This window comes from Manis pentadactyla, chromosome 3 (assembly GCF_030020395.1).
Source record: "Manis pentadactyla isolate mManPen7 chromosome 3, mManPen7.hap1, whole genome shotgun sequence".
Lineage (NCBI taxonomy): Eukaryota > Metazoa > Chordata > Mammalia > Pholidota > Manidae > Manis > Manis pentadactyla.
Window position 1 is genome coordinate 57,384,299 of NC_080021.1, and position 121,896 is coordinate 57,506,194.

Genomic DNA, 121,896 nt, shown 5'->3' on the forward strand with positions numbered 1-121,896 from the left:
TGTTCTCTATATCACATGTTACCAGAACCTTAAAAAAGTGCTCTTTTAAAAATATTTTTACTCTCTTTTCAGACATTTGCAAAGTGTACAGTGTAGGAGAAGGGGGTATGGGAGGAGGAGATGGAACTGATCCTAAGCAAATGTCCACATATGATCTGGTGGCACAGCCTAACAGACCAGGTGTCATAAGACTTATTTTCCAATTGCTGTGGGACCAGTGATGTGTCATCCCACCCTGCCTTTCACAGTATTTCAAAACATGTGTCACTGCACTTGAAGCCAATTCGTCAGCTTCATCAGTTCTTCCTACTAACCAACATCACACGTGACCTGCCAAACAGCAGTGAATTCTAAGGGGGCAAAAATAAAAAGGAGACCCATGAGTACATAAAACCCACAGAAAAGCTATAATTATTCCCATAAACTTATAAGTGAATTTAAAATACAACAGAAATTAATAATCTTTAATTAATAAGCAGCACAAATTAAGCAATAGCCTAAGATGAGCTGGCAGCATTAAAATCTGGATACTAAAAAGATGGTTGTCAACCTTTTATGGTCATAGCATAATTCCGAATACCAGAATTGTGAGAAAAAAGTTGAAGAGATTAAGACTCAAGAAATCACTGAATAAGTTAACAATAAATGCAATATAATTATACTAACATGTAACAAAGCCTTATATTGCCTACAAAGATTTCACAGGCATGATTCACTGAACCATTCATTCTTAAGCACTCAGATTCTGTTTGAAGAGATAGTTACCCTCACAGATCTCAAGGACATAACCCAAAAATTAAGTAATCTCTTGTCTGTACATTTTTCTTTGTAGAGGGTTTGATTTATGTAAACCATCTTACTTATAGTAAATTGTACCTAATCTGTGCTCTGTTCCTCAAATAACTCCAGTCAAGTGCTGTTTGACAGGCATGGCCTGCTGGCAGTACTCAGCTGTAGTAAAATAAATTTTATAAGTTCATCCAAATTGGGCAGCCTTTTTCTTGGTAGAGCAGAGTGTCATGATATGCTGAATTCCTTACTTCCTGTTTCAAACATTCATATACTAGTCATGAAACACTTCACTTCTAGGGTAAGTAAAAGCCCCCATTAAAATTGAGTGATGCATGTAAAGGTAAGAAATATGGTTAAAAAATTAATTGAAGGAAAGTCATAAAGGGTCTTAATATTCAAATGTGTTAAATGGACACAAAGAAGCCATAATTTATTAATGAATTTAATCATTCAGCAAATATTTATTGAATATCTTCTGTGTTCCTAGTTGCTACCTAATTGAGTGCTAGAGAGTCGGTACTGTAAAAATAAATTCCCTTCTTTATGGAGCTTATTTTCCAGTGGGAGACAGGTAATAACAAAAAAATTATTTTTAAGTAAATACATAGGCAGCATTGGTGATAAAAGCAAGGTCAGAATAGGGAAATAGAAAGTATGAGGGAGGAGTGGTAGCTATTACACATAGTGTGGTCTGGGGATGACTCACTGCTGGGTGACATTTGAGAAGATACCTGAAGGAAGTGGGAAAGCTGAGAAAGCCTGGGATGCAGATTTAGAGGAAAAGATTGTTACAGGCAGAGGCAACAACAGGTGCAAAGGTCCTGAGGCAAGAGCACACTTGGGTGGCCAATGGCTGAAGGAAATGTTTGAGATCAGAGTAGTAAAAGAAATCAGCAGGGGATGTTGGAAAGTTGGGCAAGATCAGATAGGATTTCTGTAAAGACCTTGGCTCCTACTCTGAGCGAAGTGAGAAGTCAGTGATCAGTGAAAGGTGAGTACGTATTGTAACCTATTTTTTTAAATGGTACATTCAGGAGAATATTATATTTTCATATAATATAAAGGAGAGCAGAAGATGATGGTGGTATTTGAAACAGGGTGGTATCTGTGGAAGAGGTGAAAAGTAATTGAGTTCTAAATATATTCTGAAGGTAAAGCTGCATTAATGTGCCAGTGGATTAGATATGGCATGAGGAAGATAGGAATTAAAGATGTCCTCAAGGCTTTAACCTGGAAATTGGAAAAATGGCATTCCCATGGACTGAGATGGAAAATACTACAAGAATGGGTCAAAAATATATTCAGTTTTTGAAAACTTGAGGTTAGCATCCTGTGCTGTTCAAATCAGCAGTCATAACCATATGTGGGTATTTCAATTTACATTTAAATTAAATTAAAATGTTAATTCCTCAGTTGCACTTACCACACTTCCAGCACTCAATATCCAACTGTATGTGACTAATGGCCATTGTATTGGATGTTACGGTTAGACTGATGCATATCATGAGCATTTTGTGGTCATGATCTTAGCTTGGTAACAATCCTACAGTTCTTGTCATGATCTAGCACAATGAAATGCTCTCTCAACCAAAATGTCAGCAGTTTCCTTATGTAAGAAACATGGCCTGACTGTCCCTCAAACACTACTCCACAGTCCATAAATTGAAGCAGTATAGGCATTAGAACGTGGGGGCTGGTAGCACAGGTTTTAGTCAGATGAACTCATGCTCCAACTGTTCTCTATTTCGCACGTGCTCCATGGCTTGGGACCATTACCAAGACTCTGAGCCTTAGTTTCCTCATCTAAATAATAATAGTTAATACACATTATCTAGGGTAGTTGTGAGAATTACACCTCAAATTACTTGACTCAGTGTTTGGCTCAGGGAGTCATATAAGCATACACTGTCATCAGAAGTGAAAAAGGAGGATAAAAGAGGAAATCTAGCATGGAGATTAAAATCAGCAAGATGGAAATGCAAATAGAAAAGGAAGTCTACAGGAGCACTGTGCAATAAAAATATGGACACAAAAATGCAAGCACATGAAACTTTAAAATTTTCCTAGCCAAGTTAAAATAGGTAAGAAACAGGTAAAATTAATTTCATTAATATATACTGTTTAGGTAACAAATTATTATTTCAACATGTAATCAATATTAAAAAAGAGGCATTTTATTTTTTTCTAATCCTTGAAATCCGATGTATATTTTACTTACAGCACTAGCCACATTCCAAGTATTCAACAACTACATGTGGTTCGTGGCTACATATTGGACTGCTCAGGGCTAGAACACTATTGAGTAGAACTCTCCCACTGGCTGCTAGCTTTTGGTAATTCTTGATTACTGACTAACATTTTAGTGCTTGGAAGTTGGTTTCACAAATGCAGGGACTTTAGACAGGATTTTTATACAAGGTGAGAAGAGAGTGTTGTAGAACACTGAGATATGGGTTCCCAATTCAGCTCTACTACTTCCATTGTCCTTCAACAGGTTAGCTAGTCAAAAACCTTTCTTATTTGCTGAACAGAGATAATGGTACTACATCGTTTAAGTACTGCTCTGAGGATCATGATTACAAAGCTTTAGCCCAGTGCCTACAAGCTATTTCTCCAAATGGTAATTGCGGATATTTGTATTTGGGCTCAAGAAATATAACAGGGGTTCACTACAACTTATTCTTTATAAATACACACAAGAAGTATTTTAGAGCTGTATTACTTTTATGGCTTTTGTTAATGAGCACACTGTGTTCTTCCAAAGCTGGGAGTGTTTCTCCTCACAGTGAGGGCAATGATTTGTCCTTATGTCCATCCTTTAGAACACTGCCTGGAACATGACAGGTCCTCAGAAAGTTTATTAAATGAATTTTTGATTGTAGGATTCCTAAGTAATAGTGATAAGCACTCCATTAAAAGTATGATTATTAGTCAATTATGGTAATTTAAAGTTTATTCAGAAATTTAAATTACAAAGCTTATGTAGCTCTCTTTTAATGAGAAGAGTTTCTGCCAGCAATTTAAGATTCTTCAATCGATAAAAAATTCAAATAGTGTACAGCAAGCTTAAATGAGTAGTAGTGTTATTTGTCACAGAAGTAGCTCTACATATAAAATACTAAAATATAATCTCAATAAAGTACTCACAAGACTATCCCAGAATTTATTCAATTCATAATTATTAAAACTCATCAATATTTTCCTTAGAATTGAGAAGCATACAATGCTGGTATAGCATAAACACATTTATTTACTAACAAAAGGGATGATCTTAAGTAAACCAACACTTTGAAATAGTTGTAAAATGTTTGTGATAAAGATAATTGAACACAATAAGGAAAAAAAGCAGTATGAAGATTTGCTCATTGAACTGAGCTTGTTCATCCTTGCAGCTAATTCCTGTCCAAAAAAATAATCATGGAATTTTTACTCTACTTTTTCATAGACCCGAGTACAGGTGATATTGTTCATGATGCATTCCTAGGAGAAAGAATATTAGAATTAGGTCAGTCTTGCATCCCAGAGCAATGGTGGTAGTTAAATGCAAGCATTAGAACCCTACAAAACCATTGTGCAGTAGATTACTTAGAGATATTACTTAGACTGCAGAGAAAATATATTTTAGGATTCCTGGATTTGAAAAGGTAGAACTTGTTATTTTGCTTATGATGTGCATATGCTTTACTGAAAACTAAAGTACTGATTTGCAGTATCTAAATTATTCATTTGGTCTTGACAAATATTATTTCTCATTTTAAAGAAATGGCAAACCATTTGCCCAGGAGCGCAGTTTGGTGGCTTGCCCAAAATTATACTGTAATGCAGCAGCCAGACATGGACTAAATCCAGCTAACATCCTCTGCTATATCATCTCACTTCTCTCTCTCCACAAAGGGCTTTCTTCGTTATTAGTGTTCTAGTATTTACTGTTTTTCACTTTCTTCTTTGCAAATCTTGTTCTCCTGTTCATGATCAGTGATGTAAGAACAGTTCTGTTAACTATGAATGCAGGCAAGAACCCCAGTAAGACACAAGAAGTTTGGCACTTACCACCACTAATTTCCCATCTTGCAGTTTTCTTGTTATTATGCTTTCCTTTCCATCCCATTCCTGATGTTGAACCAATGCACCATTTGCAAAGTTGCAGACAGTCTGCAAAAATATACTTTTAATCTTCTGAAGTATGTCACGAGAGTTTCCATGAATCATAACCTTCTTAGAACATTTTTTCATCTTTTCCTTTCTAGGTCTATTTCATTAACCCATACCCATTTTATTCATAGGATAGTTTATGCTTTTCAATCTAGACCCACATAATATATGCTCAGTCTCTCTCATGGTCCTTAAACTACTTTACCAAAGTTATGAAGCTGGTCCTTTCATTAGTTTGTCAAAATTTAACTCATAAAATGACTTTAGAATTTTTCATTAAGTTGTATCTATAAACAGTAAGAGTGTTAGTAATATAATCTATCATTCTAGAAGCTTCTGTGGTTTTATAATATAAGTTATGACTGACCTGAGTTTTTCTGCCATCAGCTGTAGTTTCTTCAAACTTCTCTCCCAGGTTACAAGAAAACTGTGATGTTTTCAAAGTGCTCTCAGTTTTTATGGTGAGGTTTTTGCCATCAGAAGTGATGATACAATCTGGTTTGGCCATTGCACCTACTTTTCGCAGAGCCATTCCCACTCCTGTAGAATGTTACATCATGTTGAATAACAGAAAGACCGAAGTTGAAGTTTACATAATAAAAGTAGTAATTCTATCATAATTACTATTGTGTGCATATTTGCACTTATCAATAACAATTGCAAACACATAGCCAGTGCTCACCATGTGCCAGCACTTGACATATGTGAATTCATGGAAGTCTTGCAACAACCCACTGATTAAACGGCACTGTTCGCATTTTACAGATCAGAAAGTGAGGCCCTGAAATAACTTACACAAGTTCATTCACCTAGCAAATGATGAAGCTAGGCACGAATAGTGTGGGCAGTCTGGCTCCAAATCTCAGTGCTTGGCTATGTTGCTATGCTGACCTTCAGAAAGTTAGGGAGAAATCTGGATTTGTAAAATTGATTTATTCAATTCAGCCAAACATTGCATTATATGACTGTAGCACACAGTCTGACACATAAAAGGCTCTTGATAAATATTTGATAAATAGACTACATAAAACCAAAATCAATCCTGAGATATTCAGATAGCACAATGTTAATTGCACAGTCTTGACGCTAATAAATGGGAAAAACTTACCCTCAAGTAAACATTTCAGAACTGTGTAACTCAATTACTGCATTGGTCTGATAATTTAATTTATTATCTGTGTAATTCCCCTTAATGTTAACATTTAGAAGGAAACTTAGATCTAGGCCAAATCCCGGTTTCACAGATGAGGAGGCTACATACTAAGCAGAGTAACTAACTTGATAACAAACAGTCGGCCAGGCTTGAAGTCCCCTTGGAGCCTTTTCTTTTGCCAGCTCAGGGGTGGTGCCATGTGTTGTTGGTTGAGTCATTATTGCTCCTCACTTTGGACAAATAAGAAGTTCTGCTCTTCCCATACTTTGATTGCTCTCTAATGAATTGAGCCTTGACAACCTCATGACTCCCAAGCCCTGGAAACCAGCCGTCTGATAACACATTCACTTTCAATGGGCAGAGAAACAGCATTCTTTATTTGGTCCTCACACAAGTAAGCATACACAAACACTGCGTTTCTTGGATATGAGTGCAGTCGACAGCTTTTCCAGAGTCATCTTGATCTAGGTGTACAGTGAACAAAAACAAAATACTGCCTTCTAGTTTTACTTAAGAGTATCAGAAATACACTCAAGATTCACTCAGAACTGGCCTTAACCTGGCATTGTCTTGGATGAAGGCTAGTGAAGGCGTGTGTCTACAGTACAGCGGGAACTAGGTTTCAACATAGGGTCTTTGTAGTGGCAGCACGGAGCAGTCATGTTCATATCTGTCGTATTGTGGCTTCTTAAGGAAGCCCACTCTCAGGCTGGAAGACCCTATGCTAATTAGCTATGCTAATCTATGCTAATCCATCCCGCTGTTAGTGCCCCAAGAAGACAAAGGTCCTTTCTATAATTAGTGGCTCAACCAGTTCACAGTCCTTGGAAAGGAAAAGAATGGAAAAATCATGCATTATTCTGAGCGCGAGAGAGAACCTGAATCTTCCTACAGACTGATTCTCAGAAGACTATAAGTAGCGCCTTTTGTAGGACCACGCCCACCTTACTTGAAGTCGGAAAGCAGCAGCAGGAGGGCCCTGGGGTTCCTGACTGGTTTGCCAACAAAGCCCCCTCATTGCCTCTTTGCCCCTCACCCTGAAGATGCTGAGGCCAGGAACGCAGCGCGCGGCCACCCCCGGCACAGTCGTCCTCCCACAGGCCACGCGCCCACTGCGGCGCCCAGGCGGGACAGGGCACGCGGAAGGTCAGCTTTGCCGGCGCCACGCCTAGGGGCTGCTCTGGCGCCTGGAGGCGAGGATGCCCTGCCGCCCCACGGGGAGCTGCTCCAACCCGAAAGGCCCGGCTCGCCGGGTGAGGGCGCACACAGGACCTGGGGGTGGCAGAGACGCGGCCGGGAGCGGAAGGAAAAGTGAAGCTGGAGCCCGCCTCAGCCCCGAGGGGTTGTGCTGGGAGCCGCGCACGAGAGAGGTACCCGCACGCCCAGGAACCAAAGATGCAGCAGTGAGCGCCCAGGGTGGGCAAGGAGTGGGTGCAGCAGGGATGGGGAGAGCGGGAGAGACAGGAGGGTGGGAGGAGGAGCGAGGACGAGCGGTAGGAAAAGAAAAATAGGGAAAGTTAAGGGGGCTGCCCGGAGGAGGCCGAAGGACCTGAAGCGTGCGGTCGGAAGCGGCAGAGCGCGCTGAAGGGCAGAAGGCAGCGCGGGTGGCTGCCGCATGGGCAAGGGGAAAGCAGCAGGGGCTGGCTGCACGCGGCGAGCTCGGGCATCCCGGAGCGGGAGCGCGGGAGGCGCGCGAGCCCTGCTCTCCCCGCCGCTCGCCCGCGTCGCTGGGGAGGAGGTCGGGGGAAGGGGCTGGCGGCGGAGCACGTCCCGCCCGAGCCCTCCACGCTGAAGGGACCACGCTGAAGGGACGGAGGACAGGCACCGGGGGCGCCACGTTTCAGGCGCCGCGTGCCCGGGAGCCTCACCTACTTCCTTCATGTATTCGTCGAAGCCTTTGCTCTCCACTAAGCGCCATCTTCCTACGAACTCCTGAATGGTGGCCATGGTGGGCGCACGAGCGGCGAGCGAGCAGAGGAAAGCCGCGCCGAGAGCTTGACTTGTGGCCGCCGAGCTACCGCGGCTGTTTTATAAAGCGGCGCGCGCAGGGCGGCGCAGGGCAGCCAATGACAGGCGCGCGTCGCCCCGCCCCCCCCCCGCCCGCACCCGGCGCCCCCGGGCCTCGTTCCGTAAGTCTAGGTGCGAACCTGCTCCACCTGCCCTGGGACCCGAGGGCTCCTCGGGCGCTTCTTGCAAGCGGGGACCTGCCCGGCGCGCCCCACGCCGCCGCGGACGCCAGGCGCTGCACGTTCCCGCGCCTCCGCACTCCCAGGAAGCCGGAGGGCCCCCGGGAGGCCCGGCCCCGCCTCTCCTGGGCCCCTCCATTTTACTGTTGAGCCACTGATCTTTCTCGGTTCCAAATACCCCCAACGAGTCGATTAGCTCTCGCTGGGTTCGGGCGGCAAGAACTGATTCATTAGTGGTTTGGTTGACTGAATGATTGATAAATTTCTTTGTCTCCCTGATCTCTCCTCGTAGTAAGCGGTCAAACGCACATCCCACACCCTCCTGAGAGAATCTTTTCTCCCCACTCGCAGGCCAAACTCCACACACCCAAAATTCGTCTTCACCTGAGTTGAAGTTTAATCAGAAGATGTGGGGTGGGTGGAGGTGTCCCAAGAAGTTCGTTTTCCACACTGAAACCCTGCAGAAAGTTTCAGCTAAAGTGGCTGTCATCGCTATTAAATGTTCCTATTCAAGACTTTTATTCACATTCCCAGCGAAGTGAGCCCTTCAGTTTCTTCTCAACTCCCAAGTCTTTAGACTCCTGCACATTATCTCTTCGACTTTAATCATAGTAATACCCTATATCTGTGTGTGTAGAACGTTACACTTTTCAAATTACACTTGTCCCAGTATCTTACTTTGTGATTCCAGGTCTCTGCGGGAATGAGTAGGGATGAGGTGAGGAGGCTGCCACACAAGGAGACCATCTGCCTTGATGGAGGTAAGGTCTGTTTAGTGAATGCCTACTTGTGCTAGATGCTGTGCTTTCTGGGCACTTTATATCCACTGATTCTAATCTCCAGTAAATTTTTGCTAAGAGTGTTAGACACGTTTTTTGAAAGAAAAAATATGGCGGGGAAAGTTCAGAGTGGCAGAACCAGAATGCTCATCCAGGTCCTTCTCATTCAGGACCTTTGAAATAGGACTATATCAGGCTGCCTCTACTTCATTGTACTTTTAGGGAGCTGAGAGTACAGGCTGCAGTCCCCTGCCGTACCAAGACGTAACTATTAGTTCTCGTACCATCCTTAACAAATTGAAATTAGAAGTTGATTTGTCATCTTCCAGCGTTCCTCAGGTCATTTACTCTCCTGCATTAATTTTACGGTCACCCGTTTTCCTTGTAGTATCATTTTATTATTGAGTGACTCCGTTCATATAGTTGTGCCACTAAGGGCCTGCATGTCCCACACCTGAAGCGCTGCTGCTCAGAAAACGTGCATGTTCTGCGGGCAGTTGAGCATGTCATTTGCACAGTAATGGAAATGTTGACTTCCAGACACTTAGTGCAGCCCTCTGCCCCGGCCAACTAGACAGGCAGCCTTGTGTGTTTGGACTTGCATTCTTAATGTGCTGATTCAACATGTTTGTATTCATTTCTGAAGAGAATGTGGTAATAATCCAGGACTCAGCACTGGAATACTAAATTTTAGATTACCATAATCAACCATGTTACAGAAATACCAAAAGGAAAATAACACTACAGTACTAAATATTTAGATACTTAAGAAATAGTTTTCAAACCAGAGGTGTTTAACACATTCTTTGATGTGATGAGTAGAAATAACCCTTTTGTTGTTGAAACATACCAACACACACAAAAGAAAGATATAGGCCAAAATACCTGTTAGTGTTTCCCATGGAACAAAGAAGGAGGGCCTGGCAACTGCTCTGCTACTCTGGGTAACTCAATCCCTTGCTCTTTGATGCCTCTCATCTGTAATATAGATATATATAGAGAGAGAAATTAGAGTAGATTATCCTAATAATTCCTAATTCCTAATTACTCCTAGTGTCCCTCAAGCCCTAAATTTAGATTCCCTTCCTTTATTATGAAAAATGGCAATGGATTTCAAACTCTGAAAAACATGTAGTACTTCCTTAACTAACCTGTTAACTGAAGGCCTATAGTAGGTTGCTTAACTTGAACATGGTATGAGGTGTAAAAACTAAAACTGAAACAAAATGTAAAGTCTTGTATGTCTTTATGGGATGGTTGAGTATCTCTTTATTGGAAAAAGGGGGGAGAATTATCACTTTATTGAGATTAACCACATTACAATACAAGGAACCAGGAATAATAGTTTTGTCCTAGCCTGTCCTTACAAACATAAATAACTGTGCTGGTCATTAGTTTTAATGTCAGGATAGAGTTGATAAAGGCATCACATCACATTTTCCTTCATGATGGAGAATAGTAACATATTATTATTCTTACCAATGAAAATGGTTGAAGAATCAACTGCTAGCATTTCTTCCTGAGTAGCTCTAGAAGACAAGCATTTGTAAGACAAATGCAGTTTTACTTAATATCTCTAAACCTCAATTTTCTCATCTGTGAAATTAAGAAAGTAAGAATTAGACAAAATGATTTCTTAGAGCCCTTTCAGCTTATGCAGTACTCCTCCAGTAGTAATTACCCTGAATAATATACTCAAAATTGCTCTAGTTCCCCCTAGTGGTAAACCAGAATATTTCTCTTGGGTTTTCTTTGATAAATGTTACTATCTTGTCAGTTTCTCTTTCCAGAGTCGCACACATAGCTTTGTGTATATCATATAATTTTTTTTAAAGACAACTTCCCAGTTACAGCTGGTGTGGATAATGTGCCTTCCGCAAAGTTGACTTTTTTCTGATTTTTTTAAAGACAACTTCCCAATTACAGGCAGTGTGGATAAATGTGCCTTTTGCAAAGTTGATTAATAGTCTGCAATCATTTCCTAAGGGCAGCATGTGTTGGTGGCCTAGAAGCATGCATCTTATAGAGAAAGAGAGAACATTACATTAAATAAAAGATTGAAGTGAATACACAAAGCAATTCATGTTCAAACAATTGAGTCTTCTCTAAGTATGTGCCCAGGTCAATCAAAAAAGGAAGATAAGAAAAAGCAAAGTGATCACTAGAAAGCAAGGGGTACTTCTCAAATTTCAGTGTGCAAACACATCACCTGGGGACCTTGTCAAAAATCAGTCTGACTCAATAGTTCCTGAGTAGGGCACACAGTCGTGCATTTCTAACAAATTCCCCGGTGATGCCAGTGTTACTGGTCTGGGGACACGCTTTGAATAGCAAAGTTGTAAAGTATGCAAAAATATGCATATAACTTTGTCACATGGGGGTGACATTCACTTCAGTGCATAAATATTTTCTGATTATATCCCCCAAAATATATAGCAAAGACAGGAAATGGGATAAGCACACTCCAAAAGTACCTTATTCAACATTTGGTGGTGGGAAGAGCTACTCAGTCATCCCTCAGAGGTATGCATAGTGCTGCAAAAACACCGAGTTGATTCTGTGCATTCCTCCAAAGGAGCCAAGAGGTAGGAAGGATACCTTTTGTTCATCCACCCTTAGATACTATAGGACATTTTTTTTTCACCTGCTCACTTTTGCATTGACCAAACTTAAAGATATAAATTCAATAGCATGTAGTAAAAGGTTTGTTTTACTCTCCATGCATTCCCCCATGCTGTCTTATTTTATATTCCTGAATTCCTCTTTTTACAGCAATAGTTTCTCAAGTGACTCATCATGAATAATGAGACACCAATGTAGGTTTCCAGTGAATGAACCACATTCTTTTGCTAAGGTGGCTAAACACTGTGAGTTCTTATAGGAACTGGGAGGTTGACTGGGTATTACCATTGAAGGCAACCATGATCTTGGTTAGGGTCTATTTTAGAAGATGAAGTAAAGATTTGTGCCACAAACCTCAAATCTTGTCACCTATCTTGCAGCCTCAAAATAAGTAGGTAATCCTCAGGACAAAGCTAGGGTTCCTAGGAGCCTTCCTGCTCTGGGATATTGGCAGAACCAAGCAAACTGTTTTTGCATAGTGCAAGACATGGGTGATCATGAGTCCAGTTTGCCTTGCATAGGTCTGAATCATACTCAGTGTCCTGGTGTAGTTGTGAACAGCTCTCTCTGTCTCTCCAAGAATCTCAAATTGAACAATGTTGAATACAGAATTGTGAAATTTAATTCTCATCTATCAGGCAGTTCCAAATTCTAAATTCCAACTATGACATTATCTATAGTATCTACTAATATTATCAACTACTATCATCTAATGTGAAACCTGAGTGTGGCCTTACAGGAAAGAAGAAATGCTGTGGGGCCTTATTCAGTCTTTCCTTAATCACAGGGCATTGTGCAACTGTGTCATGTGTGGACTGCTCTGCTTACCCACAAATTAAGCCCCAGCAGAGCTGTCCACCCACAACTTCCTTTGACTTAAGGAAGCCTACATTTCTAGACCACCTAATGAATATGAGGAATAGAATCTAGCCCTTGTATTCCAGAAATGTGTTACATGAGCTTATACCAACTGAAGAACTGCATTTCTCCTTTTTAATTTTTTCATTTAGCCTATATTTATAAATATTTTTTTTCAGTTTAGTTCAGCATATTCTAAAAATTCCCAAATATTAAATATCTTTGAAAATATGAGATAAATTCATTTTATCTTTATAATAACAAGTGAATTTTCCAAGAAGATACCACAGAGTCTTTGCAGGGAAGGGGGTGCAGTTCATAGTCCTTTTGCTTTCAATATGTCTAGAAACTCTAGATTTTTATTTGTTTGTTTTTTTGTTTGAGCAGATCATTCTTTGTCAGGAACTAGGTGGGTGTACTAAGTGGATACATCCTGCTTAAAACTCTTGTGCCAAATGACAAGAACAGATCCATAGACCAATGGAACAGACTAGAGAGCCCATATATAAACCCAAATATATATGGTCAATTAATATATGATAAAGGAGCCATGGATATACAATGGGAAAATGACAGCCTCTTCAACAACTGGTGTTTGCAAAACTGGACAGCTACATGCAAGAGAATGAAACTGAATCACTGTCTAACCCCATACACAAAAGTAAACTCAAAATGGATCAAAGACCTGAATGTACGTCATGAAACCATAAAACTCTTAGAAGAAAACATAGGCAAAAATCTCTTGAATATAACCATGAGCAACTTTTTCCTGAACACATCTCCTCGGGCAAGGGAAACAAAAGCAAAAATGAACAAATGGGACTACATCATGCTAAAAAGCTTCTGTACATCAATAGAACAAAAAGGCATCCTACAGTATGGGAGGATATATTTGTAAACGACATATCTGACAAGGGGTTAACATTCTAAATATATGAAGACCTCACACGCCTCAACACCCAAAGAGCAAATAACCCGATTAAAAAATGGGCAGAGGATACGAACAGACAATTCTCCAAAGAAGAAATTCAGATGGCCAACAGGACATGAAAAGATGCTCCACATCGCTAATTATCAGGGAAATGCAAATTAAAACCACAATGAGATATCACCTCACACCAGTTAGGGTGGCCAACATTGAAAAGACTAGGAACAACAAATGATGGTGAGGTTGTGGAGTAAGAGGAACCCTCCTACACTCCTAGTGGGAATGTAAGCTAGTTCAAGAATTGTGGAAAGCAATATGGAGGTTCCTCAAAAAACTAAAAATAGAAATACCATTTGACCTGGGAATCCCACTCCTTGGAATTTACCCAAAGAATACAACTTCTCAGATTCAAAAAGACATATGCACCCCCTATGTTTATTGCAGCACTATTTACAATAGCCAAGACATGGAAGCAACCTAAGTGTCCATCAGTAGATGAATGGATAAAGAAGACATGGTACATATACACAATGGAATACTATTCAGCCATAAGAAAGAAACAAATCCTACCATTTGCAACAACATGGATGGAGCTAGAGGGTCTTACGCTCAGTGAAATAAATCAGGCAGAGGAAGACAAATACCAAATGATTTCCCTCATTTTGGGAGTATAACAATAAAGCAAAACTGAAGGAATAAAACAACAGCAGACTCACAAGGAACAGGATGGTTATTAGTAAGTAGCAATATGATAAAACAGTGCATCTTTTTAAAGGACATTATGATTAGCACACATAATGTAGGGGACTCACGGGGAAGACAGTGTAGCACAGAGAAGACAAATAGTGACTGTGGCATCTTATTACACTGATGGACAGTGACTACAATGGGGCATGGGGGGGTCTATGGGTGAATGTAGGAACCACAATGTTTTTCATGTGAAACCTTCATAAGAATGTATATCAATAATACCTTAATTAAAAAAACAAAGAAAGAAAGAAAAAAACTCTCGTGCCAAATTCTGCAATGCAACCTGAAATAAACCTTCCTCAGGTTAGAAATATCTTGTCTGAGAAACACTGTGTTAAAAATCATGAAGTAATTGATATCACAATCCAACTCTCCCTGTGTTTTCAAGTTAGTTCATTGCCATGATACTTGGGAATAAACTGACACTTGGCTATCCCTAAAGTCATGGTGTATGCTGAAATACCCAAGCTGCAAAATAAAATCTGCCAGTGTTCAAGTCAAAACAGATTCTCCACCACCCCAGCCAGCTTGGTAAGGACCAGACAACCCTGCTGTGTTCCCTTTCTCATGTCGTTGACATCTTCTTTTAGAAAATACACTCAGAAGCAAAGCTTAGTGGTTTCCAGCACACATACTGTAATGCCTTCATCTTTTAGAAACTGTGGTTTCTTTGGGAAGAATATGGCTCTGTGTTATTGAATTTTGTTGTATGGTGTACAATATCACTTCTGTAGCTATATTATCAGTACATTATACAAAGTAATACAAACCCTTGACAGTCACTAAGGACAGATAGAGGTGTCATAATGAATTCTCTGAGAAGCTGCAGATTCAAACCAGTCTTGCAAGAAACCCCTTAAATTGAAATATATCTTGGAACTCTCTTCTGCTATTCTAGAACAGGACTAGCTTCATTCACCAGTGTCCCTTTTATTGTTACTATATGAAAGTTACTTTTCATGGCACTTCATATGTGAAAAAAAGATGTGATATATTTCTCCATCTTAGTTGACAATGATTTCTGAGATATAAAAGTTTGGCTCCTCTATGCAACAGAAAATTTTAACTGCCTAATATCTCATATGAAAAAAGAGGGGATATAAATCATAATTGGAAACAGAATAAAAATCACTTTGGAATTCAGCAAACCCTTAATGACTTTCCAAAAAACCTGAGTGGTGACACTAACTCCTGTGCAAAGTGTAACAGGTTCTCTTTCACTTTGGGCTTTACTGTGTTAGTTGCAGCAGCCTCTCATTCTGTAGGACAGCCCTCTGGTTCTTTCACACTGATCCTTCTCAACCCAAAGCCTCAGGCCTTAGTGCTCTGAGGGAACCTACCTCATTCAAGTTACTAATGCATATTCAGAGGTAAAACTTGATCACTAGTGTCCACACCCAGGAAATATAATTTTTAGTTGCATATATTGGCAGTAATTCCTGATTGGACTTGATCTCAGCCCAATAAACTGTCACTTATGCAGACATACATGTTATTAGTTAAACCTTTAAAGGCTACATAGTTTCCTATTGGAATATCAATTTGTGACTTGGATTCAGAATTAAAGAGGAATCTTAAAATCCTAGAGTTTACGGGAATTTTAAATTGCTACTTCACTTAAAGCCCATTAAGATAGTCTCAATACAAATAAATCCAGTCTCTAATAAGTCCTTCTGGTGATAGAAGCCTCACTTCCTCACCAAGAAGCTCCATGTTTTGATAGCGCCAATTGTGAGAAATCCATTATCTTTACTGTGCTGAAATCTGCTCTCAGTAATTTCTAGCTACTGGTTTTAGTTTGACTCTCTAGAACAACATAGAATGCCTGCTGACTTATTCTCCCATGGTGGGCCTATAAGACCTATAAATAGTTGATGATGGAGGCATTTCACCCATATAAAAATTGCTTAATGACCCAAATACATTATATATAAAACACTTGAGAGAAATAGAACTATAAATGAAATTCTTTAAAATACATTATGTATATATGTGTGTGTAAATGTACACATACATATGTGTGTGTTTATCTACACAAAGTGGTATCAATTATAGAAAAATAATATTAAAAAAGAACAATAACCCAATTACATTTTCAATTTAGAAAAAGCTAGAGGCTAGGAAGGACCAAATAATAAATGACTTTAACTTGTTTAGCAGGATCATTACAAAACATTCTGCAGAAGAATCATTGCCATTCTAGTCAGCATAGTTAGAATGCTTGCAAAATCCAACTTCAGTTGTTGCCCGAATGAAGTTTTTCCAGAGTAAGCAATGACATAATACTAAATTATAGGTTTATTAAGAATAGCAAATATATTCAGTCATTATTTTAGAAATACTTTATAAGAAAAAGTATCAAAATGAAAAATAAGGGGATTCACTTAAAATTAAATTATTTCTATTAATTCATATTTGGTCTATGAAAATAATAATTGATGATTATAACAATACCAGTGTATAGATTTTAAGTAGCTAAGGGAAATTTTACATTACAACTAATTATGCAATTGTTTGGCCTCTACCCTTGCTCCTCAGGAAAACCGTGTATCATAATAACAGTGTATGTGCCATATGACTACACACACACACACACACACACAATTTGCTCACTATTTAAACTGCAACATGGCCTTTTCTGTTCCTTAAATAAATTTATTTTAAAAAATGCTATAATCTTTGGAGCTTCAATTCCCCTTTGTCTTCACTTGAATTTAAAAAGATTATCTTTAAAATCTTTAAAAGATTATATAAGAATCAAATTAGAGCAGCTGTTGTCTCTATGATAACTGTCAGCTTCCATATTTTGAGATAGGCCAGGCAAAGAAATGCCAGCATTACTCATAAAACAGTAATTTTATTAAGTATCCACCATAAAGGCACAATGGTTTAGTTAAAAAATAGTGACCCAGGATGTGGGAGTCCATAGTTCTAGACTTTAATCTGCTACAGAATGTACAAACCTAGATTTTTGTTTTCTCACCTGTGAAATGAGAACAGAGTAAATCAAAATTCCAAGGACATATGTATTAATTTCACAGTGTATTTCTTTAACAACTCAAAAAGAAAGCTGCATTGACAAAAACAATAAAAAAAAAACCCTAATTGTGTCCTTTAATCATTTGTCATCTAATTTTAAGGGTGAAATACAGTGGTTGAAAATTAAAATATATGCATTGACTGTTTTCAGACTCTTGGGCAAATTTCATAATTTAACCCTTATTGTTGCCCAGCCTCCTTCTGTCCAGCAAGATCTTATGGGGTCGGGGGACAGTGGACAAGGGTGTTGTAAGCAGAGCAGTGGAAGAGTTTCCTGAGCTGAGGAAACTGCAAATGAGAAATTCTCAGTGATTGGGGTGGTATGGTTTACTGAGACAGGAGGTCCACGGTAACATCTCATGAAAAAAAATAGCTTTAAATATGCAAGAAGCACAAAATAAATTTCTTGTATTTAAATTTATTATTCAGATATAAACCATTCCAGCCAAATAAGACTTTTCTAGCTTTTCTTTTTCCTCTCTTCCCTAGCACAAGAGCAGCCTGGGGGAGGCCAGGAGATTGTTAAGTCTCCACCTTGCCCAGATTGAGGTTTTTCAATCTGTGCAGAAGCTGAGGAAACTGCCTTCTGCTTTTGCAATGAAGGCTCTCTCTGTTACCTACCTGCTAACTTATTTGTGAAAATGTGCAAGAGGCATTTATTTCCATTCTCTCACACCTCCTTCTCCTCCCATAACCCCTCTCTCATTTTTCTTCTTTTTTCCTACCTACTTGGGATTTCTACTATTTCTGAAAAAAAACTTGCCAGAGTCTGAACTAAATACATTATATAAATCTGTTAAGTCGACTGATACTACTAAAAGCAAATGACAAGCATTGATACATTTGAATGTGAAAACCTCACTGTTAGATCACTGTTTTTTTAAAGAAACTATCACTAGACACTTGTGGATGACAGCACTGTTCTGCACATGACTCCAAGAGCTGAAGAAAAGGTAATTTGGAATATTGATGCTCTATGAGAAATTAGTGACCATTCATGTAATTTTAAAAAAGAGAGGCAACCAAGAGCTTCAGAATAGATTTTGTGGTCAAAGAAACTTTGAGTCCTGGAAATACTATGGATATCAAGCCTGTACTAATCTTCTATTTGTTATTCAGAGATTACGTCACCTTTTCTTCTTCACCTGCCTACAGTACCTGAGGCAAGGAAGGGAGGTTCCCTTTGAAGCCTACATGTTTAACTGGCTTGTTCAGTTTCTCCCTAACATCAGCAAGAAGAAAAATTATACATACAAATGTATTAATTTACAAATAAATTCAAGAATGTCATTTTCCTTTCTTTTCCACACCATTTCCACACTCTCACTGAACTTTTCAAGGACAAGTTACAGTAATAGATCAATTTCATTCGGCAAACTTATTTCTGGAATTGTCACTGGCACCCAGGATTATCTAAGGCAAATGATCATTTCTCACTGCTTTTCTCTTAACTAAGTAAAAAATAGGTATAGCTTTCAAGAATTTCTGAAATATGACTATTAGGATTTATAAGGAAATTTTATAAAAGATGTTGGCCTACCTAAATTGATCAGGAGTTTTAGGCACCTATTGTTAGTTCAATTCACACTACCTTCTAGGGTGGTGCATTGCAAAAGTTCTGGTATCTTCGGAACTTCCATCCAAACATTATGATAAGTAAGGTTCATTAGGGAGACCTCTGTTCTTTTTGCTGTGACCACAGCACAGTGTTCAGGCTTGCTGTGCCTCTACCTTCTGAGCGGCTTACTTTGACATTGTTCTTTTCAGACCAATGAATCAACAATAATTTTCTAGGATGATTTTTTAAATGGTTACGCATGAGATCATCACACTGGTGTCCTGCCATATGTTATTAAATTCTCTCAGTTCACAGCATACTCCCAAAATACTTCCAGGTAGAGTGTTATCACTCACAGCTAGGGAGTTGGTCAAAATGACAAGAGTCCAAGAAGACAGCTAAGTCATCCTGGGTGGAATATATAAAATCCCTATCCTGGACTAGGATAAAGGTGATGTTTCCTTTGAGCTCCCAACCTTATTAATGAACATCAAAAATTAGGACTAAAACATAGTGTAGGAACCCTCATTCACAGCTGGTAAGATGTAAATTAGGACAAGCAGTTTGGAAATCTGCTTGGAATTATCTACTAAAGTTAGATATCTATACCAAGAGACATGTAGAAAAATGTTCATGGCATTTTTTTTTAATAGCTTCTCAAAGGAAACAAAGTGTTTGGCACTCGTAGAATGGACTTCAGTGTGGTACATTCATACAGTGGAATAGCATTCAGCAATGAAAATGATAGAACTACAGCTGATTGGACCACTTGGATGAGATTTCCTAACCATAATCTTGAGTGAAAATACACACACACACAGACTAAACCCTGAATATTCTACTTATGAAAAGTCAAAAATAGGTAAAACTTATCTATGGTGTTAGAAGCCAAGACAATGGTTTCTTTTGGAAGGTCATCTGGGGGCTTCAGAGTCCTGGCAAATTTTCTACCTGGAAGATGATTACAAGAGTGGGTTCATGTTGTGAGAACTTACCAGGATGTACACACAGGATTTGTGAGTGCTTCTCTATCTACTGTTAGGCTTAATAAAGAATGTTTATTTTTTTAAATATATATAGGCATTGGTGAAGGAACTATGAAAATATCTAAGAGTCTCAGGAAAAAAAAGAGTAAATGGTTCAAAAAAATTCTATATGTATTATTAATCCTAGCTTGTAAAGAGGTCTTTTTACATCATCTCAGTTAGTTAGGGAATATCTAACTTAGAAGTTATATCAATTTTGTCAGTTTTAACCTGTCAACTGAGTGTAGCTAGGGTAGGTTGAGTCCAGCAATTAAGGAAGTATGTTTCGAGAGGGTCACACAATAACTTTCGATCTTCCACTTCACGAGATTCACTAACAACCGTGAGGGTGCTATGTGACTAAGAAATACATGAAGGTTCCTTTTGGAGACTGCATGGTGGGGTAGAGAAAATGTGGAATTTGGAGCCAGATGGACCTGAGGTTGATTTTTAGCTCTGCTACATACTAGCTACATGATCTTGAGCAAGTCACTTACTTTCTCTATTGCTTCATCTTTAAAGGAGAATCATAATATCCATTTAAATAGGGACTCTGTTACATATGTATGTATGTATATTACAAATGAAACATTCAGTGAATGGAAACTGTTATGATGAATAGAATTATCTAACATATTTGCTAACAAAGTAAATGAACTGAACCAATATAATATGTAAGTTTTATTTTGTCCTCAACATTAACTACATGTTAAAATGTTCCAAAAGCATGGTCTTAGGCCTCAGCAAACAACTGGTCTTTCTCAGAATGTCAGAAGCTGGTATTCTCTGTGGTCCCAGATACCTCCTTGAAAATCTAAGGTAACCAATATGCACCTAAGACTTACTTGGTACTACAGTATAACTAGTGTCCCTCAGATGAGGACTTCAGGCCCCTTCAATGACTTTCATTTGAACTTTTGTCATGGAATGCCTCTAGGGAAAGGGTAGAGTGGAGAAGCTGACAGGACATGAGCCTCACTTAAAAGGGCAAAAAGAGCATTACTGTGAACATAAGCAGGGACACAGGAAGAAAATACATAATTCCTGCATATTCATATAGACCACTGAAAGAAACACGTAGCAGAGGAATTCAGTATGTGGTCCTTTACAGGTAAGTGTGGGCATCAGCTGTACAATCAGCAGAATACAGCCTAAGCATTAGTATCTTAAAACTCTAGGTTCTTATCTATATAGTGGATCTAATTGAAGATTTTACATTTATTTTTGAAAAAATAAATGATTTGATCCTTTAATTCTTAAAAATGATTTTTATTAGTCTCTGTTTTTTGTTTTTTACATCTTCAAAAAATACATCAGTCTGAAACTACTTATGGGGTGGAGAGTTGTGGAATTAATACAGACCACTTCCCCTCCTCTGAGCCCAAAGTACATTCAAAATGACATCATTTGTTTTAGGGGCTTTAAATTCCTTCCCTAGTACAACCACAGATCTTACAGGTAACGGAGAATTCAAGGACTTATTCTGGCCCAGTAGTCAGAAAGGCAGAGATTTACTGTCCCCATCTTAGCTGTCTGTGAAACTTTCTGCAAGAAAATTTTTGACCTGAAAGCATTGGTACTGACATAATTTAATTAGGCATGTGTGAAACTTTAGTGTTCCGGAATCCAAAATTGATATAATTAAAGTGAAATGCAATGTACCTCTGATACCATTTTTTAATGTCACACTCCATCACTTCTGTTTAGTATCAAATCACAAGAGATATATTTCATCTGTTAACTGCATTTTACATGCCCTTCATTATTGGTCTTGAAGCAATTAAATTTGGGAAAGAATTACTGAAGCATGGAGTGAGATCCAAAATAATCAAGTTCACTAACGTTGCTTTCACTCAATGTGATGTCTCTAGCAGATAAATCAGCAGTCATAGTTTCATTCTACTATAGCTATTTCACCCTCGAAAATAATTAGATGAAAAACTGAGAGATAGAGATTTTTATTTTCAGAATTTTTGTGAAAATCTAGCAAAAAGAAAGCTGCTTCTATCTAATGCTGTATTATAGAAATTATTATTCTCTACATAGATCATGTGTTTTTAGCAAACACTAAAAATGAAATTAAATTTTCAATATTTTTTGTCCATGTGTCTCATGAACCACCAAGTGTTCTTGGAGATTTCAGCCATCAGACATATTCTCTAAGAGATACAATTGATAGTTGATACAAAGGACCTGAGAATCTAACTTTCACTCAGTAAGAAACCTATCCCATGATATTTTTTATATGAAATTGCCATATTTATAGGTTAAGAATGGTCAGATCCAGCACTTTCATATAATACAAACAAATGTTTGACGGGTTTTGAATAAGGCATCTTGGTGTACCTAGAAACTTGGGGTTCTTTTTTCAGTAAGTTGACATGAATATATATTTTGGAACTATTATCTGATCAAAGGTTCTTCTGTTTACTGTTCTCTATCTTTTTCCTATCAATTTACTCCTTTCAACTTGCATCGACTGCTTCTGTTCTATCAACCTAACAGACGCTCCTCTTCCCGAAAATCACAGATGATCTTTCAGGAAATTGTCAAATCCAAAAACCATTTCCTGTTGCTTCACCTTCTCTGCAGCCTTGGGCTATCCGATTAGTCTCTCTTGTAAAACTGTTCCTTCTTTCCTGTCAGTGTCACTTCATTACTTATTTCTTGACTCACTTGTTTAAATTTTTGTCTTTTCCACTCACTGCCCAAGTGAAGGTATTCTGTTAGTCTCCACTTTATATCTTTTTTTTTTCTCTATAGATTTATACTTTTGCTAATCTCCTTCACCCTGAGCAAATGAGCTCCCCTTCTGCCTTCAGGCCACGGGAGCACACAACTGCCCTTACTGTTACTACAGCCACTGTCTCTCCTTTCCTTTTACTCAGTAACAAGGCACTCCACCTCCTCTACTATTAATCTCTCCTTGTACTATCACCTGCCTTCCAAGTACCCCAGGGGCATTGCTCCCTTATCATTTGTCCTAGATCCTCAGCCCCTTTCTAAAGGCTCTTCTCCCTCAGATATTATCTTGCTTGATTTTCTCTTATGATGTAAAGAAAAAAAGTCTCTTGACCCTATGCTACCTTCCAGTTATCAGCTATCTCCCTTTTTTCATTCTTAATGAAACTTAAACATTCTAATTTGTTTTCATCTTCATATTTTATAACTTTTATTACCTAATGTCTTAGGTAGGGTACCTCCAGAAGGCAATGCATAAGAATTTGTAGCTTATTTGGGAGACAACCCCAGCTAGTGGTTGGGTAAGTGAGTCAGGGCAGGGAAAGAGCCAGCACAGGGTGTATCAATGCGTAGGGAACTACTGTGGGAAGCTATTTCATGTCACTGGGACATCTGAGAAGCCATGTACAACATGCCTGAGAGTTTCCCCTCCTCTGGAATGAGAATGATGGGGTATTCACCTATCAACTCTCATCCTGATCACTGAGGGTTGCTCCTGGAGGTGTTCACTCTCCAGCACTCTGGCCAGCTCTAAGGCAAAGCTGGGCTCCTGCTGGCTTACAAAGGTAGGAAGTGGCAGGTACTTGCAGTGGGGGTGCGCGGGAAGCAACTAGCAGATATGGGAATAGTGAGTGCCAAAGGGATATGGGAGGAGCACCAACTGTGTCTGCTACACCCACTGTAATTAACCTGCTTTTACCATTTCACTTTCATGGTGAGGAGCCAATGATCTCATAATTGCCAAACCTAGTGAAATCGCTCCTGCCCTCATCCCCCTTGACCTTAATTTTCTGTAGCTTTTAGGTCTCCAGTCCTTATCCTCTTGCATACTGTTCTTTCCTTGGTTTCTAAGAAACCAGTCTTTCTTGCTGCTTCTGCCTCTATACCAATTTTTGTCTCCTTTTCAGCTGTCTTCTCCAAGTGTTGATGTTTCACAGGACTCTGCTTTGGATTTCTCATTTTATTTGCTATTCCTGAGACATGCCTTATAATTTTTTGACTCCCACAACCACCTACATGATGCTGACTTGAGTCTGTATGCCCAGAACTCTTCTCCTGAGGTCACAGCTGCATATCAGGTGCATTCCACTTTCTGGAGTACCTGATCATCTTAGTCTGAATGTCAGATATTCAATCCTAGCATTCACACAATGAAGTATTATCTTTCTTTCAAGACACACATACTTCTTCCTCTATTCCCTCTTAGCTAACCAGTAATACAAATGGAAAACCTGGGGGTCATTCGTGTCTTTCTCTTTCTCCTTACTCTTCACATCCAATTAGTGAGCAAGCCTGTCAATTTTATCTTCTTCATGCTTTCCAGTTCATTCATTCCTGCTTTTTCTCTTCATGCCATATCAGTTCCCTCTCCTTACTCCTGTTTTGTTTCTAACCTCACCTCATCACTATGGAAACTTTAGCCTGCTGCTAGATGGTGCATCTGATCAATTGCTTATTGAAAAATCCAAATCCCTTACTGTGATATGAAGAGTCTCCACGAACTGACCCCTGCCAACCTCTCCAGCCTCATGACTCACCATTTCCTCTCCCTGCCCACTCTATACTCTAACCATTAAAATTTTCAAATGGTTCCATAGAGTTCCAAATCTCCATGTATTCATTTACTAACACTTCTATTTAGCACATACCATGCTATGTAATCTAGTAATTCTGCAAGTATTAAAATTATTTAATCTTTATAACAATCCTATAACATATATACTATTATTATCTTCATTTTATAGATGAGGTAATTGAGGCCCAGAGATGTTAAGTAATTTGGCCAATGTCACACAAGTAGTATGTGGCAGGGCCAGGATTCCAATTAAGACAGTCTAGCTCCAGAGTCATTGCTCTTGACTTCCCTCCCACAGTGAGCTGGATTTGCTATTCACGTCTCTGTCTGGAACATCCTCTCCTCACTCCACTCCCAGTGGGTCCTTCTCTAGCGAATCTTTCTTAATCCTTCGTGACTTTGGCAGACTTGACCTCTCTTATTTCAGTAGGTGTCTCCCTTAGTATAAACTCCTTGACAGCCTCTCCTTTACTAATTCCTGTAGTTTTCTCTGATTATTGAATGTTCCAAGGTTAAAACCTTTAAGCTCTTTTTCTTTTTATCTACTCCCATTCTCTTGGTGATTTCATCTGCTTCAGGCTGCAAACACCCTCTGTACAGGACAACTCCCACATTTAAACCTCCTGCTTAGAATTATGTCCTGAACTCCAGACTCACCTATAAAGCCTCCACCTGTGTGACCTCACTTGGTTGTCTAATGGGCATCTCACAGTTTACATGTCCAAACAAAACTCCCAATCCTTGCTTCCTCCCATTGGCCTGCATCTCAGTCATCTCCTTCCCAACTAGTGATAACACTATGCTTCCAACTGCTCAGTGAGGACTTCCCTGATCACCCTACTTAAGACTGAAGGCCCCTAGTTGGAACATTCTCTATCTTGCTTTCTAGCTGCACTTTTCTCCATATCACCATCTAACAGTATGCATTTTACTTACTAATTTTATTCTCTCTCTCTCCCCACTAGGATCTAAATTTCCCCTAAATTTAGAGCTTGCTAATTTTGTAATTAATGTGCAAGACCTTATCATCCCTTTGTCACCAGTCATTTTTGTATCCACTGATTTAATATCCCAGTATCCAAAATACTATCAAACTTGAGAGTCTACCTATAGAATATTTATTTCGTATGTCTTTTTCTTTCATTCCCACTGATAACGCCCTCATCAGACCTTGACTGTCTCTCTATTCTGTCCTTTTAGTCAGCCATTCAGTTGTCCATTCAATTTCTTCATATATCAGCAAATATTTTTTAGTCCCTACTATACTAAGTACTTGGCCTGTATTGTACAGAATGTGCCATAAAATGGTTTCTTTTGTCAGGAAAAATATCACTTGGTAGGACAGACTGACACAGTAACTTTTGTTTCGATCCTTTATCTATATTATTAATATTAGTTTGAATGACTGTAAGTCCAGGGAGAGGAAATGCTGGGGTAAAATACCTCTAAAACTGAAATCAGTCAAAGGGAGAAATAAAGTGTAAAACCCATTTATTGCTTACAAACTGCAGTCTGGGCCCATCTCTCTATCCTGCTTTGGCAGAAGCAAAACCAGCCCTTCCCCTCACCTCTCAGGTTCAGATAAGCCCTCTGTTGCCCAGGTAATTACCCATTGATATATGGAGATGAACCTCTCTGCACCCACCCCTGAGGAATGCCTATTGATATGCATAAGAACTAAAGCCATACCTTTCTCCACCCCTGAGGAATGTCTGTTGATATGCAGATGAACTAAAGATGGGCAAGATATTCTGGAAATATTATAATTTTACCCACAATGATTAAATAAGCGAATCCAAAGTCTGAATCCATGCCAGTCGAAATCCATTTAAACTTCCCAGTGCTAAAAGGCAAGGGTCTAATATTGTCCAACTGCCATCCGCATGCGTTTCCTCACCCCTGGGAATATATTCCATCGCATTTTGTAAATGTTGTTTCTCTTGCTAATAAACTGGACAATTCCAGTTAACAATCTGTACTTCCTCTAGTGCTACTGGAAGGGACATCATTCACCTCAGGGATACATGGCTGGGTTCCTCCCATGACCACTCACGTCATGTACTCAAAAGGCCACTTTTAGGAAATGCATCAAAGCAGCTATGTGTTGCTTTTGGTTTCTGTCTGATCTTGGTAAGGGATTGTATTCTGTATAATTAGATTTATTTATATGCTTCTGTTAACACCCCCTGCCCCAGAAACTTAAGTTTAAAGAGAACAGAATATGTGTTCTAGCAATTTCTTGTACCTTCAACATTGTTGGACTATATTAGGGGATCTGTGAACGTAATTGAATAGAATCTGAAGTAACTGAATAGAATTACTTATAGATTACACTTATTTAGAACATATCATACAACGACTTTGGCATTGCAGCTGTAGGTGACATGGACAGTTACATGGAACTATACATCAAAACAATAACATTTTATTCAAGGATGAATCAAGAGGCTATTCTTTCTTTGATTCAAACAATAAGGAGGAAAAATTCCCCTGATCTAATTTGAGGTTTAGAATTATAGCACCAGCTCCCTCTGTTGGTCATTTTAGAAATGACATGGAATTTGAAGCTATCTTGAGCAGCTACAAAAATAGAAGACACCCCTACAAAAGTGAAATAGTAATTAAAACAGAATAAACCAATGAAGACACATTTGAAATTTCATTCTGAAAATATAAGGAAGAAATAAATAATATGGCATTAAGTGGCAACTTCATGCAGTATCCCCTTCCCTGTTGATTAGCATCATCAACAAACATACAGTGTTTAGGACACTCACTGATAATGGAGTCTAACAGAAACATAATTCCAGGCTCTTTGAAGAGGTGGTTATCAAGTTTTAGTTTGTATAAGGCTAATCTGGACAAGTGGTTCTCAAGCTTTGGCATGCACCAGACATCAGCGGGAGAGTTTGAAAAACATGTGGATTTCTGGGTCCCACGTGCAGTGTTTTTGATCCTATGGGTCTGTGTTGGACCAGAGAATGTGTAGTTACTGTATTCTGAGAACCACTCCTCTAGACCATTTTACTAAGTATAATCCACGAGATGGGAGATGGAAGACACAGAATCTCAGGCCTCCTCCAGACCTACTGAATCAGAATTTTCTTTCTCAAATGATTCCTCAGTGATCTGTATGTATGCACATCAAAGTTTAAGAGGCATTAGCTTAGAGCATGGGTGGCAAATCTTTTTGGGAAAAGATGAGAGAGTAAACATTTTAAGCTTTACAGGCCATAGAGTTTCTGCCACATCTCTGCCATCTTTGCACAAAAGCATCTGTAGACTGATGGTGGCTGTGTGCCAATGAAACTTGACTTACAAAAATAGGCAGTGGGCTGGATTTGGTTCAGAACATGTGTGTTTATGTGTGTTGTTGTTAACGTAATTTCACCCCTCATGGTTCCTGTTTCAGTTGTCCTAGGGTTGGACTGATGATATTTTGATTCTGGTGGTGAGCAAACCACTCTTTGAGAAACATTTCCAGCCATTATTTTCTCTTGCAATATTGAGTTATTTTATTATCTATTTCTGGTTTTCTTTTAAGTAGCTCATAGAAAGAAAAATAAAAATCCTGACCCAGGACTCTTTTCAACAACACCTTCCATGTTCTTCCCAGTGTTTACCTCACTAGGGTTGGGCTGGTACTGATTGCATGCATTTTTCCCAGCAGAGCCAACCAAGCACTATAAGGAAATTTGGCTCCTGAAAGAGTTGCTGCTGCACATATTTTTCCCATCAGGAAAGAGGACAAACTGCATGCACATTTAAGCAGGAAACTCATTACAGAAGAAAATTAGAAGCAGAGAGAAGTACAGATCCTTCTCTTTTATTACTTCTCTAATTTTTTTAAACCTAAACTCAGCTGTTTTAGCTAAACTCTTCAGGGAATAGTTTTATGATTAAAGAAAAAAAAAAAAGTATTGTGCATTTACTTTTTCTCAATTCTACATCAAGCAGAGAAAAGGAGGGAAAACAAAGACGGCTGTGACATGGATTTTGTTCTCAGTTTTTAAACAGTTAGTTTTTCTTTTATAAAAGTATATTTGGATTTACCTATTTGTCCCAATGTTCTCATCCCTTCTTACCAACTCTTTCTTGCCCCAAAGGCACTAGCTTTAAAATAAGTATGACCTTTTCTGTGCCCTTCTTCTTATTTCAGTTAAAAAATCTGGAAATAATACATGAAACAAGATTTAATTGCTAGTGAACAGAAGTGAAAATTATAAACATTATGTTTTAATATATTTTTTAGAAGATGTATTTTTCTCCAAGTGTGGAAAGAGATGGCTAGATTTTTTTAAATCATTTTTTCCAGCTGCCTTAAAGTGTAGTTTTAAATTGGGAGGTTCTTGGGAGTTAATCGTTTTACAATTCTTACCTACTAAAACAACACTGTTTATTATTTAAATTTCTTAAATGCAGGTAAGTGACAAAAGAAATCATGCTTAATGCCACTACTCAAAGGTAGTGTCTACTAACTTTTAAAAAAATAATTTGAGGTGAATTCACATAACATAAAATTAACCATTTTAAAGTTAACAACTAAGTGGCATTTAGAATATTCACAATATTCACAATGCTGTGCAATAAATACCACCCCTATGCAGGTCCAAACATTTCTATCACTCCAAAGTAAAACCTCTTACCATTAAGGAGTTTCTTCCCTTTCCTTCACCTCAACTCCTGACAACGAGCATTCTGTGATCTATCTCTATGGGTTTACCTAGTCATTTAAATGGAATCACACATATGAGACTCTGTGTGTCTGGCTTCTTTCACTTTAGCATGTTTTTAAGACTCATGGACATCACAGCATGTATCACTACTAAATTCCTTTTTATGACGGAACAATATTCCATTGACCAATATTATCACATTTGTTTATCCATTCATCCACTGATTGGATGCTTCCATGTTTTGGCTATGCTGCTGAATTCATCTTTGTGAATAATGCTGCAATGAACATGGTGTACATAGACTTGTTTGAATACCTGTTTCAGTTATTTTGGGTAGATACCTAGCAGTGTAATTACTGGATCTTATGGTAATTCTATGTTTAACTTTTTGAGGAACCACCAAACAGTTTTCCATGGTAGCTAAACAATTTTGCATTTCTAACAATGTAAAATTTACATTTCTAGCATTTCACAAGGGTTCCAATTTTTTCACATCCTTGCAACACCTATTTTTTTTTAATTTTTTAATTTTGATATCATTAATGTACAATTACTTGAACAACATTATGGTTACTAGACTACTCCCATTATCAAGTCCCCCCCACATACCCCCATTACAGTCATTGTCCATCAGCATAGTAAGATGCTATAGAATCATTACTTGTCTTCTCTGTATATACTGCCTTTCCCGTGCCCCCCCTATATTATGTGTGCTAATCATAATCCCCATTTTCTCCCTTATCCCTCCCTTCCCATCCACCCTCCCCAGTCCCTTTCCCCTTGGTAACTGTTAGTCCATTCTTGGGTTCTGTGAGTCTGGTACTGTTTTGTTCCTTCAGTTTTTGCTTTGTTCTTAGACTCCACAGATGAGTGAAATCTTTGGATACTTGTCTTTCTCTGCCTGGCTTATTTCACTGAGCATAATACCCTCTAGCTCCATCCATGTTGTTGCAAATGGTAGGATTTGTTTTCTTCTTACAGCTGAATAATATTCCATTGTGTATATGAACCACGTCTTCTTTATCCATTCATCTACTGATGGACACTTAGGTTGCTTCCATTTCTTGGCTATTGTAAATAGTGCTGCAATAAACATAGGGGTGCATGTGTCTTTTTCAAACTGGGCCTTGCGACACCTATTTTTTAGCATTTTTGAAGTGTATAGCCACCTTTGTGGGTGTAAAGGCGCATTTGTGATTTTGATTTGTATTTCCTTAGTGACTAATGATGCTGAGCGTCTCTCCATGTGTTTATTAGCCATTTGTGTATCTTCTCTGAAGAAATGTTTACTTATATCCTCGGCTTATTTTTTATGGGATTGTCTTTTTGTTGTTCAGTTGTAGATTTCTTTATTTACTCTGGATGTTAGACCCTTATTAAATACATGATTTGCAAATATTTTCTCACATTCTGTAGATTGTCTTTTCACTTTATTGCTTGATAATATCAGTCAACATTTATTTATTGATAATGTCCTTGATGCACAAAAGTTTTTAATATTGATGAAGTCCAATGTATATATTTTTTTCTTTTGGTACTCCTGCTTTGGGCTCATATATAAGAATCCATTGCCCAATCCAATTCATGAAAATTTACCTTTTTTGCCCTACAAAATTTATGGTTTTAGTTTATATTATGTGGTTGAAACATTTTGAGTTGATTTTTTTATATAGTGTGAGGTGGGGTCCAAATTCATTCATTTGCATGTAGATATCCAGTTATCCCTGCACCTTTTATGGAAGAGACTATTCTTTCCCTATTGAATGGTCTTGGCACCCTGTTGAAATGAAATTGACCATAGGTGTATGAGTTTTTTCTGGACTTTTAATTCCATTGCACTGGTATATATGTCTGTCCTCAAGCTAGTGCCACACTGTTTTGATTATTAATGCTTTATAGTAAGTTTTGAATCTGGGAAGTCTGAGTCCTATAACTTTGTCCTTTTAAAAGATTATTTGAGGACTATTGCAAGTCCGTATGAATTTAAGGATCTGCTTTTCCTGCTATACTATTTCTGCAAAAAATAGTATTGATAAGTATTGCACTGAATCTATAGATTTTTGGGTGATAGTATGGATATCTTAAGAATATTAAATCTTCCAATCCATAAACACAGGCTGTCTCTCCATTTATTTAGGTCTTTTTAAAAAATGTTACCAATGTTTGGTACTTTTCAATATGATAATCTGTTTGGGATAAATCTCCAGATAAAATATATAGGGCTAAAGAGTATACAAAATTCCAAATATATCACAAATTTTCCTTTAGAAAGGTTTGCCAAATTACACTTTTATTCAATGTTTATCAGTTTGAGGGGTAGAAGATCATCTTGTTTTGCTTTAATTTTCACTTCTTTGATTCTCAGTGATATTAATACCTTTTCATGAGTCATTTATAATTCTTAGTTAGAAACATTTGTTTGTAAACATGCCTCAATAATGTCTGACTTTCTAAATTGGATTTATAGAACTATGTCTGGTTGCCGCAAACAATGTGAATGCAAGTGAGAACATTATTATTATTGTTGTTGTCTCAGTTGTATTATTTTCCATAATATCCTTAATTATGTACAATAAAGCATATTAATCTCAAAGCCCTTCCATTTTAATTTTGTGGATAATTAATAAATCAGAATATTTGAGAAGAAGGAATAGCTTGATTTGTCTTTTACTGTATATTCCACCTGGACCCTGACTCCATATCTAAACATTATGTCTTTAGCAACTAAAGATGAGCAAATAAACATCTCTGGTACTAGAGTACCCATGTTCCTACTAAAACTGGCACTACAATTGCTGTTCACAGAATCTTAGAGCTGGAAAGGGCCTCAGAGACCATTTAACATAACTCTGTAATTTTATAGATGACAAACCTGTGGCCCAGTCTGGTGATACAGTTTCACAGAGGTCAAAGTCAGGGGCAGGATCCAAAATGCCACAGTCCTTCCAGGAGGCTAAAGTTGTCTCTTATACAGCCAGAAAACAGTGTTAGCACTTAAAGCCTATGTGCTCCCTGCAGGTCCAATCAATCCTTAGAACAAGTAGTGGGAAAAAATGTGAGCCCTTATTTTAACTTGGATAAATATATTTTTCTTGCCACACATAGCCCTAAGCAAAGGCTATGCAAATATTTCAGGTACATCTGGGCAAACTTTTCCTCTTTTCCAAATCTTGTTTTCCCTTTTGTTATATGGCCCTCAGAGAAAGCAGGAGCTTGTACTAAAGAGCCTGAACCCTAGATTCACAGTGTCTGAGCTTGGCTTCTGGCTCAATCAGCTACTAGCTATGCATACTTTCAAGCTTCACTGTTGCACCTATAACATGAAAACGATAATAGTCTTTAGGATCCACAACTAATAGGATAGTTGTGAAAATAAAGGACTAACACATGTAAAAATACTCAATATAGAGATTAGCATATGACAATGGTGAAGATAAAGGCTCTAAGTGCTCTTTAAATATTTATAAATTGCAGAATGTGTCCAGTATGCTGCTCACCCACTAAATCTCATTGGTACAGGAAAAAAAAAAAAACCTGCCTCTGCAGTACCTGAGATTGTTACTGCTTCAAATTCTGAAACGTTTGTTGTGTTTATACTCTTTGTAGACAGAACATTTTAAAACCACATGTGACTTGGATTTTTCTTTACCAACACCCGAGTTTCTTTAACAACTGTGAACATGGGATAACATGCTTGTTGTAAAGTTATTTAAGACCTAGAGCACAGGAACAGTATTTTAAGGAACCAAAGAACGTTTCTGAAGACAAACTTCAGCACAGTAATTATAAAGTTTACATTTGCCATTTTTACTCTAATTTGGAAAGACGTTCAATGAAATAGCAAAAATTACAGGTTCCTGAATTAGATGAATATGTATAATATTTTACCAACATTTATTAATAAATAGAGGAAAAATCTGGATAAAAATTAATGTAATACAAAACAAAGGCAATAAAGATGAAGAAATATTCTGACATCTAGACGCTCTACAAACTATTACAAAATTCAGATCATACCAAGAACCACAATTAATTAAAATTAAGCAACGACTTAAAAAAATAGTGAATAAGCTTTTGATTATTTGATTATCAAATTAGTGGAGAGGTGTAAATTATGTTAACACACTGAAAGAAGATAAAATTTCTCGCTTATTTGACAGGAAACACCAACACTGATTCATACATACTGATGCAAAGAGGTGTTGATAGCAAAGTGGGTGATATGTGTTGTCAATGCAAGAGTATTTGAAAGTGCTCACTGCTTGAGTAAAATGGAAATGTCCGGATATCTTTCAATTTGTCATATAAAGAAGTAACCAAAGAGTATGCAGCCAAAATAAGAAAGTACTGAGTTGCATCAGACAACTAATAAATATGAAAAATTACATTATTTTCATGGATTTTGTGATACCTATGTCAGTTTTTTAAATGTGTGATTTGTTGTGATTCTTTTCTCAATTGAAATAAATATTCATTTTGGTAACTAATTCTGATTTGTAATTTATATTACTTCTCATAAAGGAGGACTCCCCAACTGCCTAAGTTTCAAGCCCACAAAATCTGGATCTGCCCCTGAGTAGGAGAGATATAAAGGGTCAAAAGGAGGAAACTGAGAGGCCTCGATCCTGCGTGAAGTCTGCGATGCCAGCTGACGCCTCTTTGCAGTTGCTGATCCAGTTTCCATGGCCTGGTAGGCCAGGGGGGTGCTGTGGACCTTTCACAGGTTTCCCACCTTTCCTTCCATATTTGCTACGGCTATTAATGCTGCCCCAGCAACAGCTGTCTGCTGGAAGACTGAACTGGTGTGCAGCGTGGCGTCCGATAGGAGTAAGTATGGCGGCAGGTAAAAGGCAAGCAGAATGACCAGTGTCAGAGAGTGTTCAGTGGAATGTGAGAGGATGTTGCCTCTGGAATTTATACAAGAACTTGGACAGGGTAGATAAGGCATTATTATATAAGTGGTAGTGGATCTAAACTTGACCAGTGGTGACTACTGAATTTCTATGCAGGTGGTTATCTGCAAATGGAGTTTGCCGAGCTAGATCCATCTTTTATTTGAACTCTATGTTACTTGGGATGGCTTGCAGCAAGAGGCCTGCTGATGAAAACTAGGTAGGATAAGGGTGGAACACAGCACTAACTTGCCCACACCATTCCAGGAAGCATGGCCTGAGCCCTGGATGCCTTGTGCCAGCCTGCATTAGCTGTTGGTGACATTTGCCGCTGAATTATATAGCTTGTTTTGTTTCACTAGTTCCTTAAAATGGACCACCAAAAACTTAAGAACTTTAAAGTGTGTATAAACACAAAAGGTTGAAAACCACAAAACCATAAGGAAACTCTTTTGAGTTCAAATGTAAAGTATAACTTTGGAGTAATTAATCCCTGAGTCCACGCATGGTTCTCTATTCTGAAGTAAACGGTGGACTTTGCAAGGTCATTCAGTACCCATTCTTTTATCACACACCTAGTAGGTCCAGGCATTGTGCCTGCAGCTGGGCATACAAAGAACAAGATGCAGGTAATGGAGCTTTTTATCTTAGTCAAGACCCCAAAAGACTATAATACATGGTAAATGCTTTGGGAAAGACATGGCTAACCAGAATGAGAGTATTTGACTCCGTTCTGGAAAGGACAGTATGGAAAAGAGCTTCTGGTTTTTTATGGAAGTATAATTACTGCCTAAGAGAAAAGGAATGGGAGATAGAAATTACCACACGGTGAGAATGAAGGTTAATTGCTTATTTCCTCCTCTGGGATGCTTTTGTAAAGCATGTAATTCTTTTATCTTCAGGGATCTGACATGTTTTAATTAATTTATACTAACATCCTAGTGTTCTAATATTTTTTTCTTGTGATGGAAAAAATATGCTTTATGAGTGGCCTGGGGCCATAATGGGAACAAACACTGAGAAGGGTGGAAAAGATGTTGACGGCAGCTGAAAACTTTTCTGTTTCACTTCACGATTTTGCCTAAAATCAGCTAAGATGGCATCCTCTTACCTCTATTCTATTTTTAACAAATGTTCTGCTTCATTTTTAAAAGCTCTAAATAAGCAAGCCTGCACTTTTATTTATTTAGACAAAATCCTCAAAAGTTATTTTTGAAACTGATTAAGGTTTAATTTAAGCCCCTACTTTTAAGAGACAAGCATTTTTGCTATAAGTTCCAAGGACAGCTTAGAAATCTCCTTGATTTTTGTAAATCTCATTGAAATTATCACAGTAGGAGCCAAACCATATCTTGGTTTGCATATAATTTTCTACGCAGCTAATAACCTGAGACAGTTAAGAACTAATCATCTCAGCATGGCTGTACCTGCTGTTCTAAGCTTGGTAGCTGATAATTGCAGCCTAAAGTATCAGAGAAAAGAAGGAAAGAAAATGTAATATTATTCCCTTAATACAGAACAGGGACAGTCACAGGAAAGAATTATGTAACTGTGATTTCTGCATTATTTATCTTATGTCGCAAATGTCACAGGGCTTTCAGCGAAGTTTTGTTCATTACTGTTATAGCATGAGTGTTAAGATGCATGATCTAAAGGCTTTTAAGAAGATTTAAGTCATTGACTTTCCTTTCAAGGATGGAAAAAGAGCGTTATTGTTATTGCATCCATTGCATTCCATAGACCTGGGAAGTACAGCCAAGCAAAAAACCCACAGAAGAAAAAAGCTCGGCATTTCCAAAGAAGTGGGGGCTAAGTTCCATATGGCTTGCTGTGGTGCATAGCAGATGGCCTGGGCAGCATGCTGTAAATGCTGACAGGGGCCAGCAGGCAGCTAGAGAGTGTGCCTGCTCAAGCCTGCCATGTGAAAAGGATTTCAATCAGAGCAAGGAAAAGTGATGATTTTTATGTTTATGATTCTTTGCTTGATGCATTCCTAGGATGGAAGTAAAATGTCAGGAGGACAGATGTGAGGATAAGGTCGAATAATCTCTTGATAGGTTTACTGGTACTGAACGCCTAAGAAAACAGCTCTGGTTGCTCAATTAGAATTCTAACATCTCTCGAACAATGGCTAAATTTTGCACAGTGCTTGATATGCCAGGCTTTTAAAATGTCACAACCTTCCTAGGTAGGTTCTAATTTTATTCCCAATTTAAAATGAGGAAATGGAGCCCAAAGAGGGAGGCTGGATAATTTGTCCCCAATGAGTTATGGAGCTGTTCCTGTCCCCAGAGTTCACTTACTGCCATTACTTTAGGCTACATCTGTGCAAGATGTGTACTTGTTAAAAGCAGGTCTCCTTGCCTATCATACATAGAGAGGACAGAAGTCCTTCATTCATTCAACAAACATTTCCTGCACATCTGTGCCAGGTACCATCAAGACTACCCTGAAGGATTTCTAATCCATTGATTGCTAATAAAAGATAATCTCCTCCATCTAGAGAATTCACTTTAACATTCCTTCTAAGTTAGTATTTGAAAAGAACAGTGCCAGTCATATTGCCTGCTCTCCAGCTTGCGACAGCTTGCTCTAGCATTCTGCTGCCCGGGAGCCTCTCTGGCCTTGCCGCCCCTCCTCACCAACAACACGTTCTGCAGCTGCCAACCTGGGTCACACTCTGCTGTCCCTCCACACGCCCAACATGTCCTTCTCTACTTCTCTGATGATTCTTTTCTTTCCACCTGGAATTCACCACATCTCACTCACCTCGAAATCCCTCTTGTCCAACATAAATGTGGATGTCCTCCACAAAACTGTCTCTGGGCTTAGCCCATATGCCACAGCCAGAAGAGCCTCCCCCTCCCCTGGGGCTTCCAGGATGCCTTGTCCACACCTTTTGGGACATGGGATACACTGTGTCAGTGTTGTGATTGTTTTGTACTGGTCTTACCAACCCTTCTAAATGGCATCATTTTAAGGGAAAGTTTTTAGTCTATCCATCTTTGTGTACACCAGGATCTAGCAGTGTGTTGAATAGATGGCTGAATAAATAATTCTCCTTGAACAAAATTATTCTGTATATTAATGACATTCCTGTGGTTAAAAACTAAATTAAGCCGCATTTTCAGAAGAAATGTCCTTACCTAACACCAACCAGAGATGGATAACTTTCATCTAGAACTTTAGGATAGACAGTCCCTGAATGACAGGTGCCACAAATGGTGAAATGTCCAGTCATTTGAGTGAACTATATTATTTCTTCTGGAATTGCAGTGATTTTGTCTGGCCAAGCCTGAGACCTGTAGCTGGTACTTTTCCAATCTCTCAGCCTCCATTATCTCCTCTAAGTTCCAGCCCTCATCACCTCTGTCCTATTTTCTTGCAATAGCTTCACACATGGGTGCTCTGACTTCTGACTCTCCCTCCCTCTCTCACTTTCTCTCTCTCTACCATAAACCACCTCCCTCCAGACTCCAAAGTGATCTGAAATATTACTTCTTTGAAGAGGCAATAGACCAGAGTGGTTAAGAGGGTGGGCTTTGCAGTCAATGATGTTCAAGTTTGTGTCTCTAGCTGGCCACTTACTAGTTAGCTCTGTGACACTGCACAAATTACTTAGCTTCTCTAAGCCTGCTTTTCCTCTTCCACATTATTCAAGAAGACTACTACACCATAACATTGTTGTGAAAATATCTCATGTAACATGCTCAAGTCATGCCTGGCATAAAGAGACTCAATTGCTGAATGCTAAAATGTTAATGTCATTCCTTTGCTTTAGAAAAAAAGAAGGAAACTTTAAGTGGCTCCCAATAAGGTATAATAAAAATACACACTTCATCGCTTTAAATAGAAAAATATAAATCTCATAATTATTGAGTCTCATTCTATCTTTACAGTATGGTTTCCTGATTCCTTCTTCCATGTAAGCCCTTCCTTCAGCCACAAAGAATTTTTCAATTTTTCCTTGTCATTCCCTTTCACACCAATGAATACGTAGGTCTGTCTGACTGGAATTCTCCTGAAGTCCACTTGCTAAACACCTATATAATTAAAGACTCAATTATAAACTCCTTTGTATAGTCTTATTACCCCAGACAGAATTAATTCCCCCATTTTGCTCCCAGCTATGCTATTCTTAGATCTATTAAAGTAAGTTTCAAATGGCATTGCTATTGTTTATTTGTCTTTTTCTCATTAAGCTATAAAATCCTGTTAAGAATATGTCTTATTAGTGTCTAGTTAGATACCTAGTAGAAGTGCCTGACATAGAGTAAACTTCCATAAATATTTGTAAAATGCATTAATAAATGTGTAAGTGGATAAATCCAGGAACCAAAGGAATCATTCTTTGTGGCAGAAAGATATAAAGCCAGCTGACATGTATTGGGCCTGAGTATTTTATTTATAAAATGAAATGACAAAATACACACACACGAACAAATGTACAAGGAAGTAAACAAAAAATAAAGGAAACAATTCAATATCAGGGACTGGTGTTGGAGAATAGTATGCCTTCTGTGCTTGCTCAGCCTAATCCCCTAAAGCCTTTTTTCATATCCTCAATGAGTTCTGGGCAGTCAAAGTTCATAATGGTGACCTGGAGCCATCATAAGGCAAAACCCATCTTCTGCTTATCTTTCTACTGACAGGTCATTCAGTTTATTACAATATTCCAATTCTTGGTCCTTCAAGCTTACTATAATAAGAAAGTCAATAGGATTATACTTCAGGGACTTACGAAAGCAAATAATCCTAGACAAAGGAAAAGCTTTATGCCCAAAGACTTGCTTGTGTTACCACATATAATAGTAAAAAAATTATAAATGAAATGCCTAAGATATAATAATGTTAACTATATTGTGACACATTTATTCTGTGGAATTCTGCTTTTTCAAATTACATTTTTGATGTATATATAGTATAATAAGAAAATGCTTTCAATATGTGAAATTAAAAATCAGGTTATATAACTGCAAATAGACAAGGATCACAACCATGTAATAAAAACAATGGATAGACAAGATACTGAAAAAATACATCAAATATTAGTAATATTTGGGCAGTGGAGCCAACATTTTCTTTTAATTCATAGTAATTTGAAATGTTCTTTAATGAAATCTATTATTATTATTATTAAAATATTTTTTAAATTTTTTAGTCCCAAAGCATATTTTGATGGACTAACCCTGCCACCTCAAACCATTAGGCCAATTTAGTCCACTGTACATTAGAAGCCTGTATTAGTCATTCAGCCATCTTAGAACATTGTTCTAAGATATTAGCTAGGCTTTTATGTTAATGAAGCAAGCTGCTAGGGAGCACCTATTGTGTGAAGTCTTTGTGTTAGGCATTGGGTTGGGGGAGAGAAGATACAAAGATACTACACAGTATCTCACAGCCAGCCCTTCACACTCTACTTATGTGGCTTCGTGCACCTGATTCCCAATTCTCTCCAGTACAGCCTGTCTATGTCAAATGCTCTAGTAGAGATGAGAGTAAAGAGCTACGTGGGATTTAACTCTGCTTGACAGTACTAGAGGAGTGTGTACGGGAAGCTGACATGTGAGCTGGGAGTTAAGGATTGTGAAGTCTGAAAATGTAAGGGAGGAATATTCCAGAAAGAGGAAGAAAGACATTAAAATGCATGTGGAGTATGAGTTGTCTGCTGTGATGGGAACATTCAGTATGAGGTGGGGAAAGACTTGGCACGAGGCAAGTATAATTGCAATAATGCATTTGTTGGCAGTGTACATGAAAAGCCTAAGTAAACTTGATCCTTCTCCATGTTTAAATATTATATTCTTAAATTATTCTGAAAAACTCATATATCCGTAAATTAATTTCCCATGCTTTGGCCTATTTTTGTTTTCAGTTCTGGACTTGTATAATTATAGTTAGGGTTCTAAAACAACATTAAATCTTTATTCAGGATTTACCTGTACCAGGCACTCTGCTAAGCATTTTCCATACATTAGCTCACATGAGCCTCATGAAAACCATAAGAACTAGGTCCTTATCCCCATTCTACAGATGAATAAACTGAGCAACAGAAATATTCAATAATTTGCCCAAGGTCAGGCAGATAGTAGGTAGGAATGAAAGAATGTGAAGGCCAAAACTAATCACGTGATTCAAATTAGAATTAATTCTCAGGCCTTGAGCAGATCCAACTAATGCCCTACCAATGCAGTTCAGCAAGGTGGTCACTAGATGGCAGAGCTGGTCCAGCTTGGATAGAGTTTGGAATGGGTGCGGTCGAATCTTGGAAGCCGCATGGGATTTAGCAATGGTTAGAAAGAGCTGCTTCCCTTTGAATGAAGCAGATGGGGACAGGAGTAATACTCTTCCCCATGTAGTTAAGGCTTCAGAGGAAAACGTCTCATTTTTCAGAATCGAAAATCACAACCATAATCAAAATAATTTCCTGCATATTTGGTTACTTCCAATCTACAAAAGAAAACCAAAGAGGGTATGAGTCTTCTCATTTGTTCTTTCATAGAGAAGGGGGATATTTAAAGCCTGGCTTATTTAGGTGGAGAGATCTCTGGTTTCAGAGGGCTCTGCCTTTACTTGCTACAGTAAATCTAGAGTGGTACATCTTCTTTCAGGAAATGAATGCTCACTAGGGGCAGAGAGAGGTACTTAATACCCTGAGGTCTGACTGAGACACCACCTGTCTACCTTGGGTTGACTTTTACATACTCCTCCACCCTATAAGATTTTTCAACTATTCAACTTAGGTTAAATGGTTACAAGTATTTAACAGGGATAATTAAAGAGAAACATCATTGAAAAATAAAAGGCAAACCCTAATTTCGGCATTTGTCATGTTACTCAGTTCTTTAGTCAGGTTTAAGTCAAGACTCAAGCAAACTGCTCAAAGACCTAAAATTATTGTATCTATTAAAATCACTGACCCTAAGGAAATTCACTAATCCAAGTATCCAGCATAGAGGGGTAGACATATCAAAAGGATGCTCCTATAATCACTGGGATCAAACACAGACTCTACCCAGAATACCATATACTGGGACTTTTGTGCAAATGAAGGGTTCATGATGGAGACACTCTAAATGCGTATGGGATACATCAAGCCAAGGTACATCAAGGTCAGACTTACCCACAAAATGCATGACAGTCCTTGACTACCCATTTCCTGTTTCATAGAAAGAGCGTGACCCTGTGGGAACTCACAGGCAGCAACCCCTGCCCATCGCCCAGTGCTATTTAAAAGAAAAAAAAAATCCTAGTCAGAAAACATCATTGAGGAACACAAAGAAGAATTTGTGTTTCTAAAATCTGAAAGGAGAAGAACCATTCAGAGCCATGTTAAGTGAAACAGAAAGTATGTCACCCATTGTAATTTTGCGAGAACATGCCCCAGAGGCTGTTCTTTTAAATGAGAACAGAAAATCTACCTTCTTCCTCCTTCCCTTTCTTCAAAAGGAAAAAATACTATACTCTTTGCATCAGATTCCAGAGTATTTGTACATATACACTTAATATATATTTAATCAGCTCTGTGGAAGTAGGATTAATATACAATAAAATTCACCAATTTTAAGTGTATGCTTTCATGAGCTTGGACAAATGTATATGTTGTGTATCCACACCACTACTGCGAACATTCCTCATGACTCTAAAAACTGCACATTCTCTTATACAAACAATCCTTTCCCTCCTACCCACCTTCCAGGTCCTGACAACAAATACTCTACTTTCTTTCACTCTAGTTTTTTTTTCTAGAATATCATAAAATGAAATCATACAGCATGTAGGCTTTTCTGCCTGTAATCTTTCACTCAGTAGAATGTGTTTAAGGCTCATCCCCTAGCACATGTTTCAGTGGAGATTTTTAGCATTTCATAGTACTTCACTATATATACTACTATTGTTTATTCATTCACCAGCACCAAACATTTTCTTGTGTTCAGTTTTTAGCTATTATGAACAAACTCTTAGGAACATTGAAATTTAAGTCTCTGTACGAACACGTTTTCATTTCTCTTGGGTAAATTCCTAGGGGTGGGATTGATAAGTCATCTGGTAAATGTATGTTTAACTTAAAAGCTGCACCAGTTCAGATAGGGCTGTATCTATTGCATGTATTCCTTCTTTCTAAACTCATGTGTCTGGAATAGTAAAAGAGCAAAGGGCCTCTCCCGTACAGAAGGAGCAGAGCCAAGGCCCTGTTTTAGGAGTTTCAGACATTCGCTATCATTTGTATACTGCTGTTGGGCAGAGAGTGATAAGATTCCAAGATTTTTGTCCGAGCTTGAGAAGATAAAGCTGTCAAATGGTGCTGCCTCTCCACACATCTCAGTCCATGGGCCCAAGCCTCTTTTTGCTCTGGTGCATTTTATCAGCAAGTCTGCATTGGATCTAAGGTACCAGAACCAGTCATAATAAAGCTGTCCTTGGCTTTTCTTTGTCAGAATTTCTCTGCATATACTTCTCCTAAGGGGATGCCAAGCTTGAAAAAATGCTAGTTGTAAACAGCCCTGATCCTACCAATATTATAAGTTTTAAATAGAAATTTTAATGACTTCTTCTCTTTAGTGTTTCAAAAATCTCTGAGCCTAATCCCATCCAGAACAATCCACTGCACTTATAATATGTTTGGAATGTATTAAATGACATGAAATGCAAAACTGATAAAATACTCAGTCTTCTCATTAAAGTAGCAGTGTTCTTGGCTCCTTAATTTCCTAATCATCTAACTTGTTTCATTATTTTATCAACTAATAACCTTTCCTGGAGAGTGAACAATTGTTCTGTACAAAATTAGGGAAGATGTGTAAGAAAAATTCTTATATGAGAAGTGCCAACTACAAAACCACACTAATTCTTAACAGTGTGAGAGAGATGCTAATGTATATAATAAAGGATCTGAATAATCAGGAAAGAAAATGCTAGTAGTAAAACCATATTCACATTACTGACTCCCCTAGGCAAATCTCTCCGGTTGTATCCCTCTCACACCTTAATGACCAACATTTGTATGTATTGGTATTTGGTGCCTATTACAGGTTAATGTTGAATACCATTCTGTAGTTCCAGAAGTCACAATATGTAGTATCTCAGACTGAATTTAGAATTGGAAATCAGCATTTGGAATACCTAGGACTGAGAAGAGAATCTACCAATAAAATGCATGTATAGGAATTTGTTGCCTTGCTTATATTTAATATGTATTAAGTAGTGTCTACTAGGTTATACTAAAAACTCTTCAGTGCACAGAGTATACAGTAGCAAACAAAACAAAGTCTTGTCTCTGCAGATCTTAATTTTTAATGGGATGTGTAGACCAGTAAATCCAAGAATGGTTAAACACACACACACACACACACACACACACACACACACACACACACACCACACGCATACATACACAAATATCAATGCCAGGCAAAGAATAAAAGCAGGATGATGTGCAAGAAGGGATTTAGGGAAGCTTCTTTGAAGAAGCCAGCTATATCCAGATTAGGGAAACTGCATCCCCAGGCCAAAGGAGCAGCTATGCAAAGGTTCAAGTTCCAAGAACCCTGAAGACCAGAAAGCCTGAAGGTGGAAGGGAAGAGTGTGCGCTGAGGTGGAGAAGGCTTCCTCCGCCAGCGCACGGAGTTCGGAGGTCATACAACACACAGCGTATGTTCTGTGTCCAAACCCAAGGATCATTTTACCTCACAGATGAGAAATGTAAGACGAAAAGTAAAGTTAAACGGGTTGAGGTTGAGAATGCTTTTATTAAAAGTCTAATAAATATTTTTATGTTCAATGAACAAAATAATAAAACAGACCAAGAACATGTGTCTCGCCTTCTCAAGACGTTACCTTCCTTGCCGTTGCCTTTGGCACCACTCCACAATTTTATTACCTAACAACTTTCTCTTCCTTCACCTCACAGCCCAGCCTGACAGCAAGGAGGCTGGGAAACGGAGCTCAGCGTGGGGGCCAGGAGAGTAGAGGGTAGAGAAGCAGCGAACCACCTGTGCCTCACCCTAGAAGCCACACAGATTTCTCCATCATTTTCTTTAGGTTCCCTTACATTTTATTATATTTTATTTATTTTATTTTTAGTGGTGATGGAGTGCCTCATGAATGTTTGTCTGTGCTCCAATGTTATGCAAATTTATGCACTAATAGTTATGTTTCTGAAAAGCTGTATCCCCTAGTGATACATAGTATCACTAGGTGATACTTAAGCACTAAATCACAACATGAAGAGCATGGAGATATTTATTTTCACAAATAGTAAAACTGTGACCGAGCACATTGAGCTCTGTAAGCCAAAAGGCAGAGAAGCAAGAGGCCAATTGCCTGTCCAGTCTCCATGAGAAACTGAGTCAGGTAGACTGCTCAGATGGAGCTGATTTTATTTTACATCTGGGAACTCCCAGCAATTTGCACATATTTAATACAAGATTATCATGGCTTATATATGGTACACAGAAGTAAATCTGCAAATATTAAAATGCTGTAGTAAGGAATTTTCTGGTTAGGAAGAGTTTACTTGATTGAAGTTCTTAGTAAAAAAATGTTATAATAGCTCAATGTCATTTCAAAGGAATTTTAAATTTAAAAAAATTGAATCTGTGTAATTTTAGTTTATTGCCAATTAATCCCAAGCAATTATAATTATTATAATAGTGATTTACTCTAAATTTATATAGTCAAGCACTAAACTAGGAAAAAATATATACATATAACCTCATTTATTTTTTTATTGATGTATCATTGATATACAATCTTATATACCCATATTATTAAATCCTCACCCCAACTAGTGCAGTTACTGTCTGTCAACACAGGAAGATGTTACAGAATCATTGGCTATATTCTCCATGCTGTACTGTTATCCCCATGACCAATTTATATGATGATTGAGAATTTTTGTGCCCTTTTATCTTTCTCACCCTCTCAACGCACCTACTTCATCTATCCCTCATGGTAACTACCAGTCATTTCTCAGTGTCTGTATATATAATCTCATTTAATCTGCCCAACAATCTTATGCAGAAATTGAGGCTCAGAAATATTAATTGTCTCATATCACACTTGCCAATGATTCCATGACCAGAACTTTAATCCAGATCTTTCAAAGCAGAGCTTCAGCTCTTAACCATCTCTACACTACCATCTCAGAATAAGGACACAACAGAAAATGTTTCTCTGGGTCAGACAATTTCATAATAGCTATTAAAGCTCTTCAAAAAGGAAACCCCATTTTCTGAGCAGGCTAGAGGTACATTTCCTGACTTCTGCTCACTCATTCAGTCAACAAGTGTTTGGTGAACACTTGCTGTATGCCAGTCACTGTTCTGGGAATGGGTCCTGATTGTCCTGGATTACCTGGGTGGGTCCTAACTCCAGTGACAACTGTCCTCATCAAAGAAGAGAAGGGAGAGGCACACAGGGAATGGCCCTGTGAAGGAGGCAGAGATGGAGTTTTGCAGGCACAACCAATGCTCCTCCTCCGGAGACTTTGGAGGGAGCTCAGCCTTGCCAACACCTTGATTTCAGACTTCTGGCCTCCAGAGCTGTGAAAAAATACATTTCTGTTGGTGTAAGCCACTCAATTTGTGGTAATTTGTTATGACAGCCCTAAGAGACTAATATATCACCCCTACTGTAATGTAAACTCCTGGAGAGTAGAGACTGTGTTTTATTCATAGAAACGTAAATAAAAGAGGAAGGAGAAACAAGAAGTACAGGGATGGGGGTGTTAGATGGGTAATGACTGGAAGGTCTCACTGAGAAGGTGATACTTAAGAAGGGACCTAAAGAATATGACAGAGAAATCTGTGTGGCTATGAGGGTGAGGCAGAGGTGGTTCGCGGCTTCTCGACTCTGTCTGCTTTCTTGGCCCCCATGCTGAATTCCACTTCCCAGCCTCCTTGCTGTTAGGAGTGGCTGTGTGGTGAGCTCTAGTCAATGCAACATGAGCAGAAGTGACGAGTGCCATGTTCAGCCTGTCCACCAAAGAGCTCCCACATGAATTCATCCATGCATTTCCACCTTCTGGTTCTCTGTAAAGGAACACTGTTTAAAACGATCTCGGAAGCCTCATGTTGAACACAGCAGAACCTCCTTTAGTCTGGGCTCCAGAATGACAACATAAAAGAAGAGCACCCCACTGGGTTTTCCTCTGAGTCACTGGCTCAGGAGAAGCAGCAGGATCTGGAGAGTAGCATCAGATTCAATTCTTTGCAGCAAATGTTTATGGGTCACCTAATAATACAAGGTAATCTGCCAGGTATTCAAAGATGAAAACCCAGTCCCCCTCCTCAATGAAGAGAGCGGACATCAAAACTAGGTTTCATGTCCTATTTTCCACCCATGTTATTTAGGGTAAGCTTATTGCTTTGGGAACAAATCTGAAATGTATAATGTCTCCAAACAATACCGTTTTCATTTTCTCTAATTTTACAGTTGAATGTTGAGTTTATTTTTCAGACCAACGTTTACTTGGGCATCCATGGCTCAAGTCTTCCCATCTTGAGGCTCCTCCCTCTCTCAGTGTGCTTGTCCCCTCCTATCAGTCAAAGGACGGGAAAGAGCCCATGTAGACTCGTGGGGAGATTTTTATGACAGTCTTAGAGAAGACTATCCAGATTCCATTGGTCAGAACTCAGTCACGCGGCCATAATTAACGGTGGAAGGTGAGAAAGGTAGGCAAGTCATCTGCCCAGGAGGAAAAATAAGTGGGTTATGGAGAACATATTATAAACTGAAAACTAATTTGTTATTTCAAAACATGGAAATCTCTGTTGTTGGCAGAATCTTAGTGATAAGCCTTTACATATTACTACCCAGCTTTGTTAATTTATTTATAAGGAAACATCACCGACCAAAGATAAGAAGAAGAAACAGAATATTCTTGAAATATTTGTAAGAATGTTTGAAATGGAGTATTTGAATTCTTTCATCAATTCCTTGTCATTTATTTATGTTAAGGAAAAGTTAAGTATCCCTTATAATCTACTTCTAAATAATTTTCTGAGACCCTCCACTTCTAGATTTTGTGTGAGTTCATCATCTCTGTTCTTTCCTGAGTCTCTACTCTTCATAGGAAATCAGTCATCCCGGAAAACAAAACAGGAGGAGATGTAGTTGTGGTGTAATGAAGTAGGAGGTTCATGAGCCAGATCATCTTAACTGTCCCCAAAACCATGGCTGTTGACAGAAACTATTGTCTATAGGTTGAATGAATAATATGCTTTTCATAGGTGTACTGGTTTCATTTTGCTGAGATTTTTCCAAATTTTACATAGGTGATTTTAGGATTAATTAAGGACAAATTTAATTCGATGGTTTTGATTATGAATTTTCAATTAGATAATAAAAATCTTTAATTTTTTTTGTATTTAAAAGGAGGTCTTTGTATTCGATAAGATTGGAAAGGAAAGCTTTAATCCATATTCTATGGTACAAATGAAAGTAAGAAAGCCATTGCAGTATGTGTCCACTCAACTAAAAATAGAAGTCCACACATGGGTACACACAAGCATGGATGCAAACATAAACAGAGTCTGACACGGCTCCGCATATACCTTCACCCCCCCAGCAAATCACTCTTTCTGACTATGTCCACAGCACAGTTAGGCCTACACCTTCCACTGTCACCATCATCAACAATACATTTCAGAGAAAAATCAGCATCAGTCATTCTTCCTCAAGTCAGTGGTGCCAGTTCAGGACAGTTCTGGCTGGGAAATAAAAAGGAGAGAAAGCAATCTGGCGTATTTTAATCCAGAAGGTATATTTTGTATCCCAGTGCATTGTTCCAGTTTCCTTGGGCACAACCCAAGGAGGCGGTTCAGTTTTGAGTGCTGCCACAGAGCTGTGTGCCCACCCAGAGTGCTTACACAAATAGGAAACTGACTTACTGACAGTCTATAAACTTGCTATCCAAAACACGGTACCTCAGACCAAATAACATCAACATCTCCTGAGAGCTTGTTAGAAATGAAAAGGTCACAGGCCCCACCCAAGAGTAACTGAATCAGTATCCATGTATTAACAAGTTCACCAGGTAATTTGTATGCACATTAAACTGAGAATCACTGTCCTATAGGGTTCTGTATGTTCTTTGCCACCATTTCATCTATTAATTTCTTAACATGATCATCATTTGAAAACTCAAGTATGTTTTGTTAATACCTCTTTATCAACAACACTAACAGGAAGAAGTTACTAGTCATGCAATTCAACTTAACTAAATAGACCTATTAATTAGGACACAAACACTTCATCTAGGATTAATCTAGTTAATTTCCTGGATAGAGAAAACTTACTTGATTCACAAAGGACAAAAGATTGTGATGGTGGGGTGAAGGGGCAGAGCTACTTAACCAGATTTCCTTCACAATCTACTTGTACTAAATATTTTTAAATCATTTACTAGTCAATAATTATAGTCAGTAAAATGAAATTTTATCTTGTTAAAAATTCACACTCAGTTATTAAAGTTATGAAAGCAAATTATTTCGAGCATAAATAAGCATGCATATTTCTTTGATTGGAAAATCTCACAACATGTACAGTAAATACCATTTCCAAGAGGAATTAATAGAAATTCTATCAGGTACATATGCATTCATGTAAACCAATTTATTAATGTCAAAGATGATAAAAAATACACTTTAAAATTTTTTTATTTTTTGTTGTGACTTTTTATAGATAGCATTATTAAAAAATTATTGAAATACTTTAGGCAAAGGGTATAACTGCAACTATTGTCCTTGAAAGCACTTCTGTATCTCTAGAAGTACAAGCCTAAGGCAATACTACAAATAGTATGAGTGGACTCTACTCTTTAAAATAAGTGAGACCAATTATTCTCATGACTGATGAAATCCCAAATGACCTTAAGTATTCCCACAATGTATCAAGGACATTTCTTCTGTGGAAAGTGCCAAGAACTTACACAAGAATGGCTTAGGAAAAGAGAATTTTCCCACAGCAGAACAGAGGAAATGCATGTTGAAAGGCAAGTACTAATATGCAAAATGAAGCATATGACCTACTTAATTATGTACCCTTGGGACATGCAATGTGTTTGCAAAGCAACCAAGGCCTTAAAGGTCATATTTGAGGAGCACAAATCAGTGTACGGAGGACGAAGGAATCCTGGTTGCATGGCATCATAATGAGATGAAACATCCTGTCACATCTTTACAGTTTATGGTTATTGACTATGGCCACACACTCCCAAGGGAAGAAGTAGAAATGCTTATTAAAGCAGAGAGAAGCACACTGCATTTACAAATGTAATATGCTGCAACTGAAGGATATTAACAAAGAATTGAATTGGATTTTTTTCCTCCTTAGGTTATAGAATTTATAAGTAAAATAAAATTATGTTTTTCTAATCCAATGATTTTCCTATTATAATTTTCAGGCTCCTTTGTGGACCAAGAGGGAAGGATCATAATTTCTTGCCAAATCATATCCTCAAAAGAACTGTCCACAAAATAAAATTATCAATAACCTCCCTCATTCTAAATAATCCACCAAGAGTTGCTGAGCCCTGTGTGTACAGAAGGCATTACACCAAGAACCTCCATTGGGATTGACCATCTAGGTCTCCAATGGCACAAAGCAATTCGGGCAGGAGAATTGCTTTCTCACAAGTTGCATGTTCATATCTCTAAAATGGCATTCCCCAAAGTGAGTGTGCACTTTGAATGAATTACAAATACAACTTCAAAAAATGTACTTTGAAGAGGCAATCCCAGCAATTATAAATGGAGTAACTAATGACCATCAGAGTAAGCCAGTGCTCATGAAATAATAATACCCCATACTTAGTATTTTTCTCTCAGGAGCATAGCATATTTTATAAGCACAGAAATGTTTCGCTTTTTAGTAAAAGAGTCCTTTAAAAGTCTGTTCCTGTATCTTGAGTGAGATAAATTACACTCATTTCAAGCAAACTATTGTGTAATTCTCACTATCCTAATCCCTGTACATCAAATGGTTTATTCTGGTGCATTTTTTTATGAAGATGATATGAGAATATTTACCTCTTTTCTTTCAGGCTATCTTAATTCATTTCTGGATTCTTACATTTAATTAAAATATTCCTTTTTAAGTTTGACATTGATTAAATAGATCAGATAAGGAAATACACAGTACAGTTGAATTTTAATGCATAAGCAGTAATTGTAAAGCTTTGCACCCTTACGGATTTTCTGCCCTTATACATTTAGGAAGCTGTATTTTCTTGAGAGATTACATTTGGAAGGTTGGTCAGTCCCTTGTTTAAACCATGTGCTACGGACTTCTTTTCTTTTGGTGGGGAAGGGAAGAGCTTAAATAAGATTTGCTGAGGTATACTTTATAAACAGTAAACGTTTTCCTTTTAAGTGTACAGATCAATGAACGTTTATATATGCATATATAGCTATGTTGCCACCACCACAAATAAGATATGTAAGATTTTTATCATCCCAGGAAGTTTCTTCATGTCCCTTTGCAATCATCTCCTCCATCCCCAGCCCCTGGCAACCACTGGTCTGCTTTCCACCATTTTATCTTTTCTATATTATCTATGGAGTCATATAATATGTATTCATGTGAATTTAGATTCTTTCAGTTGGCATAATGTTTTTGAGATGCACCCATATTGTTGCATGTATTAGTCAGCTCATTCCTTCTTATTACTGAGTGGTGTTCCACTGTAGAGATGTACTACATTTTGTTTATCCATGCACCAAGAGATGGGCTGTTTCCAGTAGGTGATTATGAATCAAAATGCTATAAACAATCACATGCAGATCTTAGTTTGGACATATATATTTAATTCTCTTGCATAAATACCTAGGAGTGGAATTGCTGGGTCAGGTGGTAGGTAAATGTTTAATGATGAGAAACTGACAAACTCTTGCAAAGTAGCTGTACCATTTTGCACTAACAACGTATGGGAATCACAGTTGCTCCATATCCTTGCACACTTACCATATCAATCTTTTTTCGTTTTAGCCATTCTAGATATATGGTAGTATCTCATTGTGGTTTTACTTTGCGTTTCCCTAATGGCCTATGATGTTAAGCATATTTTCATGCTTTTTGATCATTTGTATATCTTCTTTGCTGAAAAGTCTCTTGAAGTATTTTTCCCATTTTTAAAGTGTATTGTTTGTCTTACTGATTTATAAGAGTTCTGCATATTCTGTATACAAGTCTTTTATCAGGTGTCTGTTTGTAAATATTTGCTCCAAATCAAATCTGAGGCTATTTTCATTTTTTAATAGTTTTTTTAGAGGAACAGAAATTTTTAATTTGATGAAGTTTAACTTCATCAACTGTTTTTCTCTTATGATTTTTGCTTTTTGCTCATTCTTTTTGTATATGCTCTCAATGTTTAAAGTGTCTCTTGACTTTAATGTTTAAATGTTTAAAATGTCTCTTGAATATTAGCTAAAGTAAAATAGCCTTAATGCATTCTCCCTCTCTATTCTTATTTTAATTCATTTGATGTCAGTGAAATTCAGGCAATGTATTAGCTTACTGTTGTTGCTATGACATATTACCATGAATTTGTTGGCTTATAACAACACAAATTTATTATCTTACAAATCTGGAGGTGAGAAGTCTAAAATGGTTCTTACTGGGTTAAAATCAAGTGTCTTTCTGAAGACTAAGTGGAAGAATCCATTTCTTTGTCTTTTCCAGCTTTCAGAGGCACCCACATGCCTCCTTTTATGGCTCCTTCCTTCACCTTCAAAGCCAGCAGTGGCCTGTCTAGTCCTTTTCAGACTGAGTCCCTTTTGACCTTCTCTCCTGCCTCTCTCTTCCACTTTTAAGGACCCGACATTGGTTCCATATGGATAATCGTGAATCATCTCCCTATTTTAAGATTAGTTGATTAACAACCAATTCTGTTTACATCCTTAATTTCCATGTGTCATGTAGCACAGTATATTCATAGGTTCTGGGGATTAGAGCAAGGACATCTTTGGGGGCCCATTATTCTGTCTACCACAGGCAACATGGTAAGAAATCAGCCTAAAAGCATCTGTGCACCCATAATTTCTAGCCTATCTTGTTACAGTACCTAAAAGACATACTGTGCTGTACTGATCCATTTGCTTATCTGCCCCAACCCTTAAACTGTGATCTTTTAAGGAAAGGGAATGGATTTTTTTTTATCTTGGTAGCCCCTACAGAGATAGGCATGCCATATAAAAGGTAACCAAAAATATCTGACAGTTGATGAATGAATGAGTAAGTGAATGAAGTTTCTTCAAATCAACCTAGTGGTCTTGCTCACATCTTTTTACATCACTATACTAATGCTGAATGGGTTAAATCTTAGATCCATTGCTTATTTGCTCTATGACTGAGTCTCTCTCTGAGATTTCTACTGCAGTTATAACAAAAACCACAAGCCCAGCAACTTAAAAGGACACCCATTTATTATCTTGCAGTCCTGTCGTTCAGAAGTCTGGCATGGCTCAACTGGGTCCTCTTCTTCTTGTCTCAAAGGGCAAAGTGATGAGGCTAGGGAGGACTCATTTCCTTTATTGTTGGATTGAGGTCCTGGTTTACTTGCTGGCTATCTGCCAGGGTTTGCTCTCTCCTCATGGGGTATGTCCACACTCATGTGGCCCCTCCATCACACTGTAACAGCAAGTCTGAGTTGTTCTCACATGCCAATGCTCCCTGGATTTCTGAATCTGCCTTTTAAAGGCTCATGTGATTGGATCAGGCCTACTTGGGTAAACTCTATGTCTTAAAAGTCAACTGATTTGGGACTTCAATTACAACTGGGAAACCCCTCCACAACACTACTTAGATTAGTGTCTGATTAAATAACCAGGGGACTGGAGTCTTGGGGTGAGGTACAGAAAATCTTTAGCTTTCTGCCTATCCTGGCTTCTAATTTAACCTGGCTGTACCTTAATTCCCCTTTATAAAAAATGAGGGTGAGAAATACTCTATCTCATTTATTGCTATGGGAATTAAATACCATAATCCATGTATATACATATATGTAGGACAGATCCTAGGCACTAGTTGGATTTAAAATATATTTGTTTTCTCAGAAAGTTTATTCATTTTCACAAATATCTATGTTTTTCACCTATTATTCTACGAACTTACAGCAAACTACAAGAATAAACTCACCTCTTTTTAATAATTAAAGTTGTGTTTACTCTCTGTAAAATCTATATTTTTCATGAAAAAGAATTTTCCCATACAAATTTACATGTGATGTGTTACATATCATTTCTGACATATTTGCAAACAGAATAAAGTGTCCTGGGCCTAAACTAAAAAACTCAAATGGTCATATGCTTTACCATCATAGACTTTTCTCAGAAGCTTTACTGCTCTAATAAATTTTTATTATCTTCTGCCTTCATTATAGGGAAACTAATGTTGTGGTATGCATTTTCTTTATACCAGGAACTAATTTCATCTCCTTAATACTTCCCTAATTTACTAAAGAATCTTCCTTTGGTCTTTGATGTGGAAAGACAAATGGCCAACAGCTGTTCTCACTAGAGAGTTCCTAACCTCTGACATGGGTTGAGTGAGTTAATCTATAAAACAGTCGACCCTCTGCTGGCTAGGCTGAGGGCTTTTAATGGGTAAAACACTTAATAAGAGAATGAATTGGATATTTCTGTCTCCAAAAATCCCTCATTTTCTAATCAGAACTTTGGTTCCCTAATTACTTTGTCTTTCACATAAAATAAGAAGACAGATTTCTAATAAGATAATCGTGGTTGTAGGTTATTCTCAGGGTTTGTCCTACATTTTATGAAATGAGTTTTTAAATCATGAACAATTCATCTACTTATATATTAACAGTAGAAAATTTAATTATTAACTCTAAAAATATTCAAGTTAACTTAAAACAAACATACTAACTCACCTGGAATTTCTCTTTCTTTTTCATTTCCTTGGTGTTTTGTTTTTGTTTTTATTTTGGTTTTGGAAGCAACATTTGGTATACTTACATTTGAGGTTTTTGAAAGAATTTTCCATTGTTCTATTTGGTCTTCACCACAACCCTTTTGTGGGTTTGGATGACTGTTATTATCCCCTTTTTAAGTGAGGAAATGGGCTTAGAGAGGATAATTGACTTGGTTATTTTCATGTTAGCTGGTAAGAAGCCAAGCTATGTCTTCTGGTTTTCATCCTGTGTCCTTTCTTCTATGCAGTGTGGCAATTATATGTGAAACATTTCTAAGCTGACAGACTCCTCTTTAGGTGTAAGTCATTCAGCCACACGTTAAACTTGGTTAATTTGTTTTAACACACTCTATTGTAAAAGACATAAAAAAGATAGGACCCATACTACATAAAGCCTAAGGTTTTGTGTGTAAATGTGAAATTTTTAAAATTAACTTTGGGATATGTTATAATTAAAAATGTATTGGTAATTATCATCATCTCTTGGTAAAGAGTAATAACTGTCCCCTACTGTTTTAATCCTAACTTTGAAAATTCTAATTTTGAAATCCTATTTTTTTCTCCCAAAGTCCAGAGAACTATCTTAGCAATGCTAAGTAGTATCATGCTGTTTTGAAAGTTAATAAAAACTAGAAGGACTATATAGTTTACCATCCAAATACAAGGACACTTTGAGAGTGAGAAAAACACTTGTACCAGTTATGTTGGAACAGTGGGCATAACCCAGATGGGCTCAAGGAAACCAGGATATGTCATCACTCTCACCTAGCCCTCTGACTTCAAAGGTTTTCAGTTTCTTTAGTGATAATAACATGAATCTTCATCAGCCTCCCTTTAAGCCTAAATTTAAGACTGAGCTCTGGACCTTGTCATCACCCAAAGTGCTTCATCTCCTAAATTTTGAACTCTACAATTTTCTTTTCCTCCTTCCCTTCCACTGCCTCCCTATCACTGCTTTTGCCTTTTGTCCTCCTGTTCTGGGGCCACCGCTGTTCACACGACCCGTCCAGCCGAATGCAGACTCATTGGTCTCCAGCACTGATTCTTCCCTATGGGGAGACATTTCAGTAAAGCTCTCCCTAGAAGCTCTGATCCCTTCTACACTGTGTCCTCCCAATGCACCCAACTTTTCAGTTCTTTACCCTGAGCACCGCAAATCATCTCTTCTCTTCCTACCATGAGGCTGTTGGGCAGAACTGGAGAAAGTCACAAAACCAAGTTTGTTTGGTTTTGTTTTTGTTTTTCAGATTCATCCTGTTAGCATCTGGCCCCTCCCCTCTATTTAACAATCTTTTCATTCATCATTAATTAATGTGCTTTCTTCCAAGCTCCTCAGGACTAAATCAGGTTTAATTTCTGCCTTCCAGGAGAATACAAATAGTAGGACAGATAGTCATGAGTATAGAAAGTACCATTAAGAATTGACACAAGGACACCAGTATGTTGGGGCATAGTTGCAGGGAGCAGGGTCATAAATAAAGAACAGGAGGACTCAAGAAGGATGAAACGAGCCAGGGAAGGTTTCATAGAGGGTTACTGCTTGAACTAAGACTTGAATGGGTATTCTTCAGTGGCAAGGGAGGTGGGATGTAAGCATAATCCAGACAGGGGAGCATCATGATCAAAGGCAGGGAGATATGAAATGGCCTGATGTACTCAGAGGACTGTGAGCATTTCTGAATGGCTGAACTGCAGGCTTCAGATGAGGCTGAAGAAATACCATGCATGGTAAGAAACTTGATCGTTATCTATAAGATAATGGACAGTCACTGACTAAACAGAAGACTGATGTGATCAGTTTTACCTTGTAAAAGCATCCTTTGGAGGTGAAGTGGAAGCTAGATAAGAAAGATGTAAGACATGAGCCTGTGGTAGCAATTGAAAGCTATTGCAGATGTTTAGATGAGAGAAAGCATGTCTGCATTAGGCCCCCAACAACAAGGTGAGAGGGGATGAAAGAGCACAGTGGAAAATTAAGGATGGGGGATGGAGAGATTTGGGTTTTGGATTGCCCACTAGTTAGGACTAACTGAGGAGACTGTGGCCCCCAGGGTCTGATATGGCTTACTGGATAGGAGTAATTCAAAATATGTAGAAATACAAGAGCAGTAACACATTTATGGAAAAAATAATGGATACAGTTGTACAGACACATTAGGTGCCTATAGTGCTGGTCTGCCCTGATTCCCCCTTAGGGCTGAAGGACATGGCTGCACTGCTGGCAGGAGCAGGCTTCTCTCCAAGTCAGGCTTGCTTTTTAAGGCAGCCTGCATTCAACGCTGGTCAGTGCCGGGGGGTGAAGGCCCAGTCCCATCTCTCCAACTAGGGACGACACTGAAGGACCATTCCAGATTCTGAGCTCCTCATGAAGTTATCTGAGGCTTTCTGAATGCATTACCACTTAACTTCTCCTTCCATCCAAAATGCTTCCATCTTTCCCCTTCTAAAGATGTCATTCCCTAGAGTGGTCCCTAACAAACATCCAACACAAAAATCCCGGTGTGCTTTTTCAGGGACCCCAACCTATAACAATGCTTAAGGTCAACTGAAGGGAAAATAATGTCCTATAGCACTTGATCCCTACACAGATGATTGAGTTCGGGTGAAGATGTTAACTGAGACTAATGGACTTAATGAGCTCACTCTGGGAGGGCACATGGAACAGTACAGGGTCAGAGAACCTTGGGATAGCAATACTTAAGTAAGTCATTAGGAGAAGAAAAGCTTACAAAGGAACCTGAGGAACAAGGATGAAAGAGTAATAGAATCACGAAGGGGTGCCATCAGGAAGTCAAAGGAGGAAAGAAGTGGTAATCAGTGTTAGACGCAAGAAAAAAATGATCAAGTGAAATCAAGCCTTGAAAAGAACCTAGCAATGGTAATAATTAGGGGAGCAGCTGGCACTTGGACAGGGCCCTGATGCCATGGCATGGGCAAACCAATCAGTACTGGCTGCAGTGGGCTCATAACTTGGTTATGAGAAGGAGAGCATCCAGGTAGTAGCTAAAAAGGAATGCAGCATTGTGGTTTGTGTGTGAATCTATATGCGTGTTGTCTTGCCAGTGGGTTTCAGCCCCAGGCAAGTTCGCTATGGATGAAAATGACAGCAAAATGTTCTTGGGGTGAAAGCATTATACACAATTTTATTCTCACAGTGGCAGGTCAGTCACTAAAATTCCATTCACACAGAGCGAGTCTGCATGCAGCAAGCCAGTCTCTGGGCCCCTCTGTCCGCACAGCTGTCCTCTGGGTTTCTCTGCACAGCCATCCTGCTCAGCTGTCCTCCGGGCCTCTCTGCACAGTTGTCCCACACAGCCATCCTCTGGGCCTCTGTCCTCAGCAGCGCCACTACTCCAGTCTCTGCTCTGCTCTCCTGCAGCCTTGCAGTCCTGCCACCATGTCACGTGTGTCAAGCACTGGGCGGAGCTCTTTATATAGAGTCAACAATCATGTATTGCCCACAGGTGTGAAGTGAGCTAGTCAACCACGGCCAGGTGAGAATCCTGGCCACAGGAACTCTAATTTTATCCACACAGGTGTAGTTTGTTTTAGTAAGGGAGAGAGTTGACCTTCACCTGTGCCAGGAACCTGCCCCTAATCCCTCTGCTGACAGCAGTTGCTCCCTCCTCTGACTCCTAAGATTTCTTTTTCATGTCCTGGTCATTTTCTTGCTTGCATAATATTTATGGACATATCTTTTATATACTTTAGTTTTAATTCTTTGTGGAAAAAGTTTGTGGAGAAATTACCTTTAAATTGTTAAAACTATCTGAAAGTCTCACACAGTGGTACCCAGTAGTGGTTGTGTAATTAACACTTTGAAGAAAAGATAAGGAATGACTCAAAGAAGAAGAGAAGGTGAATGTGCCAAGCCCCTGAGGTGCCCTCAGTGCTCACTAAGGCCTTATTTTGAGGAAAAGTTGTGGAGATATAGAAAAAGGATATACTTTCATCTGCAGACAAAATAAGATTATGGAATCAAGAGCCAGTAATACTGATAGGCAGGCAAGCTTCTAAACAGAGCTAGCTCTTTGGGGCAAAAATAAGATATTTGATTATGGATGTCAACTTGTACCCTTAAGGTGCCTATGGATACAACAATGTTACATATACTGAAGTGCTTCATAACTTGGTATCTAACAGTATTCAGAGTATTGAAGAAGTTAGTTAAATATAAATGTTAGTAACTGTATTTTCTAATGATCTAACATCTGAGAATTAATCAAAATAGGTTCAATTTATTATTTATATTTCCCTAAATCATACCAATTCTCTGACACAGCTTTTTGGTTAAAAAGAATTATAAAGTTGAAACCCAGAAAATAATTATAATTTTAACGTTCAGCACAACCTCTTAAAATTTCCTTTCAAAAACAAGTTCCAAATGACCGGGTTGGAGGAAGTAAAAGAAAGATAAAACCTCAATATTCGGTTTCTAAAATCTTTGAGCGAATGAACCACAGCAAGGCTAGATCAGCAGTACCTCTGTTCTACTAAAGAGTCTTAAATCACTTCATCACAAAGAAAACACACTCTTCAGGGAAAATTGAATTTCTGTAGGTGGGTTTTCTTACTCTTTTTCTTGCTAATGAGGATAAATTTAGGATGATCTTGCAAAATTTGGAGTATTTAAAGTTATTCATGTTCAAGTTCCCTTCTGGACTTGGTCCTTTTGAGGGAAAGCAAAATTTATGAACATAATTAAGTGTATAGTTCTCTCAGCCAAAGTGAAGAAAGGAAAAATACATATATATTTTTTCATTTTGTGTTCTCTTATTTGTACCTTTCCCTAGATGGGATGGTTGGTTTCAGAATCAAAATAAGAATTTCTAATTGGTGAAACAAAAGAGTGATATTTGAAGTAATCAATTGTGACAAGCCACAGATGATAAATTAGGCAGTTAGAATGTAGAAAAAATATCAGGTAGATGGAACAGGGTAGTTAGAGATCACAATTGGAGATGCAATTTTCAAATAAAATGAACTATGTTTCCAAACATGTTCAGGAAATTTTTTAAGTTCCTCAAATATAAACTAGAGCCATTTTAAGAATTAAAAACATAAATCAAAATTTATAAGATTAATTTTGGTTATGATATTTAGAGCACACTAACAAAACCAGAAATTATTAATAGTTACATTTTTAGTCTTGGGGAAAAAAATAACGCTCTGAAATTTACTTTATTTGAATTAAAATATTTATGAAGAGCATAAAGGTTGAAATGCAGAAAATTTGTAAGATAATAGCTGTATATTATAAAGCATGGAATATGTAAAAGCATTTAGTAAATTTCAGAAAGAAGATAATTCTGAGAGATATTGTTTTACTAATGAGAAGACTACTATAATAAATTAGAGGAGCAATAGTTATTTTGAAGACATGTTATCAGCCTCTCTATCAAGTCATCCATTTATGTGAGTTGGGTTCAAATTTAGACCAAGACAGGCACCATCACCCACCTCTTTCCTCTCCCCAAATGCAGAATATCTGATGATAGAACTACAAGGCCATCAGTGACAGTAACCCCTAATTTACAGAGCCCCTTTAAACTCCAGACCTAGTGGATTTGGGAACAGGTGTCTGTCATTGACAGTGTATCAGATGTGCAGCAAATGAAGACAACCTGTAAACTAGCAAGGGAATATGCCTTAAAGCCAACTGAGTACAAGGCACAGCCCTTTTTCTATGGTACAGTGAGTGGGCAATCTGAGCAGGGCTGAGGGTGGAACATGGGCATGCAAAGAGACAAGGGATTCCTCTGGGAGAGGCAGTAGACTTCTGGGTGCAAAAAAGATCTTCTATGTTGCCATGTGCGTGGGAATGAAAATGAAGTACTGCCTCAAAAGGGTTGGAGGCATAGCAGCTGGTCCCAGTGGAGTGTGTCCCTACTTCTCTCTGAAGAATTTTGTTCTTACTCTGGCTCCCGCCCACATTCTAAACATGATTGATCCCACCACCTCTGAAAATGAAACCTCATTTGTATTTCCCTGAAGCAGAAAAAGAAGCAGAGATGCAGCTGAACATGGTGGACACTAGGATTCTGGGTTCTTGGCAGGCCAAAGCCACCTTTCTGGCCTGAAGAGCCATAGCAACATTTTAGATCTCTGTGAGGCCTTCAGAGATCATTTCTGTCACTTTTTTACTCTACCTTAGCTGTACTTCCCTATCAGAGACAACTTAAAATCTGAAGAAGCCCAACCAGCACAAGAATATTTTAATTAACAGGCTCTAACAGTTTCCCCTTCCTGATTGTCGTTTCCGTGGCTTTTTTCACTAAATTTTTTTTCTTTCTTTATTCAAAAAATTTGATATTTTGCAGTAACAGTTCCAGGCAAATCAATGTTTTAATCCATTCATCTTATCTAGTTCATGTATATATTTAATTCTTACCGTGTGTACTGATAACATAGATTGAATTTTATATTCTCTAAATCATATCCATTTCTTCAGGGTAATGTATTCAAACTTTGGCCCTTTAAAACAAATTTTAATAGTTTAAAATTTTAGTCTTTAAAACCTTACTTCTCATTCTCCTTCCCTTCAACCTTAAATGTCCTTTCTTCTCTTTATCCAATGCCCACATATTCATTGCAAGCAGCTATATACCCACACTCTCATGTACAGGGCTTTTCATCAATTTTTGTTCTACAGAAATGGAGTCATTCTGTAAGCATTTCTCTGCATCTTAATTTTCTCACTGAATAATGGAAATTTAGCTCAATGAGTATAGATGTAACTTATTTTTTCTCATGGTTGCATATAATCCATGCATGGATATACTGCAATATATTCAGTTATTTTCCTATTTATGGACAGTCACCGACCTTGCTGGCCTTTTTCTTCTACAAACAATCCTACAGGAAAAGATTTTTTTGAATATATAGTCAAAGGTATCAAAGCTTTGTTTCTGTGTGATAAGTTCACAGGAATAGAATTTCTAGGTTGAAGGATAATATCTGGAAATAGATATTACCAAACTGCTTCCTCCAAAAAAGGGTGTTACAATTCATATTTCTTCGAGAAAACTGGGAATACTATTTTACAGGTACTGGATATTATCACTTTTAAATTTTTATTAGTATCATGGGTAAGAATTAACATTTCAGAGATAAAATTGATCATGTTTACACATGTATATTGTTTGAGTCACTTGTATTTCCTTTCCTACGAGTTGCCCATTTATAATTTGCTTGTTTTACCTATTTATATCATTTGGTTACTTTTTTTCTTACAGATGCAATATATCAAGGAAGCCCTTGATATATTGTAAATATTAACCCTTTACCAATAATGTGCACTGTGCATGTTCTTCCTCCATAACTTCCTTGTTTTTAAGATATAATTTGCCATAATACATTAAAAAGATTTTTATGCAAATATTTTATCCTTTCTTTATAGCTTTTCTAGATTTCCTACCTTATTTAAAAGACCTCTCCTCATTTTCTCTAAATTTTGCCTTGTCAGGTAGCTAGGCAGACATGAGCCATGAGCGGGTCCCACCCTGACCTGGACAAGGTCCTCCCCCTCTCCACCTTCCCCTTGTCACCAGATGGCAGAACACACCCCAAACCCTATCTGTTTATGGTTCAGTCTCCTGCCTCCTTAGGGTCAAACAAGATGTAAAAAGCTCAAGGGGTTCAAGACCCAGAAGGTGACCCGGAGCTACTTCTGGGTTCATTATACCATAATTATAATAATTTTGCATTGCAGTTTTGTGCCCCCCTCACCCCACCATGGGTTTCCCTTAGATACTTTTGGATAAGAGCCTGTGCATGAGGAAGAAGGTTATATAACCTGAAACTGTTAATCAACATGTCAATCAAATGACATAAGACACGGGAAGGAACTTTCTACTATTTTAAAAACCAACCCTAACCTACTAGCAGGGCTTCTTTCTGGTTTCCAGACCTCCCACTCTATCCTTCTCAAGAGTGTATTTTTGCTTTGCTTAATAAACTCCTGCCACTTAAGACTGTTCTGTCTCTTGACTGAGAAAACACAATGCATTCAACCGGCAACAGTTTCATTATTTTAAATATTTAATCTGTACAGACTTTATTCTTCTACATACCTCTAAGAATTAGGTAGATTAGGATGATTAAGGTGTCTTCATTTACTCAATCTTCTTCTACATCTTTAAAGAAAGATATATAATTTTACTAATAAAAGCACTCCTTGTTGGTTAGATGATTTATCATTTTGTTTGCTATTTTAATTGAGATTTTTTTTCATCATTATGGTTTCAAATTTGTTATTACAGTTAAATAGAAAAATGAATGATTTGGTATATTTATTTTATAATCAAGCACCTTAATGAAAACTTTCACTGTATCTAATAATTGTTATTGCTTTCTGCATTGTCAAAGTAAACAGCCATGTTCCTAGTATAAAATTATAATCTTGTCTCCTTGAAGCTCATAATTATATCTCTTTATTTTTCTTGCCTTACTATATTGGCAGACATATTAAAATGCAAATGAAAATGACAATCATTATTTTGTTATTTACTTTAATAGGAATGCTAATTGTTTAAGCATTAAGCAACCTCTATTAAGAATAGGTTGGCTAGTGTTTGAGCAAAGCTGAGAAAAACAGTTGGAGGCATTCAGTATGAAAAGGTTATGATACTGTCATTCTGTGTGCAATTCAAAACAGAACAGTGTTAAAATGCAAACTAATATCAATAAATTCAGTAGTTCTAGTCTCTAAAGATGACAACTTCAATGTATGTTTTATAATAATTTGTGTGGGTGTTTAATAATTTGCAAATATTAAATATAACATTCTTTGGTTCTCTACATATATATTTTATTGGCCTATTGGAAAATTCTGCACTGAACTTGAGATAATATTCTTTGTCTTGTAAAGGAAGAATCCTCTTATTTAAAAGTAACTAAACACTTTTGGTCAGAAATTGATTTTGAATCCTTTCTAATGTCTCTTCAGCACCTATCAAGTTTATCACCTTTTTTTGTCATTGATATTGATGTGATAGATTATGTTAACATATTTTGTAGAAGTCAATGATATTTGTATTCCTTAATAAAATATACATAATTATTTTGATGAGGTAAATATTTAAACATTCAAATAAAATATATCCTTATATATCTAAAATGAAAGATTCAATTTATCAGTAATTTATTTAGAAATTTTTAACCTATTTACTAAAGAAATTACTCTTTTTTTCTATTTTGTACAAACCTGTTTAGTTTTGGAACAACTATTACACTAAATATTTAAAATGAACTGATAAGCTCTCCATGATGTTCTATTTTTTGGAACCATCTACATAGTAAGTGAATTATCTGTTGATGTTCTGAAATAACTTTTCATGTAATTTGTGACCGTTTACTAAAGGTACTTAGGTGACTTTTTTCCCAGTTCTATCATAATATTCATTTTTTTACTTTCTGTGTTCCTATGAGTCAATTTAAGCAATATATAGTTTACTCAAAAATCGTGTTTCATTGTTATTTCATTTTCATTATTAACAAATAGTTTTGCTTACTTTTCTACATTTGGCCTAGCCAAGTAGTAGTCCATTTCATTTTAGTTAGAGGACCAGGTTATGAATTTATTTAATTTGAACAGTTTGTGTTTTTGACTTTTTAAAATTTTTATCATTCTTTCTCAATGCTTCTTAAATTGAATGCACAACTCAGTGTTTCCTAAACTGCTCAAAAGAGCATTGCTCTGAGATGATTATACATATACAATGAAAAAAATTTTCTCTGAGCAAATAGTTTGGGAAACAGTGAAAATTGTATTTTCTCATAGAACTTTTACAATGCTCATTAGCATGGTAAAAATACTGAGGAATCAATGACAAGTACCAAATGATTTCACTCATCTGTGGAGTGTAACAACAAAGCCAAAACTGAAGGAACGAAACAGCAGCAGACTCACAGAACCGAAGAATGGACTAACAGTTACCAAAGGGAAAGGGACTGGGGAGGATGGATGGGAAGGGAGGGAGAAGGGAATTAAGGGGCATTATGATTAGCAGACATAATGTAGGGGGGGCACGGGGAAGGCAGTATAGCACAAAGAAAGTAGTGACTCTATAATATCTTACTACGCTGTTGGACAGTGACTGTAATGGGGTATGTGGTGGGGACTTGATAATGGGAGGAATCTAGTAACCACAATGTTGCTCATGTGATATATTAATTATATCATAATAAAAATAAATAATTAATTATTTTTTAAAAAGGAAGGGAATTCTGACACAGGCTACAACATGGATGAACCTTGAAGATATGCTCAGTGAAATAAGCCAATCACAAAAGGACAAATAGCGAGTGATTCCGCTTATACAAGGTTTCTAGAGTAGTCAAGTTTGCAGAGACAGAAGTACAGTGGAGGTTGCCAAGGGCTGGGGGGAAAGGTGGACAGACTGTTAGTTTGGGAAGATGGAAAAGTTCTGGAGATGGATCATGGTGATGGTTGCCCAACAATGTGAATGTACTTAATGTCACAGAGCTGTACACTTAAAAATGGTTAAGATGGCAAATTTTATGTTATGTGTATTTTACCACAATTTTTTAAAAAGGTAATAGAAGCTAATTTCATACATAAAAAAAGATACTGAGGAATTCTCAAGTTAAAAAATGTATAGCTTTTTTAACACAGCATTTTCGAAGTTATTTTTACCCTAGAAAGAATTTTTATAGTATAGTATACTTCAGTATAGAATAGCGTAGTATAATATATATATATACCACCTATGCTACTCTAGAACGTAGTATATATACAGTCTAGAGTAGCATACGTTTTCTATTGTATACTGACACTTTATACCATGGTGTTGTGGAGGACACCAGTTTGGGAAATTCTGGCTTCAGGTCATTCATTTGTATGTCTTTTTGCTTGCTTATAAAATGAAAGCATTTGATGATATGAATTTGTCTCTGGACACTTCTTTGACTACATCTCATATTTTAATACATAATGGCTTCTGTTGTCATTTTCTTGAATTCTTTGATTCAAAAATTATATAAAGGAATTCACACAATAAGGTTTTGGATTATACTTTTGCTATTAAAGACATTTTATTGCACATATAGTCTATGTAATTTTTGCTTTGGAGAACTTACTGTGTTTCTTTGTGACACAGTAGATAATTCTTTATATAGTCACAGATCCTCAGGAAAATGTATCTTCTTTTTTCAAAATAGTGAGACTGAGTACACTATATACATATGTATCAATTAATCAAATTAATGGCATGTTATTAGAATCCTCTATATTCCTTTTTTTATCTCCCTGTTTGATCTGTCAAAAAGTGAGTAAATGAATTAAAGAAATATGGTAGAACTGCATTTCTATTTCTCCTCATATTTTTATATGTGATTTTCTTTATATATTTAAGGCAAAATCATATTTTATGATTATTACATCTTCATTACCTTCATATCAACCTCCTGTCATTCTCTGTCTCCTTGCCTTGTTTTATTTTCCTTTATAAACTCATCTCTTTGGTTTGTCACTGTATCTTCAGCATCTAGAAAAGTATATGGCACATGGTGTACACAATATATGCTTGAGTTAATAAATCAATTAAACTATATATCAAATAAAAGAGACCCTCAACCCGTTTTACTGCTTATCTGTTTGTGTTTGTATTTATCTGTTATGTTCTGATTCATCTTGTCCTTTTATTCTAAATGAATAGCTTTGTTTTAGGTGTATTCATTCCCCAAATTCTACTAATACAGAGAATGGTTTAATTAAATTAACTGACTCAATCTGAAAATCTTTTAATGAGGTCATTCAATTTTTAAATTTATTATTATAACAAATAGCTTTCATATTACTCTTTTAGTTTAATTCTGTATTATGCCATGGGCTACTTTAAAACTTTTAAGAACATACTTACCCAAATTCTTCACATTATCTACCCAAGAATAAAATTTTCTGTTGATCAGCTTGCATTACTTTTCCCCCATTCTCCTCCTCCCTCCCTATATTTGAAGTTGTAATATGTGATTCTAGACCGGTTTCTTCTTACAATTAACTGTTCTGTTTTATTCACCACCTACTTCAGTAATTGTTCCTATTTTGCACTTTTGCTCTTTTTGCTTTGCTTGGATGGGAAATAATCATTTCATGGTAAATTGCTCCCAAGAAGAAATCTACAGACAAAAACAGAAGCTAAATCACACTTGTGGAGATTTGGGGAACCCAAAGAGATATCAGAGAATGGAGCTAAGACTTTGTCAAAATGCATTTGCCAGACAGTTAGTACAGTAAATGAGGAGAGGAAGAGGCTGCAACACCTAGTGGTTGTGGCTCAGGGAGTGTAGGGATTGGCCACTCAAATGTCACTGGGCTTTACCTCTTAAAGTGAAGAAGTGTAAGCAAAGGGCTATCTCCCCATGGATAGCACCCAGAGATTTGTCAGTGGGTGTTCACTCTGAACATAGAGGCCATGCTTAGAAATTCCTGCTAGGAATGCACACTATGCATAATACATTACATTCCAAAATTGAATCAACATGCTGCTGACATAACAAGGAAAGCAGCTCACCCCTTCCCTGTCCCAGTTTACAAAAGATTCAGCAAAAACTTACGCATACTCAGATAAAGTTCCACCAGTGCTGGGCCCCACAGAGAGGAGGACAGAGTTACTCCAAAAGGAACAACCAAATTCCCTTGCTTCCAGGCTCATGCTTCCCATTCTTGGGGAAAACTTCTTGCCATATCCAGACAGTTTTGTATCTGGAGGGAGACCTATTGGGCAGTCCTGAGCCCCATTTACCTGAGTTTAAGACTATGTGTCATCATTGTACACAGAGGGAAATTGGGAGTAAATCTTCTTTTCTGGGGTGTGAAAACTGCCTAGGAGAAACATATGGGGTAGGATAATTTTTTCATATATTAATTTTAAATAGTTTTTAAATGAACACTTCATTTTTTTATATTAGAAATGTTCTGTTCATTCTACTGTATTTGCTTTATGACCTGACAATAATTTATGATTAAGTCAAAAGAGCCTAACTCAGTCTTGGCACTCAGAAAGTACTCAAGAAATATTGTTGGCTGGTTTTCCAGACTTTTTCAAAGGCTTCTTTCTAGAGAATTCATTGTTAACAGTTTGGTGTTAACCTTATATTTTGTGAAACTGAGTTATCTCTGGGATTTGTGATCCAGCAAGACTCAAGTTTCACTCCACAGGGATCTGATTAACCATCAGGCCCTGTTAGGAGCTTACACCAAATCAGGCTATTACATCCAAATGGAGGCATGGTGAGGCACTCCATACCCCATGCCACTCTTCTCCTGACATCATGTCAATACAAATCTTCCTGTATTCTTCCCTTAACTCAGTTAGGCCCAGGGTTGACATTAGCATAATTGACCTAGAAATTATAGATAATAGCAGCAAGAAAAGGTTTTAACAGGCTAGACAGCATTATTTAGTCTTTTTCTATAATGACCTTTTTATTACTGTTATTTCACTCCCTTTATTCTATTTACTACCCCTTGTCAAAGCACTGAGGCCTGTGAGACAGCTATGAAGCATCCATTCTCCCACAGGCAAGCCTTCTTAAAATGTCATCATTCCTCACAATAACCTTAAAGGTCAGTTATTTAATGATTTTATGTTGCAGGGAGAAATGAGAGACTCTACGTTAAGTGCCCTTCCCCAGACAAATCAGAGCCCGACTGGAGTCAGAACACCAGTACTCTGGCTCCCAGTTAATTCAACTGGAAAACAATGCATCCCCCTGGCTGAGATTGCTGCCAGGAACTTCGGGAAGTGTAATGTAGTATTCTGGTTGTAAGCCTTTAATAAATGGGCACGTTTATCCTTTCTAGGTGACCCATCACTGGGTCTTGGTTTTCGACTTAGCTATGCACTAAGTTTATATCAGGATGGAATCCACGGCACTGTATGAGATTACAATAATAAGAGGCTTTTTTCGAGACGCCTTCAGTCAGCATTAATGGGGAAAACTCAAAAAGTATACTTCTTGCCATATGTGGAGCAGAATAACCTGATTAATGAACATGGAACCTGTCCTACTGGCATGTAAGCAGCTTTGGCCATAGTCCCAGCAATCTTAGAGACTATCCAAGGTCAAGTTTTGTCAACACTTGGATGGAAGTCATCCAGAGAAAACCGCAGGTGTGGCAAGAGATATGTTGATGATTCAGTCATTGACATTCTCCCTTCTGAGCCAATAATTAACCCCAGCATGGTATTATTGGCATTCTGAAAGCTTCTGTAATTTGCATGGCTCAAAAATTAGACTCAGTCAAAACTATTGGTTGTAAAGATAGTTGTAACTGCATGTCAGAAGGAATTGGCTACATAAGCTCTATCAAGTTCTTCAGGATTTTCTGCAGAGAGTATTTTTGCTTTCATTTTTTTCATAAAATTCTGATTTCCTTGGAAAAAGTAGTGTGGACATTACAGCTATGAAGCAGTGTCTTGAAAGTGTTGTGGGAATAGTTTTATCATGCTGGAGAGTTGCTTGGGCACCCCCACCCCACCCACCCCAAAATACAAAAGGCCATGTGTGAGTTGTTTGCAGATGGGCAATAAGACTCAGATTCTTCAGTCTCTCAGTGGCTTAGAGACACTTCTCTTCAGGTAAAAGCACATTTCTGAAGAAATAACAGCTGAAATACATATGCCTTTTTACCCTAAACTTTTTAGCTTACATTCAGAATGTTGATGCTTGTTTCTTAATTATACCTTCTTTTTATTAAACCATGAATTCTTGATGCTTAGAACCAATATTCTCACCACTCTTCTTGCATAAGTGTTGAATGAAGCAGTCATGTTAAGTAACAACAGTAAATATAGCCTGGGTTTCTTCCTGGTTCATAGTCCAGATGATACATTCTAGGTTAACATTTTCATGATGATAAAATGTTCAAGCAGCGGAAAACGTCACTTTCAATAAGGATCTGTTAACAAAAGAGACTATTTTGAAAGTAGAATGAAGTGGTATAACTGATTCAGACATGGTGGCTCTACCAAGTAATATCTTTTGATGGAAGGTCACCATGATTTGACAGAGCTGAGGAACTGTTAAATTAAGAGACTACTTAGAAGCCAAAATAGTAAATGTATAAATATTCAAACTACTCTTATAAGCTCAATCATTTTTTTTTAAATTTCAGCCTTATTAAGGAATAACTGACACACAAAATTATATGATATTTAAAGTGTACATTATATTGATTTAATATACTATACATTTTGAAAAAATTCTCACCATCAAGTTAATACCCATCTGTCAGATATTTATCTTTTTTTTTTTGGTAGGAACATTTAAATTCTATTCTGTTAACATATTTCAATTACACAATACAGTTTTATTAACTATTGTCATCACGTTTTGCATTAGATCCTCAGACCATATTTATATGATAGCTGAAAGTTTGTATACTTCCAACAAACTCTCCTGATTTCCACCCCGCACTGGCCTCGAGAAATCAGTTTTCTACTCTCTGTTTCTAAGAGTTTGTCTTCTTTTTTCTTTCTTAGACTCCACATGTAAGTGGTACCATACTTATTTTTATCTGTCTAGCTTATTCCACTTAGCATAATGCCCTCAAGTTTCATTCAGGTTGTCACAAACAGTAGGATTTACTTCTTTTCTATGGCTTTATAGTTAGTATGCCATTGTGTATATTATACCACAGTCACCTTTATCCACTCATTCACTGATGAACACTTAGGTTTGTTTTCATATCTTGGCTATTGTAATTAATCTGCGATGAACGTGGGAGTGTAGATAACTCCTCAGTATTCTATTTTTATCTTCTTTGAGTACATATCCAGCAGTGAAATTGTTGGGTCATATGGTAGTGTTATATTTAATTTTTTGAGGAACTTCCATACTGTTTTCTATAGGGTCTGTATGAATTTACATTCCCCTTGACAGTGTAAGAGGATTCCATTTTCTCCACATTATTGCCAACAGTTGTCACCTCTTGTCTTTTTTATCATAGTCGTTCTACCAAGTATGAGGGATATCTCATTGTAGTTTTGATTTGCATTTTCCTGATGATTAGTGATATGGAGCACCTTTTTATGTACCTGTTGACCATTTGTATATCTTCATTGGAAAAATGTTTATTCAGTTCCTCTGACCATTTAAAAATCTTATTTGGGTTTTTTGCTATTGAATTGCATGAGTTCTTTATATATTATGTGTATTAACCCTTTATCAGATATGTTGTTTGCAAACATTTTCCCATTCTGTAGGCTACCTTTTCATTTTGTTGATGGTGTCCTTTTCTGGCAGAAGCTTTTTAGTTTGATGTGGTTCCACTTGTGTGCTTTGCTTTTGCTGCCTTTGCTTTTTCTGTCAAGTTGAAAAATAATTCATTACCGAGACCAGTGTCAAGAAGTTTATCCTCCATGTTTTCTTCTAGGAGTTTTATAGTTTCAGGTCTAATGTTCAAGTCTTTTATGCATTTTCAGTTGATTTTTGTATATGGTATAAGATAATGCTCATTTTCATTCTTTTGCACATCCAGTTTTCCAATGCCTTTTACTGAAGAGATAGCCTTTCTCTTGCATATTTTTGACTTCTTTGTTATGAATTAATTGACCCACATGTTTGCCTTTATTTCTTGGCTTTTGATTTTGTTTCCATTGACCTATGTGTCTATTTTTATCTTATCAGATAAGCTGTAGTGCAGATAGATGAAACAACTCTCTAGTTTTCTCATAGGTTAACATATGAATTTAACTATTTTAAATTTAAAAAACCAAGTTTTTAAAAATGTCAAAAATATGATCAAAGAATTTAAAAATAAAATGAAAAAACTACTGTGTTAGGAATCATCTGTTGCAAGAAAACTAACTCTGGCTACATTAAGTAAAATAGAAACTAGAGGCTAGAAGAGAAGCCAAACTTTAGAACAGGAAATGTCGCGAGAGTCAAGGTGACCACCTTCTCTGTCTTTCTGTCTCACTCTGCATGCTCGCTTGGTTCTTCCTCTTTTTTGTGGACAGGCTTACCTGCAGCCTCACTTTTGCCCTTCTAGTGGATCATAGGTTAAACATAGCCATTCCAATTCTGACTTTTTCTTATACTCCAGGTGGAGTGTAGCAGACACTGACTGGGGTCACTTTTTTCAAATCTCATCTTCAAGGAAAGAAAAATCTGATTTGTCCATTTGGATAAGTCAAGGAAAGAAAAATCCAATTTGTCCATTTGGATAAGTCAAGGAAAGAAAAATCCAATTTGTCCATTTGGATAAGATGCTCACTCCTGTCCAATTAGTTGGGACTGATTGCATCCCATGTGACCATTCCTGAGACTGCAGGGTTCCTTGTTCCTGCTCATTAAAGGCTGTGCAGGCACATTATCAGAAAGAGAACTATGTTGTAAAGGCCAAGTGACCAATATGTCAATTACATCTAAAACGTTTCTGCTAGAGATGTATTCAAACATAAATTTATAACATTAATTGCCATTATTATTTTAAACAGAGGAAATATATGAGTTGACAATTTAATTAAAGAAGTAAAAGGATTCACATCAAATAAAGTAATATAAAACAAACATAAAAAAATTAAGTTCATGGAATGCAGCAAACAGTATGAATAAAGGTAAAGGCAAAAACTAATTAGTTAGAAAACAAAATTTAGAATCAATCATTTAGAACAAAGCTCAAAATATTTATGGAATGAAATGAATGAAAAGAGAGAAACCCTTGGTAAGTCATATCAAGAAAAATGAGTCAACAGAAATAAATGGTATTATATAAAAGAAATAAAATAATACCAGATACCTAAAAGAATTAGAAATGAGAGAGTAGCATGTACAACGTATGGAAAAAGGTGAATATTATTTAGGAAAGGGCAAAATATTATTCCCCTTCAAGTAAAAAGCCAGTAACTCAGATTTTTAAAATGTAAGTCACTTATTCTTGTCTACTACTCAGTAGTAGACAACAAATACTAAGTTGTATCTTTTGATAAAAGGCCACTGTGATTTGACAGAGATGACTCCATATTATCACCAGTCATTATCTATTCCTTCCTTACCCACTTCCATCTCACAAAATAAAGTCTGACTTAGCATGATTTGTTTAAGTCTCCTAATAAAATGCTGTTTTCATAAAATAATTACTGCAGAAAACATTGGAATTTGTATCCACATTTTTTATTTCTTTGCAATGATTGCTCATCTGACATTTTAATGTCTAAACAGATAAAGTCCTCTAGTACTTCAAAAATATTGGAAACTGGACTGGAGAGAAATTCTTGATCACACAAATAAGATAGAGACAATTAACCAGGTTACAAGATTAACCTTTGAGAAGTCAGTTAGGTAGCAGGGCAAAGGGACTGGAGATCTCAAATGAGACGTGGACATTCACAGGGATGGAATCCTTTGGGAGGGGCCTGATGTCCACGTGGTAGAGAGCAGGCAGAGCACATGGTCAGGCACAAGGTAGGCACTGTCCTTGCATGTGTGTGTGTGGGAAGTGTGGATGGGTGACATATTGTCCAGGTGGCAGATAGCAGGTCAGGCACAAGGTAGCTATTGTTCTTATGTGATGTCCTCGCCCAGCAATAAACACACCTGTGCAGGGAGTAAAGGATACAAAGTTTAACTCTTTTTTTCTCCCCTCATAGTGATCCACTTAATGTATCTATTACTGTTTTTCCTGCTTATCAGGATTGATTCAGAAAGTAAAAGGAGGCAATTAAACAAAGACTCTGACTTTCACAACTAGCCCTTCTTTTCCAGAAACTAAGATCCTTCTGAGTTATTTCTTTTAATTCCAAACCCTGAACATCACAGTATCTGGAGAAACCAAGAATACTTAAAATATATTAAATAACGGATATAGGTGGCAATAGAGGAAAGAGAGCATATGGGAAAGAACAAGCTTGTTTTAAGTGGAGTTTTTTAAAAAATCAGTTATGTTTTGGCCCCTTTGCTAGTATGTGCCATTTCCATCAACACAAATTAACCCAGCTTTGCCAAAAATTAGCAAGAACCAAGACTGACAAATTTCTCTGGCTTACCTCAATACTTCTTTTCTATACTTCCATTATCCTAACTCTGAATTTGTTCGGAAAATACATTACAATTAATGTCTAACACAATGCAGCTTATGATGTGGTTATAGATTCCTCAGGGAACAGAATTAAACCACCAAAGCCATTTTCTAAGTCTTCAGTGAAAGACTGGGTTTACTAAAATGCTAAACAAATTCAAAGTAGTATCCCTTAGAGAGAGAAATGAAGAAAAGCATCAAATGCTTGTCTGCACAAATCTTTTCTTCATTCTGAAAATATTCTAAGTAACATACATCAAAGGAATGGCAGAAAAATGATCAAGGCTAAACAAATAATGAGGAGTCCTCATTACTGCCTTCCACTGAGGATTTCCAGCAAATTCGAGTTTATACCTTGTTTAGGAAGACATAGACTATTAAGTCAAGAGCAAATGTTATCTACATTTAGCAGATGGTAGAGATGAGACTCTGCAGAAAAACTGATATGCTCAGCTTCTCACTTCAGGGAAGAAAGGGAGAATAATGTTCAGAACCTGGGAATCCAGCTACATTTCTCATTACCTGAATCATCCTTTCTGAGAATTAAAAATAGGATATTGCAGTTGAATACATAAAAGTTATAATCCTTCAGGAAAACTGGGCTAATTGTAGATGGTGTTGTAAGTTGCATTACTGTTCAGAAATATTCATACTTCTTCCTGCCCCTATAGGAGTATCAGCTTCCCTACCATTAATTAGACTTTGGGCTTCCCATGTAACTTACTTCAACCAATGGGCTGTTGGCAGATATGCCATCAGCAAGAACTTGACATGTACTTGTTCAGTTGTCCTCCTGTGTATCTGCCATTGCCTTGAAAAGAGATTCCTCTGCATATCTATTTGCCCATGAATATAGACAAGTGGAGCCAAGCTTGCAGTTCAAAGCAGAAACATCCAGCTGATTCTTGATCAGCCAACTCTCACCAGAAAGCCGACTCATGAAAAGTAAGCACTTACTGTGGAACGGCACTGAGATGTTATGACTGCACAGTAATAACTGACCAGACATGAGAATTATGTGGTCTATACTGGAGGGTCTGAAGATAGTTGATTTCCTTTTAGCTTCATTTCCTCAGCTGCTTTTTCTATTTTTAACTCGTAAGCCTTAATTCCCCCAGGCAAAGTGATTTGCTTCAGCTCCCTGCCATTTCTCTAATTCTGTGCTTGGTTTAGTTGTCTTTATTACTGCTCCAATATTTACAACTTAAACCACCATAACCTATGTGTCCTGCGCTGATTGGCTTTTTATGCAATTGCCCAGAGCAATCCATAAAATCCCCAGGAAAGTAAATGGATTTAAGGTATTTACAGATCTGGTGTCTGCATATTTTTGCTTTTTTGCTGTATTTACAGAAAGACCGTTCTAAGGTCGCTATTGTTTAGTATAGGTTTTATCACTGTGAAAAATCTTATTTTCATGTAACATTCAGAAAGTAACTGTTATTTTTTTTAATTATAGTATCTGAGTAGAATCCCGTATGAATGAAGCTGATAAGATATAAAAATTGCTTTGTTACATTTCAAGTCCAACTTACATAGCTGTATCTATTGATAAAATGTACACAGAGGATGTAACTTTGACTTTCAAACTGCAGCATTCTCAATCTCAGCATTTACTGACATTTCGGACCAGATATTCTTTGTTGTGAGGGGCTATCCTGTGTATTGTAGCCCTGGCCTCTAGCCACTAGACAACCCCTTCCTGCAGCTGTATCAACCAAAAATATCTCTAGACATTTACAAAATTACTCCAACTGAGAATCACTGAAATAGAGGATATTTATTTTCATTTATCAACTAAAGATACCTAACTCAGAAACTTCTCCACTTTCCCTTTTTCTCCCCAATGACTTTGCTTATCTACCTGATCTCTATATTTTGTCCAAAACCAAGGGTAATCATATCTGTCAAAGTTTAAAGAAACGTTCCATCGCATTGAAGTCTGGTTTCAATGGAATGATACATGTCAAAGCAGCATTTTCGGAAGTGAACTCTTAAATAGACAGGACCTGGGGAGCATAGCATCAGTTATGTTAACTTTTTGGTTCAATAGTATATATGGAAACCAGATCAATGGACTACAGTAACAATGGGGCACATGTCTGAACCTTCACACAGTCTTATTACATGTATCTGGGCATCAAAGTGATATTCATTAAAGTGATATTTTACCTGTATCCCATTTTCTCAATTGTATGGAGTCAAGATTAGGATATTTCTCTATGATATGAAGAAGATTTGCACAGCAAAGCAGCCACAACTAGTCTGATTCTTCTAATTAGATAGTATAAGATTTCTTGCACACAAACACCATAATCATACTTTGTTTTCAATAAAGGACCATCTGTTTTCTAAAGGATGCACTCTTAGGAATGCAATATTTCATTTAGATATTATGGTGTTGCTGTATTTTCCTTGGCATGTGAACCATAGTCATTGCAAATGTAAAGGCCACCACTCTTGTACTGCAATAAGGTTATCTCCTTTTCTAATGTGAGTTTAGAGGCAACATATCAATATTTTACAGACAGAGTGACTTAGCAAATGGAGTAGTAATTAAAATAGTGTATCTGAAAGCAAACCACTCTGGCAGATGGTGAATGCCTCTTTACCAACGATATTCAAGCAGAAGCTAAACAGCCAAGAATATTTACTTGTGAGAGGGCATTGGTCAATCTAATTTCCACTGTTCCCTCCAAGTCTAATTTCCTGTTATTCTTATCTTTAAACACTCTATTTTTACTGAATTAATCTATGAACTATTCTTGGAAAGTAAGTGCTATGAGAGGTAATGTCTAACATTTATCACATACATTATCTCATTTTACCCTCCTCAAGGACTTATAAAATGGGTATCAGCATCTCCATTTTACAGATGGATACACTGATGCTTAGAAAGATAAAGTACCTCTTTCAACTCAGTGTCAAAACATAGATTTCAGCCCAGTCCAATCTGACTGCATCATCACTATGCTGAAGTGGAGACTAGAGGTCGGAGTTATGATCATAGGATGAGTTTGTCACCTGAAATCATAATATACGAGCCACAGATTTTTGCTACACACAAAGAACTCCTTCTCCAACCCTCTTAAAATTCTATGCCTTGTATCATTTACGACAAACTTCTATATTCAGCAAAAAACTGGTAGGCAATGTGGAGAGCCATATCTATGTCTTGCTACAAATGAAGCTTTGTTCTCTAGTTCTAAGTAATTTTATTGGTTCAAAAAAGTAATTAAAGAAATTTTCATAAGATTGTATATCAATAATACTTTAATAAAAAAAATTTTTTTTAAGTAATAAAATTTTTTATACCAAAACTCAGTTAAAAGGGATGGATAAAGCCTATCATTTTAATTTTTGTTAAAATTAGTGAGATAATTTGTGTGTGTTTTTGTAATTGGTGAGAAGTAAGTTTTGAGTCTTAGGTTTCATATTCATGGCATTCCTTTCCATACCTTCAGAAAGATTGGTAGACAAACATGATTGAAAATCAATCAAAAGCCTTGTTTACAGTACAACTATTTTCCTGACGAAAGTCAGAAAACCATACAATGAGATGGTTCATTTCAGTATACGTATTATTTCTGAGCAAGATGAGGACACACAATGCTAAAAGTATGCACTAGAACTGTTATTCCTGTAGACAGTAATGAAATGTCAGTATGAACAGGAACCCTGTAAATCACTGTTTCTTATTTTATTATAGGAAATGCATGCAGCTATGAATCTGAGACCTTTCTCTTATTAAACATATAATTGACTAAATTGACACAGCTCTACTCTCTCATAAGAAAAAAGCCATCCTATCCAAGTTACATGATTTAGTTTTATCCATTATTTGACCTTTCCTTAGCTCATATTTCTTGTTTATAGTTTCAAGCTTTGAAAGCTGGCTTGACTTATAAAAATATTTTCCTTACAGCAAACAAAATATACAAGACAACTCCCTCAGAGCACTTTATTGTATTTATAGCTCATCTTGTTCCAAAAGATATTTGAGAGGACTTGCAAAATGATGTATAGTAATTTCACAATATTAAAAGAGATTTTTAGAAATCAGGAGCAAATAAAATATTAATAACAAGAGGGAAAATTATATAATGTGACTTACTTAAAAAGTGAAGGTGATTGACCCCTTGGTCCCTATTATTTTAGATTATAAACAAAAGAACCAACTCCAGACAAATATGCTCTACTGGTTTTACTTTATGAGGCTATTTCTCTCTGCTTATAGCCTGCCTTTACTTATTTTGTATAAAATCTTTCCAGAAGAACACCCAGTTAGCAGTAATAAAGTAATAATGAGCACCATTTATTGAGCACCTCCTCTGTGTTACACCCTCTCTAAATAAAGCTGGTCACACTAGTAGACATTTTTGTTCTGTTATTTCATCTTTTTCCACACATTTGTTTCTTGTGTGCCCTGTGAGTATAAGCCTTTTGAGGGCAAGGACAAGATATTTCTTCTCTCCTTTTTGGTCTCACATTGCCAATTCCACCTCTCCAATCCCCTCAAAAAAAAAAGCTTTATTGCAAAGCAATCTGTGGTAGGAATAGTCTTTGCCCACCCTTGGTGTGTGTGTGTGTGTGTGTGTGTATGTGTGTGTGTGTGTCCTATTCTAAGCCTACTCATTAGGGACCCTCAAACCCAATCCCAAAACCTACAAGTAAAACAAAACCTTGCCACGAGAGTGGAAACAGGTTGTTGTGCACTGAATTGTGCCCCTCCCAAAATTCAAATGTTGAAATCCTAACCCCCAGTACCTCAGACTTTACTTAGAGATTGATCCTTTACAGAGATAATCAAGTAAAATGAAGTCACTAGGATGGGCCCTAATCCAATATGACTGGTGTCTTGATGAGAAGAGGAAATCTGGACACAAAGGGAAGACGATGAAGGCACAAGGAAGACAGCTACAAGCCCAGAAGAGAGGCCTGGGACAGGACCTTCCATTCCAGCCTCAGGAAGAACAAGCCCTGCTGACTCCTCCATCTGACTCCCGCCTCCAGCACCGTGTGAAAGTACATTGCCATTGCCTGAACCATCCATCTGTGGTACTGCATTACAGCAGCCCTAGAGGAAACTAACAGAGGAGTAGTTTTTTGTTGGTTGGTTTTTGGGTGTATTTTTTTGTTTATTTTTTAATTTTCAGCAGCTAGGTATTTTTGTCTAAACTCATTGAGATAAGAGTTGTATACACTTTACTTTTTGTATTTACTTATAGCAAACTCTGAAGAAGATATACAAAATAGGGCCTGATATCAATATTTAGTTCCTACTCACTGACAGGTGGTAATTGTTAACCGGAGTTTCCAAGAGAATGATATATGTTCTGATCCAGTCTGGATGATAAAATCTCCAGTATCATCATTAACAACATTTTATTGAGGTTTTACTTTGTAACTGGCACTGTTTTAAGCACTTCATGTTAAATCACTTAATCCTCACAGTTGCCTTGGGAGAGAAACACAACTATTAGCTCCATACCTGTTGCTTTGCACAGGACCTCTTCTTTCTTCAGGCCTTTGCTGCCAATCACAGAAAATTCTAGTCTTCCTGTATATATTTGCCTGAAGCCCATTATTTTAAGAACTACTGTTTTGTAGCTACTTCTCTCAGAAAACTTCCTGCAAATGCTGGATATTGACATTATAAGTGAATGCATGTTTTTCATGAGAATGCAGGCCTTTATTTTCTATGGATCATCTACTTGAGAATTACCTTGACTACTCACTTAAAAATCAGTTCCCAGGGTCTCATTACAGACCTAATAAGTTAGTTTCTATTGGCAGGTTCCTGAAAACTGCATTTTTAAATAAACTTCATTTGAGAACATGGCCTATTTTGAAAATGCCATCTGTGTTTTCACTAAATTTTAATTTAATTGATTAATTAATTAATTGATCAGTAGAGACTTGCATATTTATCATACTGGAAGAGTCTTTAAAAATAATAAAAGGATAAACAAAATTACGATAAAATTTTATAAGTCAGTGTAGCTTTAAAGCAGATTACAAGCACACTGTTAGAAAGACAAAGAAAGGAAGCATTAATACTCAACAAATGAGCCTGAAAACATCACTAATCCATGTGCTTTACATTAAATGTCTCATTAAGGAGGATAGTTTTGGCATATGGTTACTGACCCTGTGGATTTCTCCAATTATTTCATAATACTGCAATCCAAGTTACAAGTTCAGAGCATGTATTGACAATGGAATCTAATGGACCAGAAAGAAGAAAAGAATAATTATAGAAGACAGGTTGTTCTGGTTATTTCAGAAAATTTTCCAGCAGTTTGATTTCTTAGAAGTCAGTAGTTTGATAGGAAAGGCTAAATATTTCTAAGTTCCTGATTGGTGACCGGAGGAAGCATGTTGTGGTAGCCAACCTCTAAGATGCCTCCACTGATCCTCACCTCCTGGGATTCATACCTTTGTCTAATACCCTCCGATACCGAAAAAGGATGACATGTCTAACCAGTAGGATATTGCAAAAGATGATGAAGTAGGATGTCTGAGGCTAGGTTATAGAAGACTGGTTTTTCTGCTGTTTGTTTCTTATATCACTTCTCTGAAGGAGATCCGTCGCCAGGCTGCAGGGACACCTAAGCAGCCTATGGGAAGACTCATGTGGAGAAGAACTGAGGCCTCCTAACAGCAGCCAGTGCCAACCTTCCACTCATGTGGGTGAGCCATCTTAGAAGAAAAACCTGCAGCCCCAGTCAGGCTTTCAGATAATGGCAACCTCGGCTGCCATCTTGTTTGCAGCCTCATGAAGGACCCCAAATGAGAACATGGCAGCTAAGCTATTGCTGAATTCCTAACCCACAGAAATTGTGTGACATAGCAAATGTTTATTTTTGTTTAAGGATTTTTGTTACATAGCATTAGATAACTAATATAGATATATATGCAATAGTCCTGAGGATATTTGGAAAATGCTGAAATAGTATTTGACACTATTTATCTATTTATCCTTGTGTAACCCTCTAAATCTAGGTTCAATTTTCAGTTTTCCACCGTTTTTTCAGGTAACTGTTTCTCAGTCCCCTTTGCTTTCTCTTTTTCTCAAGACATCTTCTCTCATCATTATTTACATTTTCTCTCTAAATCATCTTTTCTACAAGGCTGATGTTCAAATCTTTTTCTATAGCCCTGAATACTTCTTTCAGTTACAATATACAGATGGCATGTGAATATTTCCACTTAGATGCTAAAAGTCAACATATCTGCAACTGTATTTGTCTTTTTGTCTTTAAAACTGTTTGTTCTCTTCTGACTTTATATCTATTGGTGGGGTGTGGAGGATCATTCTTCTCTCCATTTATAAACATCAAACTACTAGTTCTCTAATACTTCATTTTTTTTTTTGCCTTGATTTCCACATTCTACCTTTAAATTCTGTGAATTTATGTTCATAATATCTTCAAAACCTCCTGCTTCTTTTCATTCCTATTACATGACTAGTTGCCAGGTCCTTGTGACCTGTGAATTATAATAACTTCATAAGGTGATAATTGCAGTAACCACTTTACCTACTCTTTCTGATTTCAATATCTCTTTAAGTCCATCCATTATGCATGTGACTGTCAAATAAATCTTTCTAGACACCACATTCATTCTTCTTCCACTCAGAAATTGTTGATGACAATTTCTTATCCTTAGTTTTACCTTCCTCAACCCCTTGTCCGATTACTGCACTATTTTAATTCTTCTTTACTGAGCTGAAATTTTACCACCACCCTATTATGCCAAATACAATTCCTCCTTCATATACCTTGCTCAGTCCTTTCCCCACTTACTCATGAACTTTTCAGTCTCTCTGCATACTCACAATATCTAAATCCTTGTAATGTGTCACAACCCAGCTCAAGTCTCACATTTCCAATAGATTTTCCATGATCTCTCTATTTCACAAAATGTTGGTAGCATGTATATTCAAAGGCACAGTGCATAAAGGGCACTATTATTCTGGAATTAAAAAAGAATGATACAATCTATAAAGTTCTCTGGACTACTATTATACTTGCTTCTTACTGTATTCATTTAACAATAAATAACATGTATCTTTGTATTTTCAACCAATGAAGATGTAGCTCAGCAGGAAACAGCTGAAATAGTATGACATTACTAGAAACATCTGGACATGCCATAATTCCATCTGGAATTATGAATGAATGTTGGTCATTAATAAATTCATTCTAACCAGGTCATGCCAAGATGATTCAGTCACAGTTATAAAAACAACGAAAAGTCTAGTGAAGCAATCATGTCTATGAAACAAGTGCATCAGACAGGATTGCAGGAACTGAAGAAAGAGATGGAAGACAAAAGAAGGGGATAAGATATGAATTAGTGGAGTTTAGGAAGAAAGTAGAAGAAAAAATATGATCATAGCAGAAGTAAATGTAAAATTCAAAGGGGATTTGAGGGAAGTAAACACTGCTGAAAGTCCCATAATAGACAAAAGATAAAAACTGTAAAAAAAAGGCAAAACAAAAACAGAAATAGCTGTTCAATACAACTTCTGAAATAAATGACTCTACCCATACTGAAAATTTACCATTTGCCAGAGTAAACGAGCCCAGATTGATCTGTTCTCAGAAATACATCAATAAAGTTCATAAACTTCTAAAAGAAAGAAAACTCCTTGGCCATTCAGGAAAAAAAGAGATTCAATTGGTCTCAGACTTCTTTACACCTTCTAACATCAGAACATAGTAGAGCAACACCTACAAATCTTCAAGGGAAAAACATAATTTAAACATTTTAGACCCATTCTAACTGCTTTTCAGTTGTAAGTACAACAGACAAAATTTTGAAAATTCAAGAATTCAGGGATATTGTTTTCATAAGCTCTTACTAAGGAACCAACTAAAGGAAAACTTTTAGCCAACCACTGACAATGAGAATTGCACTTAAATAACTGCAAGACTAAGACTAAAACTAAAATAAATGTAGGAAATGGGGTGACAAAATGAAAATATTATAAGCTCTGCCAAATTGTATAAGATATAATGAAAAAAGAGTGTAGAAGGGCGAGGGGAGAAGAGGTTAGAGAGAGAATAGAGCTTCAGCCTGTGTTCCCTAGAAAGCAGAGCCTCTAGTACTGGAGAGTGTGATCTAGAAAATAAGAGTGGGCTATGGGAGAAGAGAAACAGGAGGAGGGAGGGGCAATACAAGAATGTGTATTCATGTTATACATTGCTACAGACTCCAGCTTCATTCATTCAAAACTCTACCCTCACCCTACAGATTTGGGGTGCCACCCTTTCATGTGTGAAATTCTCCTTTTATTTTAGACCCATTTCTGGTTTTTCTATTCAAGTCCATTGAACTGTCATTCTATTCCGATACCAGTACCGCATTGTTCTTGTTATTGAAGATTAAAAATATGTTTAAATGTGAGGAAGAGCTAGTCTTCCTCCCAAATCTGCTGATTTTCTTGACTATTCTTGTTTTTTATTTTTCCATTTGAAGTTTAGTTCTGACTTGTCTGATTCCAAAATAAAAATGCTGCTTCTATTTTTATTAAATCTTATGTTTATGATGTTGATTTTTCCTATCCAAGAAATGTTATATATACCTTTCCATATATTCATCTTCTTTTGTGTGTTTCAGTAGCATTTAAAAATGTTCTTTATATAGCTCTTTATAGAGATCTCACGCTTAGTCCTAAACATTTTACCTTTCTTGTTGAATAGAGTTTTTTCCTTGACCTTTATCAAATACACAAAACTGACTCTTTATCCACAGCCTTACTAAGTTGTCTTATTTTGGTTGGTTTCTTGAGTTTTTGTCATGGAATCTGACCTGTGTCTATACTGAATCTTCACTTTGACAGATTTAATAATGCTTGAAGTCAAGAGCTACAGCAATCCTTGGCATTTGATAAATGATGTTATCTGAACCCAGATCACATCTCCTAGGAAAGCATTGTTCCATCCTAGTTTAGGCATATGAAGTAATGTTACAATTGCTGTTGATTTGTTTGCTGTTCTTCAACATTGAAAAAACATTCAGCTGTTATTTTTTATTATCATCAAGTAATCCATGGGTATCTTGGGAATGTATTTGTTATAATTAAGAACTTAATCAATAGAGGAAATATGTGGCTTTTATCTTAAAAGTTTAAATTATTCTGGGCTATGTCTTCTCTTTTACCATGAAACATCCAATTGATTTCCCACACGTGCATCAAGCTAAACCAAATCTTTCTTGCACAGTGGGGATCAGAAGCACCAGCTATCAGGAGCCAGGAATGTGAATATCAGAGAAAAGCTGGTAGGATCAAGCAACTACCACTGATCAGAGCTAACGCAGACACATGAATTGATGCTAGCACACATATATAAATCACAAACCAGCTTAGTCAGAAACCAAGCAAACAGACAATAATCCAGGGGGAGGGGCAGTATTTAATAGAGGATAAGAAAAATCAATGGCAGAAAGATTAGGCAGGAATGTTATATGTAACTCATGGAAGACAAGAAACAAATTGTCCACCAAAAAAGGAAGAAACTATCAGTAAATCTAATGGACTCTTATGCATCTGTTAAAATGAAAACTGTGATAATTAGGTAGAAATATTGAAACATATTTACAAAATGATTCTAAGTGAATAAAATACATGACAAGGGCTACATATTAGTAATATTATTTCTAAGAAAAATCAACTACACTGTGGACAAAATTTGTAAGAGAATAGGAAGAAATAAATATTAGAGAATTGAGATTATGTTAAGATCAAGAAAAGAAACTTTTCATTTAACAATAATTTTTAAACTCTGTCATTAAGATGTGAATTTAAGAGAATGGGCAAAGTGAAAGCAACAAATAGACCTTTTAACTGAAGCAGGCATTTGCTTTAATCAAGACATTTTATTTGCCTCCTGTTACCATCATTAATAAAGGCTAATTCATTTATCATCTCTTGTATGTTAAGCCCTCAATGCAAAATCAGTCTTTAACCATGGCTAATATCAGCTTTGCACATATGTTCCTCACACACCAGTGAGAAATGGAGAAAATGAGATTTATATGCTGTATATACATACACATATACTGTATACACATAAACACATACACATTTATATGCTGTGTATATTCATATGTATGTGTATATATACAAAAGGCATTTAATGCTATTCTCTCTAAGACGATATGAAAGAAATTTATAAGATGACAGCTAGTCTTAAGGCACTGAGCATTTAGTGGAGTGGGGAAAGGGGGAATGGACTTGAAATAACTGGCAGTGAAATACTCTTTTCTCTTGCCTCAGAGTGAAGTAACAGATGAAGAAAATTAATTTATAAAGGCAACTCCACCAGAGTTTCCTAACAGCAGTGCTGGAACCTGGGGCTGAACACTTGCTTCTTCAGTTGTACAGGACTGTCCCAGTCATGGCAAGATGGTTTGCATCCCTGGCCCCTGTCTTTGAAATGCCAGTTTTCCCCAGCCATTGTGCCAAACAAAATTAAACTGAATTGAATTGAATTTAAACACACATTTATTTACAAAATGAGACTCATTAGACCAGATGTTTTCAAATTCCAGTGTTCCAAAGGATCTTTGTTGCTTTGGTTTGTGCTATTCAACTTGTCCATACTGAAAGAGACAGTAAAAATACTAATACTGTGTGTATCTAAAACACTCATACATTTCTGACTCCTCCCTTTCTTTCACCTCCCACCATCAGATCAGTCAACACCATCTCTCCACTCTACCTTTAAATCTATATTCCCAGTCCTATCCAGCCACTTCTGTCCTTCACTACTGACTATGTCATGCAAGCTCCTATCATCTCTCACCTGAATTATGGCAGTAGCCTCCTGGTATGAACTACTGAATGTTAGTGTTCCCTCAAAATTCATATTTTGAAGCCCTAGCCCCCAGTGTGACGGTATTTGGTAACAGAGTCCCTGGGAGGTAACTAGGCTTAGATAAGGCCATGAAGCATCAGTACCCTTACAAGATAGTGCAAGAGAGCCTGCTGTCACTTTCGGTGTTTGCACAGATACTGAGGAAAAGCCGTGTGAGCACACAGCGAGAAGATGGTCACCTACTAGCAAAGAGACCTCAGAATGAGACCTACCTTGACAGCACCTTGATTTTGGACTTGGAGCATCCAAAGTAATGAGAAATAAATATTTGTGTTTTAAGCCATCCAGCCTGTGGTCTTTTGTTACAGCAGCTAAGCCAACTTACATCCTTGCCAACTCATCTCCCTGGCACCCTGTTTGCCTTGTTCATTGCATTTCTCAACACAGGAGTGACAGTGTCATGGAACTCAGATAATACCATTTCCTCCTCAGAACCCTCTGATGACTTCTTTTCTTATTAGAATTAAAGTCAAGATTCTTACTTGGTCTTTCATGACCTGTGCCCTGTGAACACTTTAGTGTGGTCTTTTGATGCCCTGCTACCACACTGACTTGCTGCTCCTCAATGTGCCAGTTTCATCAGGCCTCAGGACCTTCGCACAATCTGTTCTGTCTCTGGAGAGCTCCTAGCTCTCTCCCTCACTCATGAAGGTCTTGACTCAAATGTCCCTGGCCACCTTTAGTAAATGTTAATGCCCTTTCCTCTCATGTATCTACTGCCTGTCTCCTTTCTTTGATCAACTTTTTTCCTTGTCACTTACTGCTTTTTTAACATATTATACATTTTACTTATTTATCCTCTTTACTCCCTCCCACATATAATTTCATGAGGGATTTTCCTTGTTGTTTATTGCTGTTTATGCACATCAAGAATGGGATTTCTCAACCTGTTTTTTTTTTGGTATCATTAATATATATTCACTAGTAACTGTGGTTACTAGATTCCCCCATTATCAAGTCACCAACACATACCCCATTACAGTCACTGTCCATCAGCATAGTAAGATGCTATGCAGTCACTATTTGTCTTCTCTGTGCTATACTGCCTTCCCTGTGCCCCACCCCCTATATTAAGGGTGCTAATCACAATGCCCTTTTTCCCCTTATACCTCTCTTCCCACCCAACCTCCCCAGTCCTTTTTCCTTTGGTAACTGTTAGTCCATTCTGTGATCCTGCTGCTGTATTGTTCCTTCAGTTTTTTATTTGTTCTTATACTCCACAGATGAGTGAAATTATTTGATACTCGTCTTTTTCCGCCTGGCTTATTTCACTGAGCATAATACCCTCTAGTTCCAAACATGTTGTTGCAAGTGGTAGGATTTGTTTTCTTCTTATGGCTGAATAATATTCCATTGTGTATATGTACCACATCTTTTCTTATCCATTCACCTATTGCTTCCATTTCTTGGCTATTGTAAATAGTGCTGCAATAAACATAGGGGTGCATATGTCTTTTTGAAACTGGGATCCTGCTCTCTTAGGGTAAATTCCTAGGAATGGAATGTCTGGGTCAAATGGTATTCCTATTTTTAGTTTTTGAGGAACCTCCATACTGCTTTCCATAAGGGTTGAACTAGTTTACATTGCCACCAGCAGTATAGGAGGGTTCCTCTTTCTCCACATCCTCGCCGGCATTTGTTGTTCCTAGTCTTTCCTATGTTGGCCATCCTAACTGGTGTGAGGTGATATCTCATTGTGGTTTTAATTTGCATTTCCCTGATAATTAGCGATGTGGATCGTCTTTTCGTGTGCCTATTCGCCATTCAAATTTCTTGTTTGGAGAAGAGTCTGTTCATATCCTCAGCCCATTTTTTAATAGGGTTATTTGCTTTTTGGGTGTTGAGGTGTGTGAGTTCTTTATATATTTAGGATGTTAATCCCTTGTCAGATATGTCATTTACAAATATATTCTCCCATATTGTAGGATGCCTTTTTGTTCTGCTGATGGTGTCCTTTGCTGTACAGAAGCTTTTTAGCATGATGTAGTCCCATTTGTTCATTTTCTATTTTGTTTCCCTTGACTGAGGAGATGCGTTCAGGAAAAAGTTGCTCATGTTTATATTCATGAGACTTTTGCCTAAGTTTTCTTCTAAGAGTTTTATGGATTCATGACTTACATTCAGGTCTTTGATCCATTTTGAGTTTACTTTTGTGTATGGGGTTAGACAATAATCCAATTTCATTCTCTTGCATGTAACCGTCCAGTTTTGCCAACACCAGTTGTTGAAGAGGCTGTCACTTTCCCATTGTATGTCCATGGCTCCTTTATCATATATTAATTGACCATATATGGTTGGGTTTATATCAGGGCTCTCTAGTCTGTTCCATTGGTCTGTGGGTCTGTTCTTGTGCCCATACCAAATTGTCTTGATTACTGTCGCTTTGTAGAAGGGCTTGAAGTTGGGAAGTGAGATCACTCCTGCCTTATTCTTCCTTCTCAGGATTGCTTTGATTTTCAGGGTCTTTTGTGGTTCCATATGAATTTTAGAACTATTTGTTCCAGTTTGTTGAAGAATGCTGTTGGTATTTTGATAAGGATTGCATTGAATCTGTAGATTGTTTTAGGTAGGATGGCCATTTTAACAATATTAGTTCTTCCTATCCATGAGCACAGGATGTGTTTCCATTTATTTGGTATCTTCTTTAATTTCTCTCATGAGTATCTTGTAGTTTTCAGGATATAGGTCTTTCACTTCCTTGGTTTGGTTTATTCCTAGGTATTTTATTCTTTTTGATGCAATTGTAAATGGAATTGTTTTCCTGATTTCTCTTTCTGCTAGTTCGTCATTAGTGCATAGGAATGCAACAGTTTTCTGTGTATTAATTTTGTATCCTGCAACTTTGCTGAATTCAGATATTAGATCTAATAGTTTTGGAGTGGATTCTTTAGGTATTTTTATGTACAATATCATGTCTTCTGCAAACAGGGACAGTTTGACTTCTTCCTTTCCGATCTGTATGCCTTTAATTTCCGTGGCTAGGACCTCTAGAACTATGTTGAATAAAAGTGGAGAGAGTGGAAATACTTGTTTTGTTCAGCTTGTTTCAGCTTCTCACTGTTAAGTATAATGTTGGCTGTGGGTTTGTCATATATGGCCTTTATTATGTTGAGGTACTTGCCCTCTATACCCATTTTGTTGAGAGTTTTTATCATGAATGGATGTTGAATTTTGTCAAATGCTTTTTCAATATGTATGGAGATGATCATGTTGTTTATGTCCTTCTTTTTGTTGATGTAGTGGATGATGTTGTTGGATTTTCGAATGTTGTACCATCCTTGCATCCCTGGGATGAATCCCACTTCTGCAATATCATGTCTTCTTCCGTGCCAATCTGGATGCCTTTTATTTCTTTGTGTTGTCTGATTGCCTTGACTAGGACTTCCAGCACTATGTTGAATAAAAGTGGGAAGAGTAAGCATCTTTGTCTTGTTCCCAATCTTAAAGGAAAAGCTTTCAGCTTCTTGCTGTTAAATATAATGTTGGCTGTGGGTTTGTCATATATGGCCTTTATTATGTTGAGGTACTTGCCCTCTATACCCATTTTGTTGAATGTTTTTATCATGAAAGGATGTTGAATTTTGTTGAATGCTTTTTCAGCATCTATGGAGATGATCATGTGGTTTTTGTCCTTTTTGTTGATGTGGTGGATGATGTTGATGGATTTTTGAATGTTGTACCATCCTTGCATCCCTGGAATAAATACAACTTGATCATGATGACCTTTTTGATGTATTTTTGAATTTGGTTTGCTAATATTTTGAGTATTTTTGCATCTATGTTCATCAGGGATATTGGTCTGTAATTTTCTTTTTTTGTGGTGTCTTTGCCTGGTTTTGATGTCAGAGTGATGCTGGCCTCATAGAATGAGTTTGGGAGTATTCCCTCCATTATCAAGTCTCCACCACATACCCTATTACAGTCACTGTCCATCAGCATAGTAAGATGCTATACAGTCACTATTTGTCTTCTCTGTGCTATACTGCCTTCCCTGTGCCCCACCCCCTATATTAAGGGTGCTAATCATAATGCCCTTTTTTCTCCTTATACCTCCCTTCCCACCCAACCTCCCAGTCCTTTTCCCTTTGGTAACTGTTAGTCCATTCTGTGATCCTGCTGCTGTATTGTTCCTTCAGTTTTTTATTTGTTCTTATACTCCACAGGTGAGTGAAATCATTTGGTACTTGTCTTTCTCCGCCTGGCTTATTTCACTGAGCATAGTACCCTCTAGCTCCATCCATGTTGCTGCAAATGGCAAGATTTGCTTCCTTATGGCTGTATATATTTGTTTCACATATGCAGGTGATTCTATGTTGGGTGCATAGATATTTATAAAAGTTATATTCTCTTGTTGGATTGACCCCCTTATCATTATGTAATGTCCTTCTTTGTCTCTTGTTCCTTTCTTTGTTTTGAAGGCTATTTTGACTCATACAAGTACTGCAACTCCTGCTTTGTTCTCCCTATTAGTTGCATGAAATATCTTTTTCCATCCCTTCACTTTTAGTCTGTGTATGTCTTTGGGTTTAAAATGAGTCTCTTTTAAGCAGCATATAGATGGTTCTTGTTTTTTTATCCATTCTATTACTCTGTGTCTTTTGATTGGTACATTCAGTCCATTTACATTTAGGGTGACCATTGATAGGTATATACTTATTGCCATTGCAGGCTTTAGATTCGTGGTTACCAAAGGTTCAAGGTTAACTTCCTTACTTTCTAAGAGTCTAACTTAACTCACTTAATATGCTAGTACAAGCACAATCTAAAGGTTCTTTTTTTTTCCTCCTTTTTCTTCCTCCTCCATTCTTTATATATTAGGTATCATATTCTGTACTTTTTGTCTATCCCTTGACTGACTTTGGGAGTAGTTGATTTGATTTTGCATCTTCTTAGTAATTAATTGTTCTACTTCCTGTGCTGTGGTTTTATTTCCCCTGGTGACAGTTATTTAGCCTTAAGAATACTTCCAGTTATAGCAGTCCCTCGAAAATGCACTGTAGAGGTGAGTTTGGGGATGTAAATTCTCTCAGCTTTTGCTTATCTGAAAATCGTTTAATCCCTCCTTCAAAGTTAAATGATAATCTTGCCAGATAAAGTATTCTTGGTTCAAGGCCTTTCTGTTTCATTGCATTAAATACATCATGCCACTCCCTTATGGCCTGTAAGGTTTCTGTTGAGAAGTCTGATGATAGCGTGGTGTGTTTTCCTTTGTATGTGATCTTTTTTCTCTCTCTAGCTGCTTTTAACAGTCTGTCCTTATCCTTGATCTTTGCCATTTTAAGTATTATATGTCTTGGTGTTGTCTTCCTTGGATCCCTTGTGTTGGGAGATCTGTGTACGTACCTCCATTGCCTGAGAGACTATCTCCTTCCCCAGATTGGGGAAGTTTTCAGCAATTACCTCTCCAAAGACACTTTCTAGCACTTCTCCTCTCTCTTCTTCTTCTGGCAACCCTATAATGTGAATATTGTTCCATTTGGATTGGTCATACAGTTTTCTCAATATTCTTTTGTTCTTCAAGATCCTTTTTTCTCTCTGTGCTTCAGCTTCTTTGTATTCCTCTTCTCTAATTTATACTCCATTTGCCGTCTCTTCTACTATATCTAATCTGCTTTTAAATCCTTCCATTGTATGTTTCATTTCAGATATGGAATTTTATAATGTTTGAATCTCCATCCTAAATTCATCCTTGAGTTCTTGAATATTTTCTGTACCTCCATGAGTGTGTTTATGATTTTTATTTTGAACTCTCTTTCAGGAAGATTGGTGAGTTCAGTTTCATTTGGGCCTTTTTCTGTTGTTTGTGAGATTTTGGTCTGAACCAGTTTCCTTTGACGTTTCATATTTGTATGTGCCCAGAAGACAACCCTCTAGTGCCCAGAAGCTCTACTCTCTGGGGCTGCTCAACCCCTGAAGTAATGTTGGGGGGTCGCAGGGGAGCAGCATTGGTGCCTTGGGAATAGGAAGAGCTGTTTTCTGCTTCTGGGCTGCAGCACCTTTCTCCACTGTCAGAACCAGTGGGCCAAGCACACAGGTGTAAACCTCTGTGCTTTGCATCTGTAGTTGCCATAGGCGGAAACTCCCTCTAGCTGGTGTGACACCAGAGCAGGGACTGCCAGTTGCAGCAGGTGCCAGCAGGCCAGGAAGAAGGCATAGCAGGCTGCATGTCACAGTGGGGGGAGCCTCAAACCTGAGTAGTCAGCCAGTAGGATGAAGCACCTGAAGCTCCTGAATGTTCCCAACCTGCTGGGCAGAGCGCACCCAGACAACCTTGTTCACCTAGCCCTTATCCCGTGCAGCAAGCTCCATGCAAACACCACCTCTTCAGCAGCCCTCTTGCTGCTAGGAAGCCTCTCAGACCACCCACCTTTCCTTTCCTTTGTCCTAGAGCAGCCAGATGTGGATCGCTGTCCTCCACAAATGGTTGGAATCTCTGTCTCTCCAAGTATTCTGCCTCTCTTACCTTTCCAACCCCACTAATCTCCAGAGCACCATGTAATGTAGGTTTGTGCTCCCTACAGGTGTGTTCAGCAGTTCTAGGCTTCCACCACCTCCCCACTACATTTCTCTTCCTCCCAGAGGTGAGCTGAGGTGGAGGAAGGGCTTGGGTCTCACCAAATCAAGGCTCTGTTACGTTACCCTGTTTCACAAGGTCTGTTCTGTTATCCAGATTTATGCAGTCTGGTGCAGCCTTCTTTCATGTTGCTCTTTTAGGATTAGTTGTATTAACTATATTTTCATATTTTATGTGATTTGGGGAAGAGTTCTCTTTCTCACCTCTCACATTGCCATCTTGAATCCCACAGTCTCTCAACCTGTTTTTTTCCCATTATTGCTACCCTTAGAAGACTTCTCCAGATATTTTTCACACATTTGTTTTTATAACTCCACCACTTGTTGAGTATCTTGAACATATAATATGCATGTAATAAAAACTATTTGAATGAATAAAGGCTGGTTATATTTAGGAGAAGTTTATGGAGAATCTAGGACTTGAGTAAGACATTGTATTTGCATAAGGGAAACACTTCTCAGTTGAGAGAATATTAGAAGATTGCCAATTGTACATTGGGTAAGACAGATAAACTATACTGAATATATAAAAAGAAATCTGATTATAAAAAGCTTTAATAACAAATTTTGGGAGTTTGGACTAGAAACTGAAAGCAAGAAGAAACCATTACAAGAATGTATGGAATGGAGTAACGTAATTAAAGTTGTATTTTAGGGAAATGGCCTGGTGACAGTATAAAAGGTGAGAGAACAGGATGAAAGTGTGTATGTTTGCTAGGAGACTGCCAGTAATTGGCTATACACTGAAGCCATGACAATTGTGATGAAGAAGAACAGAAAGACTGAAGGTATTTCCAAAGATGACAGAAGAGCATTGTCTCACTAATAACCTTTGGCTGCAAGTAACAGAAACACGGAACAATATTGACTCACTTTGCTAAATATCCACAAGTAGTGCACTCACGGGGACAGGCTTCATCCAGGTTCCCTGGCCCCATTTCCTTGAGATTCATTTGGCTCACTACTCCTCCATTTGCTGACTTTATCTCCAGGATGATATTAAGATAATGAGCTCACTTCCAGAGTCACATTCACACATGAGTGTAGACTGAGAAAAAGCAAGAAAAGAAAGAGAGAGAGAGAGAGAGAGAGAGAGAGAGAGAGAGAGAGAGAGAGACAATTGCTGCTGAAAGCTTTCCCAGAAAAGTAAAGAAGAATTACTCAAGAATCCCCAAGAATTATTTCTTGAATCTCTGAGAACTGAACTGGTTTGCATGACAATTGCTGAACCAATTGGGCAAGAGGAAGACATTCTCCTCAGATCATTTTAGTACATTTCTTGGGAAGGGATTCAATTTCTGTGCCATATGGGCTGCATAAGGGAAAATTAGCTGATAGATTAATCGAGTGGACAGTGAACAATGACCCTAGGACGTAAGGGAAATATCAGAGCTGGAAACAGAAATTTAGATGTCCTCCATGTAGAATTGAATGAGCTCACCTAGAGAATGAGTATACAAAAAGGACAGATGATAAGTCTTGTCCTCAGATTAGAGTAAGGAGGAAAAAGAGATGATAGTGGATTTTTAAAAAGAGTTTTCAGAAAGATCAAAGGAATAGTAAATACAGTATAATCATGGAAGTTGAAAGAACAAAAATTTGGGAAGAAGATGTCAAATATTACAGAGATGATGGAGAAAAGGGCTAACAAACCCAAGTTTTTAGCTGAAAAGGAATTAGAAGTATGTGAGGAAGTCATTTTAAAAACCATGAACGATTTTCAAATAGTAGCAAAGCCCAAGTTCAAGTTCTCAGCATAAATCTCCAACAGGTCAGGTCAGCTCCTCCCACAAGCTAATAGGACTTCTACACAGACAACAGAAGGATGATTCCATCACTGGTGATGTATTTGGTTTGGGGAAAAGATTAAGTATCAAGATTATTTAGATTCTGATAAGGCAGTATTAAATAGCTGACCTTGGAATTTAAAGTGGGGCTGGAATTATAAGTCAATTTTTTTTTTCACTGATTTTCTTGCTTACCAGGTAACACAGCCAGTTTTGGTTCTGTTTAATTGGATTTCCAATATAATATAGTAGACTTGCTAGCTCTGTGTCTTAGTTTACATTCCCTTAAAAGCAGAGTTTAAAATAAGGCCTTGGGTACCAGGTAGTTAATTTGGGAGGCAAACCTTCCAATTTGCCTCCCAAAAGGAGAGAAAATGGAGAGTGAGACAGGGAAGTGGTAAAATCCATAATATGTAAGTACTGACTTCAGCCAGCTGTAGGCAGACAGTTACAGCATCCTACCTCAAGCTCAGTTGGTGGTGTCTCTCCTTCTGCCCCAAAGTTTCCTCTGAAGAGCCCCCACGGACACACCCTAGAATTTCAAAGGTAAGCATGAAAAATGCTGGGGGAACCCTCAACCACTGGGGGATGGCACTAGGTCAGTAAGTGCCTGCTGTACCTGTTGGTTAGCCCTGCAGGCAACTGAGCCTCAGTCTGTCCAGGGATCTGCAGAGGAGCTCTGTAAAGGTCCTCAGATTGTTGCATCAGTGAACAGGAGGTTGCACAGCTGATGGAAGGTTGATTCCAGATGTTAACGCTGCACGGTCCCAAGCCATGCCCACAGGTTCTCTGCAGAAAGCCCTGAGGCAGGAAAGCAAAGAGCTGCCACCTCATACATGGTGAGGAGCCGATAGCAATCGCAGCCCAGTATCCCTAACAGCTGTCCACCACAGCTGCTCTCAGGTCAGCCGCCCAGGGAGCTATGACATGGGCTTCACACACAGCTGCTACACCAGGGTTTCTCAACCACAGCGCTACTGACTCTTGGGGCCAGATAATTCTTTGTTATGGGTGCTGTCCTGGGCACCATAGAATGTTTAGTGTCATCCCTGGCCTTTCCTCACTAGCTGCCAGTTGCCCCCTGCCCAGTTGTGACAATGAAAAATGTCTGCAGACCTTGCTACATGTCACCAGAGAGACAAAGTCACCTTCAGCTGAGAATCACGGAGCCACACTGTGTGAACCTGAGCAAGTTGCTTTGCTCCTCTAAATCTCAGCTTTTACCTATAAAATGAGACTAACAAAGGATGGACCTCATGGGCTTGGGGGAAGGAGTGAATGAGATGGTGAACATTAAGCACTGAGCAGAGTACCTGGCGCATAGTATATATTTAGAAATAATGATGATAATAATGTAGGAAAACTCTGTACTTCATAGTGGTATATTTTTATGACTAGAATTCAAGGTTTATCTGCCCCTTCTTTGATTAAAAATAATGATAGTAAGGTACTTATTCCTAATATCTGTTTCAGCAAATGGATCAGAGGCTAAATCTCAATGTGAATAAATCAAAGGTAAAAAGGTTACCATCAGTCACTTTTCTTCTTCCATTACCAACACCAGTTAATGCTCTTAAGTTAAACATGACCACGTATCATCTTGTTCTCGCTAAGTGAACATGGAGTGTGAAGGAAATAAGAGTGAATTCAGTCTCTTAAAAAGTGAATAGAAAATTAGAATATTGTATTCTGGGGTAATCTTGCAGAGTTTACACTTCAGTATGCTACAAAATGCAGATTTAAAATGTATAGTTACTAAAACAAATTTTTTTCAACAAAGTGTACAATCAGACTTAAAGACATGAATATTTCAGGTTTATTAGCATAAACTGAATACTAGCATGCAAACACTGAAATGAATTTAAGGAAATTGTTAATGATTCATTACATAGAGTTCTTAGATTTTTGTGTGATCAGAGCAAATGCATTAGCAAAAACAATTATGTACTGAGACAATGAACACCACTCCCAGGGAAAAGTCATTAGTGTAATAAAAAGGACATTTTGCAGGGCCTCCTCCTGCACTTTCTCTGACTCAGGCACAAACAGCTGTTGCCATCTGCCACGGAGAGCCCTTGGCTGAGATACTTGACAAACGTCTGCCAAACGCTCCTGGGTTGAAAATGTCTGCCCCAGAACTTTCAGAGACCAAATATCTTTGAGAGGTAGCAAATGAATCTCCAGTGAGACTGGTTTATCTCATTCTTAAAGAATGGTAGGAGATAAATAAAACAAGTATGAAAAGTACATTCATGGGAAATCGCTTTTGTGGCTCCTGCTTCTGTCTCTTTGAACCTTTCAGAGGGTGTGTGCATTTGCTCACAGCAAAGCCACTGCTCAGACTTGTTGCATTGTATTGTAACTACTTTTTAATGTGTCTTTGAAGTGCTGGTGCCAAGACATTGACATTTTCCTTTCTTTAGGACCTGGCACAGAGCACTCAATAAATGATAAACAAGTGAATGAACGACTAAAAACACCAGTTGGTCCAGTTCACCACTACCAAAAAACACCAGTTGGTCCAGTTCACCACTACCGGTGTAACAGACCCTAAGATCAGTGAAGAACTTAAAGTATCAGTCTCAATTTTCACAGGGATATCTTAGTAAGCAATGTACCTCTGAACCACTGAACCTTCCAATCATGGCTTAGCCTCCCTAGAATAGATACAGTCTGAAGCAGCAGGAAGTGAGGCAATCATGTGCAGACACTGAATGCTCAGACATGTGACATAGACCAGGTCTACACCCCCAAAGAAAAGAAGTTAGGTCATCTTCCAGATTACTGAGACAGACAAAGATGTTTGCCAGCAATTGCCAGATAACTCAGGCAAAGTGTTTCTTTTTTTTTTTCTGCTTGAATTAATAGTATAATTGCCTCAGTTCTCCCTTTGTCTATTCATGTTCATAGCTTAAGATAAAATAATTAGCAGCAAAGAGTCCTAGGGGGATAAAAGAGAAGGAGTCCAGAGACAAAGGAGGAACCTTCAAAATAGCTCAACTGTGTCACAGAACAGCCTGCATGCATCCAGGTGGCAGTCTGGAGATTATGAAGTGAAACTGGATCTATGCATATGATTAGGAAATGCTTATTTGAATTTTACAAACAAGAGCGTTAGCTGTTTTCATAATGCAAAGCATTTGATTTTACCTTAATGTATCAACATTTCAGAAGCAAATCTAGGTATCTGTTGTTTCTATTTCATTTAAGTGGATGTTGATTGCAAAGAGGCTTTTCAGTAAGAATTCAATCTGAAAAGCTTAAAAGAAAAACAGTGGTTAAGATGAAATGGTTTTAAAAACCAAACTTAAATAAGAATACTTCCCCCAGGAAATGATGTTGAATAATAAAAAAACAAGTTAAGTACAGTAGACTTTCACAGTGGTGTTATATCTGAATTTCTGGCTTGGAGATCTTGCCAGAAATAGAATAATATATGAGCAAGTACCTTCTAGGGCTTCCATTTTCAGTATCTGCTCTATTTCATCCAAGACAGCTCAACCGCTATTGCCCTGGCCGTGTTTATAGCCAGCCACCAACTTCTGTGATTATGCTGATCACAGCTAAGTTCTAAAATCTGATGGAAAAATAAACAGGCACCATATAAATTAAAATAAAATTATCTGTGAGAAAGCTCTGTAAACTGCGACATACCATGCAAATCTGAGTTACTATGGCACAGAAGGTTCATTGGAGTCCTTTTTTTCTTTTGATAAAGTGATGTGACTAATTACAAGCACAAAACCTCATTAAATCTTTTACCTTGATTTTCCTTTTTAGTTATTGGAAGCTTATCTATTTTCTTCCAGTAGATTTCTTTTCTGCAACTGGATGTTTTCCTGTCATGACTGGATTTCACAATGACTGCTAAGGAACTGTTTGAGGCAAAAGAAGATGGGATTGGTCCACCTGCATTACAGGAATTCACCGTGGAAACCACCAGACAGGAAAAAGAGGAGTGGGAGAAAGCAAATCAGGATCACTGTGGACTCCTGAGCACAGGTAGTTAAAATCACAGCCTAGGCCCCCTTGTTTACTTGGCATTCTATTCCTGGGCCATGAAAAGAATTCACAGACTTTGAGTCAGCGTTGGGACAAAAGATGAAATGATTTTGTTGTATGAGGCTAACTGACCTGCAAAATAATTCCCCCGTCTCCACTCCTGTAGACTTAAACTTTTTTTATACCTACTAATTTAAAAGTGATTTGTAAAGCTGATATCAATTTATACATAAAATATCTAAAAACTCCTGCATTAAAAAAATTAGGCTCCTGGAATTATGAAACTATTGTGAGCGACATTGTAGGCCAAATTGTCAATGAAATTATTTGCTTTAACTCTCCTTTTGCTTCTTTCAGACAATTTTTTCCCTCAAAATTTGTTGCTCTGAGAGAGGAAAAGGTGTGCTTTCAGATGTCTCATCAGATTAAGTGATTTTAATAATAAACTCTTGTGCAAAATTTGCCTGTAAACATTTTCTATCTCCTATCAGTTAAAAAATTTTGAGCATGTCCACAGTCAATCTATATTAAAATATTTATAAAAGTAGGTATTTTAAAGATGTTTTAATAAAAGTAATTCATCTCAAGAAGAGATCACCAACCCCCTATCTAAAATACTTGTATAATGACCTTTGGTGAACTTAATAGCACTCCTTATTCAGCCATTACTTCGTTTTTGTTTTCTTTCTCTTCGCTGTGCCCTTGGGCCTTCATCACTTCTTAGATTGCTTTGAGATGCCCTCGTTGCTACCTGAGTCCCAGCTGGGAGATTCTCATACTCTGAACACATTGTGATGCAGTTCACAGCAATTTTGCCTCAGTAGAGATCAGTTTTTCTGACTAGGACCTCATTACATTACATTTGAATGAACTTTAATGGGTTAATCAAATTCTCTTGACTAAAACTTTGTAGAGCTAAGTATTTTATCAAATGAGTGGTCTATTTTTACACACTTTAGTGTCATTTTTCAGAAATTTGGGTCGCAGTATTGCTCTAGTAAGGTGTCCTTGGGAATATCGCTTTTCATTCTTACTAGTCTGACTTTCTTTCAGATTGCTTAAATAAATGAGAAGATCAAAGGACTGACCAGTGTATTGATACTGGTGCTACCGTTCCCAAAATATTCCTGAGATGGGGATTAAGGAGAACCATAATCAGAAACCTATTATGTTTATTGTTGTCATTTAAAACACTTTAAATCATTCTTAATAAAAATGTTGACTCAAAATTGTTTAAACATGTAGACGTTATTTGTTATTACAGTAGGAAATTGAATGGGAAAAATTATTTTTCAAAATGATTCTGAGTGATCACACACACACACACACACACACACACACAACATCCATGACATTTTTCCAGAGCCTAGGAGCCTCTAGTCGTCTGGTGGTCCTGCAATTAAGAGTTAATCTTGGTTAAGTGCAAAGGGTTGGAACAAGATCTTCTAGTCACATCTGATCTAACCCCAAACATGGTCCAATAATGTGCTTCCTACTCCTGCAACGAGGATGTATATATTTAAAAATAAACTGAAAACAACTCTTAGAATCATGCAACCCCTTACATTGGTTTCCTTTCCGTGGATGACTAAAAGTTGGAGGTGTATTCTATTTGCAACCATATTTCTGAATAAGTTTAGTGTTCGCATTAGAGGGCAATTTAATTAACGCTTTACAAGGCCTAGCCCCTTATATTTAAGGGGTTATTTTCCCTTTAAAGTTTTGGTAACAGCTGATGTGGGAGGGGGCCTTAGATGCCCCCTCTCATAATGAGGGAAAGAAAAACCATTCTATCAAATGTTCAAATGTGCCTATTCTTAGGTTTTATTCTAACTAATTTAATAACATTAAAAATTGATGTTCTCCACTCTTTAGAAAAGTGAAAATTTTAGACAAGGGATTGGAGAAAAGATTTATGTGCATGCTTAATTATTTCATTATTTATGTCTGTCACTGCTCCTAGCACTGTAAATCAGAGTAGATAGGGCTTGGTGCTTTGTGACAGCAATGAGGCATTTGAAAATCTGTAATGGGTTGCTGTAAAGCAGAGGTATTACCTAACATCTTTATGATAAGCAATCTCCCAGAGCAAAGGGAAACCACCTTTCTAAGGGTAAGGTTTATTTCACACATGTATTTCACAATTTATTACACCAGCTTCCTGCATACCAAAAAGTCCACCCATTGTGGTTAAATAACCTCCACTGATTTAAGAAGAAATAAACAAGGGGGATATATCCTTTTTTTGATCTCATCTGCTCCTCACTTTCCTGCACATCCCGTTTCTGAAGACAGCTTGCTGCTGACACCTAACTGTGGGCATCCTCACCCAGCCTCAGCAAGCTGCCATGGTGAAGCCCAACGCTCTCGCGGTGGAGATCAGAGGCAGCCTAGGGCGTGACCTTCACTGTCCAAGCTTCAAAAAAGCCCTGTATAAACCTGATAATAAGCTTAGATTGCAGAATGATCTGTGGTAGCATTTTCTCCCTCAGAAATTGTTTTCGGGATCCAAGTAAATTTGTCAGAGGCAAGTAAAGAAATCTTGATTGGAGTGACAAACTGGGAATTAGAAACCAGAAATAGGTCTGAAATTAGGAAGATTTTAGCCACCGACAGCAACAGGATTCTGAATTCCCAACTGTTTTTGAGTAAATGGTGAAAAGAAAGGTCTTAAAGATTAATCATTTCTGACCATAAAGAAGGTCTTGTTTTTATTGGCAGCCAGACACTCATATAATTCTTCTCCCTTCTCCTTTCCTCCACATTCCTTTTAGAAACAAAGGAAGGAGAAGGCTGGGGGACATGGCAGAGGCTGGGACTCCCTGTGTGAAAATGCTACAGTTTCACATTCTCATCTCCAACTGTCAGTTTCCTGTGTTTCTGTCATCTTCCCCCAAGCACTTCCCTATTTTTACTGTAAGCTGAATGAACTGGGGCATCGTCTGGAGGATCTTTGCCTGCACCGCAGGGTCTCTCTATTCATAGAAAACTACTTCATCATCATTTTCAAAAAGTAGTAAAACGATCAGGCTATATAAACTTTTCTCATTGGAAATTGTCAGTTTTAAGGGTTTTGTAACACCTCCTCCAGCTGCCTCTCCAGATTTCCTCTGATTTTTGTAGTACAGTAGTTGCTGTTCATCAAAACAGAGGAAGATAATCTTTCATATTCATTAGGTGGAGAAAAAAATTGGTGGCCTAACTGAAAATTGTTTATAACTGAAAATTGTTGTCCTGTAGAAGAAAGGGGGGCATCTGGTGCCAAGGCCTTAGCTAAGCAGGAGACGATGCCGTGCCCTCTGATTCTAAGGACAGCATGCTCTGCTGCATTGCTCCATCTCTAATTATCCTGATTCACTGGCTGATAGTTCTGTCAGGGATTTTTGACAGAAAACCAACACATCAGAAACAAAACTGAATACATTAATTCTGGTCCTGTAAGCCTAAAATATTAACAGAGCAACCAGTCTCATGGAGGGGACCAAGCCGGGGGAGGGGATGATACCACAGCTGCACAATTGCATGTTGTAATCACTGCTGTTATCTTCACTGCTTTATATGCAGTGGTTTTCTGATCATTCTCTGTGCTGAGCACTGCATATTGATTTGGACAGAAGTAAATGAGTTTCTGAATACGTAAGGCGTCTTTGGTATACTTAGAACAATCACTTCCCTTTTTTGTTTCTTTTCTGATTTAGTTTTTAACTTCCAAGGTCATGTGACTCACTTATTTTTAGCTTTTTTTTTTTTTTTACATAATTTACTATGTATTTGCAGGGTATTTGATGGAGTAAGCATGTAAACATTTTTTAATTAAATTAGAAATGAATTTCTTCTTAATAAAAGCCTGATTCAAACACTCACTTACAAATGTTCTGACATGGTATGCAGGATATTTATGTAAATCATCTGACTCAGACATGGAGAAGTACGGAGGGCAGTGATTACATTAAAAAGACAGCACTTTGATTGAAATGTGAGGTTCTTCAGTAGTCGGAAACCTCCATGTTCTCTGACAAGAGGCTTCGGGTCCTTGATATGCCCTGAGTCAAGGAGTCTCACCGCTGACTGCCCCTTTGGCTCCCTGGACACCTCTGCTGCTGGTGGCAGACATGAGGCTGGGCCGGAGAGCAAGAACGGCAAGGGACACCTGTCTTGAGAACAGCATTACATTGAGCCACCACTTTCCGCCAGCTAGCTCCATTTCTGCCTCCCCTTCCAGTCTGGAAGGATACAGTGAGCTAGCAAATGTGACCAAATCTAAAAAGAACACCCTGTGGGCTAAATTCTCTTGTCTGAGAGGACAGGTAGCTCCCATTTACTGAGTGCCAAATGTGCCAGGCATGATGCCAGATACCTGATATAAGAAGCTCGTTGAATCCTTAAACAACCTTGCAGGGTAGCTTTTATTATTTTTCCACTAAAGACCAGAAGACTGAGGCTTAGGAAGGTAGAGTTAACTGCCCAGTATCATATGGCTATCAAGAAGTAACACTAAGATTCTAATTCATGCTTTTAACCAGGTGTAACCAACACTGCTCTCGACTTCTCCCCAGATTGCCCCCAACCTGCTGTCCTGCTAAGCAGGCAGTGGATGTCTCATGAGAGGACCCCAGGAACTGTTGCCAGAAGACCTGTGGTTACACACCTGCTCTGCCTCCTTCTAGTATGTGACCAGTATGTTAGGCTGTTCCCTGGCTCTTGCCTGCAAAGTAAGGAACATTGGATTTTATTGCAAAGGACCACTGTAGAATTAAATCTATTTTTTTCCAACAGAATACTTTGTGTATAATGAGTGTTTGATTAATGTTTGTTGAATCTGATTTTTGAGTGACTTAATTCTATAAAGAAAATACATTTCTATATTTTGCATCATTCTCATTAAATAGCAACTTGAAAACATCTCAGTACATCTTAATTGCAGCTTGAGAAAGTCTGTCTGTCTTTGAGAAGATAATTTTCCACTTTATTTGTATCTTGTACATATATACCCATGCATTTCTTTCCACATTTAGAGTTTACAGTCTCAGATACAAGCACTTGGCCCAGAGCCCTCGAAGCAGGAACTCAGTGACATGTTGCTGTGACTCTCAGGCTTGTCAGGGAACTATGCCTAAGCTTACATTTACATATACCCATTTCCTGATCCAGCCTCCTTGGCCACACAGGGTTCCTGCTCTTCTGTTTGGAACTCCTCCAAGCTTATAGCCAACAACACTTCACTCAAGGAAAAAGTGTTGCTGGCAGTGCAACTCAAGTGGGAAGATGAGTTGCATAGGGTGATAGAAGGACACACAGAAGTCATGGAAAAAAAAGAGGTGCAGCACGTAGAGACAACCTTGGCTTTCTGAGATGATGGGTGGCTGCCTTCTCACATGGTGGAGTGACGTGTATTTGTCTGCCTTAGGTTGGGGGTGCCAAGAGAATATCCCCAGCCTTTGTGACACTGGAAGAATTTTCAGAGAACTGCAGATATCAGAACCTTTGCACATGCCCTTTGGAAATGCCCTCACCCCAGGCTATGCAGATGGTGTCTCCTCCAGTCTTCTCTGACTTCCCTCTTCAAAGCAGCCATTACCACTCCCATGACACTGTGTCATCTTCATAGTGCCTCATTATGATCGGAAATTAAACTTTTTATTGAGTTACTTGTTTTCTGATGTCTTCTCCTTCTGGAAACAAGCTTCTTACTGCTATTGTCCCAATGGCCAGGATGACTCAGTAGACATTTATGAGAAAGATTGAATTTCACCAGGGTCATTTCACCCCATTTTAGGCTGTTAATTTCTTCCTTATTCTAGGAGAGCTCTACTCAGATATCCCATTTCTATTCAAAAAAATCTCAAATATTGTGCAACAAATCTTCCTTTCAGGTCCCAAAATGACATTTCCTGTCTGACAGCATTCACATGTTGTTCCTTCCACAAATTCTCTGCTCTTAGGGTGGCTGACTGCTTCTTATCCAAATTCAGTATCATTCCTTAGAAAGGACTTCCCAGATTACCTGATCATCTGATCCCTCTTTGTTTTCTGTCAGAACAATTTGGATTTTTTCTTTTTCATATAACATTATGTCAGTTTCAGGTGTATACAATAATGATTCAATATACATCTAGTCAACATAGGTCTATAAGATTCAGTAAGTCTAACATCCATCACCACATTTAGTTAAAATTTTTTCATAACAAAAGATAACTTCCAGTTATCAAACAAATAAGTCTGGGGGTATACTGTACGTCATGGTGACTGCAGTTAATAATACTGTATTGTGTATTTGAAAGTTGCTAAGAGAGTAGATCTTTAAAGTTGTCATCACAAGAAAAAATGTTGGATTTCTTTTTTTTGTTTTTGTTTTTCAATTCAATCATTTATTTATTTATTTATTTGTTTCTTATTTATCTCCCCCAGTAGTCTCTAAGTTTCACTAAGGGAGACACGGTGCATATTTTATTTTATAACACATATTTATTTATTTGTTTCTTATCTATCTTCCCCAATAGACTCTAAATTTCACTAGGGGAGACACTGTGAATGTTTTATTTTATAACACATGCTTAGGATATAGCACAATGCCTAGAACATAGTTGTAAATGAATTGTTGAATGACTGAATGGTCTTAAGTCAGTCTGTCCACATTTGGATTAGGAGGCAAATCTTACTTTCAAATTTATTAATAGATATACTCCTTACCTCTTTCAATTTCTAGATAGACTAGACTCTCCTTAAAGGACAAGTTAAAATTCTACTTTGTTCATGAGCCTTTCTAAACATTTCAGACACAGTCACCTTTCCTTTTGCCAGACCCATTCATTTAATTCACAAAGTGGTGCTAAGTGCTGTAAGGGACAGAAAGATGTATCAGCTATGGTTCCTTCCTCAAAGAGGTTTGAGTATTTATCACATACTTTTGGACTACAGTGTAATTTGTATGAGTCAAATGAATAAATGAATGAGCTTAATTATAATTTTGTTGACCTCTCAACTCACCTTTCATGATATTAAACACAAACACACAACTTCTTCCATAATCCTCCTTGGAAAACTCAAGAAAAATTATCTTTCCAGAAGAATCGAGAGCATAATCTATTCCTAGTACAAAACTGATGCTGGGAAATGAAGTCAATTCCCAGCACCCACTAAATCCAATTTGCACTCTATTAATCCATTACATTTAAATTAACTTCCTGAAAGCCACACCCTCTGGTATTTAAATGTAAACACCAAACATTTTCCAGCCAAAGGTAAAAGTTTTTCGTTAGCCATCATATGAAATGACGTCCTTTCGCTGGTTCAAATAACTATGTTAGTCTCCCTCCCTTTCTCTCCCCTTGGTTTCTCATGATCATACAGAGCAGCCCTGTGTTTATGCCCCCACTAATTTGAAACCAAGTTTCAAATCAAATGTAGATTTTTTTCCCATGGCTTCCTCCATTTCACCCAATCCTTGACAAAAGTTCTGTGTCTGTGGCATAAAAACAAGGAGCTTAAGGGTAAGAAATGTGGTCACTCTGTTGGCTGGTTTGTCTCTATGATGCTCTCCCAGAGTTGAAGTGGTTTTTCTCTGCATTACATATAAATAGAGCAGTTGTTTGGGCGGTGCTTTGGCACACAATTGGCTACCGATTTTCTGTAACACATCTCATCTTTATTCTTTCTAGTGTTATTTTTTCTTTTCATTACCCTCAAATGTGGGCTACTGGATCTGCCTTCTAGTTCTAGTTTCTTCTCCTTGCAGCTCATCCTGTCTCAGCCACAATCACCAAATTCCAGTCTCCTTTATGTATGGAACTTCCAGATCAGTCCTCTTCACTAGCTCATGGACCCAGAGTTCCAAAGCACAGACTTCAGGAAGCTCACCATTTCTGGCCTCATCTCCTGTAAAGTTCTGGCTGTACTTTACCCTTAACTAAAACAAGCTTGCTCATCACCCTCTGCTGTCCACTCACAAACATGGTTGTTAAAACTCTTCACTAAATCCTTCATCAAATCTTGTCAGCACCATGACCCCCGCCACAGGATATCCAAGCACCTCTTGAGACCTCCCAGCTATGGGCTTAGCCCAAGCTGCAATCCTGGCTTTCCCAGATTCTGCAACAGACCCCTCGGTGAGGCCTCCCTGCCCTTCCTCCACAGACCACCTTCTTCACAGTAACTGCAGACAACTCCGCAATGTTACTTTCTAAAACAAATCAGATCACATCACTCTCCTGTTAAAATCATTCTGGTGGTTTCCTTTCGAAACCGTGATAAAACACAAACTTCCTACCTTGGCCTATAAGGTCCTGTGAGCCTGACACCTCCCACACCTTCACCTCTCGCCAGTCAATTCATTCTGGGCACACTGGCTCCCTCCTCAGGGCCTGGGACTTGCTTTTTCTTCCCCTCGAAGTCCTCCTTCCCTGCATCTTCACAGGACTTCCTGCTTCTCATGTCAACTCAGAGAGGCCTCCTCTGGCCTCTCTAGCTAAGCAACGTCCCTTTTCACTTTCTTTTCTTTTTTTTTTTTTAATTTTGGTATCATTAATCTACAATTACATGAAGAACATTATATTTACTAGGTTCCCCCCTTCACCAAGTCCCCCCCACATACCCCTTCACAGTCACTGTCTATCTGCTTAGTAAGATGTTGTAAAATCACTTCTTGTCTTCTCTGTGTTGCCCAGCCCTCCCCGTGCCCCACACACACTATACATGCCCACTTCTTTTTCCCCGCCCTTATCCCTCCCTTCCCACCCATCCTCCCCAGTCCCTTTCCCTTTGGTAACTATTAGTCCATTCTTGGGTTCTGTGATTCTGCTGCTGTTTTGTTCCTTCAGTTTTCCTTTGTTCTTATACTCCACAGATGAGTGAAATCGTTTGGTACTTGTCTTTCTCCGCCTGGCTTATTTCACTGAGCATAATACCCTCTAGCTCCATCCATGTTGTTGCAAATGGTAGGATCTGTTTTTTTCTTATGGCTGAGTAATATTCCATTGTGTATATGGAATATTACTTTATCCATTCATCTTTATCCATTCATCTACTGATGGACATTTAGGTTGCTTCCATATATTGTCTATTGTAAATAGTGCAGCGATAAACATAGGGGTGCATCTGTCTTTTTCAAACTGGAGTGCTGCATACTTAGGGTAAATTCCTAGAAGTGGAATTCCTGGGTCAAATGGTATTTCTATTTTGAGCATTCTGAGGAACCTCCATACTGCTTTCAACAATGGTTGAACTAATTTACATTCCCACCAGCAGTGTAGGAGGGTTCCCCTTTCTCCACAACCTCGCCAACATTTGTTGTTGTTTGTCTTTTCGATGATGGCGATCCTTACTGGTGTGAGGTGATATCTCATTGTGGTTTTAATTTGCATTTCTCTGATGACAAGCGATGTGGAGCATCTTTTCATGTGCCTGTTGGCCATCTGGATTTCTTCTTTAGAGAACTGTCTATTCAGGTCCTCTGCCCATTTTTTAATTGGATTATTTACTTTTTATTTGTTGAGGTGTGTGAGCTCTTTATATATTTTGGATGTCAATCCTTTATCGGATCTGTCATTTATGAATATATTCTCCCATACTGTAGGGTACATTTTTGTTCTATTGATGGTGTCCTTTGCTGTACAGAAGCTTTTTAGCTTGATAGAGTCCCACTTGTTCATTTTTGACTTTGTTTCCCTTGCCTGGGGAGATATGTTCATGAAGAAGTCACTCATGTTTATGTACATGAGATTTTTGCCCATGTTTTTTTCTAAGAATTTTATGGTTTCATGACTTACATTCAGGTGTTTGATCCATTTCGAATTGACTTTTGTGTATGGGGTTAGACAGTGATCCAGTTTCATTCTCTTACATGTAGCTGTCCAGTTTTGCCAGCACCAACTGTTGAAGAGACTGTCATTTCCCCATTGTCTATCCATGGCTCCTTTATCGTATATTAATTGGCCATATATGTTTGGGTTAATGTCTGGAGTCTCTGTTCTGTTCCACTGGTCTGTGGCTCTGTTCTTGTGCCAGTACCAAATTGTCTTGATTACTGTGGCTTCGTAGTAGAGCTTGAAGTTGGGGAGCGAGATCCCCCCAACTTTATTCTTCCTTCTCAGGATTGCTTCGGCTATTCGGGGTCTTTGGCAGTTCCATATGAATTTTTGAACTATTTGTTCCAGTTCATTGAAGAATGCTGTTGGTAATTTGATACAGATCACATTGAATCTGTATATTGCTTTTGGCAGGATGGCCATTTTGATGATATTAATTCTTCCTAGCCAGGAGCATAGGATGAGTTTCCATTTGTTAGTGTCCTCTTTAATTTCTCTTAAGAGTGTCCTGTAGTTATCAGAGTATAGGTCTTTAACTTCCTTGATTAGGTTTATTCCTAGGTATTTTATTCTTTTTGATGCTATTGTGAATGGAATTGTTTTCCTGATTTCTCTTTCTATTAGTTCATTGTTAGTGTATAGGAAAGCCACAGATTTCTGTGTGTTCATTTTGTATCCTGCAACTTTGCTGAATTCCGATATTAGTTCTAGTAGTTTTGGAGTGGAGTCTTTAGGTTTTTTTATGTACAATATCATGTCATCTGCAAATAGTGACAGTCTGACTTCTTCTTTACCAATCTGGATTCCTTGTATTTCTTTGTTTTGTCTGATTGCTGTGGCTAGGACCTCCAGTACTATGTTGAATAACAGTGGGGAGAGTGGGCATCCCTGTCTTGTTCCAGATCTCAGAAGAAAAGCTTTCAGCCTCTCGTTGTTCAGTATGATGTTAGCTGTGGGTTTATCATATATGGCCTTTATTATGTTGAGGTACTTGCACTCTATGCCCATTTTGTTGAGAGTTTTTATCATGAATGGATGTTGAATTTTGTTGAACGCTTTTTCAGCATCTATGGAGATGATCATGTGGTTTTTGTCCTTCTTTTTATTGATGTGGTGGATGATGTTGATGGATTTTCGAATGTTGTACCATCCTTGCATCCTTGGGATGAATCCAACTTGGTCATGGTGTATGATTCTCTTGATGTATTTTTGAATTTGGTTTGCTAATATTTTGTTGAGTATTTTTGCATCTACATTCATCAGGGATATTGGTCTGTAGTTTTCTTTTTTGGTGGGGTCTTTGCCTGGTTTTGGTAGTAGGGTGATGTTGGCTTCATAGAATGAGTTTGGGAGTATTCCCTCCTCTTTTATTTTTTGGAAAACTTTGAGGAGAATGAGAATTATGTCTTCTCTGTATGTCTGATAAAATTCCAAGGTAAATCCATCTGGCCCGGGGGTTTTGTTCTTGGGTAGTTTTTTGATTACTGATTCAATTTCACTGCTGGTAATTGATCTGTTTAGATTTTGTGTTTCTTTCTGGGTCAGTCTTGGAAGGTTGTATTTTTCTAGGAAGTTGTCCATTTCTCCTAGGTTTTCCAGCTTGTTATCGTATAGGTTTTCATAATATTCCCTAATAATTCTTTGTGTTTCTGTGGGGTCTGTCATGATTTTTCCTTTCTCATTTCTGATTCTGTTGATGTGTGTTGACTCTCTTTTTCTCTTAATAACTCTGGCTAGAGGCTTACCTATTTTGTTTATTTTCTTGAAGAACCAGCTCATGGTTTCATTGATTTTTTTCTATTGTTTTATTCTTCTCAATTTTATTTATTTCTTCTCTGATCTTTATTATGTCCCTCCTTCTGCTGACCTTAGGCCTCATTTGTTCTTCTTTTTCCAATTTCGGTAATTGTGACATTAGACTATTCATTTGTGATTGTTCTTCCTTCTTTAAATATGCCTGGATTGCTATATACTTTCCTCTTAAGACTGCTTTTGCTGTGTCCCACAGAAGGTGGGGCTTTGTGTTGTTGTTGTCATTTGTTTCCATATATTGTTGGATCTCCATTTTAATTTGGTCGTTGATCGATTGATTGTTTAGGAGCATGTTGTTGAGCCTCCATGTGTTTGTGACCCATTTTGCTTTCTTTGTACAATTTATTTCTAGTTTTGTACCTTTGTGGTCTGAGAAGTTGGTTGGTAGGATTTCAATCTTTTGGAATTTACTGAGGCTCTTTTTGTGGCCTAGCATGTGGTCTATTCTGGAGAATGTTCCATGTGCACTTGAGAAGAATGTATATCCTGTTGCTTTTGAGTGTAGAGTTCTATAGATGTCTATTAGGTCCATCTGTTCTAGTGTGTTGTTCAGTGCCTGTGTGTCCTTACTTATTTTCTCTCTGGTGGATCTGTCCTTTGGAGTGAGTGGTGTGTTAAAGTCTCCCAAAATGAATGCATTGCTTTCTATTTCCTCCTTTAATTCTGTTAGTATTTGTTTCACATATATTGGTGCTACTGTATTGGGTGCATATATGTTTATAGTGGTTATATCCTCTTGTTGGACTGAGCCCTTTATCATTATGTAATGTCCTTCTTTATCTCTTGTTACTTTCTTTGTTTTGAAGTCCATTTTTTCTGATAATAGTATTGCAACACCTGCTTTTTTCTCACTGTTGTTTGCATGAAATATCTTTTTCCATCCCTTGACTTTTAATCTGTACATGTCTTTGGGTTTGAGGTGAGTCTCTTGTAAGCAGCATATAGATGGGTCTTGCTTTTTAATCCATTCTATTACTCTGTGTCTTTTGATTGGTGCATTCAGTCCATTTACATTTAGAGTGATTATTGAAAGATATGTACTTACTGCCATTGCAGGCGTTAGATTCATGGTTACCAAAGGTTCAAAGTTAGCTTGTTTACTACCTTACTGTCTAACTTAACTTGCTTATTGAGCTATTATAAACACAGTTTGATGATTATTTCTCTCCCTTCCTATTCCTCCTCCTCCATTCTTCATATGTTGGGTGTTTTGTTCTGTGCTCTTTTTAGGAGTGCTCCCATCTAGAGCAGTCCCTCTAAGATACCCTGTAGAGGTGGTTTGTGGCAGGCAAATTCCCTCAACTTTTGCTTGTCTGGGAATTGTTTAATCCCTCCTTCATATTTAAATGATAATTGTGTTGGATACAGTATCCTTCGTTCAAGGCCCTTCTGTTTCATTGCATTCACTATATCTTGCCATTCTCTTCTGGCCTGTAATGTCTCTGTTGAGAAGTCTGATGAGAGCCTGATGGGTTTTCCTTTGTAGGTGACCTTTTTTTCTCTCTATGGCTGCCTTTAATACTCTGTCCTTGTCCTTGAACTTTGCCATTTTAATTATTATGTGTCTTGGTGTTGTCCTCTTTGGGTCCCTTCTGTTGGGAGTTCTGTGTGCTTCTGTAGTCTGTGCAACTATTTCCTCCCCCAGTTTGGGGAAGCTCTCAGCAATTATTTCTTCAAAGACAATTTCTATCCCTTTTTCTCTCTCTTCTTCTTCTGGCACCCCTATAATGCAGATATTGTTCCTTTTGGATTGGTCACACAGTTCTCTTAATATTGTTTCATTCCTGGAGATCCTTTTATCTCTCTCTGCTTCAGCTTCTATGCATTCCTGTTCTCTGGTTTCTATTCCATCAATGGCCTCTTGCATCTTATACATTTTGCTTATAAATCCTTCCAGAGTTTATTTCACTTCTGTAATCTCCCTCCGGATGTCTGTAATCTCCCTCCGGACTTCATCCCTTAGCTCTTGCATATTTCTCTGCAGCTCTGTCAGCATGTTTATGATTTTTATTTTGAATTCTTTTTCAGGGAGACTGGTTAGGTCTGTCTCTGCAGATCCTCTCTCAGGTGTTGTCTGAACTATCTTGGACTGGACTAAAGTTTTTTGCCTTTTCATGGTGATAGCGGTGTCTGTAGGCAGGTTGCGGGTGTGTCAGCTGGGAGAAGAAATTCCTTTCCTGCTTGCTGGATGCCTTGCCCTTCTCCGCTGCCTGTGTCAGTTACCCGCAGTCCTGGAGCAGCCACCGGGTTAGTCCCCTAAGATGCTGTGGGCGGGGTCTCTGTCAGAGCAGCGCAGAGCCCTGTGGGGAGTGGCAAGCACACTAGGTGCACTCCTCCGTGATAGCGGCACCCACCCCTACCAGGCAGCTGTGTGCCAGCAGTGGCCTTTGGGTCTGGCCTGGGGGCTGTGCGTTGGGCTGGGATTCCGGTCAGCTGCTGGGAGCACACCTGCTCCCTCTGGCTCTGCTGAAGGTGTGTATTGGGCTCTTCCGCAAGGTCCTCTACCAGGCTCCTCTGGCTCCACTGCCGCCGGTGCGGGCGAGCCACACCTGGGTTGTTCGGTCTCTGCCATTGCGGGCTTGCACAAGCCTCTCCTGGTCCCCTCTGGTGCCATTGGTGCACACGATCTGCTCCGGGTCTCTTCCAGCACCGCCGCCCCTGGCACACACTGCCACTCTCCCACTACTGGGCCGGTGTGTCAGGGTCCGTGCCAGTTGGAGGAACGACTGGCAGACTGCTTAGTGCCGTGAGGGACTTCAGAGCTGTGCTGCCCTCCCAGGGTTTAGGGTGCCTAAGGTTCCCCGGGATTCCTAGCTGCTAGCTAAGTGTGACGGGATGACTTCTTCCAGCTATGGGGTCCCTGTCTCTTTAAGACTTGCAGAAAGCCCTCATGTTTCTTTTGTCTCAGGGGCGCTGGTTGCAGGGACCTGCCCACAGGTTTTGCTTTTCCGTTTATCTAATATCCAGCATCCTGTGCACCTTGTGTCTGCGCTCCAGATGAGGATTTCTAGAGCTGGTTGTTTAGCAGTCCTGGGCTTTCACTCCCTCCCCATTCTGACTCCTTTCTTCCCGCCAGGTTCTGGAGTAGGGGAGCGTTTGTGTCCCACCTGGCCGTGTCTTGTATCTTACACCCCTTCGTGTGATGTTGAGTTCTCACAGATGTAGATGTATCCTGGCTGTTGTACTGTATCCACTGGTGTCTCTTTTAGGAATAGTTGTATTTACTGTATTTTCATAAATATATATGTTTTGGGGAGGAGATTTCCTCTGAACTACTCACACCGCCATCTTCCCATGATCCCCTCCTTTTCACTTTCTATGATGTACCCACTTTTGTTATGTCACTAGCAACCATTCGTGCATGAAGTCATCATACTCGTTTGTGTATCCTTTAGGTCTTCCCCCTTTGAATGTAAGCTGCCTATGGTTAGGTTCACTGTGATATGCTCATTATTGTCTTTCTAGCAGCTAACACAGAATTTGGCAAAAGCTGGTGTTCTTTTCATTTGTTTACCTAATACTTACATAGCACCTACTATGTGTAAACCACTGTCCAGAGCACTAGAAGACAGCTGTGAACAAAATTGAAAGAGGTCTCTATTACATTCGGGGTGGGACTGGTGCCCACTGTAAAAAAAGAAGTTGTTAATAAACAAGTAAATACAGGGTATATCAAATGATAATAGATACTCTAAAAACAAAAAAAAGAAATTGTACATTAACAATACCAAAATAAATAAATGAATGAATGAATAAATAAATAATAAATAAATAAATAAATAAAATTTAAAGAAGTGGAGGAATAGGAGGTGCCAGTGGAAGCATCCCTCCTGAACAAATGAGTAAACAGGGTGAATAACTCCTGCTTTTGTTCCCACAGCAGTTGAGATGCACTTTACCCACACTTACATGTTTATCACAGCTAAGTGTTCACATGGCTCTTTTCATGTGAACTCATTTGACTCCAAGTTCTAAATTAGTGTTGATGTTCTGCATATCATACTCTGTGCCTGGCATATAGGAAGACTCAATAAATGCAATTAAACAAGTGAATTCATTAACATATACATTTTCTGTTCTTCCTATCTGGAGTTTCTTCTGCATAAACCTTCATGAAAGAGTTTGCTTAGGAGACCTAGAGAAAATATTTTTCATTTAACCCTTCATATATACAGCCAGTGCCACTTTTTCTGTTTCTGTGCATCAGTATGTGGAAGGCACATCTCCTGGCCACTGTGTCCTTTTTATTTGTGACAGCATTCTCTCACAAGGGTTGGATGAAGGTTTTCCTTCCTTCCCTGCAGGCCACAAAGCTAGGGATCATGCTCATTTACCCTTTATATAACACAAAATACGTTTGTGTGTGTAACAGAAATACATAGTATATATTATGTACAAAATTGGGTTCCACTATTACATAGGAAACAGTTACAGAGCAGAAACTACTCTGTACTTCTGATCTGGGTGCTTGGCACCCAGCCATGCATCAGGGTAAGTACCATTTTCCTGCAGAAATACTGTACTACGTTTAAGGTCCCTCTCTGCAATATCATTACACTGCTTCCCTAGATAAACAAAAGCAAATGTCTGTCTTTCTCAGTGCTTCTAGTGCCTTCCAATATCAGATGCAATAAAAGGCTTTAAGCCCTTTTTTGTTTTTGAAGAATTGGTTCCTAGGTGGTATCTTTGATATAGCTAAGGCAACTATGTATAAAGAAAATAATGAAATCTGACTGTATCCATAAGAAAGACATTACAAAGAAAATTAAGTTTTTCCTCAAAGAATTGGAATGGTGGGAACGCACATCAGGAGAGCAAATACTTCAGTACCAGCCAAGCAGTTCATGTCATTATAAAGATGCCTCATGTATCCCCATGTCTAATAGAAAAAAAAAAAGAGCCTATTTCTCTAGTAAAAGACTACAGTGATTATTGTTAAGGGCTAGAGAAGAGGAAGAGATGGTTTTGTTACCTATTATACCGGATTTAAAAATACGTGTGGTTTCCTGCTAGAAACGTAATTTCTTGTCTTCTCTCAGAACAGTTTGGGCTGAGCCGTCATAAATTTCCTGTGTCCCTCTCTGATAGTATGTACATAAAAATAGAAGGCAAGAAGAAAACATTTCCCAGCCAAAGTATATCATAATTTTGTTTCAAGTGCGATGTAAAACAGAAAATGACTACACCATTAGTTAAATCTCTACTACACATTCAGTTTTTATGCCCTTTAGGATTATCTCCCTAACAGCTGTTAGTGTGGAATGCCAGAGACCCTATGGATTGAGCATCTATTTAGCAAGTGGGCTCCAAGCATATATAGAAGATCTGTATCTTACAAAACAGCCAGGGAAAAAAATCAATGCAAGTATGTAATCTATATGGAAAGTAGCATGAAATCTTTTTGTTTTAGGCAATAAACAATTATAGGATTGCAATTTCATTAGTCCTGGAAATGTGGGTCTTCCACATAAGTCTGCCACTAACAGGTCCAGTGAATCATGTTGTAGCTGGTTTATAAATGGGATCCTTTGGAATGCTTAGCAAATAAAGCTTCCATTCTTCATCCATCTTTAACTAGCTATTGTACACAGTCCACATCTTGTTTGCTATGCTTATGAAAATAAGTTCTTAATGATGAATACTATTGTCAAGGATTTTCCATTTATTCAGAGTTTTAATTATCACAGGTGCTTAGAGAAAAAACTTCTCAGATGTGGTCAATTATCTCTGCTATTCAGTGGGTTGGAGAGGAATGCACACGTATAAAATAAAATTGCATCAAATCTAATTGGAATGTTTTGACAGCAAGACACAGCAAAAGGTTACACTGGTATTATAAAGCAGGAGAGCATAACAAATGATTTACAACAGCAGCAGAGACACAACCTTGAATTACAATGAATAGAGCAAGCTGGCTATTAAAAATGTATAGCAGTTAATAAAACTGCATTTGATTAGATGAAAATTTGGGGGATAATTTCTAATGGATCATGGATAATGGTTCTAATACAGCCAAGTGGATTTCCTTATTTTGATTTATAATACCCACTCTTTGACAGACCCTCCAGGCATATGTACAGCAGCCCAACAGAATTCAAATAGGTCAAACTGTCAAGAGAGCCCCTGTCCATTGTTATCAGGAAAATCCTGATTTAACTGATGTGTTTATAAGTTTTGATTTTTCTGAATCAAAAGAAAGCAAAGTCCCAGAGTCTTCCTTTTTTTTTTATAAAACTCTCCTGCTCTCAGATAATTCTCAGTCTTGAGTTCAGAAGAAGACATCAAGATAATTGAATGGCAAGCCAAGAGAATGGCAAACATATATTATTTTCACTATTTAAAAAAGTGTTTTTATAAGAGGGATAGGAAAAGAGTATGTGGGTAGATTTGCAATGGGCTACATCAGATCTGAGAAGATGTCATTGATAAAACAAAACAGAAGTATCATGCTATAGAGTAATGATATTTTCAAAGTGGTTTCATGTCCTTGTCTTTAATGCTCAAAGTATCCTCCTCTTAAAAATTAGAGGGATTTTATCCTTACTTTACAAATTAGAAACCAGATATCTAGATGTGAAAAAAGCTTTATAATAAGAGTATAAGTGATCAAAGAATAGAAACAGTGCTTTGAAACATCCTTTTGTTACCACTCGAACATTAGCGTTTCCTTCCAATGCCTTGATCATGAAATATTTTGGGGACAGCTATATAAAATAGTCAAGTACACTTCCAATGTCCCCTTCCTCTACCACATCATTCTCTCTCCCACAATATCCATACTTACTTCCCATATGACATATTATGCACGTGTGAAAATTATAGGTAACACAGAAAACAGAGAGAAAGTATATTTATGTAATATATTTAAGAGTCATATTTATGTTAAGGTCATTAAGCCTGTGAAAGTTTGTCATCCTCAATAATAAGCAAAAAAAAAAAAATGCAAACAAATGAGATATTTCCCCAGGATCAGAATCCAAAACATTTTTTAAATTAGTACAGCTTATTGGCAGTATCAAAAGATATATAATATGTGTGTATACATATATCATATACATACATGTACATGTACATAAATATACATATATATTTTGTAGCACTTTTTTCTTCAGGGGGGAAGATGCACAAATATAGAAAGATACACTACACAATAACTACGAATAAATAGGAACTATATAAACTAAAGGTTAACAGAAGTTAGAAGCAAGGGATTACCTGAAGAATTACATTACATTATTTTTACATGGTAAAATTAGTGGTGATTTTAACTTCTTTGTATGTACTTCTCTATGTTTTTCAAATAGAATATGTATCAAAAACCGTTTGTGAGAAATGTATAGGTCATGAGTGTTGGAGTCCAGCAGCATAGTTTGGGTCCTGGCTACACCATCTTAGATTTCCTAAACCTTTGTTTCTTCAACTGTAAAATAAGGATAAACTTAGTTCTTACATCATGAAGTTGTAAAGATTAATGAGAAATGAAGGGAAATTCATAGAAATGCTTAGTGTGGTAACTATTGCATGGAAAGCTCAGTAGATATTAGTCATTGTCGTTGTTAGTGTTACTATTTTGTCAAATCCAACTTCATTTGACCTATCAGATTTTAATCCAAGTCCATTCTTAAATATGCTTGAATATAAAGATACTTGTCTCTTGTTCTCTTGGAAGTTTTGCATTTGCTCTCAGATTCCATTTACTTCTCCACCCAAAATGCTACATTTTCCTTTGCTTTACCTCTTCACTGAAAAATTCTTGTCTGGGTCCCTATTTCCCTAAATTTATTAAGATGGAACTGCTCCCACCTCCCTCTGTTCATCTCTTACAGCTCAGTTCATTGGAATGCTACCCAGGTCAGAGCTTAAACCATTCATCTCTTTGTTATCTCTAACCTTTCCTTCCTAGCTCAATGATGAGTTGTGCTTTTTACTGAAGATGAACCCAGGAGCCCCCTATCTCCTAGAACTTGTTTCTCCTACAATGTCTATAAAATGGAAAATGATCACTTTTTTAAAAATTGCACAGAAAGCGTCAATGTGAACACAGAAATATTACGCTCAGGAGCAATGACTGAGCTATTTATGGAAACAAAGAGATGGATGCCATTTTGGAAAATAGTTTCATATTTTTGTTGTTCTTTAAAATCTTTACTAGAACAGTTTCTCTGTTAATTAGAACACAAAACTAAAGTGTCCCAGTTTGAGGTCTGCCATTGCAACATTACATGCACACAGAAATTGCTATTCTTGACTCAGCATGTAGACATTCTGGGTTAATGAGAGAAAAGTCAAGTGGGGAATATGAGGAATAAACTCTCTTTTAAACCGGCAGAATTTTAATTCTCTTTTCTTCTGAATGAGCAACATGCTATATGATTGCTCATCCAAGATTTCTTTCAGAAACATGTGGGTTTTGTTAAATTTCTTAAGAGTTGATAATGGGTAGTGTACAGACAAACATGTTTGCGTCCTGACTGTAGCAGAAAACAGTCTCCAGGTATAATGACATAGTTCATCATTTTGCAGTAAAAAGCAAGAAAGCCAGGACAGTGAAACTTGATGCTTGCAGGGGTTTATGTCCCTGAAGACCTTTAGAGGTAATGATCATTCCACCTTCCATCTCAGTAGCATCTGATGGTTTGCAAAGTACTTTCACATATATTATTTCATTCAAGGAAAAGAAATTCATATTCTATAAGGGTCATTCCTGTGAGAAAATAAAATGTCAAGTAAATGAAAATTATTCCTAGATTGAATAATTCAGGGAGCTGCTCTATCAAAATAGTGAGCTACTCCATGAGAAACAAAGGAGCCAAAAAAATAAAACAAAACACTATCACTTGTATAAATATGAAATATGTGGGACTTCCTAAATTTTTTCATTATGTTCTTTATTCAGGGACTGTAATTTGTTCCATATTTGTTGAAACTGGAATAAATGATAAATAGACATCCTAGCTCTCAGGTACCCTGTGGGATTTCAGTACTTTAACACCTGAGGCAAAATGTATATATATTATTTGGCAGTGCAGTAACTTTCCTTTGCCTTCTAATTCTATCCAAATTTCACTGTCTGATATGACACCTTCCCTGTCTTTACCTCTGTGTACACCTTCCACTACAGCCAGACCGGGGTCCTCACATTGACAAATCTGGGCATGTTCCTGTCCCTAAGTTTTTTTACCCACCACTCTTCACAACTAAAATAATCTTTCTTTCTCCAAGAACTTTCTCCAACTATTCTAAGCTACAATTGCCTATCTTAGTTTTCCAATAGTTCATTTTGTCATTCATTCATCAACACTATTCAACAATTAAAGAAAATCAACTATGTACAAAGCATCATGCTAGGTACTGGAATTAAAGTAATAAAAAAGAAACAAGAACTCTGTTTTCAAGGAGTTTACATTCTCTGGGGAAAGGACAGGCCATAAACAGATACACAATAAAAAAAATTATTTTAGATGCTGCTGATTGCTATGAAGATCTAAAATAAGGTGGTATTAAAAACGGAGAGTGGGGATTAATAGCTTAGAGTAGAGGGTCAGTGAGGGCTTCAGTGTGATGATATTTGAGTCAGACCTGAGAGAAAAGAAGGAGCCAGCCCTGCAAAGAGAGGGTGCAAAGTGTCCCAGGCGGGATGAGCCACATCCACGAAGTTTCTAAGAAAGGACCAGGCACAGCAGTTTCTAGGAACAAGGAAGACTGGTGTGGCTGGAAGGTAGTGAGCAGGAGGAAGCTTGCTAGAGATGGATTTGGAGATAGGCTGGTGCCAGGTCACGCAGGGACTTCAGCTTTTACCCTGAATACATCTAGGAGCCATCAGAGGGTTTTAGGCAGGAGATGACAGGATATGATTTGTGTTTTTGAAAGATTGCTCTGGCTACTGGGCAGAGACTGGACCATGAGGATACAAAATTAGAATGAGGGAGACCAATCAGGAGGTTATTGCAGGTCCAGGGGAGACAAGTGAGGTTTAGGTCAAGGGTCTCTGGTGAATTTTGAGAAAGTGGACAGATTTGGGATATATTTTGCAGGTTATTCATCAGGACTAATGAATAAACTGAATATAGAAAGGAAAAGTAACCCAAATTCATATTCTACTATGTCATAATTAAGCTAGTTAATATGAGTTTGTACATATGCTCCTAACTAGACTATGATTACTTTCATACCAGAAATTAATTATATCCTGCTTTTCTTGGTCTCAAGTATAGAAATGAAGATGTCCCTTTGCAAAAATGAGCATACAATAAAGGTCTGCTAACTTGAATCTCACTAACGTTTTTACTTCTGTTGTGGGGTCAAAAATAGTCCAATCTAACTGAGAATTGCAAAGCAAAGTGTCTCCCCTGTGTTTTTTTCCAGCCTGCTACCATCTGTCCCTTCACCTACCACTACTTTTCCAGTCTCTGTACTTCACTCTGTGATTTCTTGGTAACCGCCCTCTGCCTATCAGCTCTTTGCTTCTCTAGGAGTGCCCACTGCTTCCTTGCTCTCGGCACCCACACATTTGCAGCTCTCTGCAGCCATTTACTCTGCACTCACTCTCAGCCAGGCCCTCTGCTGGGTTATAGGGACCCAAAGATAAACATGACAGGCATGAGAAACCTCACTGTCCAGCCTTCTGGTAAGAACTAAGTAGCAGAATCCTGGACCCTGTGGACACACAAGAAAGAAAGGGAAGAATTACTCAGGAAGACACAGATTTGATTCTCTGCTTTAGAGCTGAGCTCTCTGAAGTGTACCTAAAAAGAAGCTCCATCCACTTCTCTGCCACTTATCTCTCAACTTTTCTAGAAACTATGTGCTTCAAGTTCCTGGAAAGGGAAACTTTAATCTCTCCATGGAAACAAGGAGGATTCAGTGTACATGTGTGCAGAAATGTCTTTGAGTTTCCTTAGATAATGCCAACATTCTTTCCAAATCCTCTCTTCTCACAAGTAAAAGTCCTTTCCTTCATTTGGGTTAACTTCTATTCAATAAACATTTATTAAATTACCACTAATAAGCACATAATCCTGGAATGGTCCTAGAGATACAATCCCTGTCTTCTAGATCCTTGGAGGAAAGACTTAAAGTAAAATGAAATCCAGGCCAAACAAACAGCTATAGAATATGATGTTTGAGCACAAAGGAAAGGTGATATATCTTGAATAGATGCCTCAGAGGAGAAAGAGACTACATGAAAATGGTATTTGTTATTGAAAGTGTGAAACATTCATGCCTTTTTATTGATAGCAATAACAACAAGAAATAACATTTCAGATTATCAAAATTTTATAATTAAAGAACACTAAAACCATTTATTCATATGCTATGGGGCATAATGCTGAAGAGCATCTATATAGAATGCAAGTTAGACTGGAAAACTTTCTACTATAATTTCCAAATATTCTCTAAGTTTTTAATAGATTACTTTTAATATTTAATTTATGTAAGAGTCATGGCAGACTTCCTATTCTGATTTTGTTTCCATTTGTTTTTCCACTAAATATAAACATATCAACAATTAGGGTGAAAGAATATGAGTTTTTAGATAAACTAAATATGAAGTGTTTAGTAATAGTTCTCAGCTGTTGTTGCATTAGAGCAAAAATTATTTTATATTTAAGGAAAATTGTGTGGAACCATAAATCTATAATAAATTTGAGTTGACTGTATGACCATTTAATTAAATATGTTTCAACATCAATAACAACTTGATAGTAAATTATCATTTACTCTTATTATTTATATTTATACCTTTATATATAATTATTACTCATACATTCATGTGTAAATATGGAATTCTCTTAACCAAAAGTGGGTTTTCTGTTTATCCCTTGCAATTCTTCCTAAACTGTGCCATGTAAATTGGTTTCATAATTTGTTTTCATCTCCACATTGTGTGAAGTGCTTTTGTTTATAATATTCTTTTTGAAGTCAGGAAAGCCTTGCCGATAAAAGAGAGAGCACAATCTTGTCCTTTCATATCATAGAGTAAATAAGGGGAGTTGAGCTGTTCATTTGATCAGTAGTTGCCACTCTGAAATTATTTTCCACCAAGTGTGGAATCTTGGTATTATCTGGGAAAGAACAGTCACTACCAGCAACCTTTACAAACCAAACCTGAGCAGCAGGTTGCCTTTGGTATACTAACAAGCTCACATTCTGGCAGAGTGTACAGGCCCTTCAAAAATCTAAGCTGTGAGGATAGCTTTAGTTATCTCCTGATAGCTATATTCCTCTTCTTCTTGGCTATAAGAGTCTTAGTTTTGTTTCAGAATCTGCATGCCCATTTGCTAGCAATGGTTATAGCTGGACTCAGCCATTATGACATTTTGTTCTCCATCTTTCAGGTTCTCCTACAGCATGTGATAACCAGTAAAACAGCAACAGAAATCTGTTGTGGGAGCTTCTGGGAAAGCTTTTGCTTTCCTGAGGCCGGGGGCAGATATTGGTGCCACCCCTCCCTTTTCCTCATGGCTTGGGTGCAGATGTGAGGTCAGAAACTGAGGCAGTCATTTTGACACCATGAGAGAAAGGCTGAGAGAACTACAGAGACACCAGCCCCATCACCATTTAGTCCCTGAACCAAGTCCCTCAGCCTCCTACATTCAGACTTCACTTGAGCAAAAATAAACCTCTATTTGTTTAAACCATTACTGTTCCCTTCTTGTCATTTGCAGTAAAAAGCATTCTTCACTGAAACTGACTGAGATTACTTGCTTTTCTAGCCTCATTTCCTGTACCTCTTCCTCAAGCTACAAAATCCACCTACATTCTGAAAACCCACTGAGCTATTTAACAATAGACAAAAAACCTTACCTTCCAAAATTCTGCTTATCAAAATGACTCAGCACAAATTAGAAACTTCCCCACAGCTCATCTCAACCCCTTTCCTCCATGTTCCCATGCTCTGCACAAACCTCATACTTAGCAACTAGACTAAAGTGTCCTTGAGAAAGGGCTCAATTCCTTTTTGAATTACTTAAATGCCATTACACTATTCCAGGACCTAACAGTACCAGGAACACTGGGACAGATGTGTCATCTTTGTCAAATCTTACATTTTCTTGACTACTTGAAATTATAACCTTGGTCTTATCTTGCCATTTTCACTGAGAG

General features: G+C 37.8%; 1 protein-coding gene and 1 long non-coding RNA gene across 2 annotated transcripts; one reads left to right on the forward strand and one right to left on the reverse strand.

Annotated features, from left to right (window-relative positions):
* Positions 1 to 4,022: 4,022 nt before the first annotated feature.
* On the reverse strand, positions 4,023 to 8,122 carry FABP5 (fatty acid binding protein 5). The gene is made up of 4 exons (XM_036919433.2): positions 7,966 to 8,122; positions 5,312 to 5,484; positions 4,843 to 4,944; positions 4,023 to 4,272 (listed from the first exon to the last, which is right to left on the reverse strand). Exons 1-4 carry the CDS (start codon positions 8,042 to 8,044, stop codon positions 4,219 to 4,221), a joined length of 408 nt encoding a protein of 135 aa, XP_036775328.1. The 5' UTR covers positions 8,045 to 8,122; the 3' UTR covers positions 4,023 to 4,218.
* An 850-nt stretch (positions 8,123 to 8,972) lies between these two features.
* LOC118929393 (uncharacterized) lies at positions 8,973 to 98,343 on the forward strand. The gene is made up of 3 exons (XR_008996263.1): positions 8,973 to 9,044; positions 96,985 to 97,174; positions 98,228 to 98,343. It is a non-coding gene; the product is annotated as an uncharacterized LOC118929393 (long non-coding RNA).
* Positions 98,344 to 121,896: the final 23,553 nt, after the last annotated feature.

Bases quoted from the DNA above. Each gene is read 5' to 3' on its own strand.
- FABP5 (XM_036919433.2), bottom strand. From the start codon at position 8,044: ATGGCCACCATTCAGGAGTTCGTAGGAAGATGGCGCTTAGTGGAGAGC. The intron at 5,485-7,965 runs GTGAGGCTCCCG...AACATTCTACAG, and splicing joins CGAATACATGAAGGAAGTAG to GAGTGGGAATGGCTCTGCGA. The intron at 4,273-4,842 runs GTAAGTGCCAAA...TCTTTCTCCTAG, and splicing joins AAGATGGGAAATTAGTGGTG to GAATGCATCATGAACAATAT.